Raw genomic sequence first — 143,016 nt, 5'->3', positions numbered from 1 at the left:
GGAATCTCTCCGCTTTGCCCTCTGCATCCCTGTTGCTGCACTCTCCTCCACAGCTTCGAAGCTTCCCCCCTCCGCCACCCCCAGTCTCCGCCCGTGAAGGGGCTTCTAGTGTGTGGAAACATTTCCTCCTTCACAGCTCCCTCCCACTGGTGCAGGTCCCGTCCCTATTCTTTTGTCTCTGTTTATTCTTTTTTTCTTTTGCCCTAGCCAGGTACACGGGGACTTTCTTACCTTTTGGGAGTTCTGAGGTCTTCTGCCAGCGTTCAGTAGGTTTTCTGTTGGAGTTGTTCCACGTGTAGATGTATTTCTGATGTATGTGTGGGGAGAAAGGTGATCTCTGCATCTTACTCTTCTGTCATCTTCCCCCTCTCCAATCCTTAGTGGCTCTTATACTCATTAATGCTGGAGGATTCCCGTGGATTCTTCCAATGAGTGTTCATTAAAAACCTAGTATGTGGCTGCTCTGAGGTGCTGAGACAGATTTTTTAAAATTAGACATGCCCAACCTCCAGGAGACTGGAATCTAATGGGAAGGCCACACACACAGACACACACACACACACACACACACACACACACACAGAGTACTGAATCCTCTACAAAGCAAAATTAACTAACTATTGATGTAAGGGCAAAGAGAGGTTAAAGAATATTTATAAACCAGTTCTAAAGTTAAAAAAATAAACAGCATTCATCAAGTGGAGACATGGTCCTGTTTGAATTAGAGTTAATCATATTCTGAATCTCTTTGTTATGAAGCTGAGTTCCTGACTATTTTGCTTTCTAAGAACACAAGACCTCCTGTGATGACTTCTAACTGCAAAAGTGTATTTTCATCTCCTTTGGGATGAAATCTTAACCTCGAGGGTAGGATTACTGGAACTTGTATTTCACCAGATTGTTCTGGAAATTATATTTCTGACTCTGTGTTTATTGTAAAGAATGACACCTGTTAGAATATATTTGGGGAGGAAATTGAATCTACTTATTTAAATTCTAAAGTCCACATCTAAATCAAATGAGTTACCAACACAGCATAGTGGTTGAAGTATAGATTCCAGAGCCAACTGATTGGCCCAAATCTTCCACTTAATGTGTGATCTCAGGCAAATGGATTAACATCTTTATGTCTCATTCTCTCATCTGTTTCTCATGCATGCATTAATAAACATATACTACTTAGAACAGTGGCTGGACAAGAGTAAGTGCTATGTAATTATTATCTTTTCTTATTCTTACAATTATTATCACTATCAACTCTACTACTACTGTGGTGATTAGTCACTACCTGACTGACATTCTTTCAGTGGCTTGACTTCTCTTGTTGGGGAGAAAGCATCAGGAGTTTTTGTCTCAGCATTTCTCCAAAAGGGATACATAGATTAAAATGTCAATGTAATAACAGATTCATTTTCTTAACAGAAAGTAAAGTCAATTACTTTGTCACTTCCCAAACCCAGCTTCTCCTGAAGCCAGAAACAATCATTGGAAGATCTTTCTCTTACATTTATTAAGGAAAAAGTTAATCTGAGTCCATTGATATTGATTAAGAATTACTACATGAGGTGATATAAACAGATGGCAGACTAGGAGGTCCCACCCATTGGTCCCCAACAAAAACAACAATTTAACAAGTACCCACAGATGAAAATAGTTATAAGAATGCTCCAGAGTACACTTAAGAAATTGCAACAACGCAGTGTCACACAAAAATCAAGGAAAGTGGCATAAAAAATGTTTAGAAAGCATTTTGCACTTGTTATCCTCTCTCTGACTCCAGCAAAGCTCATTGTTAAGAGGAATCCCTTTAGAGTGGGTCCCAGGGCCCCTAAATAAGCATGAGGACCTACACAAGCAGAAAGTGAAAGCTAAGACAGAATTATGAAACATTTGAACTTTGAATGTGTGCACCAACCCATACAGATCCCTTCGCAATAGGTGGAAGCCTTGCTGGCTCAAGATGTTTAAGGTAAATTTCTAACCAATCATTGGATAACCACTCAGCTATGCTGAACCAGAAGTGATTGTTAGGAAGCCTGGCTTAAACATAAAAACAATAATTAAAAACTTTAAAAACCTGATCAGAGACTTCAGTGGCCACACACTGAACAGACTATATTAGTCCAGGCAAGTCAGTAAACAAACAAACAAAATAGCAAAAACAACAACCTCTTGGGAAGATCAAAATCCAGAGTTGCTACAATATATTATCTAAAATGTTCTGTTTTTATTACCAGAAATGCAAAGAAATAGGAAAATGTAGTTTATACATTGGAAAACAAGCAGCCAATAGAGAGCCCAGATGTCGGACTTAGTAGACTGAGACTTCAAAGTTGCTATTATAAATATGTTCAAAGAATGAAAATAAGCCATGCCTAATAATTAAATGAAACTACTACAATAATACCTCACCAAACAGAGAATATCAATAAAAAAATAGAATTATTTTTAAAAAGCCAAATAAAAATTCCAGAGTTGAAAAGTACAAAAACCAAAATGAAAACTTCACTACAGGGGCTCAAAACCAGATCTGAACTGGCAGAAGAAAGAACCATCACACTTGAAGATAGATAAAAGAGGTTATCCAGGGCTTCCCTGGTAGCACAGTGGTTGAGAGTCCGCCTGCTGATGCAGAGGACACGGGTTCGTTCCCTGGTCTGGGAAGATCCCACATGATGTGGAGCATCTAGACCTGTGAGCCATGGCTGCTGAGCCTGCGCGTCCGGAGCCTGTGCTCCACAACAGGAGAGGCCCCAACAGTGAAAGGCCTGCGTACCGCAAAAAAAAAAAAAAAGATTATCCAATCTGAAGAACAGAAAGAAAAAGAATGAAGAAAAATCAAAGGAGTACCAGAGACTTGTGAAATGTCATTAATTAAACCAATATTCACATACCAGAAATCCGAGAAGGAAGAGAGAGAGGGAGTGCCCATACATAAAGATCTTTTTTCTCCAAACAGAGTCTGTAAAGTCTAGAAGAGGTGATTGCTCCTTCAAATGTGCATATACAAACACAAAGAAAAAACAACAGAAACATGACAGCACCGAAGTAACACAACAAATTTCCAGCAACTGACCTCAAAAAAAAATATGGAGATCTACAAATAGTCTAACAAATAATTCAGAATAACTGTTTTAAAGAAGCTGAGTGAGTTACAAGAGAACACAGATACACATCTCAAAGAAATCAGGAAAACAATACATGAACAAAACAAGAATTAAATTGTCAAAAGTCAAAGACAAAGAGAGAATTTTGAAAGAAGCAGAAGAAAGAACAACTTAACACATACAAGGAAGCCCCCATAAGACTACCAGTGAATTCCTCAGCAGAAATATTGCAGGCTAGGAAAGAATGGGATGATATATTCAAAGTACTGAAAGAAAAAACTGCCAACCAAAGTTTTTTTACTGAGCAAAATTATCCTTTAAGAATAAAAAAGAGATAAAACCACTGGCATTTTTCACAGAACTAGAACAAAAAATTTCACAATTTGTATGGAAACACAAAAGACCCCGAATAGCCAAAGCAATCTTGAGAAAGAAAAATGGAGCTGGAGGAATCAGGCTCCCTGACTTCAGACTATACTACAAAGCTACAGTAATCAAGACAGTATGGTACCGGCACAAAAACAGAAAGATAGATCAATGGAACAGGATAGAAAGCCCGGAGATAAACCCATGCACATGTGGTCACCTTATCTTTGATAAAGGAGGCAGGAATGTACAGTGGAGAAAGGACAGTCTCTTCAATAAGTGGTGCTGGGAAAACTGGACAGGGACATGTAAAAGTATGAGATTAGATCACTCCCTAACACCATACACAAAAATAAGCTCAAAATGGATTAAAGACCTAAATGTAAGGCCAGACACTATCAAACTCTTAGAGGAAAACCTAGGCAGAACACTCTATGACATAAATCACAGCAAGATCCTTTTGGACCCACCTCCTAGAGAAATGGAAATAAAGACAAAAATAAACACATGGGACCTAATGAAACTTGAAAGCTTTTGCACAGCAAAGGAAACCATAAATAAGACCAAAAGACAACCCTCAGAATGGGAGAAAATATTTGCAAATGAAGCAACTGACAAAGGATTAATCTCCAAAATTTATAAGCAGCTCATGCAGCTCAATAACAAAAAAACAAACAACCCAATCCAAAAATGGGCAGAAGACCTAAACAGACATTTCTCCACAGAAGATATACAGACTGCCAACAAACACATGAAAGAATGTTCAACATCTTTAACCATTAGAGAAATGCAAATCAAAACTACAATGAGATATCATCTCACACCAGTCAGAATGGCCATCATCAAAAAATCTAGAAACAATAAATGCTGGAGAGGGTGTGGAAAACAAGGAACACTCTTGCACTGCTGGTGGGAGTGTGAATTGGTACAGCCACTATGGAGAACAGTATGGAGGTTCCTTAAAAAACTGCAAATAGAACTACCATATGACCCAGCAATCCCACTACTGGACATATACCCTGAGAAAACCATAATTCAAAAAGAGTCAGGTACCAAAATGTCCATAGCAGCCCTATTTACAATAGCCCGGAGATGGAAACAACCTAAGTGTCCATCATCAGATGAACGGATAAAGAAGATGTGGCACATATATACAATGGAATATTACTCAGCCATAAAAAGAAACGAAATTGAGCTATTTGTAATGAGGTGGATGGACCTAGAGTCTGTCATACAGAGTGAAGTAAGTCAGAAAGAGAAAGACAAATACTGTATGCTGACACATATATATGGAATCTAAGAAAAAAAAATGTCATGAAGAACATAGGGGTAAGACAGGAATAAAGACACAGACCTACTAGAGAATGGACTTGAGGATATGGGGAGGGGGAAGCATAAGCTGTGACAAAGCGAAAGAGAGGCATGGACATATATACACTACCAAACGTAAGGTAGATAGCTAGTGGGAAGCAGCCGCATAGCACAGGGAGATCAGCTCGGTGCTTTGTGACCACCTGGAGGGGTGGGATAGGGAGGGTGGGAGGGAGACGCAAAAGGGAGGGGATATGGGAACAGATGTATATGTATAACTGATTAAATTTGTTATAAAGCAGAAAGTAACACACCATTGTTAAGAAATTATACTCCAATAAAGATGTAAAATAAATAAATAAATAAAAGAATCAGTTATAAAAAAAATAAATAATAATGTTAGCAAAAATGGCAGAATAAGGACTTTTGAAAATAAATTTCATATCCATAAAAGCAATGAGAACACTGGACATTTTTCCAGAATCAACTTTTTCAGAATTCTGAAAATCAAACAAAGGCAATCTGGGGAGCATTTACTCGAGGAAAAAAAAAAGAATCTTACTAAATCAGTGAGCTTTGTGGCCTGTTAACTGATCATTTCTTACTGTCCCTTCTCTTGTTTTGCTATAACCTTGAAAACCAACACCTGCAGTGGTGAAAAACAGGAGCAGGGCAGTAACTAGAGGGGTGGGACAGCACTGGATCGCCTTCAAAGACCAATCCCCAGGGAATTATCATGTAATCTGTTTGTTGATTCCCTGGAAGACCCCACTAGCAAGACCATATATATTTGATCTGACTCAGCACTCATCCAGTACAAATAGGCCCCAGGGGCATTTGCTAAAAACAATCAAAGGCAACTGTTGGGACATCATAACGGCCAAAAGCAACACATAATAATTGGGTAGGGGCTTCCCTGGTGGCACAGTGGTTGAGAGTCCACCTGCCGATGCAGGGGACACGGGTTCGTGCCCCGGTCCGGGAAGATCCCACATGCCGCGGAGCGGATGGGCCCGTGAGCCATGGCCGCTGAGCCTGCGCGTCCGGAGCCTGTGCTCCACAAGGGGAGAGGCCACAACAGTGAGAGGCCCGCGTACCGCAAAAAAAAAAAAAAAAGGGTTTCCCAGGTGGCGCAGTGGTTGAGAGTCCGCCTGCCAATGCAGGGGACGTGGGTTTGTGACCCGGTCCGGGAGGATCCCGCATGCCGCGGAGCGGCTGGGCCCGTGAGCCACGGCCACTGGGCCTGTGCATCCGGAGCCCGTGCTCCGCGGTGGGAGAGGCCACAGCAGTGAGAGGCCCGTGTACCGCAAATAAAAAACAAACAAACAAACAAACAAAAATAATAATTGGGTAAAACCTGGCTAACCAAAAAGCTTAAAAAGAAAACATGGGGAATGAGATGTCTACAGCAGACTCTGAAAAGCTCTCACATACTTCTGGGATTCTTGAAGGCCATGTGCTTTCATAGGATTGTGCATACTCTCAGAGATGTGTGCTTGCTCAGGAATCACCTGAGGAGCCCTAAGCACTCACTTCTGGTTAACATGGAGGCTCAACACAAGCTGGAAGTGAAGGCTGAAATGAAACTGTACACTGCCTGACTGAATGCTGAAGGCAAGTTCCAACATACAAACTGAGGTCCACCACAACGACTGGGAGACTTATTGGGAGACACACTTCCTGAAGAGGGAAAATGAGTTATTGTTCAATTGGTACAGAGTTTCACTTCTGCAAGATGAGAAATTCTTTTGCACAACAATGTGAACATAATTAACACTACTGAACTATATACACTTAAAAATGGTGAAGATGATAGATTTTATGTTATGTGTTTTACCACCTTTTTTAAAAAAGACATAATAGCCTGGCAATCAATGAAGTCTTGTAGACAAAGTCATTTTCATGGTTCATTTGAAAAGTTTCAATGTTGTGCATGCTTCCACAGTTTTGGTGTACTAAATTTGTTTTGTTTTGTTTTTAATTTTGTCTAGTTTCTCAACAACTACAAGAATTTTGAAATGTCATCCAGAATAACCAGGACAACTTTCATATCCTTTCTAGTTAAAAGATTCATGAATGGTTCTGCAGTACTAGAGTAGACAAGGTAGACAATCTGTTCAAGTGCTTCCCCAATTGTGGGATTGGTGACAGACCATAGTTTCATTTTGTACCTTCAAGTCTTCCTTTGGGAATATGCCAACAAGGAATGTCACCTGGCCTTGACTGCCAGTTGTGATACTTGATATTGTCTACACAGTCTTCTACTGTGTTAGTTTTGGCATCATTTATTGGCCTGGGATAGACTGCACATGCTCCTACATCAATTACACATGCTCCTACATCAATCATACATCAATTACATCCTGCGACCAAACATCTGTCTAAGTGTAAATATTTCCTTTAGCTCTTAAGAGAGGAATCACAATTGGCCATTCTGTAGCTTCTGGAAGCTTCACAAACTATTTTCACAACCACTCAATTAATTGATTTGGACCATCAGTAAGGTAAAAAACACCTGGTTAATATTTCAGGATAATCATGATGCAAGAGATGAAAACTGAAAAGTAGAATTTGATGAACAAACTTCTCCTTAAGACAAATGTTTTAAAGTGTCCAGGCTAGATTTCTAAAGATGGAAAGAATGCACCAAAGGTATAAACATTTTTAAACGTTCACTCTGAAAGTATTTCAAACCTACAAAACAGTTCCAGGGGTACAGATAGTTCCCTTTTACCGATCTTCCCCAGATGCTGACATCCTGCATAACCACAGTACAGTTGTCAAAGCCAGGAAATTAATATTTATAAAACAGTATAACTACGGATCTTATTCAAGTTTCACCAATTGTCCCACTAATGTTCTTTTTGAAAGCTTTTTTGTGGAACCTGGCGAGTAGCACACATCACATTTGTTATACTTCCTTGGTCTCATCTAATCGTGGACAGATCCTGATTTTGTCTTTTACAGCCTCAACACTTTCAAAAGGTATTCACCAATTGTTTTGTGGAATGTCCCTCAGTTTGCATTTGCCTCATGATTTCTCATGATTTAGAATTCAGGCTGTACATTCTGGGCAGGAATATCAGTGTACCTACCATACTTGGGGAGAGTGGGGTAGGACACATGATGTCTCTATCTCAATACTGGTGGTATTAACTTTTGACTGCTTGGTTGTGGTGGTGTGCCTGATTTCTCCACTAAGCAGTTTCTGTTTATTCCCCCTGGATATCTTGTGAGGAAATGCTTTGCCCTCCTAAGTTTAGCATCCACTGACAGTTCTTGCCTGCAGAATTACTGCTGTGGTGTTTGCCAAATAGCAGTATTTTGTTTCCATCCTTCCTTCTACATTTATAATTAGGATTCCACTGAAGGGAGGATCTGCCCCTTTTATTTATGTATTCACATCACAATGGACCAAACATTTCCTTTTCTATGGGTATGAACAATTTTTAAGATTTTGGATGGACCTGATAAATTGCCTTCAGAAATAGTATACAGATTTACACTCCCTCAGATACTACATGAGTCTGTCGCCTTTCTATACCCATACCAACAGTAATTATGTACAAATAAATTCATTTGTTTAAAAAAAGGATATCTAGTAATTACTTACCTTTGCAGTTTATTGCCTCTTATGTATCTTCACTGTTCATTTGTTTTTCATCTTCCATCATTTGTTATTTTTATTTATTTATTTATTTAATTTTTTGCAGTACGCGGGCCTCTCACTGTTGTGGCCTCTCCCATTGCGGAGCACAGGCTCCGGACACGCAGGCTCAGCGGCCATGGCTCACGGGCCTAGCCGCTCCACAGCATGTGGGATCTTCCCAGACCGGGGCACGAACCTGTGTCCCCGTGTCCCCTGCATCGGCAGGCGGACTCTCAACCACTGGGCCACCGGGGAAGCCCCCATCATTTGTTATTTTATATAACATTGTACATTTTACCCTTTTCACCTATGTGTTTACGAGATCTTTTTGCACTGAGGATATTATTACAGATGGAATTATTTGTAACATATTTTCTCAATTTCTTTGCATTTTACCTTTACTAATGAATGTCAATTTTACAGTTTTATATGGTCAAATATATTGATGTGTTCCTTTTTTATTTGTGCTGTTGTAGAAAGTTCTTTACCAAATAAAGATACTCAACATGCTCTCTTAGATTTTTGATTAAGTCCACATTTTTATATGTATTTCTTTTATTCTTCTGGATTATATTCCACTAGGCTTTCCAACATAAACTTTTTTCTTTGTTTCAGTATTTTCCCCCAAAGTTCAGGAATTTTTAAAGGTAGAATTTAAATCACTGGGGAAATATATATATATAACTTTTAATATTAATATGATGCTAACCATCCATTTGGGGGAAAAACCTCCCTACTTCACACTATTTATAAAAATGGATTCCCCATGGATATGTGTATTAAAAAAATATTTTTTATCAAGAAAATACAAACTCTACAAATCTAGTCAGCTGGATAAATACATGGCAGATTATCTATCCCTGGACAGTTTGTTAGCATTACATTAAAGTGAAATAAATATGATTAAGATATCCTTCATCATATTGATACAATATTGCCTATATCTTAGATTATAACTGAGAGCATATACTATAAAATCTTTTTACTGTTCACGAAAGTTTCTCTAAAGTTTTTGGTTACGTTCAAGTCTCCTTATCAGGACAGCTATACCCCAAAGCAAGATTTTTATTTGAATAAAAAGGGGCCCATAAGTTGAAATAAATAACAGTATAAAATATATATTTACAAACATTTATGATTACTAACATAAATATTAATTTATATTACATGTAGGCATAATAGAAGATGATAAAAAGATAACTGTAATGAAGACGAGGAAAAATACAAAACCAAATCAGGGATTCAGGTCTCTTTTTGTCAACACAACACACAAATGCCCCAAATGCTATATGTAATTAGCTGTAAACATCTCATAACAAACCAAGCATCCAGGGGGCTCCCTCTGCCCAGGATGCATTACCGGATGTGGTACGCCCTGAAGCACTTGGCATGGACGCCCTTCTGGCACTTCTCACAGCGGGTGTTGGTCTGTGAGTGGCACAGGGCACACCGGGTCCTCTTGTCCTGGTGGATGATCCAGTGCCCAATCATGTCAAAGCGGCTCTCGGTTTCCAGCCGCCTGCTTCTCCTCCCTTGGGATGATGTATCCGCGTTGCTCTCTAGGTACACGCAGGCCACGTATCTCCGGAAGGCCAGAAGGTCCACCTGGGCATCATGGCAGCATATCCTGTGCAGCTGCCATGCATTGTTAAGAGCAGCGTCAATAACATAGCCAATGAAACTCGAGTACCACTTCATACCCCGGATCTTCACCTTGTACTTGGCGATGTTCTGGTCCATGCGGCCGACACCCCCGACCTTCTCCTGGTACAGCCTCAGCAGGGATGGCTGATGAACCTGGGCCTGCGTCTTGGCTGCTCCCGAGTGATGGTTGGTCAGCCCCACTGGCTCTATGCCCACAGCGTTGGAGCAGATGTTGACCACACTGCTATCATGCCAGCGGCACACGATGATCTCCTCACTCTCATCAACTTTGTAATCAAACGAACCCCTCTTCATTCTCTTCAGTTCTTTGGGATCTTTAAGGGGACATCGTTCAGTTCTGTACTCACGAACAGTTCCTGTGGCCTTCACTCCTTTCTTCCTTAAAATGGACATCAATTTGACACTTGTAAAAACCTTGTCAAAAAAGATGTGGTATGGCAGATACCCACGTGTCTGAAGTGCATCCACAAATTTCACCACCATACTGCCTCCTAGGTCCAGGCCCCTGTCTGGCTTAGTGAACAGTGTGCCCTGTGAGGGCTCGAACCACACCAAATAGCCCCTGCTGGTCGTCCCACACCAGATCTTGTAGCCCAGCCGCACAGGTTTCCCTGCAGGCAGATGCTTGGACCCCCGGTGTCCAAAGTACTCACACATAGACTCGCCAAAGCTGTAGAACTCTTCCAAGGGTGCATGCTTCTGGAAATTGTAGTTCATGCGGACAATGAGAGGCCTCACCTTGGCAAACCTATCACTTTCATCAAGCTCATTGTTATCTGCAAAATGCAGGTATGAGAAGATCAGTTCAAATCTGTCCCTTCTGATTGCATCAGCCACAAGATGATGATGTGAATCAGGGGATGTTTCCCAAAACATCCTTCTCCTTGGATAGGAGATATAACCACTTAAAATCAAAATGCCCAAAACACACTTCAATTCCTGGGCTGTGAGACCCAGGTTGACATTCTTCTGCCAAGCATAACGATTGGTTTCATTAACAATGAAATTAATTGTTCCTTCATCAAAAAACAATTCAAAGAGGCCTACAGGACTCAGTTCCTGGCTTTTGAGATCCTCCATATGAGGATCTGATGCTGTCCAACTGGTGAAGTCCGGGCAGATATCTCTTTTGGTCCAAACATGTTGAGGTTCCACTACTGCCTTTTGCTTCTTCATGGCTGGCTGCAGCTGCAGGTCATCATCATCCTCCCCGGTGCCAGAGTCCTCAGGCACAACAAAGGCATGCAGCACATTGCCAGGCAGGTGGGTTCCTCGCCGGCCATCTTCATCACCCGAGTCCTCATCAGTGAAGTCCCCTGAAGCATTGTTGGGTGGTGCAATGAAGATCTCCTCCCTACTCTGGCCAGACTCCTCCTGCTCCAGAGCATTCAGAACCTCAAGCAACTTCATGGACTTCAGCTTTGAGCTGGTTCTTCTCCCAGTAGTGAGGCTGCTGCGATGACAGGAAACAGAATGAAGAGAGGCCATGCAGGAAAGCCAGTGCTTCAGCAGAAAACTCCACTAAAGCATTGACCAAGAGGAGGGCACTCCCACTGCAACAGCATCTTGGACCTAACACCATAAGGCATAGTGCCAGATAAGTGAATTTTCCAGACAAACACAAATTATTCATCTAAGTGCAGAAGTATTTTAATGAAGGGAGACATTCTAAAGAGGTATTCCATACTTCCTTTCCTTCTTAAATAAAGTGTCTGAATAGAGGATCCCCTCTAGTGATGAATCCAGGTGCCACTGTTATCACCTGGTTAACAGTAACTGTCAACGGGAAGGCTCGGCTGCTGAAGTGACATCCACCGATGCCTCCTGACTCAGTGGCCCTAGCAGCTCTGCTTTCATGCTTCTGCCTTATCTGTCTCTTCCCTTTTTCTTATTCACTTGGCATATATAAGTTTCCTCACCTCCCAAATACTCAAACTCTCCCGACTTGAACTCTCACTACCCAAATTCAGGACCTAAATAGATTCAGACAGATTTTCACAAACCTCCCTCAACATCTGATATCCTACTGCATACTAACGTGCTAAATAGATTTGGAAACATGGAAAGCCCTGCTATTCTAACTCTCCCTGTGCATGTAGGAACCAAATACAAGAAATATTTGTATTTAGTGGGCACCAACCACGAGCAGGTGCTGCCCAGGGGCTGGCAGTGGGCACACTCCACTCCCTGACCTGCACAGCACTTGTTTCCAAATGGATGAGACAGATGACACAACAACAAACACGTAGCTATGCAGGACGGCATCAGGTAGCGATGAGGGCCATCCTGAATAACGGATAGAGAGTGCAGCAAAGGAATAGGGCTGGGGGTGCTACTTTAGACATATGATGAGGGAAGGCTCACAGGGCAGATGGCCTGGAGAGGTGAAGGAGTGAGCCTTCCGGACAGCTGGAGACTGGGTGTCCCAGAGGGAGAGAAAGAACTGTAGGTAGGTACAAGGCCCTGTGGTTGAAGGGACTTGATATCTATGAACAGCAAGGAGGTTAGTGACACTGCAGATGTAGTGAAGGGAGGAGAGTAGCGCAGAGGTGGCTGGGTCCAGGGCCAAGGCCCCACAGGGTTCCAGAGGTCCTGATCAGGACTTCCAGTCGTATTCAGTTATCACAGGAAGCCCCTGAGGGGATAGAGCAGGACAGTGAGGGGTCAAATACACTACTCTGGCTATGAGAATAGACTGGACTTGGGAAGGTGGGCACTGCTGCTGCCCTACGCCTTGGCCTCTGCATGAGAAAAGCCATGTACCAGAGGGAGGATGCAGGCTTTACCACAAAGGCTATTTCTCTGCCTGCTCTTAGGCTTTGGAGTTTAAGCTGCATTAGAGATTCATTCCAACCTCACTTCCAGGACACTGACTCCACCAGCCACCCCTGCTGGAGGCTAGAGCACAAGAAGTCTGACCTCTGGGGATACGAGGTATGCCTCAAGCTCTCCATGGCCAGCCAGAAAGGGAGAGGAAACCTGAAGCTCTTCCTTTCCATGGACCTCGAACTAAGACACATTCTCAAAGGGTAACAGCCATCTTCATGCCTCCCCTGACCTCCCCTGGTCTACAGCAGCAGATCCAGGCCTGCCCAGCCACAATCTCTGCTAGTCTCACCATTCAAACAGGCCCTCAAACACCTCTGTGCATACCTGTTCAAACCCTTAGAGTGAGAAAGCCTGCAGGAACTGAGGCAGCCCCACAGACAACCATCTTGTGTCTTGAAAGATGAGGAAAGTAAAACACGTTTTTAGATCAAGTGCAGAACTAGAGCTACACAGCTACACCCGTACTGTACCATACACACTCCTTTGTCTGCCTTGTCTTTTCTCCAGTCTCCCTCTCTGCCTTGTCTTTTCTCCAGTCTCCCTCTCTCCTCTCCCTCCTTGGTGCTTCATAGACACCCCAAGTGCTTAGGGTGGCCAGCAGGACCGAGAACTGAAAATGTTATAGACTTGGTTTTTCAAAAGTAGAGAAGTAAATAATTAGCCTTGAATAACATGGGTTTGAACTATGTGAGTCCACTCACACATAGATTTTTTTCGGTAAATACGTCCTGGAATACTACATGATCCTCAGTTGGTTGGAACCGCCAGTGCAGAGGGCCCGATTATAAAGTTATACACAGATTTTCAAATGTGCAGAGTCAGCACCCCTAATCCCCATGTGTTCAAGAGTCAACTGTACTTGCATAGAGCCTTTCATCAAACGTTACTCCTACCTTGATGATGAAGCCATGGTATACTGTGAACATGAGGTTGTCTTTACTTGCAGAGTCTAAGAATCTGTAAGACAACAGAAGTCAGTTTTAAGAAATCATATCTTAATTAGCAAAGGAATAGGACCTTCTCTACCATTTAAGGGAAAAAAAATCTCAAGATTCACTATCAACCAGAGGGAAATGGATCAAGTACACACAGGAAATGATGTGTAGTTGACTGGCTAGTCAGAGAGAAAACGAACAAGCTCCCCCATCTCACACCTCACAACAAAATAGTCAGAACTACTGGCATTTTGTTTCTTGTGGGGGGCTGTCCTATGTATTATGTGATGTTTAACAGCATCCCAGGCCTCCATCTACTAGATACCAATAGAACAACTACCCCATTAGTTGTGAAAAACAAAAAGGTTCTAGACAAATGTCCTCTGGTGGGGAGAGTAGGAGGTAAAATCTCGCCTGGTTGATGACTACTGTCCTACATCAGCACTGCCAATAGAACTTGCCATAATGATAGAAATGTTTTATATCAGTGCTGTCCAATATGGTAGCCATGAGCCACATATGGGTATTAAGCACTGGATATATGGCTAGTGTGACTGAGAAATCGAATTTTTAATCTTATGTAATTTTAAGTAATTCAAATTTAAATAGTCACATGTGGATGGTGGCTACGATATTAGATAGTGAAGTCCTAGATGTATTAAGTATTAATTGGAAAAAAGCAAAACTTTTAAAGTATATTAATGACCACAGAGGGAAACCTTTCATATAGAAAACAGAGAAACTTAAAGGGGGGTGGATAATTTTAACTACATCAAACTTCCAACAAATCTGTAGTAGGCAGAAGGCCCAAAGGACCCCAAATAGATTGAACTCAAATAGGGCTACATCAAGACACATTATAATTAAATTGTCAGAAGTCTAAGACAAAGAAAGAATTTGGAAAGCAGCAAGAGAAAGAGAAATTACATACAGGGGAATCCCTATAAGACTAGTAGCAGATTTTTCAACCCAAATTTTTCAGACCAGGAGAGAATGGGATGATATATTGAAAATGTAGAAAGAAAAAACTATCAACTAAGAATGTTATTCCCAGCAAGCTGTCCTTCAAAATTGAAGAAGACATAAAGACTTTAACAAGCAAACAAAAGCTGAGGGTGTTCATACCACAAGACCTGCTTTAAAAAAAATGCTAAAAGGAATCCTTCAAGTAGAAGTAAAAGGGCACTAATTACATCATAAAATCATACGAAGATAGTGTAAAACTCATTGGTAATGGTAACTATAACGTCAGTCAGGTAATAGGGGTGTAAAATTCACTAACAACTATAGATTTAAAGTTAAAAGTTAATGCATATATGTAGAATCTAGAAAAATGGTACCGATGAACAGGCTTGCAAGGCAGAAATAGAGACACAGATGTAGAGAACAAATGTATGGACACCAAGGGGGAAAGCTGGGGGAGGGGAGTGGGGGTTGGGATGAATTGGGATTGACATATATACACTAATATGTATAAAGTAGATAACTAATAAGAACCTGCTGTATAGCACAGGGAACTCCACTTCGTTTTACTGTACAGTAGAAACTAACACAACATTGTAAAACAACTATACCCCAATTTAAAAAAAAAGGAAAAAACACATTTTAAAACAACTATAACTACAATAATCTGTTATTAGATACATACTATAAAAAGTATGTAAACTGTAGCATCAATAATCTAAAATGTGAGGGGGAGGAGAAGTAAAAGAGTAAAGTTTAGAAATGTTATAGAAGTTAAGGTGTTACCAGTTTAAAATAGGTTGTTATCATTTCAAGATTATTTTATGTAAACCTCATGGCAAACACAAAAGAAAAACTTATTGTAGTTACACAAAAGAATATGATAAAGAAGTCAAGGCATAATAATAGAGTAATTCATCAAATCATAAAAGAACACAACAGGAATAGAAAAAACAAAGGATTTATAAAACAGAAAACGATGAGCAAAATGAAAAGTTAGTCCTTACCTATCAATAATTACTTTAAATGTAAATTCATTAAATTATCGAACCAAAAGTCACGGAATGGCTTAATGGATAAAAAAATAAGATCCAATGATATTCTACTGACAAGATACTCACTTGACCTTTAAACATACACACAGGCTGAGTGTAAAAGGATGGAAAAAGATATTTCAAGCAAATAGTAACCAAAAAAAAAAAAAAAAAAAAAAAGCAGGGGTAGCTATACTTATGTCAGTCGAAATGAACTTTACTAAAATGGAAACAAGATAATTACATAATGAAAAACAACAATCCATCAAAAGATATAACAATTGTAAATAGTTAAGCACTAAATATTTGAGCACCTAAATATATAAACCAAATACTAAGAGAACAAAAAGGAGAAATAAACAGTGATAAGATAATAGTGGGGGACTTTAATACCCCACTCTCAACAATGGTAGATCATTCAAAGAATCAATGAGGAAACATCAGACTTGAACGTCACTATAGACCAAACGCACATAAAAGACATATACAGAACATTCTATTCAACAATAGAAAAATATACATTCTTCTTAAGCACACATAGAACATTTACTGAGATGTTACATGTTAGGCCACAAAAAAAGTCTTAGCAAATTCAACAAGACCAAAATCATACTAAGTATCTTTCCTGAACACAGTGGTATAAAGCTAGAAATCAGTAACAGGAGGAAAACTGAGAAACTCAAGAATGCATAAAAATAATTTTCCTGAATAACCAATGTAGCAAAGAAGAAATAAAAGGAAAATAAAAAAGTATCTTGAAACAAACAAAAATGGAAACACAATATACGAAAACAGGGGATGTTAGCAAAAGCAGTTCTAAGAGGGAAGTTTATAGCCATAAACACATACAGAAAGAAAAGAGAACTATCTCTAATAAACAACCCAACTTTACACCTCAAGGAACTAGAAAAAAGAACAAGCTAAGCTTAAAGTTAGCAGAAGGAAGGAAACAATAAAGGTTAGAGCAGAGGGCTTCCCTGGTGGCGCAGTGGTTGAGAGTCCGCCTGCCGATGCAGGGGACACGGGTTCGTGCCCCGGTCCGGGAAGATCCCACATGCCATGGAGCAGCTGGGCCCGTGAGCCATGGCCGCTGAGCCCGTGCGTCCGGAGCCTGTGCTCCGCAACACGAGAGGCCACAACAGTGAGAGGTCTGCGTACCACAAAAAAAAAAAAAAAGATTAGAGCAGAAATAACTAAAGCAGAGAAGAAAAAAATGAGAAAAGATTAGGAAAACTAAGAGTTTGTTCTTTGAAAAGATAAACAAAATTGACAAACCTTTAGCTAAACTATCCAAGAAAAAAAACCCAACAAAATTATAAATCAAAGAGGAGACATTACAACGGATACCACAGAAATACAAAGGATCTGTGCACCTGAAACTATAACACTGTTAAAATCAGCTATACTCCAGTATAAAATAAAAAGTTAAAAAAAAATACAAAGGATCATAGAGGGTAGTAGGAACATTTATCTGCCAACACACTGGACAATGTAGAAGAAATGGATAATCCTTAGAAACAAAAAATATACCAAGACTGAATTAAGAAAAAAGAGAAAAAGTGAATGAACCAGTTACTAGTAAGGAGACTGAATCAGTACCCAAAACCTCCCAACAAAGAAAAGCCCAGGACCAGATGGATTCAAGGGGAATTTTACCAAACATTTAAAGAATTAATGCCAATCCTTCCCAAACTCTTCCAAAATATCAAAGAGAAGGGAACATCCCTAAACTCATTTACAAGGACAGTATTACCATGATACCACAGCCAGAATAAGGACATTACAAGGAAGGAAAACTACAGACAAATATCTTTGATGAATACAGATGAAAAAATTCTAAATAATATACTATCACACCAAATTCAACAGTACATTAAATGAACAAATGGGTATATCACAGGAATGCAAGGATTCTTCAATATACGCAAATCAATCAACGTGATATGCTGTATTAACAAATTGAAGAATAAAAACCATATGATGATCTCAATAGATGCAGAAAGAGCTTCTGACAAAATTCAACAGCAATTTATGATAAAAACTCTCCAGAAAGTAGACTAGAGGGAACCTACCTCAACATAATACAGGCCGTATATGAAAACCCACAGCCAACATCATTCTCAATGGTGAAAAACAGAAACCATTTCCTCTAAGATCAGGAACAACACAAGGTTGCCCACTCTCACCATTATTATTCAACATAGTTTTGGAAGTTTTAGCCACAGCAATCAGAGAAGAAAAAGAAATAAAAGGAATCCAAATCAGAAAAGAAGAAGCAAAACTGTCACTGTTCGCAGATGACATGGTACTATACATAGAGAATCCTAAAGATGCTACCAGAAAACTACTAGAGCTAATCAATGAATTTGGTAAAGCAGCAGGATACAAAATTAAGGCACAGAAATCTCTTGCATTCCTACACACTAATGATGAAAAATCTGAAAGAGCAATTAAGGAAATACTCCCATTTACCATTGCAACAAAAAGAATAAAATACCTAGGAATAAACCTACCTACGGAGACAAAAGACCTGTATGCAGAAAACTATAAGACACTGATGAAAGAAATTAGAGACGAAACAAACATTTGGGGAGATATACCATGTTCTTGGATTGAAAGAATCAACATTGTGAAAATGACTATACTACCCAAAGCAATCTACACATTCAATGCAACCCCTATCAAACTACCAATGGCATTTTTCACAGAACTAGAACAAAAAATTTCATAATTTGTATGGAAACACAAAAGACCCCGAATAGCCAAAGCAATCTTGAGAAAGTAAAACGGAGCTGGAGGAATCAGGCTCCCTGACTTCAGACTATACTACAAAGCTACAGTAATCAAGACAGTACTGTACTGGCACAAAAACAGAAATATAGATCAATGGAAGAGGATAGAAAGCCCAGAGATAAACCCACGCACATATGGTCACCTTATCTTTGATAAAGGAGGCAAGAATATACAATGGAGAAAAGACAGCCTCTTCAATAAGTGGTGCTGGGAAAACTGGACAGCTACATGTAAAAGAATGAAATTAGAACAGTTCCTAACACCATATACAAAAATAAATTGAAAATGGATTAAAGACCTAAATGTAAGGCCAGACACTATAAAACTCTTAGAGGAAAACATAGGCAGAACACTCTATGACATAAATCACAGCAAGATCCTTTTTGACCCACCTCCTAGAGAAATGGAAATAAAAACAAAAATAAACAAATGGGACTTAATGAAACTTAAAAGCTTTTGCACAGCAAAAGAAACCATAAACAAGAGGAAAAGACAACCCTCAGAATGGGAGAAAATATTTGTAAATGAAGCAACTGACAAAGGATTAATCTCCAAAATATACAAGCAGCTCATGCAGCTCAATATCAAAAAAACAAACAATGCAATCCAAAAATGGGCAGAAGATTTAAACAGACATTTCTCCAAAGAAGATATACAGATTGTCAACAAACACATGAAAGGCTGCTCAACATCACTAATCATTAGAGAAATGCAAATCAAAGTGGCAGTGAGGTATCACCTCACACCGGTCAGAAAGGCCATCATCAAAAAATCTACAAACAATAATTGCTGGAGAGGGTGTGGAGAAAGGGAACTCTCTTGCACTGCTGGTGAGAATGTGAATTGATACAGCCACTATGGAGAACAGTATGGAGGTTCCTTAAAAAACTAAAAACAGAACTACCATATGACCCAGCAATCCCATTACGGGGCATATACCCTGAGAAAAACATAATTCAAAAAGAGACATGTACCACAATGTTCACTGCAGCACTATTTACAGTAGGCAGGACATGGAAGCAACCTAAGTGTCCACCGACAGATGAATGGATAAAGAAGATGTGGCACATACATACAATGCAATATTACTCAGCCATAAAAAGAAACAAAATTGAATTATTTGTAGTGAGGTGGATGGACCTAGAGTCTCTCACAGAGAGTGAAATAAGTCAGAAAGAGAAAAACAAATACCGTATGCTAACACATATATGTGGAATCTAAAAAAAAAGGTTCTCATGAACCTAGGGGCAGGACAGGAATAAAGATGCAGACATAGAGAATGGACTTGAGGACATGGGGAGGGGGAAGAGTAAGCTGGGACAAAGTGAGAGAGTGGCATGGACATATATACACTACCAAACGTAAAATAGATAGCTAGTGGGAAGCAGCCGCATAGCACAGGGAGATCAGCTCGGTGCTTTGTGACCACCTAGCAGGATGGGATAGGGAGGGTGGGAGGGAGGGAGGGAGATGCAAGAGGGAGGGGATATGGGGATAAATGTATACATATAGCTGATTCACTTTGTTATACAGCAGATACTAACACACCAGTGTAAAGCAATTATACTCCAATAAAGATGTTCAAAAAAAAAAAACATCATACACCATGATTAAGTGGGAGTCATCCCTGGGATGCACGGGTGGTATTGATAAAACATATGCAAATCAACGTGATACACAACATCATTAATAGAATGAAAGATAAAAATCATAGGAACATCTCAATAGATATAGTAAAGCACTTGACAAAACACCATATCCTTTCAAGATAAAACTCTCAACAACTTAGGTATAGAAGGAACATACCTCAGCATAACAGAGGTCACAGATGACAAGCACAGAGCTAACATCATATTCAGCGGTGAAAGACTGAAAGCTTGTCCTCTAAGATCAGGAATAAGACAAGGATACCTACTCTCACCACTCCTATTCAACACAGTACTAGAAGTCCTACCAGAGCAATAATTTAAGAAAATGAAATAAAAGGCATCAGAATTGGAAAGGAAGAAGAAAAACTGTCTCTATTTACAGGTGACAAGATTTTACATACAGAAAACCCTAACAACTTCACAAAAAAACTGTTAGATCTATTGAATGAATTCAGTAAAGTTACAGGATATAAAATCAACATACAAAAATCAGTAACATTACTATACTTTAAAACTGAATTCTCTTAAGAACTGGAGAATGGGACTTCCCTGGTGGTCCAGTGGCTAACACTCCATACTCCCAATGCAGGAGGCCCAGGTTTGATCCCTAGTCAGGGAACTAGATTCCATATGCTGCAACTAAGAGTTCTCATGCCACAACTAAGGATCCTGTATGCCGAAACTAAAGATTCCGCGTGCCGCAACTAAAGATTCCGCATGCTGCAACTAAAGACCCCGCATGCCACAACTAAGACCTAGTGTAGCCAAAAAATAAATATTTTTAAAAAAGGGAATTGGAGAATATTACCCCACTACAATAGCATTAAACAATAAAATATATAGGAATAAATTTAACCACAGAAGTAAAAAAAAAAAAAAATCCCTATACTGGAAACTACAAATCATTGATGAAAGAAACTGAAGACAAAAATATCCCACGATTATGGATTGGAAGAATTAATACTACAATGTCTATACTACCCAAAGCCATCTACAGATCCAATGCAATCCCTATCAAGATTTAATGGCAATTTTTATAGAAGTAGAAAAAAACAATCCTAAAATTTGTATGGAACCACAAAAGACCTCAAATAGTCAACGCAATCCTAAAAAGAAGAACAAAGCAGGAGGCATTACACTCTCTCATTTCAAACTATATTATAAGGCTACAGTAATCAAAGGGATCAAGATGGCAACGTGAGAGGACATGGAGCTCACTGCCCGCCACAAACAAATCAAAAATATATCTACACATAAACAATTTTCACTGAAAACTGAGTGGAAACTAGCAGAAGGACTGCTGTACAAACAAGGATGTAGGAAAGATATACACGTGATCAGGTATGAGGGGAAGAAAAGATGGGGTCAGGGCCTGGTGCTCCTGGAAGGGAACTCAGAGGAAATGGAAGATTATAAGGGCAGACACCTGCCCCGGGAAGTGAGCAATTCAAGCCACAGATTAGATGCCCCAGTCCTGGGGTGCTACATGGAGGAAATTAGATATTTTTCCAAAGAAAATATTGAATGGCCAACAGGTACATGAAAAGGTGCTCAACATCACTAATCATCAGACTTCCCTGGTGGTGCAGTGGTTAAGAATCCAGCTGCCGATGCAGGGGACACAGGTTCGAGCCCTGGTCCGGGAAGATCCCACATGCCGTGGAGCAACTAAGCCCTGTACGCCACAACTACTGAGCCTGCACTCTAGAGCATGCAAGCCACAACTACTGAGCCTGCGTGCCACAACTACTGAAGCCTGTGTGCCTAGAGCCCGTGCTCTGCAACGAGAAGCCACCGCAATGAGAAGCCCATGCACAGCAATGAACACCGAACACAGCCAAAAATAATTAAATAAATAAATAAATTTATTTTAAAAAAATCACTAATCGTCAAGGAAATGCATATCAAAACCACAGTGAGGGCTTCCCTGGTGGCGCAGTGGTTGAGAGTCCGCCTGCCGATGCAGGGGACACGGGTTCATGCCCTGGTCCGGGAAGATCCCACATGCTGCGGAGCAGCTGGGCCCGTGAGCCATGGCCGCTGGGCCTGCGCGTCCGGAGCCTGTGCTCCGCAACGGGAGAGGCCACAACGGTGAGAGACCCGCGTACCGCAAAAAAAAAAAAAAAAAAAAACAGAGTGAGATATCACCTCACTCTTGTTAGAATGCCTGTCATCAAAAAGACACATCAAGGGCTTCCCTGGTGGCGCACTGGTTGAGAGTCCGCCTGCCGATGCGGGGGACACGGGTTCGTGACCCGGTCCGGGAAGATCCCACATGCCGCAGAGTGGCTGGGCCCGTAAGCCATGGCCGCTGAGCCTGTGCGTCTGGAGCCTGTGCTCAGCAACGGGATAGGCCACAACGGTGAGAGGCCCGCGTACCACAAAAAAACAAAACAAAAACAAAAAGACACATTAAGCATGTGGAAAAAAGGGAACCCTTGTGCACTACTGGTGGGAATGCAAACTGGAGCAGCCACTACAGAAAACAGTATGGAGGTTCCTCAAAAAAGTAAAAATAAAGCTACCATACAGTCCAGCAATTCCACTTCTGGGTATACATCCAAAGGAAATGAAGTCACTATTTGAAGAAATATCTGCATCCCCATGTTCACTGAAACATTACTTACAATAGAAAAGATGTGTCCACTGAAGAAAATGTGGTACATATATATAATGGAATGTTATTCAGCCATAAAAAAGAAGGAAATACTATCATTTGTGACAGCATGGATGCACTTGAGGGCATTATGCTAAGTGAAATAGGTTAGACAGAAAAAGACAAATATCGTATGATCCCACTTATATGTAGAATCTAAAAAAACAAACAAATGAACACATATAAAAAGAAACAGATTTGTGGTCACCAGCGGTGGCGGGTTTAAGAAGAGGGAATTGGTTGATGGTGGTGAAAAGGTCAAGTGTCCAGGTATAAAATAAATGAGGAAGTCTCAGCTTATAACTGGGAAAATATGTACACGATGACCATAGTTAACACTGCTGTATAGTATATTTGGAAGTTGCTAAGAGATTAAATCCTAAAAGTTGTCATCACAAGGAAAATAAATTTCTTCTTCGTAACTATATGAGATGGATGTTAACTTACTATAGGAATTTACAATGTAAGTATGACAGGTCATTATGTGGTACAGTTTAAACTTATACAGTGTTGTATGTCAATTATATCTCAATAAAATTGAAAAAAAACAAAAAGCCAACTTCAAAACAATAGGAACGTTTCGTGGAGTTCTTACTCACCCTTGACCTACCCCCTTTCCAGTGCTGCAGCAATCTTAGTCTTGAGTAGCCAGAAGCCCAATTCCCAGTTTTCCCCTCAAACTAAAGGGAGAAAGAGCAAACCTGACTGCAAATTATTGTGTATTTCTGCTCTAACGTGTCTTAAGGATACCTAAAACACTGGTGTGGCAGAAAAAGCTGTGAGGCAGAATACAAATCCACAGACGTCTGGAGCAACAGACTGTGGGTAAAGATACATAACAGACCATTTAAGGCTATTTGGAAATACAGGACATTCAAAAGCTTCCACGTATATGGAGGAATTTAAGAAAGCCACATGCAAGCCCAAGACACACGCTCAGAAAACTCCTGAGAAGACCTTAAACTTTTACCTCAGGCTAATCCCAAGATTAAGAGTATCCTAACTAAGTGATGAAGGAGTGTCCCAGCAAAGAGCAAATATGTAAAGACGGGGAGAAGTAGATGGTCTTTTGGGGGTTTTTTTCAGTGTTTTTTTGTTTGTTTCAGCTCCTGAGATTCATGGAATTCTCTGTCAAAAGATTAGCTGAACACAAGCTATAGGAACAGAGTCTTCAGTGATCACACATGACAATATACAGTCTTTGCAGAAATAGTTTGGAAAAGTCCCAAAACCAATGAACTACAATGGCCTTCAAAAAATAAAAAAAGCAAACCCTGGGGAAGGCAAGGAGTCTAATTTCCAGAGTTACCACATCATAATAGAAAAACATTCAATTTTTAGCAAAAAAATCACAAGGCACAAAAAGAAACAAGAAAATGTGGCTCATTTAAAGCTGATAGAACCAACTCTGAGGAAACCTCGACATCAGACTTACTAGACAAAGACTTTAAAATAATCATCTTAAATATGCTGCAAGTAAATGGAAAACATGGACAAAGAACTAAAGGAAATCAGGCAAACAATATATAAACAAAGCTGAAATGAAAAATTCGCTAGAGGAATTCAACACCAGAGTTGTGAAGGGAGAAAAAAAGGACTGAACACAGGACTATTAAAAATATCAACTCTTACAAACAGAAAAATATATATATATGAAGAAAAATGAACAGAGCCTAAGAGACTTGTGGGTCACCATCAAGTCAGTCAACATACACATTTTGAGAATCTCAAAAGGAAAAGAGAAAGAAAAGGGCACAGACATTACTTGAAAAAACAATAGCCATAAGTTTCCCAAATTTGAGGGAAGAGACAGACCTAAAAATCTTGAAGTAGGATAAACTAAAGAGACCCACACCAACCCACATCATAGTCAAACTGGCCAAAGCCAAAGCAAGAACCTTGAAACCAGGAAGAGAGAAGCAATTCATAGTATAAAGGATCTGCAATAAGATCATCAGTCAATTTCTCATCAGAAACCTTAGAGGCCAAAAGGTAGTAAGATGATATACTTAAAGTGCTAAAATAAAAAAATTGCGAACCACGATTTCTATATTCAGCAATACTGTCCTTCAAAAATGAGGGAGAGGGCTTCCCTGGTGGCGCAGTGGTTGAGAGTCCGCCTGCCGATGCAGGGGACACGGGTTCGTGCCCCGGTCCGGGAAGATCCCACGTGCCGCGGAGCAGCTGGGCCCGTGAGCCATGGCCGCTGAGCCTGCGCGTCCGGAGCCTGTGCTCCGCAATGGAAGAGGCCACAACAGTGAGAGGCCCGCATACCGCAAAAAAAAAAAAAAAAAAAAAAGAGGGAGAAATTAAGATATTCCCAGACAAACAAAAGTTGAAGGAATTCATTACCACTAGACCCACAATACCAGAAATGCTAAAGAGAGTCCTTAATGTGGAAAGGAAAGGATGCTAGACAGTAACTCAGTCATACTTGAGAAAAGATAAAGTTACCAGCAGTAAGGGTAAATATATAAACCCATATTTTTAAAAAGAAACAACATTGTTGTCATTTTAGTTTGTAACTCCACTTCTTATTTTCTACAGAATTTAAAAGATGAATGCATAAAAAAAAATTATAAATGAAAGATGTAATTCTTGACATCAGTAATATAAGGGGGGAAGAACTTTGTAAGAGAGGAGTTTATGTATGCAACTGAAGCAAAGTTGCTATCAACTGAAATTAGTTATATTAGGATATTCTATATAATCCCACGGTAACTGCAAAAAAAATTCTAAAGAATATGCATGAAAGGAGATTAAAAGGAAATCAAAACATGTCACTGCAAAAAATCAACTAAACACAAAAAAGGTAGGCAGTAATGGAGGAAAATGAGAGACAACAGAGCTATAAGATAGGTAGATGGACACAAAACAAATAGCAATGTGACAAAATAAGTCTCCTCTTTTCAGTAATTATTTTTAAAGTAAATAGATTAAACTATCTAATCAAAAGGCAGATGTGGGGGAGATGATATCAACAGATGAAGGACTAGGAAGCTCTAGGTCCTCATTCCCCACAGAAATGCAAGTTAACATCAAAATATGGGCCAGAATACCTGTATGAGAACACTACTAAATTGGAAAAACCCAGTTTTCCTCCTCCTGGGTAGGAAAAAACCCAGTCTTTCCCTCCTTTGTTTCTCTCCTGTGTGTCTTCTTTACCACTCGCACAGAACACTTCACTTCTGACACTTCTAGTGACCAAATTCGGGGTGGGGGGGTCCGCACAAGTAACTCTCTGCAACACCAGCTGGGTGTCCAACAATTCTGACACTATCTACCTGGAGACAGTGTCAGATACCACAGGCTAAGGGCTCAGTACCACAAAACTGCTCCCCACATCAGATGCCAATTACAAGTAGTAGGTCCCCAGGTTACCCACAATTTCTGTCTGACTTGGCTACAAATCAGGGGTTCCCATGATCCCTTCCTTGGGTTCAATGAATTTGCTAGAGCGGCTCACAGAACTCAGGGAAATGCTTTATGTTTACCAGTTTATTAAAGGATATGATAAAGGATATAGATGAACAGCCAGATGAAGAGACGCCCAGGCCAAGGTATGGGGAAAGGGTGCAGAGCTTCCATGCCCTCTTCAGGCATGCCACTCTCGCAGCACCTCCATGTGTTCACCAATCCGGAAGCTCTCTGAATCCCGTACTTTTGGGATTTTCCTGGAGGCCTCATCATGTAGGCATGATTTATCATTAATCCCATTTTCAGCTCTTTCCCTTCTCAAGAGAATGGGGAGTGGGTGGGGCTGAAAATTCCAAGCTTCCAATCATGGCTTGGTCTTTCTGGTAACCAGCCCTCATCCAGGAGTCATCCAGGCACCCAAACAGAGTCACCTCATTAGAACAAAGGACACTCCTATCACGCAGGAAATTACAAGGGTTTCAGGAGCCCTGTGCCAGGAACCCAGGTCAAAAACCAAATATTAGGACAAAAGATGCTCCTAGTGCTCTTATCACATAGGAAATTACAAGGATTTCAGGAGCTCTGTTCCAGGAACTGGGGCAGAGATCTATACATATTTTCTATTACCTCATAGCCCACCCCCTGGGCTCTGGCCACAGACCCCTTACAGCAAAATGATACCCAAGTCAAAAGATAGTGGCACATTACTAGAACCCCATGCAATCATTAATAATCATTCCAGTTCATCATTTTGTTGTATGAGGATGTCTCCCAGGGTTAGGCCACTCCAGTTTGCAGTCTTTCATTCGATCATATCAGGTTCCAAAAGCAGGAGTGGTTTCAGCAAACATATGGCTTCACTCTTTCAGACATCTGACATAATTGAGCTAAGAAACAATGTCGTCTCTTGCTCTGAGCTCTTTTGAGGTACTAATGTAATACTGAATTTACCTTTTTACATAACACATTTATTCACTACTTACCCTTAGCTACTATTCCTTCTTCTCTTCATTTATACCCAAACTCTTCCATTTTTGGAAGGTTCATTAGATTCAACCATTGGGCCGGTCTAGGTTGCAGAAAGCAACATTAGCCTAGCAAGTGCCTTCCCTCAGTCCACTCCCATTTAGAGAGGGTGAGGTTACGTAGGTACAGAACTAGTGGGCTGTCTTTACCACCAAGCAATATAGCTGCATTCAGTCTTGTCAGATGGGATGAAGGCACATTCTGCCCCATCAGGCCCTTAGGAATTCTGACATAAGGTTTAAAAATATAGTTATAGTTTCTTGCTTAGGAATCAATCAACTTGTATTTGCAGCCCTGGTCATCAGGTAGGAAAAACAAACAAAAAGTTGAGGTGATGTGAGGAAGAAAAAGAAAAAAGAGAGAGAGAGAAAAAACACTATAGTTATTATACCAACATCCTCCTCCTTTGGCAAGAAAGTAAGTCATATCAGCATCCTTTGTCACCCCTACTTCCCTAGATCCACCAGAAAAATAGAGGAATCTATCCAGTGGGGACACTCTTCTAGTCCCACTCATGTTTAGTATGAGTGGACACTCATGAAGGTGTGTAAAGCCAGCCCTTCAAGCCTTTATCTTCCTCCATTTTAGACAACCAATGTTTCAAATGCCCATTCCAATTCTCTATCAAACTAGTCCTCAGAGGAGAATATTTCTCTGCCCATTGTTGGACATTACAGACTGTAAAATGTGTTCCTTGGTCTAAAGAAATGACAGTCAGCAACCCAAATTGGTGCAGTATCTTCTGTTCCAGTTCTTTCACAGTATTCTGAGCGTTTTCATCTACCATTGGGCAGGCATAGCCCTGTCCAGAGTCAGTGTCTATTCCCAGTGTCAGGACCCATTTGTAGCCCCCCATGGCTACTAGCATTGTCTCACATGCCAACCATGATCAGAGCCTTCCCACCAGGGAATCTGCCATATAGCCATGTGCAATCTCTGTCTCTCTCATTGACAGAGAGAACTTCTCTTACTGGCATTTTGTGCATGAGAGTACAAGAAGACTACGAGGAAATTCAACCCATCTTTACTTTGCTGCAGTGACCCCTATGTCCATACATTTCACGGACCCAGGTGGCCATCTCAAGGGAGCACACAGGAGTATCTGCTTGCTGATTCCAATCACCTAATAAACCTGGAAAGGAGTTCTTCTGATGGGCATTGACATGTCCTACTTTAACGCAGCCCTCAAATTTCCACAAGCCTGTGCCCTACAAGGGCATTCCTTTAGTGGGCCAGGTTTCCATTGCCCTCCTGCCTGACCATATGGCCAGTCTATTGGCCAGCATCCATGAATCAATAAAAACCCAAACATAGGGGCTTATACCATTGTTCAATTCTTCCATCACTGTTAGGAAAACAGCATGCAAGTCAGCCCACCAATCTGATTTGTTTTACCTTCTTCAATCAGAGTGGTGGCCTTCCAAATAGGATGTTGTCCATTCACCTTCTAAATGCCATCCACAAACGAAGCAACTCTTTGTTGGTCAGTTGAGAGTTCTTTATAGGGCACTGTCCAAGAGACCAAAGAATCCAGCAACTCCTCACACAGTTACAGAGTCAGTCGTAGAGAAAAAGAAGCCCCCTATTCGTGAGTATCTCCTTGCACTCCCCAGGCAGCACCATCCTGTATAAACCATTTCTATTTTATTATGAAATCCTTCCAGGCACTGCCATCCCCATTAGAGTGATTCTCTGACATCATCCTACACATTGAGTATTTCAGGTTTTAAGATAATTTTATGTCCTTCAGTCATAGGGGTAGCTTCAATTAATAATGTCAAATGGCAAGATAGTAAATGCCCTTCAAATGGAAACTGTCTAGTATAAATTCCCAGTAGTGATCGCTGGGAGGCACTCACAGGCTTTTTTTTTTTTTTTCTCACTCACAGGCTTTTGTCATAAACCGCAGTCTAGGCTCCACGGGCTATCACACAGAGAATCTGTCCCTACCAGCAATCCAACTTCTATTCCACACTCCTTACTGGTTCCTATTGATCATGTCCGATTAATATTGCTCAAAGGGTAGAGTTACATGCCTTCTGTTTACAATATTAGGTAGGGGAAACATCCCCCAGATACAACGCCCATCCCCATAATACAATCAGAAAAAAGAGACGCAGCCACTTCACATAAAGCCTGTTCAAACTACAAACTCCAATCTTAATTCTATCAACCCTCACTGTGGCCTCCATTAGGATCACATCAACAGGCTTTGTCTTACAATATTAGAAAGGGGAAGTATTCCTCGGCCAAACACAATATTGATTCCCATAAAATATTCAGCTAAAGAAGACACAACTTCTTTACATAAAGCTTGTTTAAACATTTCAACTTTCACAATCTTATTAACTCTTACACTTTTTTTTTTTTTGGCTGTGCCACGCGGCTTGTGGGGATTGTAGTTCCCTGACCAGGGACTGAACCCAGGCCCTTGGCAGTGAAAGCACAAAGTCCTAACCAGTGGACCGCCAGGGAATTCCCAACTCACACTTTTATACTCTCTAAATCTAACTGTAGCCTGTGTCAGGGCTTCACCAATAGGTCTTGGTACCACAGTTCATAGGACTCCTGTATCAACCCCCTGACCATTTTACCCACTCATGTGCAAAAGGCTTTGGGTCCTTAGTAAGGGTTGAGCCAAGGTACCCTGGCCCTTTTGTCAACTGTCAACTTGATTAATCTGCCTAACCACTGCCCCAAGTGACTGCTGGCGAGGTTCCTCATTGTAGTCTCTGCCTTCTGGCTTTTTACTTCTCCAAACTGGGATAAATAGAGCAGACTTGTTTGGGATCCCTACATGCTGGGGGACCAGCAGGAGATCCCTTTGGCTAACACCCAGTCTTTGGTACTGCTGTATTAAAACCTTTGTTTTAACCCCATCAATGTCCATTTTATTCATCCCACTTCTTTTTGTTGTTTTTTAATTAACATCTTTATTGGAGTATAATTGCTTTACAATGGTGTGTTAGTTTCTGCTTTATAACAAAGTGAATCAGCTATACATATACATATATCCCTGTGTCTCTTCCCTCTTGCGTCTCCCTCCCTCCCACCCTCCCTATCCCACTCCTCTAGGTGGTCTTCATCCCACTTCTTAACAACCATCTAAATAAAGGTTTCCACCCTGCTGAGACAAGTCCTGTGACTCTCCCCTTTCTGTTTCACCTTTCTTTCACCCCTATCAATATTTGCTTAATTCACCTTATTCCTTAATAACCATATAAAAATTTCCACCCTGCTAAGACCAGTCTCTTGATTCTTTCCCCTGCTTTGGCTTGTTCTCTTGTCCCAGGAACGGCGGTCAGAGACCAATGGAAAACCAAAGCCAATAGAAAACCAAGAAGGGATTCCACTGAAAAGGGCAGGAAAAGTTCATGGCATTTTGCACACACACGCTTCTCCCCCATCTCAGTGTAGTTAGGTGGAACTAGGAGAAAACCTAGTTCTGGTTTGCCTGGGGCCTGCCTGAGGAACAGATTTCTGTCTCACCAGACTTGGAGCACTGACAGGCATGTTGGCATAGTTTGGAAGACACTGAAAAGGTAGGCAGGTGCCACAGCACAGTAGCTGCAGAAATTCTGCAGTTCAGCAGGCAGATGTCTGGGAGAGCAAGAAATTACAAGCTTCTGAGAAGAAATAAGGACAAGCAGTGTAGAGAAATTGAGACAGTTAAAAAGTACACACACAAGTCCAGAGAAGATACATCACTAGAAAAGGATGGGGAGGTCCCAAACTTCCAGGTGGGCTGATTGGTGAAAGTATTCTGCTAAACGAAGCCAGTCCATTAAGACCGGGACAGGAAGTTGTTTTGTTAAATGGCCAAATCTCAGCAACAGATCACAAAGTATACAAAGAAACAAGGAAACATGGCCCAATCAAAGGAACAAAATAAAACTCCAGACTGGACCCAAAAGAAAAACAGATTGCTGAATTTCTTAATGAAAAGTTCAAAACTACTTCTTAAAGATATTCAATTAGCTAAAAGAAAACACAGATATACAACTAAACAAAATCAGGAAATGCATGAACAAAATGAGAGTATCAACAAAGAGATAGAAACTATAAAAAAGAAGCAAACAGAAATTCTAGAGCTGAGAAATATAATAGCTGAGCCAACCTTACCCTGATACTAGAGCCGGACAAAAACACTAGAAGAGGGCTTCCCTGGTGGCGCAGTGGTTGAGAGTCCGCCTGCCGATGCAGGGGACGTGGGTTCGTGCCCCGGTCTGGGAGGATCCCACATGCCGCGGAGCGGCTGGGTCCGTGCGACATGGCCGCTGAGCCTGCGCGTCCGGAGCCTGTGCTCCGCAACGGGAGAGGCCCGCGTAACGCAAAAAAAAAAAAAAAAAAAAAAAAAACACTAGAAGAAAGTTAAAGACCAATAGCCTTGATAAATATGAACACAAAAATCCTCAATAAAATACTAGCAAACTGAATTCAAAAGCACATTGAAAGGATTATACACAACAAAGTAGGATTTCTGGAATGCAAGAATAGTTCAACATGTAAAAATCATGTAAAATAAAACATGTTCATATTAATTGATGCAGAAAATGCATTTAACAAGATTCAACACTGTTTCACGATAAAAACACTTAATAAACTAGGAAGAGAAGGAAACCATCTCAACATAACAAAGGCCATATATGAAAAAATATCACAATTAACATCATATGAAATAGTGAAATACTGAAAACTTTTCCTCTACCAACAGGATCGAGATAAGGATGCCCACTCTGGCCATTCTACTCAATGTAATACCAGAAGTCCTAGCCAGAACCTTTCGGCGAGAAAAATAAATAAATAAATAAAAGGCATCCAAATTGGAAATGAAGAAATAGCATTACCTGTTTGTGGATGACACGATCTTATATGTAGAAATCCCTAAAGATTTTTTAAGAACCTGTTAGAACCAATAAACAAATTCAGCAAAGTTGTTGGAATCTAAATTAACACACTAAAATCTATTCATTTTAGTTGCATTTCTATACACTAACAATGAACAACATGAAGTGGAAATTAAGTAAACAATTCCATTTACCACAGCATTGAAAAGAATAAAATATTTAGGAACAATCCTAACCAAGAAGGTGAAAGAGTTGTAAACTGACAAAAAAAACATTAATGAAAGCACTTTAAAGAAACACCAAAAAATGTAAAGACATCTCAGGTTCATAGACTGGAAGACTTAATGTTGACAGTATGTCAATACTACCCAAAGTAATATTCAGATTCAATGCAATCTCTATCAAAATCCCAATGGCATTTTTGGCACAAATAGAAAAAGCCACCTAAAAATTCACATGTTATATCAAGGAACTCCAATGGCCAAAACAATTTTGAAAAAGAACAAAGTTGGAAGACTTACACTTCCTCATTTCAATATGTATTACAAAGCTACAGAAATCAAAACAGTATTGTACTGGCATTAAAGACAGACATATAGATCAATGAATCAGCATAGAGTGCCAGAAATAAACCTTCATGTATACAGCCAGGTAATTTTCAAAAAGGGTGCTAAGACCACTCAGTAGGGAAAGGACAGTCCCTAACAAATGGTGTTGGAAAAACTGGATATCGTGCACAAGGATAAAGTTGAACACTTATCTTGCACCATATACAAAAATTAACTCAAAACATACCAAAGACCTAAATGTAAGAGGTAAAATTATAAAACGCTTAGAAAAAAACACAGGGGAAAAGATTCATGACATTGGAGTTGGCAATGATTTCTTGAATATGACACCAAAAGCAGAGGCAACAAAAGCTAATACAGACAAATGGGACTACATCAAACTTAAAACTTCATCAAAGGATATAATCAACAAAGTAGAGAGGCAATACATGGAATGGGAGAAAATATTTGCAAGTTATATCTTACAAGGAGTTAATATCTAGAATATATAAAGAACTCCTGTATCTTAGTACCAAAAAAAGTAACCCAACTAAAAAGTGGACAAAAAACATGAACAGTCATTTCTCTAAAGATATACAAATGGCCAATGAGCATACAAAAAGATGCTCAACATCACTAATCACTAGGGAAATGCAAACCAATACCATAATGATTTATCACCTCATACCCATTAGGATGACCACTATCAAAAAACAAAAAACAGAAAATAACAAGTGTTGGTAAGGATGTGGAGAAATTGGAACCCTTGTGCACTGTTAATGTGAATATAAAATGGTGCAGCCATTATGTCAAACAGTATGACGGTACCTCAAAAAATTAAAAACAGAACTACCATATGATCCAGAAATACCACTTCTGAGCATTTAACCAGAAGAATTGAAAGCAGGGTCTCAAAGAGACACCCAGGTTCATAGCAGCACTATTCACAATAGCCAAGCGGTGAGAGCAACTCACATGTGCACCTACAGATGAATATGGACAAAGAAGATGCGGTACGTATATCTACAACAGAACATTGTGCAGCCGTAAAAGGAAATCTTATCACACGTTACAACATGGACGAAACGAGAACATTATGCGAAGTGGAATAAACCACTCACAAAAAGACAAATACTGTATGATTCCACTTACATGAGGTGTCTAAAGTATTTAAATTCGTAGAAACAGAAAGTAGGATGGGGGTTACCAGGAGTGGGTGGAGGGGAAAATGGAAAGTTGATGTTTAATGGGTATAGTCTCAGTTTTGTCAGATAAAAATGTCCTGGAGATTAGTTGCACAGCAATGTGAATATACTGAACACTACTGAAATGTACACTTAAAAGTGGTTAAGATGGTAAATTTTATTTCATGTGTTTTTTACAATTAAAAATAACAAAATTGAAAGCAAGCATTATCAGAGAAAATGAGGGTAACTTCACGGGGAAAAAAGGTGGGACTCATCAGAAAGATATAATAATTTTAAACTTCATGCATCTAACAATGTAACTTCAAAATACAGTAAAAAGTAATAGAATTATAGAAATTGACAAATCTATCGTAACAGTAAGAGATTTCAACACACCTCTTCCAGTAACTGATGGTCAAGCAGACAAAATTACTGAGACTTGAACAACAGAACTGACATGTTTGACCTATCCTACTGTAAACGGAGACAGGGAATGACATTAGCACGGTGGTGGAATAGGAATGCATCTCCCTAAACAAACAATGATTTGGAAGGCAACTACAGACAAAAGTGCCTTTGTGAAAGCCTTGGGATCCAGATAGGAGGTTGCAAAACCCCAGTGAACCCCAAGGCCAAGGATAGCTGCTCTAAAAAGGCAGGCCCACACCCTGGTGGCAAGCTCATATGGTTCTGCCAGCAAACTGAAAGCAGCCCCAACTCCCTACAGACTCAGCTCCAGACCTGCCTGGTCACGGTCCTGTAACCATCTGACAAGGGACCCAGGAGGAATCATGCATCCGTACCCCTAGTAACAGGCCTACCATCCTTGGACCAGACTACAGATCCTGAAGCAGCCCTGTGACCTGGCTCTAGCCCTGCTCCCAGTCCTGCTCACCCAGGGATCCAGCAACACCCATCTGTGCCCCTGGCAGCAGGCCTGCCAACCTTAGTGCCAGCTGTGGGTCCTGAAGTGGCACTGAGACTTGGTTTCAGCACTGCTCCAGTGTGGTCCTAGAGGCAGTCCTGCCCACCTGGGGATCTGGCAGGAACCAACCAACCAGCCAAAAGCATTTAACCATAAAGAAAATGACTGATAACTTCTACTACATTTAAATTAAGAACTTTTCAGCCCATCAGAATAAACTCAAAAACGGGAGAAGTTATCGGTAACAAATATAAGGGATTAGCATCTAGGAGGTAAGAATAATCTAGGATATATAAAGAAATCCCAGACACAATTAAGAAAAACACAAATAACACAACAGGAAAATGGGCAAAATGGTATCAGGAGGCACTTCTCAAAGGAAATACAAAAAGAAGACAGACAGGAAAAGATGCTCAATCTCGTTACTGTCCAGGAAATGAAATTAAAACGACAATCAGATATCATTTCACAGACACCAAGTTGGCAAAAATTTTAAAGGCAGAGATTGTCAAGTGTTGAAAAGGACAGTGAGTAATGCAAGAGGCCACATACGGCTGAAAGGAGTGTAGACAGTGTGCTAGTACCTACTAAAGCTGAACATGCACAAACCCACGCACCCAGCAGTCCACCCCAGGTATTTGCCCTAGAGCAGGGGTCCTCAGCCTCGACACTCGCATTAGGAGTCAGACAATTCTTTGGTGCGTGGGAGAGCAGGAGGAGATGGGAAAGCTGTCCTGTGCATTGTAGTAAGTTTAGCAGTGTGCCTAGCCTCTACCCGCTAGAGACAGGAGCACACCACCTCCCAGTTATAACAACCAAAAGTGTTTCCCTTTCTTCCCTTACCCCATCCCACCTCACCTCCCTCACCCCTGTTTGAGAACTACTTCATCTGTGCACCAGGAGACCAGGACAAGAATGTCCACTGCAGCACTGTTTATTTAGAGGAGCAAAAACTAGAGACAGCCCAAACGGCCATCAACAGAATGGAAGCAGTGCAATACCACAGAAAAAGTGAGTGAAGAACTTTAGCCACACACACGACTGAATGGATCTCAAATAAAAGACAATAAGCAAAAAAAAAAAAAAAGAAAGAAAGAAAGAAAACTTGCTACATGGTTTCATTTTATAAGGATCAAAAAGTTAAACAAAACTAAAATATTATCTGGAGACACATACACGTTGTAAAACTATAAAGAAAAGCAAGGAAATGATTATGAGGAACTTCAGAATAGTAGTTACCTCTGAGAAAAGATGCAACTGGGGCAGACATACAGGGGATTTCTAAGATTTCGACAAAGTTCTATTTCTTAAACTGAGTGGAGTGTTCAAAGTTCTTTCATGACTCTTTAAACTGTTCCTATGCATCTTATATGTTTTTGAATGCATATTTTGCACAGTTATACATGCACTCACAAAGGCACAGGGACATTCCCACACACCTGAGCAAATATGATCAAGTTGACCCATTCAATGTCCTTTGAGAAGACCACTGTCTGCAGCGACACGGAAGTGGCAAGCAGAAGGCATTCATCTGTGGTGCTCCGGAGCACATATATCTTTTGCAGTTAGAGGAAGAAAATTAGAATACAGTCATCTCCGCACTCAACACTTTGTGTCTCTCATGAAGAATCTCCTTATAGAATCCTCATAAAATCATTTACCTAAATTTTCTCAAAGCCCAGCTAGTCTGCATCCCAGCCTGTCAGCCCAGTACCTCTGATCACCCATGTCCTCCTCTGGTCCACTTGACAGTGCACTTAACTTCCTCTAAGCTTGTGAGAAGAGCTCACTGCCCAACCAGACCACAAGCTCCAGGCATCAAGGAAGTGAGTCCCCACAGGCATTCAATGAATCTGTGTATGTAACCACAACCTCTACAGGGCTCCTGCCTCCCTTCTCTTCTGACCTTCCTTGGCACTCACACAGGCTGGTTGCAGATGCCAGGTGTCTGAGGTATGGGGAAAAGACTTTGGTCCTGCAACTCCCCAACCTCCCACTCACACGTATGCAGTCTGGTAAGAATGTGGACTATGGAGCCAACAGGGGTGAGCTGTGTGACTGTGGGCAAATCACTTACCTTCTCTATGCCCTCATCTCCTCACCCACAAAATGGGATCTGCATGGTACCAACCCTTGTAGGGTGTTATGAGGATGAGAGTCAATGCCTGTGAAGCACACACAACAGGCCTGGCTCTACAAGTGGTAGCTATTTTTTCAGATCCACAACCCTTCACCTACAATTCTCAAAAGTCAAAAATGTTGTGAAAACTGAACATAATTTCAAAATTTGGGCAACAAACTGCCTGGCAGCAAAACCTGAAAATATCTGAGGCTCTTTATAATACCTATTTCTATTACTTACTATAGACATTGATAGATATTGCTAAGGATATCCTATATCTGATTAAGGAGTGCTTCAGTGTGACTCTGATAAAATTCAAACGTTCTGACTTTTCCCCATGTCTGGTTGGGTTTGAGTCAGAGAGTATGACCTGTGTTACCATTTCACAGTCACACCACTCTCAGCAGCTCATCTCATCACCTTTTCCCGACCCTTATCCACTCACCAACATTCAGTAACAGCCCCCAACCAGTCATTCCCACACCAGCCCATCCTCATAGCCTAGGGAGAACTTCCCAAGGTCACAATCCCACGAGCCCTGGAAATAGGTCAAGGCCCCTAACAGCTGGGTCCCCAGCCTTCTCCCACCTGGGCTCAGGCCAACTCACATCCTGCAACCTCCTTCTCCAAGTTGAGGCTTCCTCTATCACAGATTTCACCTCAATTACAACACATGACCCCACCACATGCCCTGTGATGGCAGGGCAGGTGCAGAATTTATTCACCTCTGCATCCCCAGAAGCCAACACAGCTCCTGGCATGCAACAGGCACCCAATAAATACTTGCTGAACTGAACAACTTGTGCTGCTAAGAAAATGGCCATACTGCAGGGCATCCTCCTCATCCTGTAGCAGGCCTTCATCTTCATCTTCACTTTCTGGCTTTAAGACAGCTATTTTAAAAAGTATTAGGAACTCTTAATATTTGATTGCCCCTAACCAAAATGCATTCCCAAAGATTCTCTGAAACTCTGCATAGGAAATGTCTATCAGTGGAGACCCAATTGATACAGTGGACTAGATGTGGGTGGCTTGGAGCTGTGTTTTGCGCATATTGGGATGGAAATTCTTTTTTTTTCTTTTTTTTTTTTTTTTTTTTTTTGCGGTACGCGGGCCTCTCACTGTTGTGGCCTCTCCCGCTGCAGAGCACAGGCTCCAGACGCACAGGCTCAGCGGCCATGGCTCACAGGCTTGGCCGCTCCGCGGCATGTGGGATCTTCCCGGACCAGGGCACGAACCCGTGTCCCCTGCATTGGCAGGCGGACTCTCAACCACTGCACCACCAGGGAAGCCCCTGGAAATGCTTTTGAGATAACCCAGAAAGGTAGCGATAGGCCACAATCCCTGTGGGTCTGAGACAGAGAAACGGCCTGGGCTGAAGTGATAAACAAGTGAGTTTTCTGAGGATTTATGGAATGCTCAAAGCCACAAGAATCCTTGAAGCCACAAGAGATCATGCAAGGGAGGAAGCCCACACTGAAAGAGAAGCTGGCCAAGGAGGGCATCTGCAGAGATCTGAGGGAGGAGGTTGACTTGAGAGGTAGGAGGAGAACTAGGAGAGGCTGAGCAGCCAAGGGCCAGATGGGTCAAGGCACAGAGGGTGACCACCTATGCCAAAGCTGCCGGAAGGCTCAGCTGCACGTTCTCAACTGGCCCTGGCATCCAAGAAGAAAAGCCTCTTTGATTTGAGATCTGGTGGTCCCAAGGGCCACTCTGAAGGATCTTGGAGGTAAGGGGGCTTCTCCTGTTTAAAATATAAATTTTTCCAATGAGACACGACAACTAAATGCATCTAAATCCTGACTTGGATCCTATACTACAAAAAGGAAATGGACAAGAAGAGCAAAAAAAATCTGAATAAGGCCTGTAGATGTTAGGTGTCCTGGTTTTGATAATTTTTCTGTTAAATAAGATGTTAACATTTGGGGAACCTAGGTGACTAGAATGTGGGAATTCTTTGTACTAGTTTTAAAACTTTTTTCAAATTCTTACGTTACGTCAAAGAAAATTTTTTTAATAAGACATTTTATAAACGTAAATGCCTCAAAGCTAAGCCAGGTGTACCACAGCTCAGGAATGGCCTTTGTGAAACGGGGCCCTCCTCCTTCTTCTCCTACCCATCTCAATACCAAACAAAAAGGGGGGAAAAGGGGAAAACAAAGACCCTATGCAACGTCGGCGATCCCAGAAGCAGGCAGAAACTATAAATGCCAGAAATGCCCTGCACCCAGCGCGCCCCGCGCGGAGCTGCCCCTCCCCCTAAGGGGCGTGGGGTGGGAGCCGCACCCCACCCACCCCGCCCGACCCCGCCCACAGATGTCCGCCCACACCGCCCCCAATCTGCCCCGCGTCAGCCTGACCCAGCCCCAGCTCCGCCCACAGTCCGTCCGGCCTCCAGCCCGGGCCCGCCCCCGATTCCTACCAAGGGTCCCAGCCACTCCTCCCTTAGTACATCCTGCTTTTAGCAGGCCCCGGTCCCGCCCACAGCCGGCCTCGCCCAAAGTCTCCCGCCCCCAAGCCCGCTCCGCCCCAGCGGGGTCCTCCCCGGTCCCAGCCCAGCCTCCCCGTCCCACAGCGAGAGCGCCCCCGTGCGGCCCTCTGAGCTCCACGCCCGGAGGTCCATTGTCCCTGTCCCGGTCCCACGTACCCATCGTCCGCCCGCGGCAGCGAGGGCCAACGCCTCGGGCACCGTTGAGAAAACGCAACGCCAGGGCGCGCCGCTCCCACATCCAAGAGGGGCCCAGTCGGCGGTGCAAGCGGGACGACGCCTACCTGCGCCGAACGGACCGGAGTCTCGTGGGTTCGCGCCAGATACCACCGGCAGCGCGGAGCCCAGAGCACCGCTGCCCCGCCGGCGTCGGGCGTCGCGGCCGCGCAACGTCCGGCACGAGAGCGCTCCGTTCGCCTCGGCCCGCCTTCTACTCTCCGCCCAGGACACGCCCCTGCCCAGGACACGCCCCCGATTCAAGCGACCATCGAGACATTGGGGCCTCCGCGGCGCCTAGAGGGAACGCAGAAGTTCCTCTGAGGCAGGGCCCAAGACGGCAGAAATATCTTCTGTCCCTCTTGCAGCCCCTTCTCGTCCTGTCTCCTTACCTGCTAGCCTAGGCACTTTCCTCGCTATTACTCAGGAGGGCACGAAGTCTTTTTTTCTTTCTAGGTCGGTGGTTCTCCAATGTAGTTCCAGACCAGTGGCAGCTTCACTTGGGAACTTGATAGAAATGCAAATCCTGGGGCCCCACCCCAGACCTACTGAATCAGAAACTCCGAGGCCAGGCCCAACAATCTGCGTTACTGGACCAACCTCACGCCCTGGACTTTTGGTCTGGATAATTCTTTGTTGTGGGGCCCTGTCCCATGTATTGCAGGTAGGATCACCTGATAAAATATAGGGCGCCAAGTTAAATTTGAATTTCAGATAAAAATATACTCTAAAATTAATCTTGGAGTTATGTATTTCATCTGGCAACCCTACCCACAGGTATTTTTATTTGCTAAATCTGGCAGCCGTGATTTTAGGATTTTGAGCATCCCTCGCCTCTACCCACTAGGTGCCAGTAGCACACCACACCCCTGCTCCACCAGTTACAACAACTAAAATTGTCTGCAGACAAGGTACCTTGCGCGCAGCGGGAGGGGGGGGGGCGGAGAGAAATCGGGGCGGGGGAATCCCCCTTCCAGCCTGGACCACTCCCATCGCCTCCCCATACACACACTTTTGAGACTGCTCCATAAAGTATATAGGAAGTGACTTTACAGAAAAGGGTGCCTTGGCCTCCAAGCGTTTTTCTAAACACAAAAATCCTTGGGACCAAACTGTGCTAAACATTCAAGAAGAGGGCCAAGTAGTGAAGGTTTTGTATTTGCTTCTCCACCCTGGCACTTCTCATAAGGGTTTTGGTCACTGTAAAGTGTAAACCACTTGGGTCAGAAAAATAAGTTACCATGCCCATTTGTGAGATTCTGGAGCCAAGGGCACACTCAAGTTTGTCATTGTTTTTTCCACAAATACGTATTGTTGCCATGCAGACCAGATACAGCGGAGAACAAAAAGTTCTTGTTCTCATGGGACTCACTTTTTAATAGAGGAGGCACCCAAGAAACAAATAGTATCAAAAGTGATAGGTGCTGTGAAGAAAAATGAAGCAAGTTAAGGGGGTAGAAGATGAGCTCTGGGAGGGTGGGGTACTATTTTAGGTAACATAAATGCAGTGTTTCCTACCTTCCTTTGTTCCCCAGAACCTACATCCCATTCATTCATTCATTCAACAGGCATCTACTGAATGCCCACTCTGTGACAGTCACTGCTTATATTCCAGTGAGAGAAACAGACAATAAACAAACAAGTGAAATATATGGTATGCAAAGTGGAAAGTTCTATGGAGAAAAAAAAAATCAGGGAAGCGGAATGTTTAAATAGTGTGGTCATGGAAGTTCTCCCTGAAAAAATTATATTTGAGGGAAAAGCCAAAAGATATGGAGAATAAGCCATGCAGAATTCAAGGAGGAAAATACTTGAGACAGGGAGAATGGCATGTTCAAAGGCCCTGAGGTGGGAGCAAGCCCAGCACTTTGAAGGAACAGCATGGCTGGAGATGAGTGAACAAGGAGAGTCAAAACAATGAAGTTGAAGAAGTGATAAATCATGTGCCAGGTATGGGGCCAGCCTCTGTGTGTGCTTGGGGCTCTAGCAGAGGAGGAATGCAGACTGATGAAGCCTTTATAAGTGCCCTCTGAGGTGAATCAAAGATGGCAGAAGGAGGTTTGGTGGGAGGTAAGGGGTTTGGTGTTACTTGCATACTGGAATCCTCATTCTTCTGGGACCTTGTTTAGCAAATTAGTGGAGGTTACTGACTGGCTTGTCTTTTCTAGATGAAGAAACACCTATCCAGCTCATACCCACCTTTGTCTTAATGAATGGTTAGGATCCTGACCTAAGCCATTTTCTCCTTGGTGACTTGGACCAAGGAGAAAATGCGCAGTAAAAATCTGAGATTTTGCTTGGATGACTGGATTGTTCCACTCAGAATTTAGGTTCCTCACTCCCATATGAATAATGGAAATATTCACAACCCCTAGCTGATACATAGCGTTTAACCTGGGGAGGGATTACACTGAGGCTTCCGCCTCCATTCTAGCTCCCCAATTCCTTCCTCCTCAGATCATAGAAAGGGTGTAGGAAAGGACTTCACTATTCATACAGCAATACGTGTGCTGAAGACTGTGGCTCTTCATTCATGAATGACCTCAAATAGAGGATGGAGGAATCTGAGAATAAGAAGCAAACACTCTTCCAGAATGAACAGCATACAAACCACCAGAAACATCAGGTCCCTATTTTGGGCTATTAGGATCATAGAGATTTGGAGAAGGGGGAATCTAAGATACTGGGAGAAATAAGTATAGAACAAAAACGGTGAAAAAGATCGTCATGAAAAGATGGACTGAAGGTGGAGAAGAGAGGGAAGAGGAGAATGATGAAGTAGTGGGTGACAGTGTCCTCCAGGTGAGCCCATCTAGTGGCTCAGGTTCTCTCTCCTTGAATGGTGTTACCTTAAAACAGTAAAACAGCCAACTATTTTACCTGCAAAATGGGTTATTTGGGAGCAGCAAAGAACTGTAATTTGGGACATGCAATCATGGCGAACCACCTGCAAGTCCCGTAAAGCCAAGGAGAAGAAACTGTTTTATAGAGGAGAAGGGAAAGTTGGGAGGGGCTGTTACAAACAAAAAGTCCACTGAAGTATGGTGGCTTTTCATTGTCTGAGTTGTGACAACTTCACATTGGCTGTGCTGTTGCCAAACAAGGAGAAAAATCTTTCTTCCTCATGCTGGCAGTGGTAAAGTAGGGTCATTTCCAGCCAGAGATGCAAAGTATGTGCCTCTTCCTACTAAGATTCGTATTGACTCAGTGGTACATGTGTGGCGCTCCCCCTTGTGGCCTCTCAACTCTAATACAGTAAAGTTCCCTTTTATTAATTTTCACACTGGACTGCCTTCTTGGAGTATATTGAAGGAATTTTTTTTTTCAATAAAGAAACCGTTTCTTTACTTGTGGTATTGGAGGTTTTAATCAGCCTTGTAGTGAGTTGAATGGTGCCCCCTCAAAAGATATGTCCACCCAGAACCTCAGAATATGACCTTATTTGGAATAAGAGTCTTTGCAGATGTAATAAAGGTAAAGTGAAATCATCATGGATTAAGGTGGGCCTTAAATCCAATGATGAATGTCCTTGGTGTTTTTTGGCTTGTGGCTGCATCAGTCCAATCTCTGTCTCTTCCTCACATGTTTTTTTGTTTGTTTGTTTTTTTGTTTTGTTTTGTTTTGTTTTTGCCACACACACAGCATGCAAGATGTTAGTTCCCCAACCAGGGATTGAACCTGCGTGCCCCCTGCAGTGCAAGCACGGAGTCTTAATCACTGGACCCCCCAAGGAAATCCTTTCACATGTGTCTTTGTGTGTCTTCTGCTTTTCTGTCTCCTATAAGGACATCCATCATCCCACCTCTGTGTTTGAAGCTGTTGCTCATAGTATTATGGCAAAAAGAAAACAAAAAATGTGTTCTATGAGTCGTTTAGGTTTAGGGCTCAACATAATGGGGTCTTAGTTTTCATGTATTTAAAAATGTTATAGTCACTTTTGTAGCATATTTTTATTTCAGCTGGAGCTTTTTTATGGCTTTGGTTAAAACTTAACTTTATTTCTTGTTTCTCTTAAACACACTTTATGCCAAATTTTGTTGAGTTCATCATATGCCCACAGTGACTAGCATGAAATTTGCCAACTCTTATATATGCTGCTGAGTATAACTCAAACTTTCATTTATTGCTTAATTCTTCTTATGGCTGTGACCCATGAAGGTGAATTGAGCAAGGAGTAATGAGATACATAAACAGAGTGCCCCATGCCTGCTCCCTTCAGCTCTTTATAATCTAGAGAGCGTTCTCCCTGCAATGTGGATGCTAGCACATGTAACTTTACCAAAAATTAATTAAAAAATCAAGACCAAGTCTACATGTTTACAGAGGTTTGAAGACCCCATGTAGACATTTTCAGTGCCTTGCTTGGAAATAAGCTACATTAATAATTTTTTAAGTTGGATTTTTTTTAATTCAAATTTGGAGTGAGAAGGAGGAAAAAAACCCTACATAATAGGAATTGGAAAATATCAGCCCATTAAAGCAGAATTCTTTCTAAAAATGCAAATTTTGAAATTGTCTTTAATTGAGAAATAGGCTAAGTTTTAAAGAAAAATTTTTGGAAAAAAGTATTAAAGTTAACTTCAGATTTTTGGCTCTGAAGAAAGAACCAGATGCCAAATATTGTGTCAAGCTACAATCTCCTGCTATTAACGGGCCCAGGGCAATAAAAGTGGCATTAACCACGAGGTTGCTGGTTTCTCAGAACTTGGTTGTTAAGAGATGATACTGAACATGATATACATGCTGATGACAATTGAATTGATTGGGTGTACTCTGTACAATTAAGGTTTAATGTCCTATGTAAAGTTAAGAATTACTTTTGGTAAAGAATATCCACAGGGATGATAAATATATGCACAATTAAACATAACATATTATACAATATCAGGAATGCAATGCACATGCTTATATTAATGCTACATTAATATTGTAGTGTGTTAATTCCATGATACTTATGTGTGACAATATATAGTATATACTATGCAAAATTAGACATATATAGTATTAATAGAAATATAAGTGAGGAAAGACACTGAAACATGGCATACAGAGGAGTATATTATTCTTTTTCATGTCTTCTATAAGCACATGAAAAGAGTTGAAATGAATATAAATAACTCATTTCTTGGATATTTAAATATATATCTTTTTATTTTAAAAGTATTTTTTATCCAAAATTCTAATTTAATTGGGTGTCCTACAACCCATAGTGTGTGATGCACTTATCTTCAGGTAAAGACTTGAGAAATGAGGTGTCTAGCTTCCGTGTTGACAATAGATAAAAGGGGGCCCAGCAAATGCAAGGAGAGAAGCTGGGAGGCTACAGAGATATCCAGATGGGAAATGGTGGTTGGAACCAGGATGGGAGCAGTGGAGGTGCTGTGAAGTTGAAAGTAGAGCTGATGGAATTTACTGATGTGAGTGTGAGAGGAGTCCAGAATGACCCCCTGGAGAAGTGTGGGGTTACTGCTGGTTAAGACTGGGAAGATAGGCAGGTCAGGGCCAAGATGGACAGAGATCGGGAGATCGGTTTGACCTATTCTGTGTGAGGTGCCTGTTAGACACCCCCAATAGACCCATGTGGAGTTCCCAGCTAGAGAGATACACTGGGGTAATCAATATAAATGGTATTGAAAGCTGCAAGCCTGAATGAGAGTACCAGCCATGAGGGTAAGTGGATTGGATTGCAGGGTGGGAGTGGAGCCCCTTCCAGGCCACCTGTCCTCCCCACCAGGGAGGCTGAGCTGAGTAAACTCCAATCCCTTAGTTGGCCACGATGCCTACCAGTGCATGCAGGCCAGATCTCAGCTGCCAAGCTGGAGAGGACAGGGCACTGGCCTTCCTGATGTGACCTGGGAGCCCAGGCAATTCAGACAAATCTCAAGGAAGGCGCTTAAGGTTCTGCATTCTACTCAAGTTTCTGTTATGTGGAGATAAAACAGAAACTTCGGGTTGAATTCTTCCTGAAACACATTGATCTCCTCACAGTATGACAACCATCACTGAGTCACTCTCCAATCATTCATTTAATAGAACAGGGCCCCTGAACTTGGACCTCCCCATTAGCAGCCAGGCGCCCCAGGCTGCAGTTCCCTCATCTCGGAGTTTGCTTGTTTCCCTATCATTTAACTCCTTCTCCCCCAGAGGGATATCAGAAAAACACTTTTCCAGTTAAATTAGGGAACTGATTAACAGGGTTCTGAAAAAAGCAAGTCTTGACTTTGTTTTTCCTGGTCTGCCAGAGACAGACAGGAGCTTTTCCCCATCCTCAGCCCTATTCGGGGCCAGAGTCCTTCAGTCACAACATCCTCAAAGGCAGCCTTACCACAGCTTTGCTCCCTTGAGCAGCAGACCCCTCGCTGCTCACAGTCACCCCCTTGTCACCCCAGTGTGTGTTCAGCTGGGCTGGCAGTATGGCCTCCACATGTATGGGGGCCACTCACCACCAAAAAGAACTAACTGCAGGAGAGGCACTGGTCTCCATGAAGTCAGAGCAAAACAAGATAGCAGCCACAGTCACACCCCTCTGGCTTCTTTCTTTTTATTAATTTCCCAAACAATAGCCTGTTGCTGGGGGTCTCCAAGACCACTCTCAGCTTCGATAGAAGACTCACAGAACTGAGAAAAGCTGTTACATTCATGGTTATAGTTTATTACAGTGAAAGGATACAGATTAAAATCAGCAAGGGTAAAGCATACAGGGTCCAGAAAAGACCAGGAGCAGGCTTCCGGCTGTTTTCTCCTGGTGGAGTCATATAGACAGTGCTTAGTTCTCCAGTGAGGACAACACAGAGTATTATCAATCAGGGAAGCTTACCCGAGCCTTGGTATTCAGGGTTGTTACTGGGAGTCAGTTTTGCTGGCTGACCTTAGTCTCCAGACCTTTCAGAGGTCAAGCTGATACTGCATGGCCCAAGGCCCCCAACATAAGTCAGGTTGTTGGTATAGACTATCTGAGGTGGCCCAAGCTCCAGGTAAACAAGGACACTCTTATCAGACAAGTTATTCCAAGGCCTTATAAGTTACCTCCCATGAGCCAGGCAAAGCCTTCTTTGGAACGTGCAGGCTTTGGCAGCTCCAGACCTACTGAGTCAACTCTTTACTGCACAGACCTCACGAAGGGCTTAGAAGTTTTCATTTTGTTGGTCATTGCCTAGAAAAGTAGAAATTGGCTATAAAGACTTTGGCTACAAGAGGTTGGACTTTTCTTCAAAACGTTTTTTAAAAGTATCTTTGACTGGGCTTCCCTGGTGGCGCAGTGGTTGAGAGTCCGCCTGCTGATGCAGGTGACGCGGGTTCGTGCCCCGGTCTGGGAGGATCCCACATGCCGCAGAGCGGCTGGGCCCGTGAGCCATGGCCGCTGAGCCTGCGCATCCGAGAGCCTGTGCTCCGCAACGGGAGAGGCCACAACAGTGAGAGGCCCGCGTACCGGGAAAAAAAAAAAAAAAAAGGAGAGGACTACAGGAACTATAGCAGACTTGAGTCCCAGAAGTGGGAGGTGTGCATGGAAAAGAAAATACACTGGGAACCCAGAAGAGGAGGAAGTGCAGGGCTCACAACCAGAGTTAAACCCCAGGTGGGGCAATCTAACCTGAAAATCCTGAAGCACAGCAGTAGGGGGTGACCAGGAGGCACTTGTGGGAGGATCCAAGCCTAAGCAGAGGTGAAAAGAGCAAGAGCACCGCCTGAATTCAGAGAAGTGGTATGTAATCATCCTCTGGCCTCGCTGCTGGCCGAGATGGGCACACAGCCCCACACCTCATTCCTGCATTCACTGCTAAAGCACTCTTTGAGCACCACTGCATACCCACGCTTCACTAGGCATCCTAGATAAAGAACTGCAAGCGCCCTGATATCACGTAGTTCACACACCAGCCGAATAGATAAAGGCATAATCATGCAAAATTAGAGCTTTAATAGAAATAAAGGCAAAGTATACCAGAGGCTGGGCAGGGTTAAATTAAGGGGTTGCCATAACCTGACTTGCATTTAGAACTGTCCTTCTGGTGGTAGCCAAGGTAGGGAAGGGGAGAGCCTGAGGCAGTGACCATTGTGAGGGATGTGGAGAGGGTGTCTTGGCCAGTTTGGGGAGGGAGCCTTAGCAAAGAAGTCGTGGGGGCTCGTGAGAGGCCCTGGGGAGGCAGAGCTGAGGGAGCTGGAAACCTGGAGGCGAAGACCCCGGAGAAGGAGGACTCAAATCTACTTCAGGGTTTCCAGCCAAGGAAACTGGAGGGGCAAGTGTTCACTCAATCCAGGTAGGGAGGCCCTAGAGCTGATGCAATTAAAAGGGTGGGAGCGGGGAAGTTCAAGGCAGGAGAGAATACAGCTCCTAACTCTGCCCACATCTCTCAGACAGACCTGAGCCCCAGCGGGACCAGCCTGGGGGCAGTGAGCTCTCTCCTGGGGACCCGAGAACCATGCTGAGAGTCTGTGAGTACCCACAGCTATCCTGCCAGCCCAGGGCTCTAAGCTGGGCCTCCCCTACTGCCCTGCCCCTGGGCCTAGGGTGACTCTACTTTCCAAACCAATAATGGAAACATATCAACTGACACATGTATTTTGGAGGGGACAAAGGGGAAAACATTTCTTAAAGACCTAGGATGGGTGGTTTCAATATCTACACTGTCGACTAAAAAAATAGTCACAACCTAAAAGTTGAGAGTTATGTTTTATTCGGCAGGAATTTTTAGGACTTCAAGCCCAGGAGGCAGCATCTCAAGTAACCCTGAGAGAACGGCCCCAAGGAGGCAAGGGGTGGGCGGGGGTGGGGGGCAGGATATATAGGAGTTCTGCAACAAAGGGCAGGTAGTCTGAACGTCAGAAGATTATGGTTAATTAAAGAAAACCAGATATCTCAAGTTGAGGAATTTAGGGCTTTTCTATGTATGGGAAGATGCAAGAGTCTGGGCTCACTGAAGTCATTGTTTGATCTGCACCTCAGCTGTCTGGGGCCAGTATCCTGTGTTTTCACACCCTGAGTTTCCTCAGGGCTCACTGTGGGGAGTGGCTGCACTCTGATGGCTGCTAGATGACAGGTATTCTCTTCCTTTCTAAGTTCCCTCAGGGCTCACCAGCTCACTGGTGGTGGCTGCAATCACCGATGACTGTGACACCCTTTGTTTACTGATATGGCTGGCAATATTCTGTTTATCAACACCTCACTTACATTTATTCATTTATACAGCAAATAGTCACAGTGGAGCTATAGCTGTGCCAGGTGTGGGGCCTCACTGGAGTGGACAAGGCAGACCTGGTCTCTGGCTCTCAGGGCAGGCATCCGGGCTGCTCAGTGGTGTCTCCACCCCAGAGACAAGATGCAGCAGATCTTTAAGGCAGTGGTTGATTAGTTCAGGAGGGTAAAGAGTGGATTGAGGGCTGTGGGTCTGGTGTCAACGTACCTTGGCAAATAATGAATACCTCTGTGGCACCAGGGCCAACACAGATTCCCTGGTCTGGTTTCTGCTGGGTGAAATCAAGAGCTCAGCTGGATAATTTGGGCAGCTCCTTTAGCTCACAGATGTGTTGTTCTGCTCTCCTCTTCAGCTGGAGAGGAGCCCTCTGCCCAAAGGGACTGACTTTCCAGGGCCAAGCAGCGGATGAGAAAGTGTAACTCCACGCAAGAGAACTTGTGTTTCCTAGAAGGCCCAGCGGCGATTGATTCTTAATGGCTGAGCAAGATGCTGTAGTTGCTTACACTATTAAACACTGTTTTCCATCAATACAGCTCTGTGGTTAAAATATAAATATCACAAGCGGTAAGGAGACAAAGAGACAAAACTTATGACTTCAGGATGGGTCAGATTCCATTTCTCACCTCAAGGAAGGGAGAAGGGATAAGCCCCACTCTTGTTCCTTGAAGAAAAGGTGGATGGCTGAGGGTGGAGGAAGGCTGAATTCTGAAATGTATGTGCGTAAAAGAAATTATAAAGTGAAAGAAATTATAAGTAAAAGAAATTATATAAAGTCAGGCACATGGGTTCTCAGAGGGAGGCTGAGGAAGCACAGGAGGCCCTCAGGAGAGTGGGAGAGGCAGGGTAAATAGAGTCAACCTTTAGACTGGTAGACTCAAGGACAGACAGTCTGGGCTGAGCACTGCCCCCAAGCTTGAAATCTGCAATGAAATGCAGAGGGCAGAGGGAGGCACTGTAGGAAGCTCCAAAGTGTTTCTCCATGCATCCTTTCTTTCCTCTCTGCACCCATCTGTTCATTTATTTGTCTACCCATTTTTTCACCCATTTGTCTGTCCATGTGGCCATCCGTCCACTCCTGCATTCCACGCATATGTCAAGTGCCCACTATGAGCCAGGCTATATGCAAAAGGGATTGATTTCTGGTCCAAGATGGAGATGATAGGAGATTGAGCAGCTGCCTCACATCTTACTCTGTGCAGAAAACTGTTGATGGCGATAAATGGAACCGGGTGGGAAAGTGCGGCAGTGGGGGTACAAACGATTTGTCCCTCTATGTTTTCTTGTTCTGTAATGTCACTATACCATCACAAATGAAGGGGGAAAGGTGGCCCGAATTAAACATAAATCCTGAGACTGGAATCAAGGATATATTCACATGTTGCTCGCGTGGATTCTTATTTAAAAAAAATGAATGCACATTTTTAAAGGTATCTGGTGGTGAGTCTAACCTGACAGCCAGAACCAGATCCTCACTCCTCCCTACCCTAGGGAAAGATACAGAGGGAAACTCGGTTACAAACTGTATTAGTCTGCTCAGGCTGCAACAACAAACTACTACAGACTGGGTGGCAGAAGCAACAGAAATTTCTCACAGTTCTGGAGGCTGGAAGTCCAAGATCGGGGCGTCAGCAGAGTTGGTTCCCCCTGAGGCTTCTCTCCTTGCCTTGTACATCACTGCTTTCTCCCTGTGTCTTCACATGGCCTTTGCTCTGTGCTCACATCCCTGGTGTCTCTCAGTGTGTCAAAATTTCCTCTTCTTACAAGGACACTAGTCAGATTGCATAGGGCCCACCTTAACAGCCTCATTTTAACTTAAACACCTCATTAAAGGCCCTGTCTCCAAATACAGTCACATTCTGAGGTACTAGGGGTTAAGATTTCAACACATGACTTGGTGGGGAGGTACAATTCAGCCCAGAACACAGATAATAATTTCAACAAGGACAACAATAAGAAAATGGCAGTCACAAAACACACACCTTTCATAGGCTCCTAGAGGGAATGTATGAGCCAGAATGAATGGAACCCTGTCCAAGGCAGGTGTGGAAATGCAGGCTCACAACTGGGCAAACTCTTAACTTCAGTGAGCCTTGGCCACCTCTGGGAAACGACCTCACGATGTCTCTCTGGGGCTTGGGAAGCTGGTACACTGCCATGCACGTCTCAGAAACTGTTACCATTATTAAATGATGCCTTTATACTCTCTATCCTCACCCTATCCTTCCACAGCCAGTGAGTTAGGTCTTTTCGCTGCAACAAACATTCTATCAACTCCAAGGGGGAAATGGGGCACCCAATGTGGTGGACAGGTCCACCTCACCTGTCCCCCATTGGACTGAGGGCTTGACCTCATGGATGGCAGTCCAGATGGCCAAGGGCAGGCACCTTGGGCAGGGTTCCATCCTGCATCATTCCTTGAGAGTGGGCGGCAAGGTGGCAGTGCTGACCATCTGGGGTGCTGGGGGCAGCTTGGCAGTCCTGGTGACGAAGACACCCTCTAGTAGGGAAGGAAGGGAATGGGAGTGCCGGGATGCTGCACCACAGGTCTAGCGATATAACCACTCCTCAAAGCAAGTGTTAAGACCAGCAGGACTTCTTGGTCCTCAGTCATTTGCTTGACATCTCCACAGCCATGTGCACAGGCTGGCTGGCTCTCACCCTCCTGTCTGTGCTGAGCCTGGGTACCCAGGCCTCCAGCAGCTGGCTTGTCAAGTGCTTTGAGGACCCCCACTATGAAGAGGTGGTGTGGCTGGCCCAAGACAGGCTGGGGCAGATGGCAGAAAGGAAACAGATAGTGGTGATTGGGCGGGCATGGCAGGGCTCACCGCTGCCAAGACCCTGTAGGACGCTGGCCACCAGGTACATGATAGGGTGTGGGAGGGTCCTGCATGGGGAACCTGGGAGAGAGGGAAGTGGACAGCCTCAGAGAGCTGGGGCAGGGGACTGGGTCTAGGGCTCTAGGTGGGGGTAGAAGGGCTAGGAGAACTGAGTGACCTGACTGTATAACAAAGGGAGACCTGGGGAAGAGGCAGGAGGGCTGTGGGAGCCAGGCCTGCTAGGAGGGGATGTGTCCAGCCTCACTTAGGTCAGGAAAGTGCTGTCTTTCTAGGTGACTGTCCTGGAGGCCTCAGGGCATGTGTGGGTGGCAGCATAGAGACCCACAGAGTACCTGGAGCACAATGGTATGTGGAGCTGGGAGCCATGAGGATTCCCGCCAACCACAGGTATGGTCGAGAAAAGTGGGGGTGGGTAGGGAAGGCTGGGGTGTGGGCAGGTGTCTCATTTGTACTCTCGGGATTTTAGTTTATGGAGGTGATGAGTAGCCATGGAGAGATTAATGCCACTGTAAGAATTTATTACTTACATTTCCAGAGAGAAGGAGACAAACCACACCACACAGGGCCCTGGGGATACACTGGGATGGTCAGGAGGCAGAAGACAGGAGCAAAGAGAAGGCACAGACCATGGCCTTTATTGGAGTTTCTGAGGGAAAGGCAACGTGGGACAGAGTAAACAGCTTAGGTTTGGCTGGTTTGAATAATTACACTGGGCTCTGGGCTGTAGGAGTGGTCTCTAGTTGCCTGGTACCTGGCCCTGGGTGAGTCAGGGCAGGGGAGGTATTTACTTGGTGTGTGGGTGGGAACATGGCCTTGGATCAGCCAGTCTGCACACTGAAAGGAGAGCTCTAGGCAAGCTGACATGTAGGAGAGATGTGGTTCGGCCCTGGATTAATGAGTATCAAATAGACAGAATCTAAGAAGACACAAAACACACAGAACACACAATTAGAACAGCAGTCAACACCAAGGCCAAGACAAATAGCAATGAGTGGCCGTCCTTTCCTGGAAATCAGCAGGCCTGGGTCTGCCCCAACTCACAGCCTCAATGTTTTAATGTATATACTGTGCATAATGGCACCTGCCCTGCCTGCTTAGAAGCCGATGTGGAGGATCCCAAAAGATAATTAGGATGGGAGAGCACCTTGAAAAGTCAAACGTGGCCTGCTAGGCTTGCTAACAATGGGAATAATGAGTGTCATCGAGGAGGGTGTGGTGTCTGGTGGGAGCCCCGGGACCAGAAACTAGCACCAGGTGACCTCATGGAGGGTCATCCTGAAGGGGGGCCCTGCTCCATGGAGAATGCAGGGTGGCGAAAGATGCTTCCTGGAGGCTTGGGAAGGATGCACATGGCCTCCAGGGAAGATAAGACCAGAGGACCCTGACATTGCTCTTCATGCAACCTCCTGGACCTTGAGGCCAGAGGTCTCAGACAAAATGAGAGAGATCGTGGCCAAAACAGAGGACAAGCCTGGTGCGATGTGGCCACAAGAATGGTGGCCCTGTTCCCTCGTGGCCCTGCCGCCATTAGTGTAGTGACAAGGGGGTCTGTAGTTCTGTCTTTGGATAGAGGCCAGTAGCCCCAATAAATCTGTGGGGAGCAAAGAGCAGAGCCCCTGGAGCAGGGACGGCTGGCAGCTTCCTTGTCCCTGCTGAGCTGTCTCTGATTCGCACCACAGGCTCTCTCATGAGCTCATCAGGAAGTTTGGGCTAAAGCTCAGTAAGTTCCACACCTCCAACAACCAGAGCTGGGTGCTGGTCAACGGGGTGCACAGCGCATGGGGGAGGTACAGGCCTACCCGCGTCTGCTGGGCTATCAAGTCAGGGCAAATGAGGAGTGGAAGACGGCAGAACAGCTCTTCCTAGAATCGCTGCTGGGGAGTGTGAACATACCGTACTCTTGGAGCCCACCCAGCCTCACTCTGCCACGGTGGCGCCAGGTTTCCCGCTTTGTCCGTACTATTCACAGTGGCCTCGTAGGCCTACAGAAATGTGTCCAACACCAACAAGGAGGTAGGCTTCCCACCTCTGTAACTCCCAGGTTGGTGGGGGAGCTCTGGCCCCTAACTTTACAGCCCCGTAATCTGTCCAATCGTTAACTGTCCACCTTCGGGACATTCGGACTGGTTGTGGGACAAAGTCCTTGAACCCAGGAGAGAACATGTTAACCCTTGACCCACCCTCCCCAGCAGGCAGCCAGAGGGAGCCTGTGCACAGACCCTGCCCCACATTCTCCCGCCTGTGGCTCAGGGCTGCCCATGATGGAGAGGGGGTCCTTCCTCACCCACCTACTCCAACCTCTTGCTGTTTCTTACTCAGCCAAGCACACCCTCAAGGCCTTGGCACTGGCCGTTCCCTCTGCCTGGAATGCTCTTCCTGCAGATACACGTGGCTTGCCCCTCAACCTTCTTCAGGTCACGGTTCAAGTGTCCACTTTGAACTGAGGTTCCTCCCATCTGGCACCCTCCCATCTTCCTTTCTCTGCAACAGTTTCCACCCTAACGCTTATCACACTGTATTGAATATTTTACTTGTTTAATTTGTTATGGTCTGCTTCCCCTGCTAGAATGTAAGCTCCTGGAGGACACCGGTGGTGGGGGGAGGAGAAGGAAGGGGGGAAAGGAAACTGGGGAGGAGGGAAGGAAAAAGGGAGGAGAGGTACAGGGCTTGGAGAATAAGTCAAGCTAGAGAAGATTCTCAGTTGCCCATCCCTACCCCCCACCTTCCACACACCCCATGCACAGAGGTAGGGAACCTACCACCCTCTCTGGTTCTGGTTGTCTACACTGCAGATCTTGAAGCGTGTCTCCGGGAACTTTGTGATGTTGCTTTTCCTGGGATGCTGGGGCCCTGCCACCTTGTCTCTGGTTTAAACATGCATGTTTGATAGAGGTTTTTGCCCAGGTTAAGGCGAGACCAGCCATGCCCTGTCATCCTGGCAGTCCCTGTCAGGACTGCCCCCCGAGTGCCCAGCCTCCAGGGCTGCTGCACTGGTGACAAGGGTACCAGATCATCCCTGAACACCCCTCAGCCCTCGGCAAGCTGAACAGTTGGTCACCCTAACAGGTGAAACCCTCCTGGCCAGTTCTGTTGTGTGAACTCTGGCCTCGCTTGGGAGAAAGGAGCAGGGGTGAAGCACAGGGTACAATCCTCAATGGACACTTCCAAAGGGAGAACTTCAGGGTCACTTGCTGGTGGGCTAGCCAGGACCACGGTGTGATGGTGCGGGATGAGGGCAGGGTGAGAAGAATTACTCAGTACCTAGATTCCTCCAGATCAGTGTAAGCAGCCCAACGTACTTGCAGTTGACAGGAAGACTGGGCCTCAGTTCCCCCACCTGTAAAACAGGGACGATAAGCTACTTCTTAGGATTTTATGAGGCTCATACAAGTGAAGGGCTCATCAGAGGGTGTGTATGTGGGAAGTAGCACGGAAAGGTAGCTGTTTTCCTGCTATTAGGACAAAGGAGAGCATTTTGAGACTGTCAGAACCTGGTACAAGTAGACCCATGGCAGCCCCCAGCGGTCCGGCTGAATGGTCTGGCCTTTCCACTCTGTCCAGTTCTGTTTCTCCCTGTCCCTGGACGCAAAGCAAGGGTTCTCATGTTGGCTTCCAGACAATCTGACTCCCCTGCCTTCTCTCCTTGCACGTGGTCGGCTGGTTGCAGGGATACCTGATTAAGGTGGGGAACCTGAGCCGGGGGGCTGTGCAGATGACTGGGGACCTGCCGAATGCAGATGTAGGCTACTACAAGGCCTTCTTGGAGACCCTGCATGCCATCATCTCTCTCTTCCAGGAACCCCAGTGGGAAATGGGGTGGAGAAATGGGAAAATGGGCATGGGTTAGCCAATTACTAACCAGGACAGTGGTCGAAAGAAAGTTCAGATAAATCAGGTGGAAAATCCCAAAAGAAATGGGGAAGAGGGGAAAGCAGAGGTTTCCAAACTCCACTGAGCCTCAGAGTCAGCAGGGGTCTTGTTAAACACAGAAGGGTGAGCCCCACCCTGAGTCTCTGATTCAGTAGATCTGGGCTAGGACCTGAGAACATGCATTTCTGACATGTTTCAAGGTCTGCTGCTGCTCTCTGTCTTTCTGTCTAGGGTCCCCACTTTAAGAACCTCTGGCTAAGAGGCAGTCACGTCAGGAAGCTACAGATCTGCTTTGCTCTGGGCCTCACCTGCTCTCTGGTTACAGAGATGAGGGTCCTTACAAGGGGCCTCACTGTCTTTCATCCCAGGATGATGTATCAGGGGTGCTAACTCCAGACCCCAACCACCAAACCCCTGTCTGTCAGGATGGTCTGGGGCTACAAAGATAAAATAGACCGGAATTCACTCTCCCTCAGGGTCCTGTGACCCAATTCCTGCAAAAAAAGGCTACAGATATTCGCGAGAGGGCAACAGACCCTGCAAGCCTTCAGTGGCCAAGGGGACTGGCTCAGTTATTTGAGCACCCAGGCTTCTTCTTTTCCCAATAGCATCTTCTCCCTTCCTCCCAGAATTTTTTTTTCGGGTAAATCCATTTATATTCAGGCCAGGGACTGTCCTAAAGGGAAAATGGAAGGAAGAGGAGGGTCTTACGGCAGGCCGAGTGGGGTGACCACTTGAGGAGGCGGGGGGCGGGGGGTGTGTGTGACTGAGAGCCAGGCATGATCCATGTTTCAAGCCTGAGGCTCTGGCAAGGAGCTGTACCTGCCCAGAGGGAACGCATTTTTCTGATTTGTCAGCCCCAAAATGGCACCTATCTCTAGTTCCCTGGAGCTAAGAGCCACCCTACCCGGCACGCCCTCCTTTTGCCAATGGCTTACCTCCCTAACACACAGGCCAGAGCAGGTCCATGAGAGGACTCAGCCTCTGTACAGTCCAAATGACCCATCCTCTGCCCGGCCTTGTCCATCAACCTGCTTCCCTGTCTCTCCCTTGCCTGCTCATTCTCAGGTTTGATGAAATCACTGGGGGCTTTGACCAGCTCCCCAAGCCCTGCATGCTGCCCTCTTGCCCGGGACAGTCCAGCTCCACTCGCCAGCAGAGGAGGTAGAGTCGTATGGAGACCACGTCCACATCACCTACCGAATGCCTGACCCTCCGCAGACCAGGGCACGTCTGACCGCCGATGACCTGATTGTGGCCACCACAGCCAAGGCTGCCTGACTCCTCTGTTTCCGACCACCTCTCTCCCATGGGAAGGAGGATGCGCTGCGATCCGTCCACTACAGCGGTGCCACCAAAGTGATCCTGACCCGCACGCAGCACTTCTGGGAGCACAAAGGCATCTTAGGGGGCAAGTCCAGCACCGACCAGCCTTCCACTTCATCTTCTATGCCAACCACATCTTCCCCAATGGCACAGGGGTCATCCTGGCCTCCTATACCCTGGACGATGACTCTTCTTTCTTCGCTGTCATGGACGTGCCCGGGCAATGGATATTGTCCTGGACGACCCGGCAGTAGTCCATGATCTCCCCAAGGAGGAGGTGTGGGCCCTGTGCCCCTATTCCACGGTCAAGCATTGGAGCCAGGAGCCCTACTCCATGGGCGGCTTTGCCTCCTTCACTCCCTACCAATATGTGGACTATGCTCAGGAACTCTGCAAGCCAGAAGGACAGGTCCACTTTGCTGGGGAGCACACGACCCTGCTCCCCAGCTGGATTGGCACAGCAATCAAATCAGGGCTCAGGGCATCACAGAACATCCAAGAGGCTGTGGGCATGGCTTTCACCAAGGACCCCAGAGACCCAAAAGAACCCCACTCCAAAATGGAGCTATAGCTACACCTGAAACACAATACTGTAAATCAACTATACTTCCATTTAAAAAAAAATGGAGCTATAGCCAACTTTACGACAGCAGGAATTGGAGTAACTCTGGTCACCATGGTCCACCAGGAAAAGTCTCAAAATCCACTCTCTCACTTTATCTCCACCTTTTTCCAAAGATGCCAACCAAGAGGTGCCACATAAGGCCGAGGAACAGAGTCCGTCTAATATTTGGCCACCCATGACCTTGGATTTATTGGCAATGTCTCAACAACAGAAACGAATGATATAGTGACTAAAACAGTAAAGCATTCATTAAGTCTAAGGCTATCACTAAATGTTTTACCTACATTCTGGGTGGCATCTAAATAATTATAGAATTGAGTGCTGAGAGTTAGGGAGCGCTTTGATTTCCAAGGACCTTGTCTGGGGTCCTTGGCTCCTCTGTTATTCCTTTCATCTGAGTCTAGCCCTACCTCCCCTCCCCATGTCTACTCCTCCATCTCCTGTGACTGTGAATTTTAATAGAAGTTGGGAACTTAGATGGAGGCAACCTTGTGGCCAGCAACATGTTCGATGCTTTTCCATGTTATTAAAGCAACCCCCAGTGTACATATTCTAATATTACTCCATTTTATAGATGAGGAAAACTGATTTTCCAAGAGGTTAAATAACTTGCCTGAGGTCACAAATGCTGGTCCAGAGGGATCAAAACCTAAGTCATCTAACCCCAAATCTTCTTGCTTCTACACTCAGTGGCTCTGTCTTATTCTTTTTTGTGTTCCTGAAACAACAATTCACATTGTTGACATTCAGCAATGAATATGTTGAATGCTTGAGTGATAGAAGTTCTCAGAATGCACAGCATCAAAACTGCATGGACTGCCCTCCATCCTTTTCCTATCCCCCTGGATCTTCTTTGCCTGGCAGCCCTGAGGGGTGAGGAGGGAGATAGATGGAGTCAATACTGATGAGAACTTTCAGGCAGACAGATGCATGAGGTCTAAAGAGGCCCATAATTTGGCAGTGACCTGGCCTGAATTATGTCCCTAAAGGACCTCTTGGAGGTATGAGTAATCACCCAGAGGGTCACAAGAAGGGGCCAGGTGACTATGAGATTAAAGGACAGTTCATCACCAAAGGCAAAAAGGTACCTTCAGAACCAGCTGAGAAAGTGCCGTTCTCTTTAGAGTCTGAGGCTACGACAGAACAACAAGGTACCCAAGAGCCCTCCTCCATCTGGGAGGGTCTGGGATCTTATCCTACTTGTAAGCTAACAAGTTAGCTTGCCACAGTTTCATGGATGCTGGCAGAAGACAAGAGACTCATGGGTCAGAGGCAAAGGATTTTATTACTCATGCACAGCAAGTAGCATGAGCACCCCAAGCCACCAAGTCCCAATGGGGGCAATGCAGAGGTACCCAGGTAGACACCATGCATTTAGTGGCATTGCATTGCAGCTGAGGAACACTGAACTCAGAAAATTGACCAGTTGTTTAGCAAGCAGTAAGCAAACCTGCTCTTTGTTGGGGGTGAGTAGGAGGTGGGGGAGGAGACATTATCTCATCCCTCAACGTTGCTCACTAAAACGCAGCTCTGAGAAACAGCCCAAGCAAAGAGCAGTCAGGGCCTTGCATTTTAAGCATATCCAACAGGAACGTGCAGAGACACTCAGGCCTCATTGGTGATTAACTTTCCCAACATTGACGGACCCATACCTCAACCACTTCCCTACATAGTGTGGCTTCTATCTCCTTCCTCATGTTCACCTCCATAGGGGCTGGCACCCCCACTCTCACTGAGTCCCCAGTCTATCTCACTGTACACATAAAGTTCACATGGATTAAGCAACCACTCTGACAGTGGCTCTGAAATCTGGTGAATCAGACCTAAATCCTGCCTTTGGTGAACTTGGAGACAAGCTTAGGGACTGTCTTATTCCATAAGGGCTGCTATAACAAAAATATAATAAACTGAGTGGCTTATAAACAACAATCATTTATTTCTTATAATTTTGGAGTCTAGAAAATCCAAGATTAAGGTGCCAGCAGATTCAGCAGATTTGGGCCCGCCTACTGGGAGCCCAATTTCTTGCTGTGTCCTCACACAGTGGCAGGAGCAAGGGAGTTCTCTGGGGTCTCTTTTATAAGGGCACTAATGACATTCATGAGGGTTCAACCCTCATGACCTAATCACCTCCCAAATCGCCACCTCTGACTACCTAATATTGGGGATATTGGGGATTAGGTTTCAACATAAGAATTTGGGGGGGCAACAAAAATGTTCAGTCCATAGCAGGGACTATGACATATGTTCAAATAAGTGTGACAAGTGACAGATGATGGTGTTTATCAGAAATGAAATAGGAAAAACCTTGGGATGCCAGAGGTGGGCTTCTTCCTGGATTATATCTGCTGAAGGCTGATGTCATCCATTATGTAGGGAGCATGTAACAATCAAGGTACAGAGCTATTTCATCAACACAAAGATCTCCCTCTTGCTATGCCTCTGTAGTCACCTCCACCCCACTCCCTGCCCCCCAATAAACACAATCCCTAGCAATCACTAATCTGTTTTCAGTCACTATAATCTTATCATTTATAGAATCTTATATAAATAGAATCATGCAGTATGTGACCTTTTGAGATTGACTTTTTCACTCTATATAACTCCCTGAGGTATATCCAAGTTGTATCCTGCATCGATAGTTTATTTGTTGTTAGTGCTGAGTAGCATTCTGTAGTATGGTGGTAACACCATTTGTTTAACCATTCATCTATTGAAGGGCATTTCAGTTATTCCCTGTTTCCCTGTTTTTTGGCTGTTACAAATAAGGGTGCCATGAACATTTGTGTACAGGTTTCTGTGTGAATATCAGCTTTCACTGCTCTGTGATAAATGCCTAAGTATGTAATTGTTGGGTCATATGGTAAGTTCATGTTTAGTTTTGTAAAATATTGTCAGACTCTTTCCTAAATGGCTATACCATTTACATTCCCACTAACAATGAATAAGTGATCTACTTTCTCTTCATCCTCGCTAGGACTTGGTGTTATCACTGCTTTTTATTTTAGCTATTCTGAAAAGCTTGTGGTGATATCTCATTGTGATTTTAATTTGCACTTCAACAACGTTGAACATAAATGTCTTGTCATTGGCTCATTTTCTAATTGGATTGTTTGCTTTCTTACCATTGAGTTTTGAGAGTTCTCTATTATATCCTAGATATGAGCCCTTTGTCAGATATGTCGTTTGCAAATTTTTTTTCCTGTTTGTTGCTTGTCTTTACATCCTCTTAACAAGGTCTTTTGCAGAATAAGTTTTCAATTTTGATGAGATCCAATTTAATATTTTCTTTTGTGGATCATGTTTTTATTGTCATTTCTAAGAACTCTTCACTAAGCCCTAGGTCCTAAAGGTTTTCTCCTGTTTTGTTATAAAGTTTTTATTGTTTTATGTGTTACATTTAAATCTATGACTGATTTTGAGTTGATTTTTGTGTAAGGTGTGAGCAATTTTTCAAATAAGTTGTATTATTCTTCTACTAATGTTTTATATACTCATGGTAGAAAAATCAGCAAATGCATGACATTACAGCAAAGAAAATTTAAATTTTTCATAATCCTACCACGTACAGAAAATCAGTTACATTTAGATGTGTGTCTTCCCAGCACTTTTTTAAAATCCTTTGTTTTTTATTTTTAGATTCCTTCCAATTCCTTTTGAAGATGAGGAAAGATTTCAAAATGAAACTTAAAGGTTAGATGGAATTTCATTCTCTGTCTTCTTCATCCTTTGATGGGCCAGTTTTATAGATGAGAAAACTAAAGCTTAGCGAGGATAGACATCTTGCCTTCTGAAAAGTCCAGTCAGGACTTGAACTCAGCTCAGCTTGACCACCAGCCATCATTCACCATGCTATACTCCACACAAGGCTGGATTACAAAAAAAAAGCCAACTGCTAGCACACAGAAAAGCAGAGGCAAAATTATTTGTCCAAGGCCTGGGGTCGTTTGGCAAGCCCGCTTGTAACTAATATGGAGGTAGAATATATCCTAACAGCTCTGGCCCGGAGGGCTAAAAAAGGTACCCAGGGAGAAATGAATACTTTGAAAAACAACGAAGTAAGCATAGAGGGTCAGAATATTATACAGCTATTAAGATCGAAATTAAGTGTGACCAGTGTTTTTATTATTAAAATAGATTATTTTCCTCAGGTGTTACAATAGAAAATTGGACAGTGAAAGTTTCTAGAATAAAAACTTTTAAAAAGCAGCTATAAAAGATATTTTGGGAACAATTAGGGGAAATTTGCACATGCACTGGTATCTGATGATGACAAGTTAATTTTCTCAGGTGTGTCATGGAGTAGTGTAATACTGCCTGCAACTTTCAAATGGGTGGGAGGCTGGGGAAGCTCTATCTGTCTAGAGAGAAAGAGAAAATGTGGCAAAATATTAACCTATGTCGTATGTAGGTAGAAAGAACACCGGTGTTCGTTGGGTCATTGTTTTAATTATTTCAATTTACTTTCAAAATAAAAAGGTAGATGTTGGGGTGGGAGAGAATCTCCTGACTTCTTTTCATAGCAAAAATTGTCTGAGCCATTGTGAGGAGCTAAGACCTTCCTGAGTCCCCCTCTAGGTGACATCTGCCATTCTAATGGTAGTTTGGGCATTCGGGGAGATTTTTTTAAACCCTGGGCATTGGAAGACTGTCAGTTGTGGCAGCACCAGGGTTTTCTGGGATCATTTAGTGCTGTCCGCAATGTTCTTCCCTTCCTAATTAAGGTATTGTAGGTATAGGACAATGATTCACACACAGCTAGCACCCGTTAACCAGAATAACTCTCACCTCTGGTAATTCCTTTCTCCCAGAAAGAAAGCAAATACTGTATTTTTGAGGTTAAGTTGAAACGTATTTGCAAATACTGTATTTTTGAGGTTAGGTTGAAACGTATTTTTGAGGTTAAGTGGAAACAAAAACGAGGCTTTCCCTGACCGGGAATCGAACCCGGGCCGCGGCGGTGAGAGCGCCGAATCCTAACCACTAGACCACCAGGGAGCACATGAGAGGAGCTTTTACATAGAGCTAGACTAAGTGTAAAAGGTGTGACGTAAACTGGGCTCGTGAATATGATTACATGAACCTCTGGTATTTACACCGCCTCCCTCTTCCACCTAGACAGTCTCTCGGCCACTGTAAATCCGAGAAAACAGGTAGTGGAGAACAGCAGGAACGGTAAAGTCTGAATATGGCCGCCTTCTCAGAAAACAGGAAAAAAAAAAAACGCTAGTAGCACGGGGGAAATGCGCTACGTATGTTAGCCAGCCTAGCCGAAAGTGGTAAAAAGTGCCTGTCAGAAGTGGGATTCGAACCCACGCCTCCATTCGGAGACCAGAAAGCCCACAGGGAAGGTATACACCTTGAGTCTGGCGCCTTAGACCACTCGGCCATCCTGACACGCTGCTTGCTACCTTCTCGCACAGAGCCTGCTTCCTGCGGCGGCCTGCTGCGCTGCCCCGCCTCACGGTCCGGGCGAGTTGTCGCTGGATCCGCCCGGCCGGGGCGAAGGAGAACCGCCTGCTGGGCGCCGGCCGCCAGCCGCGGAGCTCTTGGAGGACACCGGGCACTCCGGAGTGCCCAACCTCGCTCTCCCGGGCGAAGCCGGAAATCGAGCCGGATCTCCAGAAGCAAGGACAATCCCGCTAGAAAACCAGGGGGGTTAGTGACCACCCGGCCCAGCAAAGGAGGGAAACTATAGCAGCAAAGACAAAGAGAAAGCGCCAGGATGCAGCCCACCCGGGCTACCCGCCACTGCCAGATCCCGGGTTCCCGCCGCACATTCCTGGCCCTAGCTGCGAAAACTGGCTAGACGAGTGAATACAAGGAAAGCACTGGAATGTACGCTTGCCACAGAGTAAGCGACAGTGATTACTGTTGTTGTTTCAAAATTATTAGGGCTGTGCACTACCAAACGTAAAATAGATAGCTAGTGGGAAGCAGCCGCATAGCACAGGGAGATCAGCTAGGTGGTTTGTGACCACCTAGAGGAGTGGGATAGGGAGGGTGGGAGGGAGACGCAAGAGGGAGGAGATATGGGAACATATGTATATGTATAACTGATTCACTTTGTTATAAAGCAGAAACTAAGACACCATTGTAAAGCAATTATACTCCAATAAAGATGTAAAAAAATTTATTAGGGCTTTCTGCCTTATTGTCCCTGGCATACCCATCCTCTTAAAGTGCACCCCTCTTCCTCTGCCAAGTCACCCAGCCGTGGTTACAGATAATGGGGAGATCAGTGTTCAAGAAAAAAAATTCATTCATGACACTTGTTAAAGCACTGTAAGGAAGACTTTATTCAAGGGGGGCGTTATCAAGATATGCGTAGGTACCACTGCACCAGGGTCTTGCAGTGGGGGAGGAGAGATTAGACTCAGCTCTGAGTACAACAAGGGAGAGTGGAAATTTATAGCCAAAGAGAGAGGTGGGGGGCCATCACTGGATGGAAAATTACTAAGGGGGGGGGGTTCTGTACAACCCAATCTAACAGGGTCCTTGCTGAAGGTAGGCCAGGATATCAGACATCACCTGGCAGATGGTAGAGGACAAGGAGCCCCATTATATATTCAGGGTGATCATATATCAAGGATGGGGCATTCTGGTTAAACATATTAGCAGGATTCTTGCTAAAAATGGACATTGTAGAGAGAAACATGGAAGTCCAAAAGACAGGCCTAGTTGAAAAAGAGTTCAGGGGAGCAGTTAACAAAAGAGTACAAAGATAGCAAGAGTGCTTTAGCATCAATGGAAAGACCCCACTCCTGTGCTCCAGACCACATACCATTCACTCACTCATTCATTCATTTGTTCATTGAGTCTTTATTGATATAGCAGTGAACAAAGTCCCTGCCCTGGCAAGCTGACTGCCAGTGAAGGGCACAGTCAGCACAAACAAACATACAGGCTGTAAGGACAAAACAAAAGCAGGGCGATGAGATGGTGGAGGTCTATTTTTAGACATCTTTTTTTTTTTTTTTTTTTTTTTTATGGCTGTGTTGAGCGGGGGCTACTCTTCGTTGCATCGCGTAGGCCTCTAATTGCAGTGACCTCTCCCGTTGGGGAGCACGGGCTCTAGGCGTGTGGGCTTCAGCAGTTGTGGCTCGTGGGCTCTGTAGCTGTGGCTCATGGGTTCCAGAGCGCAGGCTCAGCAGTTGTGGCGCACGGCCTAGTTGCTCCGCGGCATGTAGGATCCTCCCGGACCAGTGCTCGAACCCGTGTCCCCTCTCATTGGCAGGCAGACTCCCAACCACTGTGCCACCAGGGAAGTCCCCCATCATTTTTTTAATAGTCAGCCAAAGGAATGTTGAAAAGAGATTACTAACAGATGGAAGATAGGTTAATATATTAAGGGTATAATAAACTGTGATGTTTAAGGTATGGTCACTACTTTGGGGTTGTTTTTTTCCACCAGAGATAAACCAGGTGCATCTCTTGACAAATTTTATTTGCATTGCTATAAATAGGAATCTTTGGCCTTGCACTCAGACAGAAACCATTTGCATTACTATCGGTTTTCTACAAGTTAATCTCTACCCATATGGAATTGTAAAATAAAGTCAGTAGAAGCCAATCAAAGGTGCACATGGAATCAGATAATCCCCAAAATATCTGCTAGACAAAGCTAAGCTGTAAGGACACCTAGTGTCCAAGAGAATCAGAGCCGAAAAACAGCTAAAGCATTAAAACCACATTTTATCCAGGAACTATTGCAACAGGGGAAAAGAGACCTTATATAATAGAACTGGGCTCACTTCCAAATACAACAAGGAAAAGTGGGGATTTCTGGCCAAGGAGCAGGGTGGGGTCTCTGGGTGGAAAATGGCTAAGAAGAGACATCAAGAGTAGAGAGATTCTTGCTAAACTGATTTAATAGGATTCCTGCAGGCCAGGGTCATCAGATATCACCTGGAGAATGGTGGGGATGAGGAATTTGATGAGCTGTGGAGGGTGATCAGGTATTAAAGGTGGGGAGATCCTCACTAAACTAACTAGCAGGATTCTTATTAAAATGAGACTCTACAAGTCAGGACATGGAAGCACAAGGTCAATGCCTAGTTGAAAAGAGGGCTCAGAGGAGCCTGACTAAATTTTGGTCAAAGAGGGAACTTTTGTCACTAATAATCTCTTTTCTACTTTCAAGTTTTGGATAATCATTTCTTTCACATTGGAGCCTTAACTGAAGGGAGGACATAAGCATTGAGAGAAGGGGAGGGATGTTTTCCACAACCCTGACGATCATATCCTAATTTCTCTGGAGGCCTACTTGGCCTTCAGGAACTCCTGGCCAGCCTGACCTTACCTCACAGTCTCCCATGTACCCCAGTGAGCTAGCTGCTTTTTCCTCAACATGCTTGATCTGTCTTCATTCCTTCTACCTCACCCAGAAAATCCTCTGAGACCCTGGAGGGCAAGGACCAGGGATGCACCAGAGAAGAAAACAAAATGTCTGTGCTCAAGAAGCTCACATTCCAGCAAAGAAAGATGGAAAATAAACAAAATAATTATATGTGGGGAGTGATAAGTACTGTGAAGAAAAATAGAGAAAGAAGGGTAGAGAGAGATGTAAGTGGTTCAGAAGGCCTCTCAGGATGTGGCTTTTGAGCAGACATTTGAAGAGAGTCGGGGAGCAACCAGATAGAATATCTGTGGGGGGAGAGAACAGATGCAAAGGCCAGAAAGGAGTGCAAAACAGACAATGTGGCTGGAACTGAATGAGAGGGCCTGGTGCCAGCCTGAGTGAAGAGGAGAGCTGAGGTTTGGTAAGATATGGCCTGCTTTCCAAGGATCCTCTGCCTGCTATATGGAGAGTGGACTGCAGAGTGCATGAATGAAGCAGGGAGAAGAGTTGAGAGGCTAGTGCAAGCTCCCTTGGATGGACCAGGGGAACAGCAGGCCAGGTGGTGAGAGATAGTTGAATTCTGGATATATTTCTAAGATGGAGCCAATAAGATTTGTTGATGCACAAGAAGTAAAGAAGTGGCGTGCAACTAGAGGAATTTGGGCCTGAGCAATTGCCTAATAGGGAAGGCAGGGAGGAGGCAGACTGTGGAGGAGGGAGAGTATTGCTTTTGATCTTCAAGTTTAAGATGACTGTTAGTCATCACTAATTATTAGAGAAATGCAAATCAAAACTACAATGAGGTATCACCTCACACCTGTCAGAATGGCCATCAGCAAAAAATCTACAAACAATAAATGCTGGAGAGGGTGTGGAGAAAAGGGAACCGTCCTGCACTGTTGGTGGGAATGTAAATTGATACAGCGCTATGGAGAACAGTATGGAGGTTCTTCAAAAAACTAAAAATGGAACTACCATATGACCCAGCGATCCCACTACTGGGCATATACCATGAGAAAACCATAATTCAAAAAGAGTCATGTACCACAATGTTCATTGCACCTCTATTTACAATAGCCAGGACATGGAAGCAACCTAAGTGTCCATCGACAGATGAAGGGATAAAGAAGATGTGGCACATATATACAATGGAATATTACTCAGCCATAAAAAGAAACAAAATTGAGTTATTTGTAGTGAGGTGGATGGACTTAGAGACTGTCACACAGAGTGAAGTAAGTCAGAAAGAGAAAAACAAATGCCATATGCTAACACATATATATGGAATCTAAAAAAAAAAAAAAAAAAAAGGTTCTGAAGAACCTAGGGGCAGGACAGGAATAAAGACTGAGACATAGAGAATGGACTTGAGGACACCGGGAGGGGAAAGGGTAAGCTGGGACAAAGTGAGAGAGTGGCATGGACATATATACACTACCAAATGTAAAATAGCTAGCTAGTGGGAAGCAGCCACATAGCTAGGTGGTTTGTGACCACCTAGAGGGGTGGGAAAGGGAGGGTGGGAAAGGGAGAGTGGGAGGGAGACGCAAGACGGAAGAGATATGGGGATGTATGTATATGTATAGCTGATTCACTTTGTTATACAGCAGAAACTAACACACCAGTGTAAAGCAATTATACTCCAATAAAGATGTAAAAAGAAAAAAAAAGGAGTGGACCAGAAGGAGTGAACTAGGAAAAGAGGTGGTGTTAGAGCAAGATACTTGAAATACCTAGAATACCCTTTGAGAGGAACTGAAATGTTGCCATGTAGCAAGAAGATGCAGCTTTTAGGACCGCTGGGCGGGACTGAGGAAAGTTCTAAAGCTATTTGGCTTAATTCTACTACTGATGTGATATTTTCTTTTCTAGATTCATTTATTCTAGCTTTTTCAATTTTAAAAAATGTTCAAACTCCATAAAATATTTCATGCATAAACTAAAATCTGTACTCACCAAACATATTACACTTTGTAGTTCACACTCTTTCGCCACTTTAGCTTCCAGGCAAGTGGCTATGTAGAATAACAGAATTGTTTAACTCAAGCTGAATCTCCATCTTTACAACCACTGTGCTATGGTTTATTTTGAATCCACTATTTAAATGCAGGTATATGTGGTACCTTAAGCCATGGAGATGCTATATGTGCTCAAAGTGAGCTCAAATGCTTCCAAACAAAACTGTTAGGAACTTACTTTGGAAGTGAGCATGTGTAGCCGAGTGGGCCAACCCAGTAATGGGAGTTCTCCAAATTGACTTCCATGTAGAATATAATGTTTATTAAAGGACAAATAAGAATGTGCTACTTAAAGCATAAGGATCTTGAGATAGACTAACTGAACTGTAATTCTACAATTGTTTAGAATTTAGACCACTAGGAGATTTTACCTGGGTGAAGTGTTTTATCACTAATATTGTTTATGATTGATAGGGTATGATGGTAATTAAAAAGCACTGACTTATTTGCTTTTATTTTTGTATTTAAACTCTTTACAGGCAATGCCCCTGACTCTGGTTCTAACTCTACTCGGCTGCCTTTTTGCTGTTTCACCTCCTGGAAGTAGTTGCACATGTACAAGATAACAATGCCCTGGGACTTAAGGTGTCTTCTTACCTTGCTGTAGGGAGCTGGATGAAGTGGAGATGATTGGCAGAGCAAGAATTGGGGGCAGGCTGAGGAGGAGGTAGCACCAGGCTAGGGCAGGGTAGGAGTTATGGGGTGGAGGGTGGAACAATAATGAAGAGTCAGGGAGGGTCATGTGATTTAGAGGAGTCTTTTCTTGCTGCTCTTGGAACTTTGTCTCCTTAGTGCCTCAGGGTCCTTCCCCCAAGCTTCCCAGTTGTTTCTCTGCTCTCCTTTGACCTTCCTTTTCCCCTGTCCTGCCCACCCCCAAGACAAGATTCCTTCAAGATAAACTGAGCTTTAATAGATCAGCAAGGCCCAGACCCTCAGCTACTAATGGCTTTGGAGATCCTGGAGGACTCACCAGCATCACATCTGCTATCTCCTAGGCTCCAATATATGGTGCTGGCAGGGATTAGGTGACTCAGTAGGTCTAGATGCTCTGGTTACAAAGAGGGTCTTATAATAGCTTCTAAAAAGCCTCCCACCGTGCTCTGCCAACTCTCCTCCTCTCTCCGTGTTGGACTGCAGTGGTGCACATGGTAAGGGAGAAAATGTTTCCTGCAAGCCATTCCCCATGACCACCCCCATATCATTGTTCATTCTGTTGTCATGACCTTAAAGTGCTCCAAGAAAATACAGACTTATTTTCAAGTCTCAGTGGAGATGTGAACCACCTCACTTGTCTCCAACAATTTTCTTGTACGCCCCTGGAACACAATCCACTTCTTGCTACCAAGCACCTTTCAGATCCCATCTCCTTTTCCCAATGTCCACCAAGAGCTCAGTTTTGCTTTCTAGTCTGAAATTACTGCCTTCGGAATATCAAGACTTCAGTTAATAAACTTGAAATAGTCATCTCAACAGATGCAATAGCCAGACTTGGGTTTTCTTGGTGGAGAGGGCTGGGGGTAAGCATTTTGTTTTAGGCATCATGTTGGGTGTCCTTACAACCCAGGGAGAGGGTTGGCATAATCAGAAGCAGGCCTTACAACAAAAGTTCTTCCCAACACATGTCCTCACCTACTAAACATGCTTCTCACCTTATTTTACTGCTGGGGCTGTTAGCAAGTAGCCTCCTTTCCTCCTTTTCCGGGCCTTCTAGATAAATAGGGCTATGGGATGATGGGGAGCATTTTTACACACAGCTATAGCAGGCTTTTAGGATTCTTAAGAGTTGCTTTGTGATCAAGTCCTGTCTATTTAGCTCTCAAGGTAGAGCATTTTCATTAGGGTTTTGGGCTAGGAAAAGAGGGATGGTGTGGTTAGCCTCTGCATGAATTTCAGAGAAAGTCTAAAGGGTGCCAAGGCTAATGAGGCATGAAGACCAACCCTCTAATCCAGCAGACTGCAGTCTCTGCTCAGGGCTCCCAACGGGGAGTATAGCCACAGCTGTTTTAGATACTCTTGGAGAAAGTAAACCGAAGATTGACAATGAGGGAATGCCAACCATGTTTCCCAGTTCTCACTGGTGGAAGTGGCTTCATTTCTCACCAGTTGAATGGACAGTCTGTGGAGGGCAAGATTCACCAGGTCCTGGTGTGGGGAGGGTGGAAGCAAGGAGAGATGGTTCATTTTGGGAACCATCCAAACATGGCCTGGTGAGTGGACTGAACAGACCAGGAGGGGAATGCAACAAGAACAGAACCAGAAGAAAGGGCTTCAGAATGCGGGTAACTCACAAGTTCTTCTGTATTAGAAGCCTGATGCTGGAAGATGGCAGTAGAGGATTGGTTGGATCCATTTTTGGCCCAAATGTAAAACTTTCTAGGTACAGAGAAAAATAGATGAAAGACAGGCAAGGAAAAGGGGAGAAGACAGAAAGAAAAGGGAGGCAAGAATATGCATTGAGGGCCAGAAAGGAGGAAAAGGGGGTAGTCAGAAGTAAAACAGAAGAAATGACAGTAAATGGAGAGAATAAAACAGGAATAAGAGAGAACAGAGAGGAAAGGGAAAGAATAAACCCAGGAAGTGGAGCAGGATGAGAGGAAAGCAGCAGGGAGTTCTAGGTGGGGAGTCCTAGCTTGCCAGGAAATAGGACAAAAATGTAGGGGGCCCGTGTGGGAATGGGAAGGACTCTTCCTTACCCTTCAGTCCTCATTTCAGGCTCCTCTTCCCCTAGTAAGCTTGGTTTGGGTGGCTCGTGTTTTGTCAGCACTCTCTACTTGCCCTTCTGGCTTCTTCACCTCTCATCTACATTTTAATACACAAGCACAACAGTGCAAAGACCTGGTACAGGGGATGAAGATGACTAAGAGGAGAAATACTGAGCTAGGGATGGAGGGGAGGAGACAGGACACTTCCTCTACTGGAGGAACCCTATCTTTGTCTGAGCTTTCCTCACCCATCACATACACCCCACAAAGCAGCACATAAGAAGCCAGGTTCAACAGAGAGCAAATCAGATTTCCCTTTATTTCCATCTTCACCAGGGGGTGAGGCATAAGGAGTGGTCCAGGTGCCTGGATTCTAACCTCCCACGTTTGCTTGGACCTTTACCTGAGCCCATGACATCCCTGCCTGATTTTAAATGTTTCTTCCTTTTCTGGGTATTTACTCTGCAAACACCTTCATTTCTTCCGCAACACACCAAAGGCCCAGGTGCAAGTATCTCTGCTGCAGCCTGGATGATAACCTAGTTGTATCTGTAAATCTGCGATTTTCCGCAAGCATTCAGCAGCACAGCCTGTCCCAGGGAGACCCCAGGCGGAGCCCGCTCCTCCGGACTAGCGAGGGCAGCGCGCGGAACACCCTCCGGCCACACGCCCGCTAGGAGGACGTGCGGGCACGAAACGCAGCTCTCGCGGACAGGAGCGACCGGAGGGCGGCGCGGATCTCAGCAGTCCCGGTGGCCCGGCGCTCGTCTCGTAGGTCCGCGTCCTTCCGCCTGAGCCGGGTCACCTCGCGCGCTATCTGGTTGCAGAGGTCCCGTTCCACCACGTGCAGTACGACCACGGCGCCGCTGGACAGCTGCTGCTTCAGCACCTGGAACACAATGTCTCCCCGCGACCGGCGTCCTGTGCTCCGCCGCGCCCCCTGCCGCAGCGGCCGAAAGCACCCCTGCTGCTGCAACATTCCCGACGGCGAGTCTCCCGGGAGCCGGCCTCCTTCTCCTTCATGTCCTCCGCCCTCCCGGGCTGGGACTTGGGTCTCCAGACGCAGGGCGGGCGAGCTACCCTGCCACGAGCAGAGGCGGCCCGCATCTCTTATCTACCGTCCCGCCCCGCCCACATGGCGTCACGGAGGGCAGTGTCGGGCCATGCTCGGGTGTGATTGTCCTCAGAACGCAGGCACCGCCCACTGATGGTCAGGGGGCGAGGACAAACGGGACAGGGCTCCTGGAGATGCTAATTGGCTGGAGAAAACAGATGCCGGACGTTGATTGGATGAGGGGGAGACAAAGGGTGGGAGGAAGGACTCGTGCATAGACTTGGGGCCTGAGAAGGCCTAATCCTGTCTGTGGGTCTCATGAAATTCGGGGCATAAACTGCCTGTGGAGTGCTCCTTCTCCACTTCAAATGAGCCTTCTCAGGATTTCGGATCACCGGTTTGTTACAACGCTGTAGCAGTCTGGCTCTTCTTGGACCAGGGGAGTGGAAGGTGGTTTTTCTATTTAAAGAGAAGATACTGAGAACTGAGAGGATACAGCAGTATTATTAGATATGGCTTTTCCCAAGGCAGGGGATAAGGAGGAAGCTAGGGTGCCATCTGGAGTCCAGGAAAAATAAATGTCATGAGGATAAATGTAATGTCTCCCACATGGATCCCGTCGCCTAGCTCACAAGTTCTTCATAGGGAGACTTACGAACTTACTGTGAAAAAAGAATTGGCAGTTTCAAGAGACTGTAAACTCTGTGTAACTCAACAGGGCTAAAGCTACAAAAAGCTCAAATATAATCTTAACCTTTGCAATGGGGTGATAAAATGGAACTCTTAAAGTCTCAGATTGGGCTAAGGTATCACTAAAGGCAGAGAACAAATACAGAGAATCCCCCCTTCCCCTCCATGCCAAAGAAGTTAGTGCTTCTCTTCAGGATTTATTAGAAAGGATGAGGCTTGGCTCATCCCTTACTTCAGTGATGAAAGAATTTGAAGAGAGGCTGAGAGAAAAAAAGAGGATTTCTTTGGAGAGGGTTACTGCAGGATTACGGAGTTTAGGGCTTTATTATTTTGAACAGTATCAGACTGACAGAACCAAGAGTTTTCTTGGGTCTCAAATCAATAAAAGACTTTTTATTATCTAACCAAGAATTATGGAACCTGCTTGTGATTTCATCCATGGGACAGAGAAATTAGGATTTTGCAGATGTCTAGTAAGGGACCAGGAGGGGAAAGAATAAAGTCTTTTTTTCTGTTTGTCCCCTGTGGAGTCCTGTTCTTTTGATTAATGAAGGATCTTCATTAATTAGTAAAGTATCTGGAATAAGGTGGGTGATCTTTCTTCCAAACTTATACTGGGCAGACAAATATCATGTTGAGTCATTGGTACCACAATTCAAGAGTATGATACCGGCAGGACATAGTGGCTTCATCCTAAAGGGTAGCTTATATCGGACAGCATGTCATTTGGGCTGTTTAGGCCACAGAGGAGAAGCTTGGGATAGCCGACAATCATCATAGACGAACAACAAACACACAAGCAAATAAGTTCCTAAACTGATTTCAGAGAACTATGAGTGCTATGACGGAGAAGGAAGAGGACACAGTGGGGCAGAGAATGACAAAAAGGATCTGAGTAGGTGATCTTGGAGCTGAGATTTACGTACGAAGGAAACAACCCCATGAAGAGCTGGGGAGTGGGTGCTCCGGAGAGAAGGAACTCCCTCCAGCATGCTTGGTACATTTGAGAAATAGCAAAAAAGTGGGAATAGTAGGACAGAGTGGACAAAGTGAGGAAAGGTGGGGTGGCCGAGAAGCAGCCAAGGGCCAGACCACACAGGCCTTGAGGCCATAGTAAGGGTTTTGGATTGTACTGGTAAACATGAAAGGTTTTAAGCAGGAGATTTGCTGCTTCCTGCTTTGTGAGGGTGAAAGTGGAAAGAAGCAGATCGATCTGGCAAACACTCTGCAGATGTGATTATTTTAGGATATTGAGTTGGAGAGATTATTTGGATTATCTAGGTCGGTTTGGATTATCTAGGTCAGTCCAAATGCCTTCACATGACCAGGGAGACAGAGATTGGAGTGATGTGACCACAGGCCTGGTAATGCCAGGTCATCATTAGAAGCTACAAGAGGCAAGGAAAGGATTTTCCCCTAGAACCTTTACCAGAAATATGGCCCGGATGACAGCTTGCTACGAACTTCCAGCCTCCATAACTATGAGTGAAAAAATGTCTGCTGTTTTTAGCCACCAAGTTTGTGGTGATGTTACAGCAACCACAGAAAACTAATACAGGTGACTTGGAGTAAGGTTTTAGCAGTGGCGAGGGCCAGAAGTGGTTGGATTCAAGATATATTTTTACAGATAGTATCAGCAGGACTAGCTGATGTATCAATATATGGTGTTGGTATTACAGAAGAAGAGTCAAGGATCACTCCCAGGTTTTTGTTCTGAACAAGTGGGTGGATGATGGCAACATTTACTGAGATAGGAGAGGGGCAAGGATTGCGAAGTGTTATGTGTTGGCCACACTCATGTTTGAGAAAATATCAACTAGCTTTTGTCACCGCTCTCTATGTGCCAGGCACTGTTCTAGTTCTTAACTCAATTATCAGTGTAAAGTGGGCAGTTAGATATGAGTCTGGAGCTGAAAGAAGGCTAGGCTGGAAATATAAACTGGGAGTCATCAGTGTACTGTATTTAAAGCCATGGGGCCAAATACATCAAACAAGAAGAAAGAAAAGAGAAGACTTGGTCCAGAAGAGAGAGGACTTGGTCCAGGGACAAAGCCCAAACCAGAGGACACTCGATCTGTTTTGCCTAGACAGTGGATGAAGATCCAGCAAAGGAAAGGAGGAGCCGATGAGGAGGGAGGAAAACCAGGAGTGTGTGAAGTGACAGAAGGCAACCTGTAGTGGAGGTTGTGGCGTTGCATGGAGGGAAATATCCACATTGTCAGATGTTGCTCTAGGGGTAGAGAGGCAGAGAACTGACCACTGCCTTTAGCAAAGTGGCTACCCCAAGTGGCCTTGACAAGCGCCATTCCAGTGGCTCGGTGGAGAGAAACGCTCCATGCGAGTCAACTGAAGAGGGAATGAAGTGCGGAATAGTCTGCAGCAAATACAGGCAACTAACTTTTCGGATGACTTTTGACGGGGAACAGAGGGAATGGGCCATAGCTGGTGGTTGCCTTGGGGGTCTGGAGAGGGCTCTAATTGGTTTTAAAGGTGTCTGATTCTGCAGCACGTGTTTGCTTCCTGGTGGCAATTGGGAGGGGGAAAACGAAGGTGAAGTACAAAGCAGGAACAACTGCAGAAGCCACGTCCCTGGGCAGGTTGAAGGGGCTGGGGCCGGCGCACGGGAGGAGGGCTTGGCCCTACTTATTCCATTTCCCCAAGCCTTTGGTCAAGCACAGGCGGTTGCCGCGGAAGCAACCCGTCCACAGCCCCCGCAGGACTCAGCAACGAACCTGAACACTTCGCGTGGGAACCAAGGCTCCCAGCAGGCGTTGCGCTGGGCGGTTAGTGCGCAGGCGCGCGCAGCCAGCCTCCGACTCTCCCCTCCCCGGCAAGCCCGGGCCCCAGTTCCAGGCTGGAGCCACCGACGCGAAGGGGGACGGGTTCCTCTTAAAAGAGAAACGGAGGCGGCGCGCGCTAGGTGGGCCCCTGTCCTCCCGCCGCTCTCCGGGCCTGCGCGCGACGCTGGGGAGGCGCAGGCGCAGTCGGGATGAGGGCGGGTGGGGGCGCTCAGGTAAGGCCGGGGTGGGGGTGGACCGCGGCGGGAGCTCTGGGCGGCCTGGGGGCTGCCTTAGGAATTGGCCTATCCGACGCAGTGTGAGTGTTCAATGGGGCGGCCCGAGACGGAGTGGGGGGCGCCTTCCAGACCCCCCCCTTCCCCGCCCCCTGTCCCGGCTCCACCCACAACGACCCAACTGTGAGGAGCTCTCCCAATGCACACGACCTCTCCTTCCCTCATCAAGCAGTAAAGACCCATGCCCTTTTGAAGATGAAACTGTTACCTTACCCTCTGCCCCGTCCTAGTCGAAATTTCCTTACCCAGAGCTCTAGTTCTTCACGTCAGTGGGCCCAGGATCAGGCCATTCTGACTTTGATGCAGTCCCCCTGCCTCCCACCCCCAAGATACCCACCCCATAGCGCTAATTTACACTCCCTGTAATGGAAGCAGAGGTGGTTTGGACCCAGTGGCAGCGAATTCTATTGCAGTGGTTTAGTTCTGCCTCAATTCACCGTTGAGGAAACTGAGGCCCCAGCGGAGGGTGGAGCCGAGGCCTCTGGCCCCGGATCAGGTCGGCCCACACGCGTGTCTCCCCGACCCCGCAGGCCCTGGTACTCATGGCTGCCTCCCCTGCGGACGCGTCCCGCAGGCGGCGAGAGAAGCGGCGGCAGCTGGATGCGCGCCGCAGCAAGTGCCGCATCCGCCTGGGCGGCCACATGGAACAGTGGTGCCTCCTCAAGGAGCAGCTGGGCTTCTCCCTGCACTCGCAGCTGGCCAAGTTCCTGTTGGACCGGTTAGGGGCCGGGTCAAGGGTTCTGGCGGAGGGCACCCAGGCTGCAACACCCAGCACCCTACCCGCCCCCTTTCCCCCACATCAAGTGCTGGCCTGCTGCTCCTTCCCACTGGCAGATTTCTCACTTCAGCAGTAAGGCCAGTGTGATTTGTGGCCTCCCAGGGTCTCCCCCCACCTCTTGGTCCCGGAGAATAGGGGACCCCGTAAGTGTGTGAATGCCCAGAGCTGAGGGCAGTTGGCCACATGGGCCCCCCCCCACCTGACCTGTCTCTTGTCCCCCTGGCAGGTACACTTCTTCAGGCTGCGTGCTTTGTGCAGGTGGGTAGGGCTAGGGATAGAGGATTAGGAGCCAGAGAGAGAAGAGGGGCAGCAGGGAGTTGTGTGACCCAGAAGCACCCTTCCTAAGGGGGTTGGATAAGAGGGAGCCTTGAGTGAGTTTGGGAAGAGATGGGGGAGTTGGGGAGCCCAAGGAGGCAGCCTGTGGAGAAGGGAGCAATATATCTCAGAACCCTGGGGTTTGGGCTCTGAACAGTGGTAAACTGGATTAGGAACCAGGATTGCCCAGGGGGTGGGGGTACAGGGCTGTCTGAGTGTAGCTCTCCAGGATGAGAGGAGAGGACCTCCCAGCTCACCCTGACTGTTGCCTTCACTGCTCTAGGTCCTGAGCCTGTGGCCCCCAAGGGTCTGCAGTATCTGGTGCTCCTGTCTCATGCTCACAGTCGAGAGTGCAGCCTGGTGCCTGGGCTGCGGGGACCTGAGGGCCGAGATGGGGGGCTTGTGTGGGAGTGCTCAGCCGGCCACACCTTCTCCTGGGGCCCCTCTTCAGGCCCCACATCTCCAGAGGAGCCTAATCTGGTCCCCCTTGCAAGTACTGGCCAGAGAAGCTGGTGCCCAGAAGCCAGGAGTGGGCCGGAGCCCGCAGGTAGGCTGGGGGAAAGAAAAGTTACGGAGAAAAAAGGAGGCAAAAGTGTTCTTGTCCCTGTAGCTCAGAGCCCCATTCTTTAAAAATGATCCTTTCTCCATGGAAAAACTCTATGGTGACAAGGAAGTACATCCTCAAATATACTTTTAGGTATGAAAAGCAAAATACAGAACTGGATGTATGGTATATTACCGTTGGTGGAAAAATAAGAGGAGAAAGGAAAATATTTGTACTTAAGAATGTATCAGATATTTCTGGAAGGGCATGTAGGAAACCAGGTTACCTGTAGGAGGAATGAGGTGGCTGGGGTATAGTATTGGAAAGGAGACTTTTCACATGGCTCAAAAAAAAAAAACCACTTTTTTTTGAACCATGTGAATGGACCATCTCGAAAATAAAACAACCCCTCCCACTCCAGTAGCCTCTGCCCCCACTTCCTCCTTCCTAAGCGTCTTCCTACCACTTCAGACCTTAGAACTCCACCTGTCCTCAAACCTCCAATACAGAGTTCCTTCCCCTTTGACCCTACCTATGCCAACAGGCTTGGAATCTAAGCATGATGAGAGGACTGAGGAGGCCAGGTTGCCCGGGTGAGTGTGGGGCTGGGGGTGGGGGACAGGATAGACCTGAGGGGACAATGGGAGTGAGGGAGCAAGACCTCATGCTTGCCTTCCTTGGACCTGCAGAGGGGTGGAACCCCCGCCGGAGGCCTTCCCATCCCTAGGAGAAGACGGAGAAGAGGAAGATGAGGATGAAGAGGAGATGCTCAGTGATGCCAGCCCATGGACCTACAGCTCCTCCCCAGATGAGCAAGTTGGGGCTGAGGGAGGATGCTGAGCAGAGCAGGACGAGGGAGGGGGTGACTGGCTGGGGAACCCAGAGCTTTGCAGACTTGAGGGAGGGGCTTGTTGGTGGAGAGGGCAGGGTAGGCTTTGGAAAAGGCAGAAAGAACTAGAGGCTTTGGATTGGGTGGAAAGGAAGTTAGGCTCTGGGGGAAAATGAAAGCTGAAAGTAGGTATGAACAGGGAGCCTGTGGTAGGGGTAGGGTTGTTCTGAGTTTGGGATCTTTGCAATGTAGGGGTTGGGGCTGGACTGGGGCTGGTTGAGAATCCAGGGAGATAATGCCTTCCTCTTTTTCATTCTCCTTTCAGCAGTGAGCCAGATGCCCCCAGACCACCCCCTTCCCCTGTCACCCATGCACTGAAGGATGGGGAGTTCGCCCCGGCCCCTGCAGCTGTCCCAACTCCTCTTGCTTCGCCATCCTCATTGGGCTCTGGAGCTCCTCTGCCTGTGGAAGTCAGGATACAGCCGGAGCTCAGGGGGACCCCTCAAGCAGACCAGCAGACTGAGCCCCTGGCCAGGTAACCTGATGGCTGAGACGGAGGGCAGGGGCGTCCGGGGACACGGCCCTCCCTCGAGGCCCTCTGCTCCCTGTTTGCTGCCCGTAGCCCTGGGAGTCAGGCTCAGTCTGCTCTGGCCTCGGCCTGGGATGAGGACACTGCTCAGATCGGCCCCAAGAGAATTAGGTAGGACTGGGGGAAGTGGCTCTGGGTGGGGGAGGGAGCGGAGAGCGGTGGAGGAGAGCCTGCACAAGTCCTCGTGCTTCCTATTCTCCTCCCCCAGGAAAGCTGCCAAAAGAGAGCTGCTGCCCTGTGACTTCCCTGGCTGCGGAAGGATCTTCTCAAACCGGCAGTATTTGAATGTGAGGATGTGAGGGGTACAGGTTGGGTTCTGTGTAGCCTCATGGGTGGAGGAGAAGGGCTGAAGGAGAAGCTGAGGCAAAGAAGCCTAGGGTGTGGGGGGAATTCAGAGCCAGGGAGAGAAGAGTTGGGATGGACGTGCAGAGCTTGCCTATAGTTAGTAATCACTAATCCAGATGACTAGTAGATAAGGCAGAAAACCAAGCCTCAGGTGCGCAGCTGCTGCCCACTACTGCTTGTTACACAGGCCCTCTGATGACCACATGGAGATGATGGTGGCATTCCTCAGGCTTTTGGGGTGCTAGTGACTATTCTAAGCGCTTGATATGTGTCAAGTCTTTTGATCTTCTCAGCATTCCTATGAAGTGGGTGCTGGTACTACTCCTGCTTTGCAGATGAGGAAACCAAGGAACACGGAACTGTTGAGCATTGCCCAAGGCTTCTCAGCTAGTGGGTCACGGTGCTGGGTTCCTCACCCCCTCGGGCTGCCGTGCCCTGCTGTCCCACGTGGGCGGGCCTCACTCCAGGAGGGTTAGGGGACAGACCTGTCCCCAGCCTCCCTGCAGGAGAGGTTTGAGGCACAGAGAGAGAAGAGTCCCAGCCCCACACTCAGCCAGAGCTCTCACGGGGTTCTGAGGCCCGGAGAGAACCCAGACCCGAGGGATGGTGAAGCCTGGGTGGATGGGATTTGGGAGAGGGGGAAGGTCCCCAAGTGGTGGGGAAGCTCTGGGCTTCTGAGAAGAACATTCAGCGGGGCTGGTCAAACATACCTGAGTCTATTAATGGAGGAGACTGAAGTATCCCCCAGCAGCAGTTTAATTATGGGAAAATGGGGTTACGGAGAAAGGGAAAGCGCATGCAACTTAGTGAGCCAGGATGTGAAATTAGACCAGATAAAAAGAGAAATATGTTCCAGAAATACTTGGGGAGTTAAAGTTGAAGAACACACTATCCTTAAAAGTGTTCCAGGTTGAGAAGGAGAGAGAGAGAGAGAGAGAGAGAGAGAGAGAGAGTGAGTGTGTGTGTGTCTGTGTGTGTATATATTTCCAAAGCAGATTTAGGAGAAAATGATATAATCCCATGGTGAGCTATTAATAAAAAGTAGGCCATCTGAGCAATATTGTTGTACATTGATACTGATATCAAGGAGAATAATCATACCCACCAAAAAATGTGTTCCCATCCCTGGCAGATGGCAAATCCATAGTTAGGGAACCAAGAGTGTCACCAGAAGTGCACTTTTTTCAGGGACCTGGGCATTGCAAGGTGAGGTTGTGACAAAGAGGTGAGATAATGGAAGTTGAGGACAGGATAGGGTGAGGGCAGAGTTTGGGGTCAGGAAGGGATGGGATTGGGGTGCTCATGTATAGGTGAGGACTGGCCAGGATGATATGAGCTGGCGGTGACAAGGAGAACTGTTGTGGGAGAGGCCAGAAGAGCCTGCCTGCTGGGTCAGCCCTGGTGGTTGCCCCGAGGAAACCATGCGCTTCCTCCCCTCCTAGCACCACAAGAAGTACCAGCACGTCCACCAAAAGTCCTTCTCCTGCCCAGAGCCGGCCTGTGGGAAGTCCTTCAACTTTAAGAAACACCTGAAGGAGCATGTGAAGCTGCACAGTGGTGAGTGGTGGAAATGCCTCCTCACCTCCCCCTGTGGGTCCCTTCCCCTCCCCCTGTGGGTCCCTTCCCCTCCCTCTGTGAGTCCCTTCACCTCCCCCATGAGGCCAATCACCTCCTATATGCGGGTCTTGTCACACTGCTCTGGGATAACTCTCGCTCACACACTCATCCTGCACTTTCTGTGTGTTTAGATCCTCCCTGCTTGAAACTGTTCTAGGTGCTGGGATACAGCAGTGAATAAAGCAGGCGGTACTCACCTAAGATGTCCCCTCTAGTGAAGGGCTACAAAGAGCTGGGAAAGGTCCTTTGAGCAAAGACCTAAGTGAAGGGAGGAATGGAGGCTTCGCCACATCCACAGGCAGCACATGAGAGGACCCTAAACTGGCATCTGCGGGCATGTTCCAGGAACAGAGAGGAGGCCAGGAGATTAGAAAGGAAGGAAGAGACGTCAGATAGGTGGTAGGGGCCTGCATGACCACCATCGGTTGGCTTGGCTCCTGGCCAAATGTGATGGGCACCAGTGCGGTGGAGGGAGGGACAGAATGGATTTTAAAAGGAGCACTGTGGCTGCCATGTGGAAAATAGGGGATAGCAGGAATGTGCAGTGCACAGTGATAGTGACCTAGACAGTTGAGTTGGTGAGAAGTGGCTGGAGACTGACAAGAGAGTGAAGATGGAGCCAGGGCTACTGTGGGAAGAACAGATTGTCCATGGGTAGGACTGTGGAGTCAGGGGTGACTTGGAGGGTTCCAGCCTGAGCCAACTGGGCAGAAGGTGATGTGATTTCCTGAAAATGAGAGAGAAGGAAAGGCACATGACATTTTATTTGGGACATGCTACTTCGGTATCCCAGAAAATGTGAATCTCGTGTTCAGGGGAGATGTTGGGCAAGAAAAAAGCGTTCATCGTGAGCATATGGGTGGTGTTTAGAGCCATGGGTGGAGTGTTCGTACAGGGAGAGCGTGAACATAGGTAGAGAGGAGGTGTGAGCAGGGCAGGTAGGAAGGCCAGCTACATAGGGGCCGGCGAGGCAGGTGAAGAGAGCGGTATCTGAGGAGCCAAGTGGAGAAAGTGCTCCAGGGAGGAGGGAGGGGTGAGGCGTGCCGGTGCTGCAGAGCTGAGCGAGATGAGGATGCGCACAGGCCACCAGGCAGGGCGATGGGAAGCCATCCTTGACCAGATGACAAAATGGCACGTGACAGGGGAGATGGCAGCCAGAATGGACTGGGTTCAGAGCGGAGACGAGCTAAGGAAGTGTAGACAGCAAGTATGGACAACTCTTTGGAGTTCTACTGTGAAGACAAGCAGAGAAATAGGTGTAAGTTGGAGGGCTGTGAGCCTGAGCACAGAGATGGGAATGATCCCACAGAGAGGAAAGGCTTGCTGATGCCAGGGTGGGTTGAGCAACCTTAAGTCGTTGAGGAGGGGTGTATCTGAGCACAGTTGGAGGGCAGCCACAGGGAAGCAGGGACTATTCACATGTATGGGCACAGAAGCAAGTTGTCTGGTGGATCAGGTCGGGGGGAGGATGTGGGCATTCTCTCCTGGCTCCTCTCCTCTTGGTGACTTATAAAACAAGGTCACTGCTGAGTGAGGTTGGTAGAAAGAGGAGGTCGTGTGGAAAATGCCCTTCTGAACTCTAGAAAGTGGGAGAGTGAACTGACTGAGGAGATGCAGAGGCATAGTGTGTGTGCGGCGGGGGTGAGGCTTCACACTTGTAGTTGTGTATGGAAGTAGAGCTCAAAGTGGGGTGAGAGTGGGGTGTTGTAGGTTGTGTTTCTGCCCCCCTTGGCATACGTGTGCCGGCCTGGATCAGGCCAAGGGTTGTATTTATCCTGAGTTGGGCTTTAACCAAGCAGGCACAGCTGAGGAAGAGAGGGACGGGTGAGTTGGTAGTGTGAGTGGAGGAAGGCTACAAAGATGCCCTGGAAATGAACTGGGCAAAGAGAGGGGAGGGGGACAGTGGGAAGGCAGCGGGCTGCTGGACTGGCAGCCTGGAACTGTGGGATAACTGTAACAGGACAAGGTAGGGGGCCCTGGCTGGGACTGGGATGTCTGAAATTGTGATTTCAAGGTGGTTCAGTGATGGGGCATGACCTGGGAATGGTGGCTGAGAAGGGTTGTGGGGGGCGGCCCGGTCTATGCAGGCCAGGGAACAGGGGAGGGGAGTGCTGGACATGTAGAAAACGAACTGGCAGCAGTGGTGATGGCTGAGGAGAGGGCCTGGAGCCAGAGCTGTGTGGGGTGCAGGAGCGTGGTGCGGATGAAGGCTGTAGGGGTGTGTGTGTGGTCTGATGGCAGGGGATACAGAGCAGCGGCGGGACAGAGGTCTACAGGGCGCCATGAAAAGCAAGGCTACCTCCTCTGCTGCAGGAGGTGTAGGAGAAAAACCACAGCAGGCCTGTGAGAACTGCTGGAGATGGGCGATGGGCAGGTGCTGTTAGAGCTGGCAGGGGGGCAGGTTCAGGGAGAAAGGAGAGGGGATTGGCTCTTGACACCCACAGGGCGCCTGACAGGTCCCACGGCACTGTTGGGGGTGGGGTGGGAGGAGTGAGATATGCAGGCTGAATAGGGACAGTACTCCTTTGGGGGACAGTGGGGGTGGACCAAGGAAGGGCCTCAGCTTGGGGATGGATGCCGGGCTGTCCCCCATGTGCCCACAGATACCCGAGACTACATTTGTGAGTTCTGCGCCCGGTCTTTCCGCACCAGCAGCAACTTGGTCATCCACCGGCGCATCCATACCGGAGAGAAGCCCCTGCAGTGAGTGTAGGGAAGAGAGCCTGGGGCGGGGGGAAATGGGGACGTGCTGGCAGGACATTTGGGCAGTTGGGACCAGGAGGAACCCCTGGGGAAGTCAAGATGGGCTGAGGCCCCTTTCTTCCCTCTGCTGTCCCTGGCTCAGGTGTGAGATCTGCGGGTTCACCTGCCGCCAGAAGGCGTCCCTGAATTGGCATCGGCGCAAGCATGCAGAGACGGTGGCTGCCTTGCGATTCCCCTGTGAGTTCTGCGGCAAGCGCTTCGAGAAGCCAGACAGTGTCACAGCTCACCGCAGCAAAAGCCACCCCGCCTTGCTCCTGGCCCCACAAGAATTAGCTGGTCCACTGGAGTCCTGTTCCAGCATCTCTGCCCCTGCATCCCTGGGGACCGACGAGGGATCCAGGCCCTCTCTGGCTCCTCAGGCTCCCACACTGCTCCCTTAGCAGTAAGCACTCCCCAGAATTTGGGGAGCCAGGGACTGGAAAGGAGCAAGGGCCAGATGACTGGTCCCTGGGGACTAGGGTGATGGGGAGTGCAGGGCAGGGGCAAGACTGTGCTCTAGGGGAGCCAGGCTACTTTAGTCTTCCTACAGGACAGAATAAACCCAGTATTTTACATGGACGTGTGTGAGCAGAGCAGCAGAGCGAGTGTTTGGGCACCTGAGGTACAGGAATCTTGATTCCTTCGGAAGCAGGCTCTCCTGGAATGTGCCTGAGTGCACCCTAAGTGCAGGCCTTATTCTTCTCTCTGCAGGCCCCCACCTGCATCCACCCTGAAGACCCAGCTTTCCCAATTCGCCTTGGCACTCCCTCCACTCTTGCATTCAGGCAAGGCACTAGGTAATTCCAGAGGGTTGGGCTGGAGTAGGATTAGAGGTGTGTCCCTGGGCCACATTTGTACTCTCCACTAACCAAGAGAGCCAAATGTACAGGGGCCCCTGAAGAATCTTGCCTTCCAGTGCAAAAATGAGGGGGCTATATGTGCAAGATTGCTGAGCTAGCTTGGGAAGGGACCAGAGACCTTGGAATTTTGAAAGGGCCTGTCTCTTGGGTGACTCCTGAAGTCTGCAAACACAGCAGCCTCAGGTTTGACAAAGGGAGCTCTTGGCATCTGGAAGTCAAATCATTCTTTATTTCACCACCGGCAAGCAAAAAAGTCAGCCAATTACAGGGAATTTTCATCCCTGCACTGTGGCCTCTGTGGAGCTCAGTTTCCTCGTGGCTCCAAAGCTTAATTTGTGTAGAGCGTTCTTACTGCACTTGGCAGTGCCCAGCTTTGTGGACCCATGTGGTCTTGACTCAGGTCCCAGGGCTGATGTCCCCCACCTGGAGAACACTGTCCTGAGAGGCACCTTGATCTGTACATCAACAGGTCTGTCCCATGGGACAGGTGGGCAGCCATGCTGAGAGCTCCTGCCCACCTTTACATGGTATGAAGCACTTCTCTGGGTGGTTCTGGTGTGGAGATACCTTTAGTGAAGTGAGCTTTCCCACTATCTCTCTGCGAATTTTGAAGCTGAGGGAGAAAGCAGCAGAGAGACTAACAGTCAAGTGAAAGGAAGAGGCAAGAAGACCACAGGGCCTGTGGGATGTGACTCTGGCCACGTCTGTGGTCATGACCTGAAGAGGCATTACACCGAAAGCGTATGGAAAGAAGAGGTACAGGACGCTCGGGCTGGAGAAAGGAGACGGAACAAGAGAAGACAGGATGCTGATGGGAAACCAGGAAACACCCGAGAGCACAGCAGCAGGGACGGGACACACCAGTACTTGGGTGCTCTTCCACGCGTGGGGTCTGGGAGGTTCCCCCTGCACCTACACCTCAGAGGGGAAGGACGGGCAGAGAACAGGCAAAGAGCTGACAGGGGAAGTAGGCGTAGGGGTGCAGCGAGAGGCCAGGTGACGAGCTACCAACAGAGGTGGAGAAAGGTAATATGCCACGCTGTCCTTCCACAGAACTCCATCTGCAAGTTGTCCCACCCATCCCTATGGCACTATAAAAGTGCTTATCTAGCCCACTCCAGAGAAGACTCTCAGCAAGTCTTTCTCAACTGAGACACAAAAAGCCCTGGCTTTTCCTGTCCTGCTTGCCCAGCAAAGATGAGGGCAGTGCCCGCCTTGGCCTGAGTGGCAGCGGCAGCTGTAGTTGCAGCGGTGCGAGCACGTGTGTGGGCCCGCTGGTGCTGCGACAGGGAGCGGCTGTGGCTGAAACACTTGCCACACTCCGCACATTCCGCCGGCCGCTCGCCCAGGTGCGTCTTGCGGTGCAGTGCCAGCTTGGAGCCCACACTGAAAGCTTTGCCACACTCAGGGCACTTGTGGGGCTTGTGGCCAGCATGGTTGCGCCGGTGCACGTTGAGGTTGGACACGCACGTGAAGTGCTTGCCGCACAACTCACAGCGGTAGGGCTTCTCGCCTGTGTGTGTGCGCCTGTGCTTTGTGAGGTCCGAGCGGTCGCTGAAGCAGCGGCCACACTCGGTACAGGGGAAGGGCCTCTCGCCTGTGTGGATGCGCTGGTGCACCACAAGGTCGGAGCGCTGCCCGAAGCCCTTGCCACACGTGGCACATGCGTGTGGCCGCTCTCCCTGGTGGCTGCGCCGGTGGCGCAGCAGTGTGGAGCTCTCGCTGAAGCGGCGCCCGCAGTCGCTGCAGGCATAGGGCTTCTCGCCCGTGTGCGTGCGCTGATGGCGCACCAGGGTGGCGCTCTCCAAGAAGCCCTTGCCACACTCCGGGCATTTGAAAGGTTTCTCACCCGAGTGCGTCTGCAGGTGTCGAGTTAGTGTGGAGCTCTTGCCAAAGCTCTTGCCACACACACCACATTGGTGTGCGTCCGAAGTGCCTGGCTGCCGAAGTGTGGAGTCACCAGGGCTCCTGGCCGCGTGGACACGCAAATGGCTCCGAAGTCCCGCACCGCTGCGGAAGGCCCGAGGGCACTGAGTGCAGCGATGGAGCGTGTCAGCGGGCACGGCCGGTGTCCCCCACGGGTGTGCCCGTGCCTGGTGGAAGCGCAGTGCGCTCTGGCGGAAGGCACGAGGGCACAGCGGACAGCGGCGGGGCCGCTCGGGAGGGTGCCAGTGGCGCCTGTGCAGCAGCAGAGCCGGGAGGTGTGGGAAGCAGCGGCCGCAAGCTCGGCAGCGGCAGGAGCGGCTGCGCCGCCTGTGCGCGCTCTGGTGTAGGTCAAGGCGGCCGCTGTGATGGAAGCTCTGGCCACACTCACTGCAGATGTAGAGCGTCTGGCCCGCATGAGCGCGTCGGTGCGCACGGAGGTCTGCGGCCCGTGCGCAGCGCTCGCCGCACTCCAGACAGCGGAAGCGGCTGTCGCCACCGTGGGCGCGCTCATGCCGCAGCAGCACCGAACTGTAGCGGAAGCTCTTTCCACACTCACCGCACCCATAAGGCCTGCCGGCTGCTGCCTCTGAGGCACCAGCGAGCATGATGAGGGCCGGGCCGGGTGCCCTCAGGGTGCGGCGTGCCGCTCACGCTCTGGAGTCCACCTCCTCCAGCTGACCGTTATTTTCAGTTTTCTTAAGGCCTAGAAAGGGAACGACGGTAGCAGAGGGAAGAGAGGGGGGCCTGGAAAGCTGGTCCGCGGATTCCGGGGTTCCTTCTCTCACAGCCGGTGCTGTGGCTGTTTCAGAGGTGGGCTGCAGCTAGGTTTACCATGTGCCGTGAACCCTGCAGGGAGAAGGTCACTGTGAGCCCCAGCAGCATCTATGACAGCTACACCTTGGGGGATGGAGGGGCAAGCACAGGCTCCCCGTTTTCTGTACCTTCCTCAGCTAGACCATCTCTGGAGTTCCATTCTCCAAGAGGAGGCAAAGCCATGGGAGTCCTAGAAATATGGCGGGGAGGGGTCCTTGTGCCACCAGGAAGGGCAGGAGGGACTCAAGAGGGGAGCTTTCCTCCAGTACACTGCTCAGAAGGGAAGGAAGAGTGTCCAGCTTGTTTTATGACCTTAGCCCAGGGACCTTGGCCTGGAGATGCACTAGGAAACGACCAAGGAGGGATGGGTAATGAGAAGTCCCCTGGGTCTAAACCACATCAACGCCTTCCTCTGAAGACCCAGGGTTTCCTGAGTAACCAGTGTGAACCCAGCCAGGCCTGGGTTGGAAGCGGTGAAGCATAAACCTATCCAGCAGCAGCCTGGGCAAAAGGCTCAGGAAGGGCTGGGACCTGGGCAATGGAAGGTATCTGAGAAAACCCAAAGTATTGCTCCTTGGCTTTGGACAGCACCTGATACACAATCACACCACATCAGTACACAGTCTCAAAGTTCCGTGGCCTAGCCTTGAGAAAGCAACTCAGGTTCCAGGAAAGGGGTAAAAGGAAGCATGGATAATTCACAAAGAATATTATCAAAAGTTGATGGCATTATCAAAGAAGTGATTTTCACATTTCTAGGCAAGGCTGGGGAGAAGGAAGGGACATCCTTTCTAATTCTCAGGGCATTCGAGTTGTTTACAAACATTCTGCAGACTTTCCTCATTGCCCCAGCTCCAGGGATCTGAGAACCTGGATTAGCAAAGAAGCCCCTTTATGGGGATGGAATCTGCTCTGCTATTTTCTTCATCTCAAATGGTATCCCTGAATCCTTCTGACAAGTTGGTCCAGGTGGCTCTCTGTGAGCAGGGTCAGCATTTGTGCACAGAACCTCCTGTGCCCTCTATTTAGAGCACAAATTGGGCTGCTCTCCTCACCTGACTGGCCTCACCACTGACTGTTCCCCTCAAGATCCATGGATCTGTCCCCAGTTCAGTTCAGTGGGACACGGGAGACAGGTATAGTCACTATAAGTTATAGGCCACGTCACCCAACAGATCAGTGAGAGTAAGCAAACAAAATAGTCACCAGTCATTTTCTTATTAGCAGATGGAAACTCAAATACCCAGAACTGTGGTTAAAACACCCCATAGATGGGGTCCTCATCTTTTGGATGCAAATGGGGTCAATTGAAAAAAAGCCTTTAAAACTACAGACCTGCAGGGGTGGGCTCTGAAGCTTCTGTTCCCCTCCTTCTTGGGAAGGAGTGGTGGATATAGCATGTTCTCTCCCTGTGCCTCTGGAGCAGGATGTGCTGTGCCCTGCAGAAAGGATAAAATAAGAGGGACAATGTGAATTTTAACTGAGCAAAGGGGACAGACGCAGGTAGAAGAGAAAAGGAGGAAACATTTCTTGGAAGAGGGTATTTTTATTTTTATTTTATTTTCTTTGTGGTACGCAGGCCTCTCACTGTTGTGGCCTCTCCCGTTGCGGAGCACAGGCTCCGGACGCGCAGGCCCAGCGGCCATGGCTCAGGGGCCCAGCCGCTCCGCGGCATGTGGGATCTTCCCGGACCGGGGCACGAGCCCGTGTACCCTGCATTGGCAGGTGGACTCTCAACCACTGCGCCACCAGGGAAGCCCGGAAGAGGGTATTTTTAAAATGGATATTTTCAAATATAAAAAACTAACAAGAATAGTACCACAAATCACTCACTCACCTTCAGCGTCTATTTACATTTTGCTATTTCGTTTCATCTATGACACTCCCCCCACCCTACCCCAGCCCATACACTTTTTTTTGGGGGGCAGGGGGCGGTGGTCTGGAGTATTTTAAATCCTAGACATCTTATTCAAAGAGGATGAGTTTTAAACAAAATCTGCAAGCAGGGGCAAGAGCCCCTCTGCAGACCTGAGAGCAGACTTTAGAGGGAGTTTCTTGGTTCTTCCAGAGAGAGTTTTCAGCCCAGACACTTGCTTGGGCTGCTAATTCTAGCTGGTCAAATTCAAAAGAATGTTTGCCCTTGTGTGAATAAAACCTTCTCTCAAGGGTCAGTGGTTGATCCCAAATGCCAAAGAGAGCAATGCTTATGTCCTAGTGAGTATCCCCCCTCACCCGAGTGTCTCTGGAGACCCTGGCACCTCTCAGGCCAAGTTTCTGGGATTACACCCTCTGCCAGGCTACTGCCTTCAAGGGCACATGGCCAAGGAAGGTAAGACAAATGCACAAATGAAAACACACACACATAAATGATATATAAACAAAGATACCATTTTGCCCCATCACAGACATGGAATAAGAGACCCCGGTCAAGGGTGCAGGTTTTGTGCTTGAGTGCCAGGGTGTATCCTTCAAGTCTCTCTTCTGTACCTCACCCCATGCTGGAGCTTGCCCTGGAAGGAAAGGGTCTATGCTTGGGAGGAAATCTGAAAGAAAAAAAAATATTACTGTGCCAAAAGAAGAACAATTTCTAGACTGTCCTAACCATCATTTTCCTGATTGAGTTCTGAAGCTGCTATACCACCAAATTTCTTTGATTTTTGGAAAAAAATAAGTACAAGGGAGGCTTTGAAAGAGGGAAGGGGGTAATTACATGTGAATTGATGAAAAGTCCTAATTGTTCAGTACTTTAAAGTATTTTAGTACCTTTCAAGTATTTAATACTTACAAACTTATTATACGTAACTAATAAAAGACAATTACTAAGAAAATAAGCTAATGGCAAACATATTCACAATAAAGATAAATTTCTGTTTCGTATACCACGAAACTTGTTTCTTAATAGATATTGCAGTCATTTCATGCCATATCTAACTGTTCAGAGGAGTGTTGGACTTAATCAGGATTTAGTACATTTACTAACAATCTACCGTGAGAGAAGTGTAGTTCTTTTTCTTCTGAGTTGTGTTGTTCAGTCAGTATAAAGATTTTCCTCCCTGGTTATCTTTTCTGCCAGGCCAACATTTCTTGGGCATGATGAAGAGGCAAGTGATCATCTCACAATTCCTCCATCTTGAAGCCAGAGTTCGATAAAACTGGTCTGGGCTGCAGGAGTGGGTCTGAGGGCTGTCTCAGCTGTGCTGTCTGCTACAGTAGCCACAAGCCACATGTGGCAACTGAAACTTGAAATGTGGCTGGTCCAAAGTGAGATGTGCTATAGGTCAAATACACTCCAAACTTCAAAGACTTAGTATGAAAAAAGAATACAAAATATCTCATGAATAATGTTTAATGTTGACTATATGTTGAAATAATATTTCATATATATTGGGTTAAATGAAATATATTTTTAAAATTTATTTCACCTGTTTTTAAGAAAAGTGATGATTACAAATGTGGCTCACATTTTTATTCTATTAGATAGTGTTTGCCAAATGGCCTTTCCAAATCCTGGAACAATGCACAAAGGGAGGCTGACCCACCTCACAGTCCCTGAAGGGGATTGCATGGGAAGAGGTCACCAACTGCCCTGACCCTTAGGGCCTCAGTAACCAGAAGACAGCCACTCATCTCATCTCCCAAGATGTGGGGCTCTGGCCACACCCTCCAGAGGACCCATCTGCTCTTCAGGAAAGTGAACATCTGTACTGCCATCTAGGAGACCTGGTTGGGACTTGGTGTTATAACTCATGCAAAGCCTATCACTGCTGCTTTCCAGTTATTACTAGCATCAGTATGGAATGGCTCTCATATGTTTCTGTGTATGTACCCCTTTCATCCTCCCAGTAGTCCTTTGAGGTGGGTACTACTGGTTACCCCTATGTGACTTGAGGTTCCCCTGTGGTGCAAGCTCATCCAGAGCCACAAGGACAGCAGGTGGGTCCAGGGACAGGAAGGGGATGGCAGGCTGGGAGGCCTGTCTCTGGCTCTCCCCGATAGTCCCCAACCTTTCCTGGCCCTGGCCAGCTGGCAGCAGTGCGGCAGGAAGCCCCAGGCGGCCCCAGGGACCATCATGGGACCGGGGCTCACTCTGTGTACTCTGTGGTGGATTCCTTTGTGGTCCTGGTAGAGGAAAGGAAACGGTCAGCCTAAGAAGTGGTTTGGGGAGCAGTAGCTGCATTCGGGAGAGAAGATTCTTCTGCTGGCCTCTCTATATATACTTACCCCCCACCCTGGTCCCAGTCCTAAAGTCTGTTGCCCAGCCCTAATGACAATGTAGTCTCCAGGACTCTGAGACACCCCAAGAGGCTGCTGAAATTTACATCCATCTAGAAGCAAATAACCCACTTCTCACTGTTGGGAGGAGGAGGGGGGAGGAACTGGATGGATGGAATAGTTGCCCTGACCCTCTGGAGCCTGCTTTGGGGCCTTTCCACTTGTAGTTCTTGCCACCTGAAAGCCCTTTCTCCTCTTCATTCAGGGCTCTGCGCCAATAATCCCTCCTCAGAGAAGCCCTACTGAGCACCTTCACGCCTCCAAAACAGTGATTGTACCAATCTACTCTGGAAAGGTTTCGGTCTCTTTTCTAGGTGAGCATGGGGTATGAAATCCAGTGCACCAGAATGGCCACTCCTCACTTCCCTTTTTCCCATAACGGAATCAAGGTCCAGTACTTTAAAAGACATTGCCCCTTCCAGCTTCAGATCCAGTCTGACATGTTTAAGGAGTTGGTGGAAACAGGAGTGACAGCTCCCTCCCCATTCCAAGTACCCAAGCCCGATCATGATCCAAACAGACTCTTTTGCAAGGTTTTTTCACAAAGATTTTCCTGTGAAATCTGGGAAGTGTGGAGAATGTATGTATGTTGACAGGGAGAGGACATAGTAGGATAGTTTATTCTCTATGTTCCTTTGACACATGCGCAAGACTACAGCCCAGAAGAGCCAGAGGAGCCCAGAACTGGGATGAGGAAGGGACTGTATGGTACTTTGCACTCTTCCTAGGCCTAGCAAGAAGTTGGGCACACATAAGGTATCTAATGCTTTTTTAAAATGATGTATTAATCTGGAATACAATTCTTTCAAACGTTAGGTTCCTGGAGGAGAGGGCCTCTCTCTAGTCATCTTATCCTCCACAGCCCTATCCACTGCATATACTGCAAATACTCTGACTTGGTTTACTAAGTCCTTTACTGCAACCTGTGTAGGAGACCGGAGAGGCAAGTGTCCAAATTCTGGGTCTTCCATTACCAGCTGTGTGACCTTGGACAGGGGACGTGGGGTGTCTAACACTCCGGCCTGAGAAAACTCAGTAAAGGAAGCTGTAATAATGTTTCCTATGAAAAGAGGGAAGGTGTTAAGTCTGAGAACTGCAGTTGCCGAGTTTGTAGGATTTACTCTCCCTGGAACCCTGAAAAAGAGGTCTCTTACCGCCTACGCATCCTAAACGTTCGGCAAGACCTTTTTAAAGTCTTTTCCCCCCGACCCCCCCCCCCAAGAAAGAACCCTACTTAACAGGATTAGAGCAGTGTGGGGCTTTCGTAGACCCTCCCTACACACCGGCAGCTTCGAGAGTAAGTAGTGACATTGGTTACTCATTTTAAGACTTGGTGCCTAGTACTTAACGGGAGCTGAGCACAACTATTCGAGGAATGAGGAACGCCCCACAGGAGCAGGTCGCCTTCCCTGGCCCTCCCGCAGCGCAGCCAATCCCGGGTGCATCAGTCAGTTTTTGTCACGAGTTACTGGTCAGATTCTCCTTGCACGAAACTTCCCACCCCGAGCCCACCCCAGCTCTTCACACTTGGCGCCAGCCCACGCGAAGGGCAAGGCAGGGCACCAAAAACGTAGTGGAGAGTAGGGGGCGTTTAACATCCACCGAGCCCAAAGGCTGCCGCTGCCCTTTTAAACTGACTCAGCCTGTCGATGTCCGCGTCGTGGGGCCGCCAGCCACGAAGGTCACCAGGGGAGGACTGGCGAGGACAGACGGAGGGCAAGGCCTGGGAGGAGCAGGCCGCGAGGCAGCAGCGGGCGTGCGCCGGCCAATCGCTTGCTCCGCTGCGGCGCCGCGTCACTCGTTGCCGGGGCGTCGTTCTCGACGGCTGCAAACGCTAGCCGCCCGGAGCGGAGGGAAGAAGCCGGGCGCAAGTTGGGGGCCACTGCCCCGCGCTAACCCTCCCTCCCGGCCCTTCGGTCCCCTCACCGGTCGCCGACTGGATCCTCGGACACCGCGCGGCTCCCACTCAGCTGGCTCGCCGACCCCAGCCTCCCGCACTGCGGGACTGGGGCGGGGAACGGAGGGAAGGAGCTGGCGGAGCGCGGGGCCGCCGAGTGGGGGGAGCTGGGAGGCGCCTCGGGATTGGGGGTCACGCTCCAGCCCCGCTCTCCCGGGTTGGCCAGTGGTCTGCCTCATGAGGGCCGCGTCACCGGTTGCTGGGAGGACTAGGAGACGTAAGAAGGCTCCACTAAAGGTTCAGCCTCGCCTGCTCAAGCCAGACTCCCAGTAAGGGGGCGGAGCTAAAAGGCGGGGCCTAGGGAGACTCCGGTCCCGCCTCCCTCCCTTGTCAAGACCCCGCCTTCTTCCCAGGCTTAACCAATCCCTGCCTCCTCCTTTGTCCACGTCCCCTCCCCGGGCCTCTTCCAGCCCAATCAGAGGAAAAGGCGCTGACCCACGTGCACCGCCTCAGCATCCAGTGGCGGGGTCCGGAGTCCCTATATGGTGTCCTGCGGCTCACAGGCGCCCGCTGGGTCGCCGAAGAGGGTCCCCGCGGGTGCTACAGCCGGGGATACGGGTGCCCGGCAGGGCCACCCGCCCGAACAGTCCCGGCAGTAAGTTAGTGACTTCTTACAATGAGGCCAGACTTGATACCTATTATCTTAATCCTCGCCACAGCTCTGCCAAGGAGGCACCCACAAATTAATGACCCATCCAGGGTCGCACTGCCAGGGGTGGGGGTACTCCTGGCCTGCTTGCCAATTGTCTCTACAAGAGCTTACTGGCTGAGCTCTCTGTGCAATGTCTTGTTCCACTGAGATGTGCTGTTAGTGTTGGTTTCCGGAAACGCTTTTGGGAATGTGACCATCCCCTCTTCAGGGCTGCCTCTCAGACTCTGGATGATGGCTCTCAGGACCATTGTTTACCATTTCTAATCTTCCTTTCAAGGTCACTTAGTACCACACATCCTGCCACTCATCCAGAGCTTCGGCCCCTCTTCTCTGCTCAGGGGTTCCCTAAATCAGTGTACACTTAGGTCCCGCAGACCTTCCCCTTGCTTTTTTATAAACTAAACAAACCCATGCATAAGCACACATATTAAGAAACGGAATATTTCCAGAAACCCAGAAAACCCTTTGGCCCACTTCTTGTCTCTACTCCCACAGAAAGAGTAACCATAATCCTGACACCATAAATTAGTTTGGGCTAATTTATAGTTCTGAGTTTATATACACAGAATCATACTGTATGTAATCTTTTTGAGTCTGATTCTTTTGCTTAACTTTCCGTATGTAAGGTTTATTCATATTGTTGAGTGTGGTTGTAGTTAGTTCATTTTTGTTGCTGTATAGTATTCCATTGTGTGACTATACCATACTTTATTTACCTGTTTTACTGAGTAAATACAGCTGATGGACATTTGAGTTGTTTCTAGTTTGGGGCTTGTATTAGTTTCCTAGGGCTGCTGTAACAAAGTACTACAAACTGAGTGACTTAAGCAACAGAAGTTTATTTTCTCACAGTTCTGGAGTCTAGAAGTCTGAGCTCAAGTGTCAGCAGGGTTGGTTCTTTTAGAAGGATATGAGGAAGAATCTAATCCATGCCTCTCCTCCTAGCTTGTGGTGGTTTGGGAATGCAATTGAACTCTGCTTTGAAATCCACACATTCTTAACAGTTTAGTCAAATGCCGTCTCCATAAACCTGGAGATGCCTATGCTAGAATGTGCTCTCCTCCCCCATAGTTTAAGGGAGGGCCTTTGCCCCACTCATAAACAATGCCCTGAAGCATGAGCACAGTGCCTGCTCATCACAGATACTCAGTGAATGTCTGCTGATCCATGTATAGCATCATGGTGTAAGGAGTACAAGTCTGGCAGCAGGAGGCAAGTAAGTGGAAAACAGACACAGGATGCAGGCCTAGGGTGATGACAGCCTGAACCAGAAAGGAATGGAGGTGGGAGATGTAGATACATTTTAAGGTAGCATTGTGTAGAGCAGTGGTCCCCAACCTTTTTGGCACCAGGGACCTGTTTCGTGGAAGACAGTTTTTCCACAGACCGGGGTGGGGGATGGGGGACAGTTTCAGGGTGATTAAAGAGCATTACATTTATTGTGCACATTATTTCTATTGTTATTACATTGTAATATATAATGAAATAATTATACAACTCACCATAATGCAGAATCAGTGGGAGCCCTGAGTTGTTTTCCTGCAACTAGATGGTCCCATCTGGGGGCAATGGGAGATAGTGACATCCGAAGCGTGTTGCTTATGTCCAGCCTACTCCGAAATCTCATTTTGGTCGCTGTCACTGCAGAAAACCCTGCTTCACAAAGATAGGATGCTGGAAATGGAAGCAGGCTTTTCAGTGCTTTTGTGGCAATCTCAGGATATTCTGCCTTGACTTTAATCCAGAATGTATGCAGATTTTAAGTTGTCTCAAACGTACTTTTAAGGGCACTGTCATTTGCGATCTCAGTCGATGCTCTTCTAGCATGAAGTCGATTCACCTGGCTTATTCACAAATGGATCGTGGATCCATTCCTTCCCAGTTCAGGGATCTTTTGTGGTTGGGAAGTAATGCACAAACTCTTTTGAAAGCTGAGATAGGTGCTCATGCACCAGCTGGGAGAAAGAAGGCCCTGGTTCAGTCTCTTTCAAAATCTCTGCTAATGTTTAAATGTCAAAAATCCCAGTGTTCACTCATCGCCCCCTTAATTCCAGTTTGGCTTTGAATGCAGCCACTTTATCTGCCGACTTGAACACAGTTGTCGTTCTCCCCTGAAACGACAGATTGAGTTCACTGAGCAGGTTGAATATGTCACACAAGTAAGCAAGTTTTGCGACCCCATTCTGTGTCACTGAAATGTGCTGCCAGTGGTGACTGTTTTTCTAAAACTCTCTGGAGCAGCTCTCATAACTCAAAAACTCTGGCCAGTGATCTACCTTTAGAAAGCCATCTCACTTCTGTGTATAAGAGAAGACGTGTGTGCTCTGAGTCCATCTCCTCACAGAGCTGCATGAACAGATGTGAGTTAAGGGCATGTACTTTGATGTGGGTGATGATTTTAATCACATCCTGCAAAACGTTGTTAAGTCCCGGTGACATTTTTCAGCTAGCCAGCATTTTTCTATGGATGACACAGTGCGTAGACTCACATTCAGAAGCGAACTCTTTGACCCAGGTAGTGAAACCAGAAAGCCGTCCAGTCATGGCAGCTGCTCCGTCTGTGCATATACCAACACAAAATGACCAATTCAGTTTTCTTGACATGTAATCAAAGACTTGAATAGTTCTGAAGCTGTGGTGTTGGTTAGCAATGAAAGTGCACATAACATATCCTGATGCACATCCTCCTGAAAAATATATTGCACAAAAACAAGCATTATTGCCTTGTTGTCAACATCAGTAGACCTGTCAACCTGGATTGTGTACCACGGTGACTCATTAACCCTAACAACTGTGCCTCAATATCCTCTGCTAGTTCATCAATTCGTCTAGTTATGGTTAGCCAAAAGAGGAACACGTGCCACCTTTCGAACTGCAGCGTCTCCTAAAAGTTCACAACAAATGTCCTTAGCAGCAGGCAGGATCAACTCTTCACCGACAGTAAAAGACTTCTTAGCTTTAGCAATGCAGTTAGCCGCTAAGAATGACGCTCTCAGTGTAGACACATTTGATGAAGTGGTGACCTTCAATAATTGCTTCTGTTCTTCGTGTTCACATTTTTTTCTCTTGAAAAACCCCAAAGGCTTGTCTTTTAATGCAGGGTGCTTGGTCTTCATTTGGCAAAGCAGTTTTGAAGGTTTCATGGCTTCGCTGGGTAGCCAGTCACCACATATTATACAAAGCGGGCTTGGAGGACGTGAATCACCTGTTGCAATGAACCCGTCATTTAAGTAGGACTCTCGGTATTTTCTCGTAAATGCAGCTTCCTTTTTGTTGGCATCTTAGAGTCTTCTGCTTTCCCATCGTTGGGTCTTTCCTCCTTTTCAAAGAAGCTCTCCAGCGACATTTGTTTTTTACTCATTTTGGCTAGGGTTAGCTTGTGGGCTTACCGAAACATGACTGAGACACGTGTACAGTGTGGGAAAGAGGCGCGGATGGAAGTGGTAAATAAAATAATGGGCGGGCCACGCGCAGACTAAAATGTGTCCTATTCTGACTTAAAGTCTGCCAGCAGATGCAGCTGTACAATTGAAGTACATCAACTCACTTGCCACTATAAAGCCTGCCACCAGATGCAGCTTAATGGTCACTTGCCACTCACTGATAGGGTTTTGATATGAGTCTGCAAGCAGTTATTTATTACGGTCTCTGTGCAGTCCAACCTCTCTGCTCATGATGATCTGTATCTGCAGCCACTCCCCAGCGCTGGCATCACCGCCTCAGCTCCACCTCAGATGGTCAGGCATTAGATTCTCATAAGGAGCGCGCAACTTATATCCCTCACATGCGCAGATCACAGTAGGGTTCGCGGTCCTATAAAAATCTAACGCTACCGCTGATCTGACACAAGACAGAGCTCAGGCGGTAACGCGAGCGAAGGGGAGCGGCTGTAAATACAGACGAAGCTTTGCTCGCTTGCCTGCCACTCACCTCCTGCCATTTGGCCCAGTTCCTAACAGGCACGGACAAGTACCGGTCCGTGGCCTGGGGTTTGGGGACCACTGGTGTAGAGGATGACTGGTTGAGGATAATTCCAAAGCTTTTCAAGCCAGATAAATGGACTAATTAGGATATTTCTGGACTCACTGTTCAGTATTGATGTCATGCATTTAAGTGACATTGGCCAATTCCAGAGGAGTGACTAGGATGGTGATAGATACATCACATAACTGAATGGGCTGAGAATGTTTAATCTGGAGAAGAGAAATTTGTACCTGATGACTGTACACAAGGTTTGACACACTGGTATGTGAAAGAGGGCTCGATTACGGAACTTTCTTTTGTGTAGCTATGGAGGGAAGAACTCAAACCATGAAGAGAAAATACAGGAAGGTGTATTTTTGTTTCTTATGGGAGTCATTATAGAGGGGAATGATAATTGGAACAGTAATAATGAGTGTAGTGAGAGAAAGTTAGAAGGTCAAGAATAAAGTTATGGGCATATTTGTCAACTTGAAAATATTGGATCCAAATGGTTGTCTTTCCCCACAAATCTACATCAATAAATAACTCCCAACATGGTTCCATAAATATTCAAGATATTTATGGAGGGCCTACTATATGCCAAGTAGTGTTCTAGGCATTGGCAAATACAGCTATGAATTGCCATATGAATTTCCCTAAAATAAGCTCTGGCTGTGTCGTACTCCTGCTCAAAAACTGTCAAAGGTTTGTATTAACCACTAAATGAAGTTTACTCTCCTGATATGATATTAAGTCCCTTTTTCACCTGTTCCAACCTGCCTTTCCAGTCTGTTCTCTCCAACTCTCCACTAAACTGGATCAAGTTATTCAACCTCTAGTTCCTTAATTGTAAAATGGAGGTACAATATACCTTAGTTTGTTGTCATGAGGATCAAATGAATAGATATAAACTGCTCAGAACAGTGCCTGGTATAAGATAAGCACTGCATAAGTGTTTGCTTTTTTTTATTGTCAAATGACATGAGCAAGTCAGGGAAAATAATTTACTTCTGGAAAACCCAGTAGATTTAACAAGGGTAGAAATAATTCCGGCATTTGAGTAAAGGCTGTCCCTTTTATTAACCTTTATTGTAGACTCTATTTCTGGGAGCAGCAAGTATTCAATCAGATTTTTTTTTTTTTTTTTTTGCGGTACGTGGGCCTCTCACTGCTGTGGCCTCTCCCGTTGCGGAACACAGGCTCCGGACGCGCAGGCTCAGCGGCCATGGCTCACGGGCCCAGCCGCTCCGCGGCATGTGGGATCTTCCCGGACCGGGGCACGAACCCGTGTCCCCTGCATCGGCAGGCAGACTCTCAACCACTGTGCCACCAGGGAAGCCCTTCAATCAGCTTTTTTTAAGAAACAGCTTTACTGAGGTATAATTGACATACAAAATTTCAGATATTGAAATGTAAAGTTTGAAAACTTCTGACAAACGTATATACAAATCAAATCTTCATAACAATCAAGATAGAAAACACATCCATTACCCACAAGTTTCTGTGTGCCGCTTTGTAATCCCTTCTACCACTCCCCTAGGCAACTACTGATCTGCTTTCTATCACTATACACTAGTCAACTAATATGTTTAATGAGCCACTGATGGTGGTATTTATTAAATATTTGACTGATAGTAGGAAAAAAAACATAAAAGGTAGTTTCTACTGGTAGAAAAAAACAAACTAATAAAGGTAGCTTTTAAACATGAAGATAACAGTTTTTGTATGAAGAAATTAAAAGTTACTAATAAAAGAGATGAGTTGTGATACTACCTAGTAATTGGTGATGTTACTAACATCTTTATATGGCTTTCATATTTTTATATTTCACTCATTAGTCAACAGGGGTTGGTTGGTTTTTTATTTGTGTCAGGGACTGGAAGGCCGTACACTTGGGGTGGGGAGGACATTGATATTGTGCTGTCCAATACATTAGTCACCAGCCATGTATGGCTATCTTAACTTAAATTAAAATTTTAGTTCCTCAGTTGCACTGGCCACATTTTAAGCTCTCAAGCACCCCTCACATGGCTAGTGGCTACCATATTGAACAGTGTGGTTACAGAAATTAGCATCATTGCTCAAAGTTCTATTCTACAGAGCTAATTTAGAAGATTCTTTGTTTTTTGGTTTTTGGTTTTTTTTGCCGTATGTGGGCCTCTCACTGTTGTGGCCTCTCCCGTTGCGGAGCACAGGCTCCGGACGCGCAGGCTCAGCGCCCATGGCTCACGGGCCCAGCCACTCCGTGGCATGTGGGATCCTCCCGGACCGGGGCACGAACCCGTGTCCCCTGCATCGGCAGGCAGACTCTCAACCACCGCGCCACCAGGGAAGCCCTAGAAGATTCTTGAGGTATATTATCTACAGGGGAGGTGAGGAAGGTCTAAGCTGAAGCAATGGCAATGAAATGGAGAGGAGGGATCTCTCTGAGATACTTAATGTGATGCAGACTGAAGACAGGGGGATTCATTTAGGATGTCTTCTAGGTTTCTCCTTGGAGTAAATAGGTTGATGGTTAGAACTATTCACCAACAAAGTAAATACAGAAGCAGCAGCAGGATTTGGGGAAAGGGGATGAAATCAGATTTGTGCGCAATGAGTGAGAGGCAGCCATGGACTGGCCATTGGTCTGAGAAGCTTCTGGATCTCAGAATGTGATCTGTGGGGATTCTTCTGGTAGAGACAGAGGTCCAAGGAAGGAGCAGTAGCCATGGGTAGGAGTCAGAGCCATGCACTTGGTTGAGGGCTTTCAGAGAAATTAGGCTGCATGAGGTAAGAGGCTAGCATCAGGGCCTGGGAAGCACTGACATTTAGGGCAGGGTTTTCAAACTGTGAGTGGCTCATGAAATCAACAGAATAGGTCTCCACCAGCATTAAAAATAATAGTATAGCAAATATTAATACGGTGTGCATATTGAGTAAAGATCTTTTCCTGAAACTTTTGTTATGAATATATTTACATACATATACGTATACTAGGTTGCAAGGCAAAACGTATTTTTGAGTTGTGATTAGCTTGAATATCACCAATTTATAAAATGAGCACCACAGACTATAAGGTACATGCTGCTAGTGCCTGGCATGTAGCAGACACTCAGTAAACACACTGTATGAAGGAATTAACCAACAGGTCAGAGAAGTAAGAGGAAACCCAGGACAAGGGTGACTCAGAAGCTAACCTCTTGCTACCTGAAACATTATCCAAACTCAGCAGAAAAACCGCTGGGGATTATATTACAATCTATACACTTTTGCTCTTGGTGAATGAGAGTTAACCCTGGGGGAGGCCAGTGGAGACATCAGTGAGGCTACTGAACCTCAGGATGTGATCTAGGAGCAGTCTGGGCATTACATGTATTTAAGATGTTTTCCCACCAAATGCAACAGGTATGTGACAACTTTAAGCTCATGCCTGCTAAGTAAGGAATGAATGCACAGGGAAAAGAAGCTGTGGGACAAAATATAAAGATAATAGATATTGTAGTAGTGCTGAACAGGAAAGGTTTAGAAAATTCAGGTTAGGGTACACAGAAAATGGTAGGTTAAATGGAACCATTACAGTGTAACTCCCGTTTTGCAAAATTAAAGAGACTGGTAGACAACAAATAAGTAGTTTCTGATTTCTGTATGTAATTTTCATGGTTTTTCTACGGCACCTTAATAACAAAAAGGAATGTGATATGTCTGAGGCATCATTATCCATCAGATCTGTCTACTTAGAACTGTTAGGGTCTCGCTCATGCACTGGAGAAAAATCACTTCTGGAATTTAAAAAATAAAATATCCAATTTTGTTGAAAAACATCTTTTAAATCACTTAAAAAATATATTTGGCTCTACTTCTTTAAAAAACTTTTGGTTTTTTTCCCCTAATGTGGTTATTCATGGGGCAAGGGAATGTAGGGAGGAGTTCCAAAGGGAAGAAGGAAAAATTCCGTCCATTTGACTTGTTCACCTCAGAGGAAGTTAGGTCTTTTGCAAAAATAAAACATCCATCCTGAAGCCTTCCCCTTAGGCCTCTCCCGGCGACACTCAGAAGTGATGACTTTAGGTCAGGTCCTTTCATTGATACACAAAGCCATGTAACAAACTCCTCCTCCTCGCGGGCTTTTGAGCAGGGTGCACGAGAGCACTGAGTTCAGATTAACTAAACTTCTCATCAGTGTTCATGGGGTAATCAGTGACCCCACTGCAATGACGTTCAGTGGGACAGGGCCTGGCTCGGGAAGGGGCTGGCGAAGTGCAGCGCTGGGGCCATGGTGGGGACGCCGGCAGGAGAGCTTTACCTATCAGAGTTGCCCTTTAGACCCCGTTACGAACTAAGGGCACCGCTGACTTCACTTGAGTGAGGACAGTCATTTCTGGACAACTACCCCTCGTCCCAGCAGCAGAGTCCGCTGGCGTCTGCCTTGAACGACGAGGACCGCCACGGCCGGAAGCTCACAAGCCCACTTCCGACTTCCTGGGCAAGGCCGGAAATGGCTTTGGGTGTAACCAGAACCCAGCGCCGTAAAGTAAGATGGCAGCAATCTCTTTGAGGCGATTGTCCAATCTCCGTTTTATTTGCAGCACTTCCTTGCTCACCAGGGATTCTCGGCTTCCATTACCCGCCCTAGTTTTTCTCAGCACAACCCTCTCATATTTCGATGTCATTTATCAGTGGTGGAGGATGGGCCGGAGGCAACGTCAGGTGAGCGTCAGCTCCGTGAGGCACCATTTTGTACGGAAACCGAAGGCCGGGCGGGGATGAATGCTGGGGAATCCAGATGTGGCCTTGTTAGCGGGCGAGCGTGAGGGGGAGGGGCGAGAGGGCGGGAGGGCGTTGCTACAGGATGATGTATTTCCGCTTCCTCGCGGCCTTGTTGTACTTGGTTGGCCCGGCTTGTTGCGGGAGGGCGGGGGAAGATTGTTCGCCTTGGAGAAGGTCCGCGCAACAGAAGGTAAACTGAGGTAATGCCGAGAAGAGGGGGGCCTTTGCGCCCGGCTGCGTAGGAGGTCCGGGGCTAGGGTCCTTGGGATTTAGGAAGAGCGGGGTTGGAGATGTGAGGCTAGGATTGTCCACAGGGTTAGAGAGAGAAGAGGAGGTGGGGTGGGGCTGGGGGTTACAAGGTTATTTGCAAAGCTGTGCGGGGGTCGAATGGGGCGGCCAGAACAGAAGCGGGGAGGGTTGGGAGAGACGGTGGAGAGGATGAGAGTGCGGAGGGAAGTCTGGAAGGCGTTGGTGGGGGAGGGGCTGGGGCCCGAGAGCCTGGAACGCGGGAAAGAAGTTGAGGGGGTTGGTCGGAATGTGGGGGTGTGGGAGGAAGGGAGCGGAGTTCTTCGGAGGCTGAGGGGTTGGAAGGGGCTGGTGGCCGACGTTCAAATGCTGACCATGTACTTGGCCTTTGTTTCCCCTGCAGCTCCCCAGAGACTCTCATCCAGCAGCCTCTGCTCAGGCCCAGCCTTCTCTCTCCAGTTGCCACCACAGCCTGGAGGCGCCTGCCTCCGCCCTCCCGAATGGTGCTCCTCCTCGCAGGCCTCGGCCCAGGATCCAGGCCCCCTTTGCCTCCTGCCTCGGAGCCGTTGCTCCGGGTCTCTTCTGGTGGACTCCCCGTGACGGGGAGGGAAGGACTTTTGCACATACAAGGCTATAGCTCTTGGGACCCCACTGGCAACTTGAATCTCGGCCTCTAACCGAGTGTGAGGTTCTTCCTGTGCCCTCTTTTTCCACCCTTTGAGAAGAGAAACCCTTCTTCTTGCCACCCAGAGCCCAGGAAGCCTCAAGCTGGGGCCCTGGTCCCAGCATGTCAGTCCTCTTTTTTGCATAGGGCTGTGCCCTCTCCCCGTCAGCATGGCTGAACTCAGGCAGGTTCCAGGGGGGCGGGAGACCCCACAGGGGGAGCTTCGGCCTGCGGTGGTAGAGGGTGAAGTCCCACGGAGCCCAGTTGCAGAGGAGCCTGGAGGAGGTGGAGGCAACAGCAGTGAAGCCAAATTGTCCCCAAGAGAAGAGGAAGAACTGGATCCTAGAATACAGGTGAGAAGACTGAGCCGGGGGAGAGACAGGGAGATTAGATTCCAGCTTTTCTGAAGAGCTGTCAGATAAATGAGGGGTTAGACTTACTCTTTTCCCAGTGCAGGGGCAGGAAAGGAAAACAACAAATCCTTGTAATATAGTGTGACAAGTGCGAAAAGAGTTGTGTGCGGTGTGAGTACAGAGAAAGGCCCGGCCTGAGTGCCTGGGGTGTGTTGCTGAAGGCTTCGCTGATGAAGTGAAGTGACAAATTGGCAGTAGCTGCAGGAAGCACGCTTTAGGCCAGCAGAGAGTAGGACTGTTGTTTCTTTTCCAAATAAGCAAAGGGGCTGTTGGCTCAGAGATGCAGCACGAGTGGGATGTGAGAGAAGACGGCTTTGAGATGGGGAGGCAGTTTTGAATCTTTTCCTCCCTCCCGCTTTCTCATCAGTGCCTCCCAGGGACAATCATATTTGTGAGAGGTGAGACCTTTCATGTCTTATAAAGGTGACACCAGGCTTAGGCCTGTAAGGAAATCTGATGTGTTCAGGGCGTTGTATCAATTGTGGTCAGTCCTAAATAATACAGATTTCTGGCTCTGAGGATGCTGGGTCAGTCAGATGAATGGAAGAGCTGATTTGTTGCCTTGGAGCATTTACAGGCTACTTGGTAGAAGGGCAGAACTTTGTGAAGGAGACCTCAGAGCAGTGGGGGAGGAGGACAGGCACCATGTGTAGCAGATGCGTGGCCAAATGAGGCTGGATCTCAGTGTTTCTGGGCAGTGGCAGGGAAGGGCTTCCTGGAGAAGCTGTTTGGACAGGTGAGGGCCAGGGTGCTCCTGTGTGTTTGGGGCCTGAGTCTGCCATTTGGTATGGTAGCATCTCCAAGATTCTGATGTGGAGGTGACTCACACCTCTGTAGGTGAGCAAGAGCATCCTGGGGCTCTCATTCCTGGGCTTCTCTGTCAACAGACCTTTATTAGATTACTTCAGTGAGTCAAGGAGATTTCAAAGCTGGTCCTAGCGTCTTTCCTGCTCTCTCTTGCTGGTGTTTCCCAGGATGTGTGTGGAGAAACCGTGTCTGTGCTTATAGTGGAGCAGTAATGAGCCATTTGCTTACTGACATGAGTTAGTAATTTCTTTCTGCTGTGTTTCATGGGCACTGTATTGAGAACAGCTCAATTTCTCCTGCTAGTTCTATATAGATTTGTTGTCCACTGAGGAAACAAGTTGTGAAAAAAGCATTGGGCTGAGATTCAAGCAGCCTGTGGCCGGATGATTTGTGATTTTCATGGAAGTTATGTAACCCTTCCAAGCCTCAGTTTCTTCATCTGTCAAGTGAAGGGTTGGTCTAGCTGATTTGCTCAACTCATTTCTGCCCTGCTCTGACATAGTGCTATGGTTCTTTTCTTTCACAAACTCTTTTGCCTGTCTTTGATGAAAGTTCATAGGTTGTGCTTTGAGAAAGAGACCTCTGTCTGTTTGTCAGGGAGGAGGGCCTGGTTGTCGTCCCTCATACACCCCTCTGCAACATTCCTTGCCCCCTTCCAGAGGAGAATCCACTGCAGTTTCTTTGCTCAGTCGCTCCTGTGTATTTTTCCATTGCCTACACAGGCAAAGGTGGTAGTGTGAAAAGGCAGCTTTCATGTTGTGCTGTCCAGTAAAGTAGCCACTAGTTGCTTGTGGATACTTAAATCAATTAGGGATAAATAAAAATTAAAAATGCAGTTCCCTAGGTGCTGTTGGCAGTTGCAGGTGTGGAACATTTCCATCATCATAGACAGTTCTATTGTATGAGCTCCGTGAGGGTTGGAGAATACTGAGCTTGCACTGTTACTGGAGCGAGAGGGGCAGGCGGACCTTACTCTCTCTTGCTAAACTGGGAGGCACGTTGTGGAACGTTGTGGGCCACGTAGGGAGGCAAGGTCATGTTGTAGAGGCCTCCCTCGCTGATGAAGCTGGGCCAGTGCTCTGGCCTCAGCAGGCATTCAGCATCTTCTTGCCATGTGGGAGAGGCAGCTTGGTGTGAGGGGTACCTTTCATGGAGGAGGCCGGTGGCATTCAGACCTTCTGGGTTTGGGCTCTTCTGGATGAGAAAGACATTGGGGTATGTGTCTTTTGAGTTTCTTTTTAGTGTTGACAGTGTACAAGATCATGTTATCCTGATACTATATTTCAACACTTTGAATGGATCAGTGCATTCAGTCCATCAGAGCCTACCAGGGAACTTTAGAAGCACCCATTCCTGAGCTGTGCCCAGATATGTGAATTCTCCTTCTGGGTGGGGCGAGAAGTGCTTCTAATTGTGGCCTGTGAGAGTCCACTGATCCAAGGATATCTCAAAGGTGGAGAGCCTATTCAGGTATTTTCTCAACTACCAGAAATGGTCTCTTAGGGCAAGGCCCTTTCTGATGTGGGGAGTGGGGATTCTTGGCAGGCAGGCAGCTTGTGCCTCCTTGTCTGGTGGGATCCTTCTGGAAGTTGGAGGGAAGCCAGGTAGAGGCCAGCTCTAGGCCTGCGTGGAGTGTGCTGCCCCCCAGGGAAGTCCACTGGATGTGTCTCTGTGTCTTGACCTCAGCATACTTCTCTGAGGCCTCCAGGCTGGTCCTCAGCTTTCTGAGAGAGACAGTCCCAGTGGCAGGAAGGAATAAAGGAGGGTTGTACTAGGATGGGCCTGGGTCTCCTCTCCTGTGACTTTTCTCAGCCCCCTTTGTGATGGCACATTCTTTCCTCAGGTAAGTAGATGTGTTCATTCACCTGCTCCTCCTCAGAGTGACTTTGCAATCTCTGCGTCGTCCGACGTGTCAGTTTAGCTTTCTCTGGGCAGTCATTTTTACCTTATTTCTGAGTCTTTGGGTCATGTATCACCCTGGCCCTGCTGATGACTGTGGGCTTGAGTGTTTTTCTTTTTAATTGAGATATACTTAATTTATAATCTTATGTAAGTTTCAGGTGTACGACATAGTGATTCACAGTTTATGAGATTATACTCCATTTGGGGCTTGAGCGTTTTCATGGTTTGCACAAGTTGGGCAGGAGCATCTGTAGCATGAGCGCCCGTGCCTTTGACTCAGTGGCCGGGCATCGTGGGAATGCGCCCGGTGTGCTCCGAGGAGGTCGCCCTCCCTGCTGGCGGCAGGCTCACTGATGGATGATGTACGCTGACTCAGACTTCCTCCTCCTTGAATTCCGTTTCAGCCGGGTGCCAGGAGTCCCCTGGTGGAGCAGGCCAAATGGAATGTGTTGCCAGCGGCCCCAGACAGAGCCCTGGCTGCTCGTTGGCTTCCTGCTCTGCTTTGCCCTGGGTCTGCCTCAGCCGGGCTGCCCCGTCCCCCACCCCCTTGCCCACCTTGCCCTCCGGCCTGCTGTGCTCCCCAGTCTCTTTGTCCTGCTAGAAGGAGCTTTGTGACTCCGCAGGGCAGACCTCAGAGTCAACAGGGGGCCTGTTTTTTAAATTGCTGGAGGTGCTTCGTGGATGTGAGTTTCTGTATAGAAGGACATGCCTGCTTCTGTGGGCCAATAGCCAGAGCCTTTCACATTCCTGGATTTGTTATATGCTTCTTTCTTTGTGTTCTACCTTATACTGTAATTAGAGCACATAACTTGGTTCTTAGATTCTTACTTGCTGACTCAAAATTTTTTTTTTCTTTTTTTTTGTGGTTCGCGGGCCTCTCACTGTCGTGGCCTCTCCTGTTGCGGAGCACAGGCTCCGGACGCGCAGGCTCAGCAGCCATGGCTCACGGGCCCAGTCGCCCCGCGGCATGTGGGATCTTCCCGGACCCGGGCACGAACCCGTGTCCCCTGCATCGGCAGGCGGACTCTCAACCACTGCGCCACCAGGGAAGCCCCTGACTCAAATTTTTTAGGGCTTGAGATGGGGTATAGAAATAGAAGGACTAAAGGGGGATCACACACTGGGTTGTTGGAAGGGCCAGATGAGGTGTGAGAGCAGTGATGGCAGCGTCGCTCACTACCAAGTGCAGGTTGTGTCTGGGCCATGGGCAGCAAGCAGACACCATGCTGGCTACTGCTGGCCTGTCCAGGGGCTGCAGGGCTCCTGGAGGAGGATCCTGTAGCTGAGCATCAGGCATCTCTCTGGGTACTGCTCCTCCTCAGGAGTGTCATTGGCTCACTGGACCCCAGGAACTTGACCAAGGGGAGGGGAGGATACTCAAGGCTAGCACCCTCCCTGCTGTCTGCCACTGAAAGGCCTGGGTGGCTTGCTTCTTTTGCCAGCCCTGGGACCAGTGAGGCGTTCAAGCCAGCGTGTCTGGTGACTTCTTCGTGAGCCTCTCCCTCCCTCCCTCCCTCCCACAGGATCTACCTGGGGTCCTGTCACCACTGCCCAAGCAGGCCTAGAGGCCTCTTGAACCATGCATTCTTCTCTAACCTTGACCTTAGTTGTCCACGAAGCCCTAATGGTTTTGCGTCCTGTATTTCCCTGGGATCTGCCCTCTCCTCTCCCACCTGGAGAACTACAGACAGCCTCCACTTTTGTCTCCCTGGCCCCTCCAAGCTTTCCCTACATTGCCCATCTCTGCCTTCCTAAACTACCGGGTGGCATTAGTTCTCTGAGGGGTTCCCCCTGCCATTGGGAGAAGTCCTAGTATCCTGTCCCTGTGCCCCAGCCTCTCTGGCTTCTCACCCAATAATCTGCCTTCCCTGGGCACCTGCTCTCCTTTTGATTCCCAGCCCCTACCATGCCCACTCCTCACACTAGTGAGGGCCTGTTGCTTACTTATTGGGCCGGAGCTGCCACCTCTTTGTGTTCTGTATCCTCAGGTCTCATGGTGCTGAACTGTGATAAGTGTGTAGTAAAAGTATGCTGAGTGAGTGGCCCAGGGGGTTTGTCCTCTCTGGGACAGAGACCATTAGCTCTGAAGGAGACTCCTCCTGGCTGGAGTACGGGGAGGAGGTGGTGCAGTCTGATGGAGAGAGCACAAGCTTGTTGCCACTTTGCTGTGTGCATAGGAGTTTTCCGTACTCTGAACCTCAATTTTCTCATCTTTAAAATGGGGGTTTAGAGGTGGAATTGTGAGGATTACAGGAGGCTGTATATTATTCTGTCTCTGACAGGAGGCATTTGACAATGACCTCCTGCTCCGTTTCTTCACTTCCCTGGTTGGCTGGGCTTTCCCTCTGTGTACTGTGCTCCTGCCCTGCCTGTTTCATGTGAGGCTGCTTACTTCCACTGCTCTAACTTTCTGCCCCTCTCTGGCAGGAGGAGCTGGAGCATCTGAACCAGGCCAGCGAGGAGATCAACCAGGTGGAGCTGCAGCTGGATGTGAGTGTTGCTCCTTTTCCTCACACTCTTGGGCTGTTTCCAACGGTGTTTCCATCATTTTCCCTCCTCTTTCAGTACAGTGGCAGGGGAAGAGGCATATATGGAAAACAAGAGGGGCTGGGACCCACACGCATGCCTCCCTCTGCCCACGTCCCTATCCTTTTGCCAGGAAGCCAGGACCACCTACCGGAGGATCCTGCAGGAGTCAGCAAGGAAGCTCAACACGCAGGGCTCCCACTTGGGAAGCTGCATCGAGAAGGCCCGGCCCTACTATGAGGCTCGGCGGCTGGCTAAGGAGGTATGACCCACATTCTGAGGTGGGGCCGCATGCAGAAGCTGGCCCTGTACTCTTCTATCTCTGTGTGGGGTGTGAGGTCACCGTTCTCTTCCTTTTCTGTTCCCCTTGGTTCGTGTCTCTCTTTTCTTTGTTTGCTCCTCCACTGCTTTACCCATTTCCTTCTTTTTAAATTTTTCTTTGCACAAGTAATGTGGGCTCACTATTGGAAGGCTGTAATTGTAACCTGTAACTATAAAACAAGGTAGGAGAAGAAAAGCGATATTTCCCCAAATCCAACCACGTGCATGTTTCATGATTTTTGTACCTGGGATTTGTTTAGTCAAGTATAGTATCCTTAAATTTTTTTTTGTATATATCCTGCCAATATGGGATCACATATGTACAATTTTTCTTCCTTTATTATATTAGGACATGGTTCCATGTCAAGAAATACCCATACATGCCATTATTTTTAAGGGCTGCTTAATATTTCTTTATATTAGATGTACTATTATTCGTTTAACCAGTTCTCTGTAACTGAAAACTTAGGTTTGTTTCCAGTCTTTTGTTTGGTAAATATGGTTGTGATGATACCTCCAAGCACTTGTCTGGTTATTTCATTCAGATTACCTGCTGGACTGGAGTTGATGGTCTCAACCATCAACTAACCACCTTCCAACTAAAGGTTGTGGATTTTTCTTTGTTCTCCCTAGGGCAAAAGGCCAGCAGCCTTCGAGAGTGCTGGATTTTACACACTCACCCTCCACTGGCAGTATCCTTCTTTTTCTACGTATTTTCCTTGTCTGAGCTATATCCTTGCAACATATTCTTCATGGAATTTTACTTCCTCATCATTTATTCTTAGTGCAGTTTGGGAAGTGAAGCCAACATTGCAGTGGGCCTTCCTCCTTCTCTTGTCCTTGCCCAGGGCGGGTCTCCATGGGCAGCCAGGGGTCCTTTGAGGCTCCCTATCCTGATGGTCCTTTCCCCCCAGGCCCAGCAGGAGACACAGAAGGCAGCACTGCGGTATGAACGGGCTGTGAGCATGCACAACGCTGCCCGGGAGATGGTGTTTGTGGCCGAGCAGGGCGTCATGGCTGACAAGAACCGGCTGGACCCCACGTGGCAGGAGATGCTCAACCACGCCACCTGCAAGGTGAGCCAAGCAGTGCCAGTAGGTCCCTCCTGCCAGTTCCTGTACTTCCTTTCCTGTCCTTTCCCTGCATCCTGTCACCTTCCTTAATCCTTTCTCTCCTCCACTCCAGACTTCCCTCCGTTTTGATTCTGTTTCAGGCAAAATCTGGTCCTTGCTCTCTGCCCTGTTTGGCCTCCAGTGTGTCCCATATACACTTCCTTCTGACTTAGAATGTCTTTCTGTGTTCTTGAAACTTTGCCTCCAGATGTGGGACTAACCCACATAGTTCATTCCTGCTGATTGCTCTGGATTCAACACTCTTTTGTTAGGTTTAGCTGTGACCCCTTGCTTCTATTTGCTGAATGTCCTCCCTTTCTTGCTTTTGAGCTCTGCCAGTGTACCTTGGTTTTTGAAATACAATTTGTGTATTATTTCCAAGCTACTTTATGGCTACCGGGGAGCGGGAGGATCCCTGGCATCAGCTCTAGTCTGCCACCTTCACCTTGTAAAGGGCAAGTGTCTTAGTCTATTAGGGCTGTTACAATAAAATAACAGACTGGGTGGTTTAAACAATAGATGTTTATTTTTCACAGTTCTGGAGGCTAGGAAGTTAAAGATCAAGGCATAGGCAGATTTGGTGTCTGCAGCGGGCCTGCTTCCTGGTTCCCAGATGGCCAGCTGTCTTTTCACTGTGTTCTCACATGGCCGAAGGGGCTAGGGAGCTCTGCAAGGCCTCTTGTATAAGGAAACTAATTCCATTTGTGAGAGCTCCCGCCTCTTGACCTAATCATCTCTCAGAGGGCCCACCTTCGGGGTTAGGATTTCAACATAAGAATTTTGGGGGCACAGAAACATTTAGTCTGTAGCAGTAAGTGTCAGCTCCTGAGGAGTAGTCATGTCTTGAGGTTCTTTGTGTGCTCCTTAGTCCAGGCCCACAGCCTCACGCAGAGCAGGAGCTCCACTTCCACCCTGGAACTCACACAGAGGAGAGCATGATACCGAGGGAGGGGTTGTTGAAACTGTGTATAGGCGGGGTCAGCCCCTTGGTCCTGGTAGATGAGGTGGCTGGAGCCCTCGCCTGCTACCTGCTCAGGCACAGAAACCTGGAGAACTCAATGCAGAGCTGTGGCTTCCCACAGTGAGGCTCCTCCCTTCCCCCAGCCCTAGCCCCCTGCACTGAGGGCTCTCTGAGGACCATGGCTGTAGCAGATGTGCTCACAGGTGGACATTCCCTACACGCTCACAAGTGATCCAGAGGGCCCCGGCACCTCTTGACAGCAACGAAGCTGAGAGGCGGGTGGTACAGGTAACAATAGGCAGGTACAAGAACTCACTGTTCTCTTTTGTGTGTTGGGAGCTCAGTGCTCTCTCCAGGCTCTGCAGTGGGGGATCTCCCCCAGGGTAACATTTGGAGTGGTAGCCGGAGCAGGCTGTAGGGGCAGGAGGGTGGGACCGAGTTCAGTGATGTGTACCCTCCATCCCACCTGGGCCAGGTGAATGAGGCCGAGGAGGAGCGGCTTCGTGGTGAGCGGGAACACCAGCGGGTGACACGGCTGTGCCAGCAGGCTGAGGCTCGGGTTCAGGCCCTGCAGAAGACCCTCCGGCGGGCCATTGGCAAGAGCCGCCCCTACTTCGAGCTCAAGGCCCAGTTCAGCCAGATCCTGGAGGTAGCTGAGTGGGAGAGGGGGAGGGGGAGTGGACGGAGGATGTGGGAGGGGGCAGGCATAGAAAGGGAGGGCAGGTGGAGGGGACACCAATCTGCTTCGCTGGGCCATCCACCAGGCCAGTGCGGTGAAACAGGTGTGCTCAGAATGACTCCGCAGGAGTGGGAGGTGGGGCTAGGGAGTGAGTGCTGGCAGAGAAGGGAGGTAAAGGAGAAAAGGTGAGAGTTGGGGGAGACCGGGGAGAATGGGGCAAAGGAATCGGCCAGATAGGGAAAGGGAACAACGGGGAGAGGAGGAAGAGCGGGTGGGAATGAAGACCTGGGCGGAAGGCCCTGGAAGGTCAGGCAGGAGCAGGGAAGGTTGCTGGGGAGGAGGACCCCAGGAGGAGGAGGAGTGGAGAGGGGCTGGGTGGAGCACTGCAGGTTAGTGGTTAGCTGAGGGCCTGGGAGGGGAGACCCCAGCGCAGACTGCTGAGTGGACCTGACAGGACTGGGCAGCTCCAGGGGCCTCGAATAGTTGCCCAGAGGGTCACCTGACTCTGACCCTCCCTCTGCAGGAGCACAAGGCCAAGGTGACAGAGCTGGAGCAGCAGGTGGCCCAGGCCAAGACCCGCTACTCAGTCGCCCTGCGCAACCTGGAGCAGATCAGCGAGCAGATTCATGCGCGGCGCCGGGGCCAGCTCCCTCACCCCCCGGGCCAGCTGCGCTCTTCCCCGGTGGGGGCCGAGGCCGGGCCTGATGGTGGCGAGGATGGGGACAGCGGGATCATCGAGGGGGCTGAGGGCGGGGGGCTGGAGGAGGGTGTCAGCCTGGGGCCTGGCCCTGGCCCTGACACGGACACGCTGAGCCTGCTGAGCCTCCGCACTGTGGCTTCAGACCTGCAGAAGTGCGACTCCGTGGAGCACCTGCGGGGCCTCTCGGACCACGCCAGTCTGGATGGCCAGGAGCTGGGTCCCCGGAGTGGGGGTCGCAGCGGCCGCCACCAGCGCAGTATCAGCCTGTAGCCCTGTGCTCAGGGTGGCTGGTGCAGTCTTACCACCACTGGCCCATGGAGGGCCCTGCAGGCTCCTAGCTCCCTCTCCTCGGGCCCTCGCTTCCCCCAGAGAGGTCAGGTTGGCTGTGTCTCGAGTCTGTCCTGTCTTCCTCACCCTGCCCTGCCCCCCACAGGTGGCAGCTCTCTTTGCCTTACCCTTTCAGAAGGCTTGTCTCTGACTCTTACATCTCCCTTCCGCCTGCTGGCCCCTCACAGTCTGATAGCGTTTGCTGCCCTCTTTTTGACTTCTCCCATCTGTCTGGTTTTTCCCCTCAGGGAAATTTGTCTAGAAGGCACAGGGACGCCATCAGAGAAGGTGGGCGCTGGACCTGGGTCCTGGCATCTTGGCCCCCCCAAGCTTGAGTGAATGGACGGGTGCCCCTCCCACCTACCCATCTCCTGAGTGGCCCTGAGTGGCAGGGATGCTGCCGAGCCCTCCTAGCAGCCCAGCACACCAGCCTGCCTGTGTGTAACATGTAAGATGCACTGTGGGACTGTGTGCCTCTGGGAGACACCAGCCATCCCTTTAGTGCTCCCTCCTCATGACCTAAGCCACTTTGCTATGCGTGCCTCAAAGCAGGACTTGAGGGATACTGGTGTCAGGGAAGGTGAAACCCAATCTCATCGTTGACAAAGGGGGCACCACCAGCTCCAAACAGACTCCCGTGTGTGTGGTGTTTCCCCAGCTTGGCTGGGTCCTTAACATTGCCAAGGTGCTAGTGAGTCCACGTTGGGGGATGGACATGTAGTGAGGTCCTGATGGCTGAAGCCCTTGCCATTCCTGCTGCGGAGTTAGGTTTATTTCCTTTTTCTGGGTAGAGGATGCTGAACCAAATCTCAGCATCCTCCTGCAGGGTAGAGTTGGGGAATTTGGTGCTCAATTGCTCTCCCTCACTCTTCCCCAAACCAAACAATACCTAGTCCACGATCCCTTGGGGGATGCTCAGGTTTGGCTGCAGAGCCTCCACTGATATGGGGAAGGTTTGGCCTGGGGTGAGGGAACCCGCCCTCCATAGGGAGCTGCTTCAGGTGTCTGGTGGTACTCCTGTGCTGCGTGGGGCGGGGGAAAGGTAGGGAAGCCACACTGGATCTAGGTGCCTTGGGAGCACCAATCCTCCTGTCCCACCCCAGGAGGGCTGAGAGCTGGACTCTGGACAGGAGAACTTGTGCCTAGGCCTGTGTGCTGCTGCCGTTGACTGGGGGAGGAGCAGGCCTTCGAATAGAAGGTGTCTCCCTGTCCCAGGGTTGAGGCAGTTTGGTCATGATGAGAACCGCCAGGTTTGAGGTGGCCATGGGGGGAGGGAAGAAGGGGGAGGATGTGGGCGTGCGTGCGTGCATGCATGTGCCTGTGTGTATGGGGGGGAAGGGTCTGCCCCTGATTTTATTTAAATAAAATAGTTTATGTAACAGTCATGTTTACTGTCCCTTTCAGGGAGGGACGAGGAGAAAGGGGTGAGGATGGAGAGTGGGGAGGAACAGGGTGAAGCGGAATGCTCTTTTGTTGGGGTGGTCAGAGGAGGTCTCCTGGGAGGTGAAGGATGAGATGGATCAAACCCAGGCAATGAGAGGAGGGAAGGCTTATGGCCACAGGGCTGGGGTGAATGCGCACCAAGTCGGTGGTGCCCTGCAACTCCCTACCCTTCCAGCTTACCAGCCAAGGAGGGCTCTGCAGGGTGGAGTGGGTGTTGTCAGCCACTGGTGGTGCAGACAAGATGATGGTGCCAGTCCTGGATGTGAGCATGAAGAAAGGGGAGGGACAAGTAGCGTTGTGGGATTTAGCAAATATACAGGATGCCCAGTTAAACTTGAATTTCAGATAGATGTTTTTGGCCCCTGCAGTGTTAAGGACATACTGAATACTAAGTTGTTTGTCATCTATCTGAAATTAAAATTTAACATAGATAAAAGGTGACTCCCAAGTCAGGGCTTGACCTGTTGGTGGGTCAGGAGGGGTTTGAATACATTTGGACCCACTGCCTACGAAACATCTGGTGGAATCAGGTTGGGGAAGAGGCGAGAACTTCAGGAGCTGAGGAGGTGGAGAGGGAAGGCTCTCGACCAAACGTCACCAGGGGTGCACCTACATTTATAGCCAGGTGAGGAGGGAGTCAGCTAAGGGATGGAGAAGGTGCTGCCAGGGAGGAGGAGGGGGAGACCCGCTGGAAACCTGGTGGGAAAAGGGTGTCCTGAAGACCTTTAAGGGGCAAGGTGAAGGCCAGGGGTTGAAGGGACAGGAGGGCAAAAGAGTAACCCTGGTGACCTCAGGTGGTAGATGGGCCATTAGGAGCCTTTGTACCCTTTGACAAGACTGTCCAGGTGTGAGACTGCCTTTCCTGACCTGGCTTATTAATTGAGAAATAAGCAAAGTGTGATAAGGCAGATGGATGCCAAAATATTTCCTTTATCGCTGGAAAAGCTGCTGTGACTGTATGTGTGGTCCGTGTCCTTGGGCAAGTGGGCTTTCTGAGATGACTTCCCAGGGTCATACTTCCCTACCCAGTCTGTGGCAGTGTGGAACCTGTAAGGCTCCTGGTGCAAAGGAACCCTAGAAAAGAAAGGCAGGCTGTGCCCACCCAGTTTCTCCATGCAGAATCACCTACCGGAAAAGGAAATAGTGGAGAGAGAGCGGGAGGGTTGGTGCTAATGGCCAACCATGGCAAATGTGCCCCCTAGCCCTATCATAACAATAGTGGATTGCACTCACCCAGTGTGTCTCACGTGCCAGGCATATGCATCGATCCATTTAGTACCCATAACAATATTATAGGGTAGGTAGCACCACAGTTGCTTTTTTCCAGGTGAGAATACAGGCATAGTAGGGGTGCCCAGTCTGCCCTTAGCCTTGTAGGAGGTAATGGAGGCGCTTGGACTCTAGACTCTAAACTCTTCAGCCCTTGAGCAAAGCCCCTCACAGGAGCTAGAGGTGAGAAGGTAGAGGGAGTGTGTGTAGTCAGCTCTTAGGAAGTTTTACTGGGAGGGGGAGCTGAGAAATAACGGGCTGGTCAAGGAATTTTAAAGTAAGCAAGAGATGGTCACGTCATGGGGGATGTGGAGTGTCTTCTCCCCATGTCCTGCGTCCTAGTGGTAATGACTTCTTTTGAGCTGTGTCCCCCTCCAGTGAGCAGCTGGGCCTCAGTCTCCCTGGCAACCAGCTCACGCCCAGCACCTAATAGATGCTCAGAAAACGTACTTTTGCATCTCCCTTCTCCCTGCCTGGATTCAAACCTATACCAGATTATAGGCTGTCCCTGACCTATGACAGTTTGACTTGATTTTTTGACTTTACGATGTTGAGAAAGCAGTACACATTCAGTAGAAAGCGCACTTCACGTTTTGAATTTTGATCTTTTCCTTGGCTAGTGATATGAGGTACAGTACTCTCTCATGAGGCTGCACAGCGCCAGCAAGCTGTAGCTCCTGGTCAGCCACACGATCATGAGGGCCAACGACTGATGCACTTAGAACCATTCTATACTCATACAGCCATTCTGTCTTTCAGTTTCAGTACACTATTCAATAAACTGTGTGAGATATTCAACACTTTATTATAAGACAGGCTTTGTGTTAGATGTTTTTGCCCAACAGTAAGTTAATGTAAGTGTTCTGAGCACATTTAAGGTAGTTTAGGCGAAGCTATGATGCTCAGTAGGTTAGGTGTATTAAGTGCATTTTTAAAAAATATTTATTTATTTGGACGCGCTGGGTGTTAGTTGTGGCACATGGGATCTTTAATTGCGGCATGCGAACTCTTAGTTGCAGCATGTGGGATCTAGTTCTGTGACCAGGGATTGAACCCAGGCCCCCTGCATTGGGAGCACGGAATCTTAGCCACTGGACCACCAGGGAGGTCCCCTAAGTGCCTTTTTGACTTAACGGTATTTTCAACTTACAATGGGTTTGTCAGGATGTACCCCCCTTGTAAATCTAGGAAGATCTGTACTGTGTTAGTACTGCAGTTAGGAGATAAGATCTGTATCCACAGTCCTAGGAACTCCATGTCTCCAAGTGGGGAGTTCCCAAATTTCTCTATGCTTCAATTTTATGACCTGTATGATGAGAAAATCTAGATGTGCTTAGCACGATGCCAGGTTGATAGCCGCAATGATGCATGTTAGCAGTTCTCTGAAGCTTCAGAATGCAGTGCAGTTCATGAAAGAAGGCCTCATCCCATCTTGTGCTAAACAAGGAGGCTGTTTATAAAGACCCCACTGAGGGCTGGGTTTCCCTCTTTGGATATGATCTTGGAAGTCTTCCTTACTCCGCCCTGTGCATGGAGGGGAGATGGGCTTCTAGCGCTGTCATGGTCCTGCTCTGTCGGCAGGGGGCAGCAACCACCAGAAAGCAGGCGAAGTGAGATCTGGGTCTCCAGCTCTGTGGGCATTACTGTGTTAGTCCTGCAGGACTACGAGGTTCACCTCTTGGACACTGGGCAGCAGGGCCTGGGAGTATGGTGGGGTGCGGGTTAGGGTCCATACTCCAGAGTTGAACCCTGTCTGTCCCCACACAGGGGCCTCTTCCCTCCCTGCATGTCATTGGAACCATCAGCTGTGTGAAAGCTGGGCCAGGTCTGCTTGGGCTGGTGTTATTTGAGACCAGATGTTCTGTGCCTGTGGTGTGCCCTGTCTCTTCAGAGCTCATCTTCTTTATTGTCCTCGCTAGTATCCTATCCCTTTCCCTTTCTCACCCTCCTTCCATATTCTCCTCTTGGGAAATCCCACTGGCTTCTCCCTACCACCACTCCTGAGCCCCAGACTACCACCCTGTGCCATAGCCTGAACGAAGGACACCAGGGGACCATTTCACTGGCTGGCGAAAGTATGTGTGGTTTATTAAGAAATATTTACCAGGATCTTTCAGATTGCAAAACACCGTGGTAGGGCTTTCTAGGAACACCAGAAAATATAATACCGTGGGTGGGACATCCAGGTAAGGAACATGGGGGTGCACATAGCTAATAGGTGATGCAGGGTAGTAAAAAAATAGATAACCAAAGAGGGATGCAATCAAGAGGGCTCTGGGAGGTTATTTGAGCTGGGGATACTCTCTGAAGCTCTGAACCAGCCCCTGGCCTTAGGCTAGAGCAGGAATCCCAGTTCCTCCCCTGCCCCCGCCCCCCGTGACCCCCACCTGCAAGTCCTCCTGTCCCCATGCTTCACTCTTCTGAAATCTGGCATGAGCTCTTCTAGCCAAAGCCTGTGTCTGCCCCATCTTGGTGTTCTCAGGGCCTGGCATGTGGCACTCTCCACCAAACATCTGCCCACAGACTTGCTTTCACTGGTGCTACTCTTGGCACAAGTTTCCCCCCTGCTTAACCTGTTAGACTTCTGCCTGTGGCTTGAGGCCCAGCTCATGTGGAATTTTGACCAAAGGCCCTTCTGGTTCCCCAGCTCTCCAGCCAGGTCTGAATTAATCCCACCACCCGAGTTCCCCAAGGCTCATTTGACTTGGTGTGGGGCTGGCCCAGTGTCACCCCTGGGGTCTTCCCTGACTCCATCTTACTCAACACCTAACATGGTACAATAGACATTGTGACCATATGTCACTTAATACAGTGACTATATGTCATGCATTGTCTAAAGTGGGACACTTGAGGGAATTCCCTGGTGGTCCAGTGGTTAGGACTCCGAGTTTCCACTGCAGGGGGTATAGGTTTGATCCTTGGTTGGGGAACTAAGATCTTGCAAGCTGCGCGGCCAAAAAAAAAAAAGCAGTACACTTGAGTGTGAAATGGGACAGATGCACCTCAGGACTGAAACGCACTGACCACACTATCCAGAGGGCTGTCATTGACCTGTCTCTGCCACAAGGGGGTTGTGTGCACATTGCATGAGCCACTCAGCTCCTCTGGGCTTTGGTGTTCCAGTCTGCAAGAAGTGGGGCTGAACTGGGTAGATAACCTCTGAATGTTATCTAAAACACTAAAATTATATGGCCAGTGGAGGAGGTTGGGGCCTGTCAGGTGTTTTGGTGGAGAATGTGAGATAGTGGATGTGTTTGGGGTCAGAGCATGAGAACACCAAGGCTAGGGTTGATTAGGGCCCAGCCCAGAGGCAGTGGAGGGCTGCTGGACATTACTGCTTTGGGCATGAGGTGATGACTGTCCACTGTGGTCAAGGAATTTGGAATGCTGGGCAGTGGTTTCTCTCTCCTGATGGCAGGCAGGTGGTGGTCACGACACAGCAGGGATATACCAGCTTATTCATCAGCATAGCTGGGAAGAGGTGGTGGCAAAATGAGTTTCTTTCCCGTTTAGGACGGAGGAACATTTTGATGTAGGCTGGAATGAGGATCAGGGCCATGGAGTTTGGCAAAAGAAGACAAACCCTTCCTTAGTTGCTGCTTCATCTCACATGCCTTGTGTGCCGCCATGTTCCTTTTCCCCTCTCCTTATGATTTCCATGATAACATGCAGAAGGGAAGGGTCCTCTCCACATCCAACAGGAGGGAATTTCAGTCATGCCTTCTCCAGAGGTGATGCAGGAAGTCTTACAAGTGTTGGGACTGGGGGAGGAGTGAGGGAATAGTGGAAGCTCCTGGCCTGAAGGGCTTCCTGGTAGGAGGCTCAGGGCCTGCTGCTATTTAGGGGAGAATGAGAGGCCCTCACTTAACATCACCTCTCCTCCTTCTAGCCTCAGTGTTGCCGCTGTGGTTTCAGCCTCCCACTCTCCTCGGAGACAGAGGCCAGGAGCCCACCTGCCCCTGCACCCCAGGGTGGGAGTATGAATTTCCACTCTCCTCCCATTTGGCCTTCCTCCAGCTGATCCTTACCCAACCTCTGTTTCCACGTTGGACAGGATTTCCAAAGCCTCGAATCACAAGCTATTGCTTCTCTCTCCAACAGTTGCACTTAGCAGAGGGACTGTGGCTACCCAGTAGGAAGGGACCTGTCAATAACAAGAAAGTCATGAGGCCTTAGAGAGAGGAAAGCTATGTCTTCACAGAACCAACAAAAACCAAACTCAAGGTTGAAAAAAAAAAAATGCAGCCAGGTATTTAGTTAACCAGTCATCTTAGGTATACTATTCATTTTTGCTCTGAATTGAATTTTTTTTAAAATCTATTTTAAAGACACCTCCAGAGAGAATGTGACAGGCAAAAAGGCAGAATCTGAAAGACAGGAAAATTGATCTGTGCACATACATGGAAAGGGATAAGAGGAAACACCGCAACTAGAGAAACCACAGGAATTGGAGAAAGTGAAAGAAGAGTAGAAGAGAGGAAGAGAGCTGTGAAGACAGCTGCGTGCACTCAGCTGGGAGAGGGACCACAAGGGTAAGAAGAGGAAATCACCCCCAGGTGACTGAGCTCGTAGCAAAGATGGTGCTCAGAGGGGCCTGGACACTAATTGAGCCAAGTCAGATTTATAGCCCTCCCTTGTCTTGACCTGTCTTAAGGTTCATAGGGGTGGGACCATTCCGGGCGCTGCCTACCTTCTGTAGCCGTCTGCTGGCCAGAGGTTTATGGCTCTGATGTCAGGGAAATTACTGATAAATCTTGTCTTAGACATGTACCACCCTCCATTGGCTCCAACAGTGTTTGATATCCAGTAATAGAAAACCAGATCCTGTGAGTTGTTAAAAAGCAAAATTCAACTGAGTAAATTTTAAAGACCTTATTCAATGATTCATGAATCAGGCATCATCCCATGTAGCAGATGGAAAGGAGCTCCAAGGAGCTGTACAAATGAAAGCCTTTTATAGGCAGAAGGGAGCAGGAGCAAGGAAGACATATTAGCAAAAAATGGACTGGTTGTGGCAAGGTCACCTTCCTTTAGGGGCTGCAGAGGTCTATCAGGCGGATTACTTCACCAGTGCTGACCAGGTAATTCCTGGTTGGTTTAAAAGTCCATTCCTGGCAGCGGCCAAAACTAAGTCCTTGGGGTTTAGCATAAGTGACTATATTTTGGGCCTGTTGTCTTGCTTTTAATAGAGTGAATTCAAGACATAGGCAGGGCCCATGGAAGACACAGGGGAGAGGGGGTTGCCATCCTAGGAAATTCTTGAATTCTTTCTTGGACGTAGCTATCCTATTACCAGGTAACAGAGGACCAAGGGGAATGTGCCTTAGGACATGCCCAAGGACCTCTTGGCAGCTCTGCACCATTAATTCTGTGAGGATATGTGTGCCTGGAACCCAGCCAAAGCTGAACAATCCTCTCTAATCAAAATATTGTTTTCTCGAGGCCTTTTGGGTTCTGAGAATTTTGTGCTTCTTTGTGGGACACAGTCTTTCAGTTACGAGCATGAAAATCTCAGTGCAATGAGGACAGAAGAAGTATTTGCTTCTCACCCATCCTTCACCTTAAACATGGCTCAATAGGGAAGCATCGCCCAGAGAATCTGGCCCAGGGAAGATTCTCCTAGAACCCTGGTTCCTAAAGTATATCCTTCAGACCAGCAACATAAACATCACCTGAAACTTGTTATAAATGCACGTTCTCAGGCCCCACCACCTTACACTAACCCTACCGCTCCACAGGTACTGGATCAGAAATTCTGGGGGGGCACCGAGGACCTGCTTAACAAGCCCTCCAGGTGATTCTGATGCTCACTGGAGTCTGAGAATAGTCAGGTATAGGGGATGTGGGAAATGCATACAGGGCACCTAAGACTTGCACTTCATTCACTTTTTATTTGCTGAAGTGAGTTACTTGGACTAACTTAAAAGGAGTGGGAAGTGCAACTTACAATGTGCCCTGGAGGAGGGAGTTCTGGGTATTTTAGGCCATAGATAGTGTTAAATAACGAAAATTAAACCGAGTAAATTTTCAAGATCTAATTGGCTTTATTGAACGAGTCATGAATCAGGCATCATCTCATCTAGCAAGTAGAAAGGAGCTCCAAGATTGGAAGAACTAATATTGTTAAAATGGCCATACTACCTAAAGCAATCTACAACTTTAATGTGATCCCTACCAAATTATCCATGACATTTTTCACAGAATTAGAACAAATAATCCTAAAATTTACATGGAGCCATAAAAGATCCAGAATTGCCAAAGCAATCCTAAAGAAAAAGAACAAAGCAGGGAGCATAACCCTCCCAGACTCCAGACAATACTACAAAGCTACAGTAATCAAAACAGTGTGGTATTGGCACAAAAACAGACATGTGGAACAGAACAGAGAGCCCAGAAATAAACCCGCACTTCTATGGACAATTTATCTTTGACAAAGAAAGCAAGACTATGCAATGGAGAAAAGACACTCTCTTCAGCAAGTGGTGTTGGGAAAGCTGGACAGCGACATGTAAATCAATGAAATTAGAACACACCCTCTCACCATACACAAAAATAAACTCAAAATGGGTTAAAGACTTAAATATAAGACGTGACACCATAAAACTCCTAGAAGAGAACACAGGCAAAACATTCTCTGACATAAATCGTAGCAATGTTTTCTTAGGTCAGTCTAAGAAAACTTCTATTGCTACTTCCAAGGCAATAGAAATAAAAGCAAAAATAAACAAATGGGACGTAATAAAACATAAGCTATTGCATTGCAAAGGAAACCATAAACAAAAGGAAAAGACAACCTACAGTCTGGGAGAAAATATTTGCAAACAGTGAGACTGGCAAGGGCTTAATTTCCAAAATAAACAAACAGCTCACATAACTCAATAACAACAACAACAACAACAAAACCAATCAAAAAATGGGCAGAACATCTAAACAGACATTTCTCCAAGAAGACTTACAGATGGCCAATAGGCACATGAAAAGATGTTCAACATCACTAATTATTAGAGAAATGCAAATCAAAACTATGATGAGGTACCACCTCACACCAGTCAAAATGGCCATCATTAAAAAGTCTACAAATAATAAATGCTGGAGAGGGTGTGGAGAAAAGGGAATCCTCCTACACTGTTGGTGGGAATGTGAATTGGTGCAGCCACTTTGGAAAACAGTATGGAGGTTCCTCAAAAAACTAAAAATAGAGTTGCCATATCATCCAGCAATCCCACTCCTGGACATATACCCAGACAAAACTATAATTCAAAAAGATACATGCACCACTATGTTCATAGCAGCTGTATTTACAATAGCCAAGACATGGAAGCAACCTAAGTGTCCATTGACAGATGAATGGATAAAGAAGATGTGATATATATATATATATACATATATACACACACACACACACACACACACACACACACACACAATGGAATACTACTCAGCCATAAGAATGAAATAATGCCATTTGCAGCAACCTAGAGATTAGCATACTAAGTGAAGTAAGTCAGAAAAAGAAAGACAAATACCATATATCACTTATGTGTGGAATCATGACACAAATGAACTTATCTACAAAGCAGAAATAGATTCATAGACGTAGAGAACAGAACAGACTTGTGGTTGCCAAGGGGGAGGGGGTTGGGGAAGGGATGGATTGGGAGTTTTGTATTAGCAGATGCAAACTATTATATATATATATATATATATATATATATATATATATATATATATATATACACATATATAAATGATAAATAAATATATAATTGAATCACTTTGCCGTATGCTAGAAACTAACACATTGTAAATCAACTATACGTCAATGAAATATATATATATATATATATTTTTTTTTTTTTTTTTTTTTTTTTTTTTTTTTTTTGCTGTACGCGGGCCTCTCACTGCTGTGGCCTCTCCCGTTGCGGAGCACAGGCTCCGGACACACAGGCTCCGCGGCCATGGCTCGCGGGCCCAGCCGCTCCGCGGCATGTGGGATCTTCCGGGATAGGGGCACGAACCCGTGTCCCCTGCATCGGCAGGCGGACTCTCAACCACTGCGCCACCAGGGAAGCCCCAATGAAATATATTTTTAAAAACATTACAAAATTTAAAAAGAATGGAGCTCCAAGGAGCTGTACAAAATGGAAAGCTTTTATAGACAGAAGGGGGAAGTGATAAAGAAAGAGCAGATTACGTCTTCCTTTTGCAGATGGAAAGGGTCTGTGTGGCAGATCACCTCATTGGTGCTGATCAGAAAATTCCAAATTGACTGGTTAAGACCTCATTCCTGGGGAAGGTTGAAAGTGCAATTATCTTAGGTATTAAGCTATGGTTTGGTGATGTGGGCTTAGCACAAGTGACTCCATTTTAGGTCTTTTTTTTTAACTGTAGGAAAAAACAGTAGCCATGAACATTATCAGGGGAGGTGGCAGAAGCTTGCATTTGCTCTTTCTATTTTCATAATGCATTTCTGAAAAATAGGGCGCTTGGAGCCTAAGCACAGTGTCATAATTTCTTGGTTTTATCTATTAGGCCAAATTAAAGCTTCCCCAATTACCTCATAAATGCCCCATTTACAGTGGGTGGTCTTCAGGGTCCAAACATTGCACTGGGGATATTAAGTGGCTTTAGTCTGGTCTGTGTCTCTGAGGTTGTCATTTCCACGGATCAAGTGGGGAAATTATTAACACACTGTGGAAAAAAAAATTTCCACAGTATTTTATGGCAAGACAAGAAAAATTTAAACAAAAAATTTTCTCTGCCCTTTGGCCTCTTCTCTCCTCTCTCTGTGCATTGTGTATCTGCATTATGCATCAACCAAACCTCTCCCATTGGCAGAAATACCTGCTCAACCCTAAAGAGCAACATTCACCTAGCATCAACAAGACAACTGCTTAAAAGATAAACCACCTTCTTGATTTTGTAAGGGGTCACATGACCCACTACTTCATACTTGCAGATTTGGATTGTGTAAACTGTCGATAATACATCATTTGATATACAGCCCTCTGTCTCAAAAAACTTACATAAATGTGTTTTGACTTCTATTGGGCAGAGCAGTTCTCAGAGCTTTCTGAGATGCTGTTCCTAGGTTATAATCCTCAATTCGGCTCAAATAAAACTTTCCATTTCTTTCATAGAGTGGTTAAGTTTTCGTCAACAACACAGATTCTGACTTAGTGGGTCTGGGGCCAGAGTGTCTGTGTCACACTTGGAAGACTGAGGCCTTAAGTCCTCTCCAGAGCCCTATTGCAATGCATGCAACAAAATTCCTGCTAGCAAGGAGCTTCCAACTAGCTGTGCACCATACTGCATGGTTTATGTCATTAAAAAGACCCAGGCCTGGGGAATGTATTTGTGGACAAAGAATGTCACCTGCCATTTCAGTAAACAAAATATGTTGTGGACATAAAGTCATCAGCCACTGCAGCTGCCCTGAATGTACAGCCTGAGGGGAACTGGAGAAAAACAGGACAGTTAAGGTGCATATCAAAGGAATAATTTCAATGAGCACAGACTTTTGCATCTTCCCATATACAGAAAAGCAGTAAAATCATTAACTTGAGATGTCAGTTTTTTGTGATTAGCAGTAATATTTTGATGTCCGACTACTTTTTTTTTTTTCCCCAGCAAAAACTCCTATATATCCTGGCTCTTTCCTTACCTCTTTGGAACAGTTCCTCAGAGCTATCTGAGAGGCTATATCTGGGGCTTAAAGTCCTCAGTAAGTCTGCCAAATAAATCATAATTCTCAGCTTTTAGGTTGTGCATTTTTTTCAGTCAACATATTGATTTTGGCTTTTGTGATACTGTGATTTATAAAATATATAGATATACATTGGTCTTCCTCCTGTTCCTGGCACAGAGCCCCTAAAACTCTTGGAATTTCCTAAATGATAAGAGCTATAAACGTGTCTTTCATTATATTGATGAGGTGGCTTTTGGAAAGCCTCTAGGTAACTCAAGGCTGGGGGCTGGTCGTCAGGGGAACCAACCATGTGATTAAAGAGTTGGAAATTTTACTCCACCCCCACCCCCAATCTCCTAGGAGGAGAGAGGGGCTAGAGATTTGAGTTAAATCATCAGTGGCAAACCATGTCTATGTAATGAAGCCTCCATAAAAAGCAAACAGAATGTTTGGAGAGCTTCCACGTTTGGTGGACATGTGGAGTTTTGGGAAGAATGGAGATTCCAGAGAGCATGGAAGCTCTGCACCCCTTCCCCCATACCTTGCCCTGTGCGTCTCCTCCATTGGCATTTCCTGAGTTATATCCTTTTCTAATCCAGTAAGTAAAATATTTATCTGTGTTCTGTGAGCTACTCTAGCACATTAATCAAGCCCAAGGAGGGGCCATGGAAACCCATCTATAGGCCAAAAGCATGGGTGACAACTTGGACTTAGGATTGGTGTCTTAAAAAGAGGTGGGGGCAGTTTTGTAGGACTGAGCCCTTAACCTGTGGGATGTGGTGCTATCTTCAGGTAGATCGTGTCAGAATTGAGTTAATTCCTTAGTGATGTTGGAGAAAATACATATCAGAGGGACTTCCCTGGTGGCCCATTGATTAAGACTCCATGCTCCCAATGCAGGGAGCCCGGGTTCAATCCCTGGTCATGGAACTAGATCCCTCATGCTGCAGCGAAGATCCCTCACGTGGCAACACAGATTCCGTGTACTGAAACTAAGACCTGGTGCAGCTAAATAAATAAATAATTTAAAAAAAAAAAAAAGAAAATACATATCAGAGGTTTGTTCCTCTAGAAATTATATTTTGATTTAGAAGAAGCCTACAATTTTGTACAATAAACTGACATATTAATAAAATTCTTAGAACCATATTGATTCATTAAATAACTAAAAAAAACCCCAATTTCTCGAATATATAGCAATATACTATTATTAAGATCCCTATCCTAGAAGACTTCTAATTTCAACTCAGACATGTAGAGAACTTGGAGTTCTTACAGTCCTATCCATACACCAAGAAAAAGCTGGACAAACTGAAAATCAATGACTTTTCTTGGACTCATCAGAGAACTGAGTTTCAGAGAAAATTGCCAACCCTAAATCTGGAGAGACAGGCAAATCAGAGGACATAGCCAAGATCTGTTAACCTGGAAGGCACTGGAGCCATAACCTGGTAGAAACACTTATATGGTATTTTTGATGAATTGCCTAAGTTTGAGTGTGGATCAGTGTGAGATTGAGAAACTCCTGGAGCCACAATCTCAGGGGACCCCTTACTTTTGTGGGCTTCACCTCCAGAAATCCCAAGAGATTTGCCCAGGGCATACTACATAACAGACTATTATCCAGGGAAAACACATTACCAGAGCTTATTCCACCGGGGGAAGGGCATTTTTCCAACCCCAGCCCTTTCCAGTTTTCCTATCTCACCTAAGGAGGGAGGGTTTTGAAGCTATAAAAGAAGAAACATTTGTGAAGGTCACAGGCTCACTAAAAGACTAAAATTTAATTGGAAGATTATAGAATGCTCCTCCTCCCCACACCTTGCTACCACACCAATGTGCTCCAATATACTATTCGTGAATTACAGTTGAAAGAGCTACAAGACAAAGGCTCTCTCTGAGGAGGATCACTTAGGGAAGCCCAAAGTAATAAAGGTCACAAAAACAAGGAAACTAGTGGAATTTGAAGCCTCTAGTATCTATAAATTTAGAATGCATTAAACAAAGCCCAACTCCAAAGCCCAAATCCTAGTCAGGTTAATTCAAGTCCTCATACTAAAGGATTTACCTCAGTTCCTATTACTGGATGAAACATTTTAAGATTTCTACAAAATATTACATATCATGCAAAAAGGCAAAAAGATAAAAAAACAGTCTAAAGGGACAAAATGAGCATCAGACCAGACTCATATGTTGAAATCATCAAAGAATTTAAAATAACTATTATTAACACATTAAGGGCTCTAGTGCAAAAGGTAGACATCATGCGAGGAGAGATGGATAATGCAGAAGAAAGAGGGAAACTTAAGAAAGGATAAAAAAGAAAGGCTAGATGTAACAAAACCCAGGAGAAAGAATAAAAAGGGAAAGTGATGTAACAGAAATAAAGAATGGCTCCTCCGTAGTCTTGACAGGGCTGAGGAAATGTGGTCTTGAAGATAGGTCAGTAGGAACTTCCCAAATTGAAATGCAACAAGAAAAAAAGAATTGAAAAACATCCAGAACACCCAAGAACTGTGGGACAATTTCAAAGCATTTAACATATGCATATTTGGAATACCAGAAGAAAGAGAAGAGAAGGAGACTGGTGCAAAATAAGTACTTGAAGTAATAATGGCCAAGAACTTTCCAATATTAATGGCAGACATTAAATCATAATTCCAAGAATCTCAGCATCAAACAGAATAAATACCCAAAATAATTACACTTAGGTATTATATTCAAATTGCAGAAAATCAAAGAGGAGAAAATCTTGAAAGAAGTCAGGAAAAAAGAAAACAAAAGCCAAACCAACCTACCTTGACTATAGAGAAACAAGGTAAAGAATTACAGCAGACTTCTAATCAGAAACCATGCAAGCAAGAAGAGAGTGAAGTGAAATATTTAAAGTTTTGAAAGAAAAAAAAACCCTGTAGAATTCTGTATCAATAAAATTATTTTTCAAAAGTGAAGGATAGATGAAGACTTTCTCAGACAACTGAAAACTGAGGTGATTCACCAGGAGAAATGTTAAAAACATTTTCTCAAGGTAGAAAGAAAATGATAAAGGATAATGAAGGATAATGAACCTTGGATCTATATGAAGAAAACAAGAACACTGCAAGAGAAATAAAAGAAATCTTTTCTTGTAATTTATCTAAAATATAACAATTTGTTTAAAATTATAAAATAGCAACAATATATTGGATGATTAAGCATATGGATAACTCTGTCATCCACGTTCCTGCACTATGTATAAAGATGGAAGTGTCATTTGAATGTGGATTTAAATTATTTAAAAATGTATATTGTAAGTTCTACAGCTAAATTTTTTTAAATTTACTTATTTAATTAATTTAGTTTTGGCTACGTTGGGTCTTCATTGCTGTGCACGGGCTTTCTCTAGTTGCCGTGAGTGGGGAGCTACTCTTCATTGCAGTGCACGGGCTTCTCATTGCAGTGGCTTCTCTTGTTGTGGAGCATGGGCTCTGGATGCATGGGCTTCAGTAGTTGTAGCATGCGGGCTCAGTAGTTGTGGCTCACAGGCTCTAGAGTGCAGGTGCAGTAGTTGTGGTGCATGGGCTTAGTTTCTCTGCGGCATGTGGGATCTTCCCAGACCAGGACTCAAACTCATGTCCCCTGCATTGGCAGGTGGATTCTTAACCACTGCACCACCAGGGAAGCCCCAACAGCTAATTCTTTAAGGAAGTAGAAATGAGAGAGAGGAGATCAAATAGAATTATTTCAAATGCTCAATTTACATCAGAGAGGGCAGATAAAGAAACCTCTAGAAATGAATAGAAAAAAGTTGCAAACATGGTTGATATTAATTTAAATATGTCAATAATTACTTTAAATGTGAATGATCTTAGTATGCCAATTAAAAGACAAAATTACCTTTTGGGTAAAAAAAAAAAAAAACAAGACCCAAATATGTACTTACAAGAAACTCTTTTTAATATAAAGATCCTGACGACTTACAAAGTTAAAAGTAAAAGAGGGAGAAAGATATAGGATGCTAACACTAATCAAATGAAAGCTAGAATAGTTATATTAATTTTAGACAAAGAGAATTTAGAACAATGAAAATTATCAAGAATAAAAAGTACTATTATTAATAATGATAATGGGGTCAGTTCTCCAAGAAGACAGCAGTTTTAAACACGTATGTTACAAAAGTGTCAAAACGTGTGAAATGAAAACTGATAGAACTAAAGGAAATAGACAAATTCACTTTTATAGTTGAGATTCCAACACCTGCTGTCAGTAAGTAACCAATCAAGCAGGCAGGAAATCAATAAAGATATACTTGAGCTGAAAAGAACTATGAAGTTACTAGATCTAAGTGGCATTTTTTGAATACTCCATCCAACAATATGTCAAACTTGGGTGGAATATTCACTGAAAAAGACCACTTCTGGGTCATAAAAAGTACCTTTCCAGCAACTCCACTACTGAGTATATAGCCAAAATAATTGAAAGCAGGATCTTGAAGAGATATTTGCACATCTGTTTTCAAAACAGCACTCTTCACAATAGCCAAGAGGTAGAAGCAACACAAATGTCCATTGACAGATGAATGGATAAACAAAATGTGGTATATACAATACATACAATGGAATATTATTCAGCCTTAAAAAGGACATTCTGGCACATGATACAACATGGATTAACTCTGAGAACATTATGCTGAGTGAAATAAGCCAGTCACAAAAAGACAAATACTGTCTTATATGAGGTACCTTATGTGAGTAGACAAATTTATAGAATCAGAAAGTAGAATGGTAGTTTCCAGGAGATGGAGAGAGGAGAAAATAGGGAGTTGTTATTGAATAGGTATAGAGTTTCAGTTTTGCAAGATGAAAAAGTTCTGGAGATTTGTTGCACAGCAATGTGAATATGCTTAACAAAACTGTACTTTACACTTAGAAATTGTTAAGATGGTAACTTTTATGTTATGCACATTTTAATACTAACAAATTTGAAAGGGTAGAAATCAAAGTATAGTTTCAGACCACAATTTGTAATTATCAGTAATCAATAACAGGAAGCTGGAAAATATTCATATATTTGAAAATGAAACAAAGAACTTTTACCTATAAGTGAAGAGAATCTGAAGAATATATATATATATTCTGAATTGCTGTGCTGTACACCTGAAACTAACACAATATTGTAAATCAACTATACTTCAATTAAAAAATTATCATTTCAAAAAACAAATAATCAATATATTAAGAAGTCTAAAGATAAATCAAAAATGTTTTTGAAATAAATGAAAATAAAATTTATCAAGTTTTGTGAGATGCAGTGAAAGTAATGCATGGAGGGAAATTTATAGCATTTAATGTATATATTGGGAAAAAAATCTAAAATCAATAACTTAAGGTTTTCCCTTAAGAAACCAAAACACACAAGCAATAGCCTAAAGCAAGCAGAATGAAGGAATAATAAACTATAAAATTAAAAATGGGAAACCAGTAGAAAACAAAATCAAAGGAAACCAAACCTCGTTCTTTGAAAAGATCAGTAACACTGATAAACCAGGCTAACCAAGAAAAAAAGGGAGGAGACACAAATTACCAATATCAAATGTTCATTACTGATGATCCCATGGACATTGGAGTGATAATAAAGCGATACTATGAAAAACTCCATGCTCACAAATTAGATGATTTTAATGAAAAGAACAAGTTCTTGAAAGATACAAATTGCTAAAACTCACAAAGGAGAAATAGATAAGCTGAATAGTTCTATATCTATTAAAGAAATGGAACAAATAATTATTAAACTTCCAAAAAAGAAAACACCAGGCCCAGATGGTTTCACTGGTGAATTCTAACGAACATTTAAGAAAGAATATATAACAATTCTTCACAGTCACTTCCAGAAAATAGAAGCAGTGGGAACACTTCCAAACACATTCTATGAAGCCAGCTTTATCCTAATACTAGAACCAAATAAAGATATCACAAGAAAGGAAAACAACAGACCAATATCTCTCATAAACATAAATTCAAAAAATCCTCAATAAAATAGTAACCTATCAAATCAAACAAGGTAGTTATACACCACAACCAGGTGAGATTTATTCCAGGTATGCAAGGCTTATTCAACATCTAAAACATCAATGTAATTAATCACATCAACATACTAAAGAAGAAAAATCATATGATCATATTAACTGATGCAGAAAAGCAGACAAAATCCAACAATCATTCCTGATAAAAATTCTCAGCAAATTAGCAATAAAGTAAAACTTCCTCAGTTTGACAAAGAATATACAGAAAACCTACAGCTAATATCATACATAATGGTGAAAACTGGATACTCTCCTAAGAGCTGGAAGAAAGTGAGGGTGTCTTCTCTTAGCACTCTTCTTCAAAACTGTATTGGAAATCCTAGCTAGTGCAATAACACAAGAAAAAGAAATAAAAGGTTAAAGATTAGAAAGAAAGAAAACTATTTGCAGAAGATAAAATTGTCTACATAAAAAATTCCAAAGAATTGACACACAAAAAAACCAAAATAATTCATGGAACTAAGCAAATATTGCAAGATCACAGGATACAAAGTTAATATACAAAAGTCAATTACTAATCTTGAGGACATTATGCTAAATGAAATAAATCATTCATAACAAGACAAGTATTGTATGATTCCACTTATATGAGGTACCTAGAGTAGTCAAATTCATAAAAACAGCAAATAGAATGGTGGTTACTAAGGACATGGGAGAAGGGAAATTGGGAAGCTATTACTTAAGTGTATAGAGTTTTTTTGCAAGATGAAAAAGTTCTGGAGATTGGTTGCAGAGCAATGAGAATATATTTAACACTTGAAAATGATTAAGATGATATTTTATATATTTTACCATAATCAAAACATAAAAATAAAGGTATTAAAAAAGAATTACATTCTATATACTAGCAACGAACAATTGGAATTTGAAATAAAAAATTCCATTCACAATAACACCCTAAAAAATGAAATAGGCATAATTCTAACAAAATATATTAAGGAACTATATGCAGAAAACTATAAAACACTGATGAATAAAACAAAGAAGATCTAAATAAATGGAGAGGTATTCCATATTCATGGATTGGAAGTCTCAATATTGTTAAGATGTCAGGTCTTCCCAATTTGACCTTTATATTCAATACAATTTCAATTAAAATCCCAACAAGCTATTGTCGATATTAACAAACTGATTCTAAACTTTATGTGGAAAGGCAAAATATCTAGAATAGACAGCAGAATACTAAAGAAAAAGAACAAATTTGGAGGACTGACACTACTCAATTTCAGACCTTACTAGAATGCTGCAGTAATCAAGATAGTGTGTTGTTGACAAAAGAACAGAGACATAAATCAGTGGAACAGAATACAGGGCCCAGTAATAGACCTGCACAAATATAGTCAACTTATCTTTATCAAAGGAGCAAAGGCAATTCAGTGGAGAAAGGGTAGTCTTTTCAGCAAATGATACTGAACAAATCGGATATTTATATCCAAAAAAAACAAAAAAATAGCACTTTGACACAGACCTTACTTTACACAAAAGTTAAATCAAAATGGATCATAAACCTAAATGGAAAATGCTAAACTATAAAGCTTCTTGAAGAAAACATAGGAGAAAATGTACATGGCTTTGGGTTTGATAATGTGTTTTTCAATACAACACCAATAATACTATCCATGAAACAAAAAAATAAAAATTTTCCTGTTAAAATTAAAGCCTCTGCTCTGCTAAAGACGTTGTTCAGAGAATGAACGAATTTTACCCAAAGACTAGATTAATATTTGTAAAACAGATTTTTGATAAAATATTTGTATCCAAAATATACAAAGAGCTCTTAAAACTCAACCAGAAAATAAACAACTCAATTTAAAAATGGACAAAATATCTGAACAGACAGTTCACTGAGAAAGATGGCAATTATTTGAACATATGAAAAAGTGCTTAAGATCATATGTCCTTAGGGAACTGCAAATTAGAACAACAATAAGATACCACTACACACTTATTAGAATAGCTAAAATGCAAATAACTGATAATACCAACTAACGGAAAGGATGTGGGGCAAAAGGAACTCTCACTGATAATGAGAATGCAAAATGGTACAGCTTCTTTGAAGACAGTTTGGCACTTTCTTACAAAACTAAACGTAATCTTACCATATGACCCACGATCATGCTCCTAGGCATTTACACAACAGATTTGAAATTTTATGTCCACACGGGAACCTGCATGTGAATGTTTATAGCAGATTTATTCATAATCACCAAAAGTGGGAAGCAAGCAAAATGACTTTTAATAGGAATGTATAAACAAACAGGTACATCCATACAGTGGAATATTTTTCACTGATAAAAAGAAATGAGCTACCATGCCAGGAAAATAAATGTATAAATCTTAAATGCATATTGCTAAGTGAAAGGAGCCATCCAGAAAAAGCTAAATAACAAAAATTTCTAATTGTATGCCATTCTGGGAAAGGCAAAATTGAGAGACCTTCAACAGATTAGATGTTGAGAGGGATCTGCGGGAGGAAGGAAGGGTTGAATAGGTAAAGCATAGGGAAATTTTTAGGCTGGTGAACTTCTGTGTAATATTGTAATGGTGAATAAAAAACAGTAAGCATTTTTGTCAAAACCCATAAAACTATAGTACAAAGAGCAAACCTTAATGTATAAAAATTTTTTGAATAATTTAGGAGATGAGGAGAACCCCTAAAAGAAATTAAGATTGTTACAAAGTAATCTAAATTTATTATAAACGTATGAGGCAACATCACCGAAGGGGATGGGGGAATAAGGTGCTGACCTAGATAAGTAACTTCAGAAACAGGTGGAGTCTGTAAGCCTAAGGCAAAAGGAACTGTTCACAAGCACTCTACTCTAGTTGATAAAGCGATTTTTCATAGGGATAACAATTCCAATACTGCTATACATGTTTATATTAGAACTGAACAATTAAGAAAAAGGATGGCCAATGGTGGGAGTCCTGTTGTTGGACTAGGAGCTTACAGATAAGAACGGGAAAGAGGCTAGTATGATCTACATGTTAATGGAGTAGAATTTGAGACATCAGTGTGAACTCATGTTTAGCTTAATATAGGTACTGACAGTTACGTATAGAAATATTTATGGATATATGTATATACATGTATTAGTACACACACATGTATCTCCTTGTTTTGTTAGCTCAGAGAGTCTAGTAGCAATGGCATGCCAGTATTAAAGCAGAGTCACTCACTGGTGAGACTCTAGATCTTGGCATGTTCCTTCCGATGCATGAGATATCCTTGTGGTATAAGATGTAGAAAATCAAACATACATCAGCACAAGACTCCTGGCTACATCCTGTATTCTGACCCAGCTTCCCCAGAAAATTCTCCATCCTTAAAGCAAACGGAAAGCCTGTCACGTGTACCTCATTCCGATCCCCATTGCTTTACAAGAGAAACAGCTGCCTAGATATCTTGGCACCAGCTTACAGAGGGATTCTGGGATGAGACAATGAGAAAAGCCCTTTCACCAACTCACGCAGCACCAGCTCAGGCAGGAAAAGGAAACTGCTCAGTGGGAGCTTCTTTTCACATTTTAGCTGAAGCATACACTCTACCAGATATCACGGAACAAAGAACTTAGAAGTCTTAGTGCAAGAAAACTTCTCATGGCTTTTAAGTGACATCTTTTAACTTCTACCAATTAAAGATAAATAAAACCTGAGGGTCAAATATCTGCAGAGAACCCTGTCATAAACATTCTGCAAGGAGGCTCCAAACTGTTGATTTTTTGTTGGTATTATTTTTCTGCTAGGTAGTGCTCTAAGTGGTTAGAGGGAAATTTAACATCTCCACTGTCATTGTGGAAAACATCCAGGAAAAATATGGGAAAAATTAGAATTTATGAGGACATTTGGGGAAAGCACCACATTTGCTGAATCCCATATATTTTGGTATGTTGTGTGTTCATTTTCATTTATCTCAACTATTTTCTAATTTCTCTTTTGATTCTTCTTTGACCCATTGATTATTTAGGAGTTTGTTGTTTAATTTCCATGCATTTGTGAGTGTCCCAAATTTCTTTCTGTTATTGATTTCTAATTTCATTTCATTGTGGTCAGAGAACATACCTTGTATTATTTTTAGTTCTTTAAATTTATTGAGGTTTGTTTTATGGGCTGGCATATGGTCTATCCTAGAAAATGTTCCAGTGCACTAGAGCAGAATATATATTCTGCTGTTGGTGATGGAGTGTTCTATAGAAGCCTATTAGGTCTAGTTGGTTTATAATGTTGTTTAAGTCTTTTATTTCCTTGTTGCTCTGTCTAGTTTTTCTATCCATTATTGAAAGTGGGGTTCAAGTAGAAGTTTCCAACTATTATTGTTGAATCATCTATTTTTACTTCATTTCTGCCATGTTTTTGGTGCTCTGTTGTTAGGTGCATATGTGTTAATAATTTTTATATCTTTCGGATGGATTGACCCTTTTATCACTATAAAATGTTCCTCTGTATCCATGGTAATACATCTTGCCTTAAAACCTACTTTGTCTCTTATTAGTGTAGCCACTCCAGCTTTCTTTTGGTTTCTGTTTGCATGATATATCATTTTCCATCTTTTTACTTTCAGTCTCTTTATATTTTTGAATTTAAAGTATGTCTCCTCTAGACAGCATATTGCTGGATCTGTTTTTTAAATTGAGGCTGATGATCTCTGCCTTTTGATTGTATTATTCAATCCAATCATTTAATTTTATTATTGATATAGTTGAATTTATATCTGCCATTTTACTTTTTTTTCCATATGTCTCATATCTTCTTTGTTCTTCTATGCTTTTTACTACTTTATTTTTCATTAAGTGAATATTTTCCAATGTATTATTTTATTTAATGAATTTTTCACTACATATTTTTTCTGAATTATTTCCTAAGTTGTTGTTATAAGGCTTCTTATGTACATCTTAATTTATCAGAATCAGCTTTGCATTTGTGCTAAATTCCATTGATCATAAAAACATTACTCCTATGGAAAAACAAATACCATATGCTAACACATATATATGGAATCTAAAAAAAAAAAAAGTGGTTCTGAAGAACCTAGGGGCAGGACAGGAATAAAGATGCAGATGTAGGGAATGGACTTGCAGACATGGGGAGGGGGAAGTGTAAGCTGGGATGAAGTGAGAGAGTGGCATGTACTTATATATACTACCAAATGTAAAGTAGCTAGCTAGTGGGAAGCAGCTGCATAGCACAGGGAGATCAGCTTAGTGCTTTGTGACCACCTAGAGGGGTGGGATAGGGAGGGTGGGAGGGAGACACAAGAGGGAGGAGATATGGGTACATATATATATAACTGGTTCACTTTGTTATAAAGCAGAAACTAACACACCATTGTAAAGCAATTATACTCCAATAAAGATGTTAAAAAAGATATTTATTTATATCTCCTTTATTTCAGCAAAGTTTTGTAGATTTCAATGTGTAAGTGATTCATCTTCTTGGCTGGGATTTTCCAAAGTTTTTTTTTTTTTGATGCTGTGGTAGATAAGATTGTTTTCTTAATTTTCATTTAACAAATTTATTGTTAGGTTAAAGAAACACAACTACCTTTTTTTTTTGCAACATCTTAATTGGAGTATAATTGCTCTACAATGATGCATTAGCTTCTGCTGTATAACAAAGTGAATCAGCCATACGTATACACATATCCCCATAACCTCTTGCTCTTGCATATCCCTCCAACCCTCCCTATTCCACCCCTCTAGGTGGTCACAAAGCAACGAGCTGATCTCCCTGTGCTATGCAGCTGCTTCCATCCAGACATTCATTCTACACTTGGTAGTGTATATATGTCCATGTCACTCTCTCACCTCGTCCCAGCCCACGCCCCCGACATGTCCTAAAGTCCACTCTCCACATCTGCATTTTTATTCCTGTCTTGTCCCTAGTTTCTTCAGAACCATTTTTTTTTAGATTCCATATATATGCGTGTGCATACTGTACTTGTTTTTCTCTTTCTGACTTACTTCACTCTGTATGACAGACTCTAGGTCCATCCACCTCACTACAGATAACTCAATTTCATTTCCTTTTATGGCTGAGTAATATTTCATTGTATATATGTGCCACATCTTCTTTATCCATTCATCTGTCAATGGACACTTTGGTTGCTTCCATGTCCTGGCTATTGTAAATAGTGCTAGAGTGAACTTTGTGGTACGTGACTCTTTTTGAATTATGGTTTTCTCAGGGTATATGAACAGTAGTGGGATTGCTGGGTCGTATGGTAGTTCCATTTGTAGTTTCTTAAGGAACCTCCGTACTGTTCTCCATAGTGGCTGTATCAATTTACATTCCCACCAACAGTGAAAGAGGGTTCCCTTTTCTTCACACCCTCTCTAGCATTTATTGTTTGTAGACTTTTTGATTATGGCCACTCTGAGTGGTGTGAGATGATACCTCATTGTAGTTTTGATTTGCATATCTCTAATGATTAGCGAGGTTGAGCATCCTTTCATGTGTTTGTTGGCCATCTGTATATCTTCTTTGGAGAAATGTCTATTTAGGTCTTCTGCCCATTTTTGGATTGGTTTGTTTGTTTTCTTGATACTGAACTGCATGAGTACTTTGTATATTTTGGAGATTAATCCTTTGTCAGTTGCTTCATTTGCAAATATTTTCTCCCATTCTGAGGGTTGTCTTTTCATCTTGTTTATGGTTTCTCTTGCTGTGCAAAAGCATTAGGTCCCATTTGTTTATTTTAGTTTTTATTTCCCTTCCTCTAGGGGTGGGTCAAAAAGAATCTTGCAGTGATTTATGTTATAGAGTGTTCTGCCTATGTTTTCCTCTAAGAGTTTTACAGTGTCTGGCCTTACATCTAGGTCTTTAATCCATCTTGAGTTTATTTTTGTATATGGTGTTAGGAAGTGTTCTAGTTTCATTTTTTTTTACATGCAGCTATCCAGTTTTCCCAGTACCACTTATAGAAGAGGTTGTCTTCATTGTATATTCTTGCATCCTTCATCAAAGATAAGGTGACCATATGTGTGTGGGTTTATTTCAGAGCTTTCTATCCTGTTTTATTGATCTATATTTCTGTTTTTGTGGCAGTACCATACTGTCTTCATTACTGTAACTTTGTAGTGTAGTCTGAAGTCAGGGAGACTGATTCCTCCAGCTCCGTTTTTCTTTCCCAAGATCGCTTTGGCTATTCGGGGTCTTTTGTGTTTCCATAAAAATTGTGAAATTTTTTGTTCTAGTTCTGTGAAAAATGCCATTGGTAGTTTGATAGGGATTGCATTGAACCTGTACATTGCTTTCAGTAGTATGGTCATTTTCACAATGTTTATTCTTCCAATGCAAGAACATGGTATATCTCTCCATCTGTTTGTATCATCTTTCATTTCTTTCATCAGTGTCTTATAGTGTTCTACATAAAGGTCTTTTGTCTCCTTAGGTAGGTTTATTCCTAGGTATTTTATTCTTTTTGTTGCAGTGGTAAATGGGAGGGTTTCCTTAATTTCTCTTTCAGATTTTTCATCATTAGTGTAAAAGATTACAAGAGACTTCTCTGCATTTATTTGTATCCTGCTACTTTACCAAATTCATTGTTTAGTGCTAGTAGTTTTCTGGTAGTATATTTAGGATTCTCTATGCATAGTATCATGTCATCTGGAAGCAGTGACAGTTTTACTTCTTCTTTTCCTATTTGGATCCTTTTTATTTCTTTTTCTTTGCTGACTGCTGTGGCTAAAACTTCCAAGACTATGTTGAATAAGAGTGGTGAGAGTAGGCAACCTTGTCTTGTTCCTGATATTAGTGGAAATGGTTTCAGTTTTTCACCACTGAGAACAATATTGGCTGTGGGTTTGTCATATATGGCTTTTATTATGTTGAGGTAATTTCCCTCTATGCCTACTTTCTGGAAGGCTTTCATCATAAATAGGTGTTGAATTTTGTTAAAAGCTTTTTCTGCATCTATTGAGATTACCATATGGTTTTTTTCTTCAATTTGTTAATATGGTGTATCACATTGATTGATTTGCTGTTGGATTCTGTTTGCTAGTACTTTCTTGAGGATTTTTGCATCTAAGTTCATCAGAGATATTGGTGTGTAGTTTTCTTTTTTTTGTTACATCTTCATCTGGTTCTCATATCAGGGTGATGGTGACCTTGTAGAATGAGTTTGGGGGTGTTCCTCCCTCTGCTATATTTTGGAAGAGGTTGAGAATGATAGGTGTTAGCTGTTCTCTACATGCTTGATAAAACTCACCTTTGAAGCCACCTGGTCCTGGGCTTTTTGTTTGCTGGAAGAATTTTAATCACAGTTTCAATTTCAGTGCTTGTGATTTGTCTGTTTATATTTTCTATTTCTTCCTGTTTCAGTCTCAGAAGGTTGTGCTTTTCTAAGAAATTTGTCCATTTCTTTCAGGTTGTCCATTTTATTGGTATATAGTGGCTTGTAGTAATCTCTCATGATCCTTTGTATTTCTGCAGTGTCAGTTGTTCCCATTGTTTTTGGTGTCTGCCCCCTGTGGGTAAGGTTGGTTCAGTGGGTTGTGTAGGCTTCCTGGTGGAGGGGACAGGTTCCTGTGTTTTGGTGGATGAGGCTGAATCTTGTCTTTTTGGTGGGCAGAACCACATCCGTTGGTGTGTTTTGGGGTTTCTGTGAACTTATGATTTTAGGCAGCCTCTCTGCTAATGGGTGGGGTTGTGTTCTTGTCTTGCTAGTTGTTTGGCATGGGGTGTCCAGCTCTGTAGCTTGCTGGTCGTTGAGTGGAGTTGGGTCTTAGCATTGAGACAGAGATCTCTGGCAGAGCTCTTGCCAATTGATATTACCTGGGGCCGAGAAGTCTCTGGTGGACCAATGTCCTGAATTCGGCTCTCCCACCTCAGAGGTTCAGGCCTGACAGCCGGCCAGAGCACCAAGTCCCTGTCAGCCACACGGCTGGAAAAGATGGGCCATGAGTTTTTGTCAGCCACTGCCCTGTTGTAGCTCTGTCTCAGCTGTCTCCAAAGGTCACCCAGATACATTGGGTTATTCCACCATTCCTCAGAACTTGCACATGCCCCCTGGGATTTGTAGATGTCATCCTGATGTTCTTCACTGAAATACCTTGCATTCATGGTGGTGAGAGATATGCTAATAGTGTTGGTTCTCTTCAGTTCAGAGACTGGGACAGCCTGAGCCTTCACGTGGCCAAGTCAGGAGCAGCTGGCCAACGGCCCCAAAGTGATAACATGTCATATTCCAAGAAGGCTTTCAGCAACACCCTAGCAGTAGTCCCAAGCAGCTGTTCTGCTCCACTCAGCTGCAGCACTCTGATCAGGGAACTAATTGGGACCCTCAAACGAGGATTTCTGCTGGCCCTAGAGACTGACTTGCCCACCCAGCTGAGGAGAGTGTCTCCTGACCCTGTCTCACCCAAGAAACACAACTAACTTTTGATGCTTATTTTGTATCCTACAACTTTGCTGACCCTGTTTATTAGCGCTGATAGCTTGTGTGTGTGTGATCCATAGGAAGTTTTACTATAATATGTCATCAATAAACAAATAATTTTACTTATTTCTTTCAACTTAGATACCTTTTGATTCTTTAGCCTAATTCCTTTAGCTAGAACTCTCAACACTTTGTTGAACAGAATTGGTGGAATTGGGCATCTTTGACTTGTTTCTGTACTTAGAGGGAAAGCTTTCAGTTTTTCACAATTAAGTACAATGTTATCTATGCATTTTTCATGTGAATCATTTATATGTTGAGGAAATATTTTTTTTCTAGTCTCAGTGTGCTGAGTGATTTGTCAGTGAAATGTGTTAAATCTTGTCAAAACTTTTTTTCTGCATTAATTTAGAGGGTCATGTGATTTTTCTCCCTCTTATTCAGTTAAGGTGAGGCATTAAATATGTTTGTTTTCACATGGGGAGCATTTACAGTATTTCATGATTAAATCCATAAGGACATTGTGTATAATCCTTTTGATATACTGATGGATTGTTTGCTGTTATTTGTTGAGAATTTTGCATAAAGGTGCATATCCATATCAATATCTTTTCTTATAGAATCTTTTTCTGGATTTGCATCAGGGTAATTCTGGCCTCATAGAATGAGCTAGGAAGTGTTACCTCCTCTTTTGTTTTTTGGGAAGATATGGAAAATTATTGATATTAATTCTGCTTTATATGATTGTTAAAATTAACCAGTAAATTATCTGGTTTATAGATTTTCTTTGTTGAGAAGTCTTAATTACTAATTTAATCTTCGTGCTAATGATAGGTCTAGTCAAATTTACTATTCACTCTTCAGTCTTGGTAAGCTGTGTGTTTTTAGGAATTTGTCATTTTAATCCAGGTTACCCAAATATTTGATGTGATTGTTCTTTGCATACTTTGATTTTTTTAATTTTTATAACATTTATAACGTTGCAGACAGAGTTATTTCTGATTTTAGTATTTAAGACTTCTTTTTTTCTTAGTCAGCTAGCCCATATCTGCAAATCAATCAATGTGATACAACACATTAACAAACTGAAGAATAAAACCCATATGATTGGGCTTCCCTGGTGGCGCAGCGGTTGGGAGTCCGCCTGCCGATGCAGGGGACGTGGGTTCGTGCCCCAGTCTGGGAGGATCCCACATGTCGCAGAGCGGCTGGGCCTGTGAGCCGTGGCCGCTGGGCCTGCGTGTCCGGAGCCTGTGCTCCGCAACAGGAGAGGCCACAACAGTGAGAGGCCCGTGTACCGCAAAAATAAAATAAAATAAAATACAACTATGGTTTCCTTCAGGTATAAAGTTACAGCGCAGTTTGGAATTTGCCCATAAGGATCATGCTGGAATGGGGAGCTCAAAACATTTTCTGACAGGCCTAGCTTTTGGTTTAGAGGAACTGTGAATATATCTCTGATAAAGCATGAGTCCTGAACTGGAACCTGGAACTCTATCCTACAAATAGCTTAATCACGTTAGAAAGCACCAACTCTCAATGTGGGTGAGTGGGAGTAGCAAGGAGAGGGCACATCATCTTAAGAGCACCCTTTAGTGTCAATTCAGACCCTGTAACCAGCCGCTGTCAAAAGATCCGAAGATATTGCTTGTGTCCTTGCTCGGTGCTTAGTGTGTCCTTGATCTGTGCTGTGGCCTGAATTTCCTTGCCCAAATTCTTATGTTGGGTACCCCAACCCCAAATATGAAGGTATTTAGGGACATGTCTTTTACAGATCTCATTAATGCTAAATTAGATCATGCAGATAGGTCCTTGATCTATAGGATTAGTGTGCTTATAAGAAGAGAAAGAGAGACCAGAGCAAACATTCTCTCTTTTCACAGGCACTGAGGAAAGGCCATGTAAGGATATAGAAATAAGGGCAGCCTTTTGTAAACTGGGAAGAGAAGTCTCACTAGGAACCAAATTAGTCAGCACATAGATCTTAGACATCTCAACATCCAGAACTGTGAAAAAAAAATGTATATGTATGTATGTATGTAGTTTAATCCACCCTGTCTATGGGGTTTTCATATGGAAGTACAAGCTAACAAATGTACTCTGGTATATA

The 143,016-nt window shown here is 45.4% G+C and overlaps 4 protein-coding genes and 1 pseudogene across 20 annotated transcripts; 3 read left to right on the top strand and 2 right to left on the bottom strand.

Moving 5' to 3' along the window:
* Positions 1-9,519: 9,519 nt before the first annotated feature.
* PGBD2 (piggyBac transposable element derived 2) lies at positions 9,520-39,906 on the bottom strand. Of its 5 annotated transcripts, none has more exons than XM_081231502.1 (3): positions 39,677-39,906; positions 13,821-13,884; positions 9,520-11,551 (listed from the first exon to the last, which is right to left on the bottom strand). In XM_081231502.1, the coding sequence occupies exons 2-3, from the start codon at positions 13,835-13,837 to the stop codon at positions 9,790-9,792; spliced, it is 1,779 nt and encodes a 592-aa protein (XP_081087628.1). In that variant the 5' UTR covers positions 13,838-13,884; positions 39,677-39,906; the 3' UTR covers positions 9,520-9,789. The 5 variants fall into 5 exon arrangements, with proteins under 5 accessions (XP_081087628.1, XP_081087629.1, XP_081087627.1 ...); XM_081231503.1 differs by having other exon boundaries at positions 39,802-39,906; XM_081231501.1 differs by having other exon boundaries at positions 9,520-11,670; positions 39,677-39,687.
* Positions 39,907-51,556: 11,650 nt separating this feature from the next.
* Positions 51,557-57,697, top strand: LOC308616445 (L-amino-acid oxidase-like; annotated as a pseudogene). The gene is made up of 5 exons: positions 51,557-51,783; positions 52,034-52,148; positions 53,441-53,737; positions 55,429-55,565; positions 56,700-57,697. The product of its transcript is annotated as an L-amino-acid oxidase-like (transcript).
* A 17,512-nt stretch (positions 57,698-75,209) lies between these two features.
* Positions 75,210-83,930, top strand: ZNF692 (zinc finger protein 692). 7 transcript variants are annotated; one of them, XM_081232842.1, is made up of 12 exons: positions 75,314-75,400; positions 75,991-76,178; positions 76,465-76,496; positions 76,837-77,100; positions 77,642-77,690; positions 77,787-77,909; positions 78,255-78,461; positions 78,549-78,626; positions 78,724-78,802; positions 80,303-80,417; positions 83,081-83,180; positions 83,323-83,930. In XM_081232842.1, the coding sequence occupies exons 1-12, from the start codon at positions 75,377-75,379 to the stop codon at positions 83,618-83,620; spliced, it is 1,557 nt and encodes a 518-aa protein (XP_081088968.1). In that variant the 5' UTR covers positions 75,314-75,376; the 3' UTR covers positions 83,621-83,930. The 7 variants fall into 7 exon arrangements, with proteins under 7 accessions (XP_081088973.1, XP_081088969.1, XP_081088972.1 ...); XM_081232841.1 differs by having other exon boundaries at positions 78,252-78,461; positions 83,323-83,927; XM_081232845.1 differs by having other exon boundaries at positions 78,252-78,461; positions 83,081-83,186; positions 83,323-83,462.
* A 378-nt stretch (positions 83,931-84,308) lies between these two features.
* ZNF672 (zinc finger protein 672) lies at positions 84,309-93,250 on the bottom strand. Of its 4 annotated transcripts, none has more exons than XM_081230999.1 (5): positions 93,017-93,250; positions 89,799-90,121; positions 89,206-89,361; positions 88,154-88,257; positions 84,309-86,851 (listed from the first exon to the last, which is right to left on the bottom strand). In XM_081230999.1, exon 5 carries the CDS (start codon positions 86,608-86,610, stop codon positions 85,210-85,212), a length of 1,401 nt encoding a protein of 466 aa, XP_081087125.1. In that variant the 5' UTR covers positions 86,611-86,851; positions 88,154-88,257; positions 89,206-89,361; positions 89,799-90,121; positions 93,017-93,250; the 3' UTR covers positions 84,309-85,209. The 4 variants fall into 4 exon arrangements, with proteins under 4 accessions (XP_081087125.1, XP_081087124.1, XP_081087123.1 ...); XM_081230998.1 differs by having other exon boundaries at positions 89,806-90,121; XM_081230997.1 differs by lacking the exon at positions 89,799-90,121 and having other exon boundaries at positions 93,017-93,247.
* Positions 93,251-102,522: 9,272 nt separating this feature from the next.
* Positions 102,523-114,450, top strand: SH3BP5L (SH3 binding domain protein 5 like). 3 transcript variants are annotated; one of them, XM_081233866.1, is made up of 7 exons: positions 102,523-102,601; positions 103,061-103,674; positions 108,871-108,933; positions 109,103-109,231; positions 110,205-110,366; positions 111,839-112,012; positions 112,566-114,450. In XM_081233866.1, exons 2-7 carry the CDS (start codon positions 103,492-103,494, stop codon positions 113,010-113,012), a joined length of 1,158 nt encoding a protein of 385 aa, XP_081089992.1. In that variant the 5' UTR covers positions 102,523-102,601; positions 103,061-103,491; the 3' UTR covers positions 113,013-114,450. The 3 variants fall into 3 exon arrangements, with proteins under 3 accessions (XP_081089992.1, XP_081089991.1, XP_081089993.1); XM_081233865.1 differs by having other exon boundaries at positions 102,539-102,611; XM_081233867.1 differs by lacking the exon at positions 102,523-102,601 and adding an exon at positions 102,609-102,656.
* Positions 114,451-143,016: the final 28,566 nt, after the last annotated feature.

The sequence above is a fragment of the Mesoplodon bidens genome (genome assembly GCF_964165515.1).
Source record: "Mesoplodon bidens genome assembly, chromosome: 4".
Classification (NCBI taxonomy): Eukaryota; Metazoa; Chordata; class Mammalia; order Artiodactyla; family Ziphiidae; genus Mesoplodon; species Mesoplodon bidens.
The sequence above is the reverse complement of the archived record's forward strand: the minus strand, read 5'-3'. Positions and strand labels throughout refer to the sequence as shown.

Bases quoted from the DNA above. Each gene is read 5' to 3' on its own strand.
- PGBD2 (XM_081231501.1), bottom strand. From the start codon at position 11,586: ATGGCCTCTCTTCATTCTGTTTCCTGTCATCGCAGCAGCCTCACTACT.
- ZNF692 (XM_081232841.1), top strand. From the start codon at position 75,377: ATGAGGGCGGGTGGGGGCGCTCAG. The intron at 75,401-75,990 runs GTAAGGCCGGGG...CCGACCCCGCAG, and splicing joins GGGCGGGTGGGGGCGCTCAG to GCCCTGGTACTCATGGCTGC. The intron at 83,181-83,322 runs GTGAGTGTAGGG...TCCCTGGCTCAG, and splicing joins ACCGGAGAGAAGCCCCTGCA to GTGTGAGATCTGCGGGTTCA.
- ZNF672 (XM_081230999.1), bottom strand. From the start codon at position 86,610: ATGCTCGCTGGTGCCTCAGAGGCAGCAGCCGGCAGGCCTTATGGGTGC.
- SH3BP5L (XM_081233866.1), top strand. From the start codon at position 103,492: ATGGCTGAACTCAGGCAGGTTCCAGGGGGGCGGGAGACCCCACAGGGG. The intron at 103,675-108,870 runs GTGAGAAGACTG...CCTCTCTGGCAG, and splicing joins AACTGGATCCTAGAATACAG to GAGGAGCTGGAGCATCTGAA. The intron at 112,013-112,565 runs GTAGCTGAGTGG...CTCCCTCTGCAG, and splicing joins AGTTCAGCCAGATCCTGGAG to GAGCACAAGGCCAAGGTGAC.